The 114,893-nt window shown below is 35.0% G+C and overlaps 4 protein-coding genes and 1 long non-coding RNA gene across 6 annotated transcripts in view; 3 read left to right on the forward strand and 2 right to left on the reverse strand.

Moving 5' to 3' along the window:
• Nucleotides 1–13,434, forward strand: part of LOC130241862 (sodium channel subunit beta-4-like) — a 37,468-nt gene extending 24,034 nt beyond the window's left edge. The window contains exons 3-5 of the mRNA XM_056473827.1: nt 6,906–7,125; nt 7,216–7,345; nt 13,267–13,434. Coding sequence (XP_056329802.1) covers nt 6,906–7,125; nt 7,216–7,345; nt 13,267–13,360 — 444 coding nt within the window. The 3' untranslated portion in view covers nt 13,361–13,434. The remainder of the gene's footprint in view (nt 1–6,905; nt 7,126–7,215; nt 7,346–13,266) is intronic.
• A 9,162-nt stretch (nt 13,435–22,596) lies between these two features.
• Nucleotides 22,597–26,365, reverse strand: LOC130242460 (transmembrane protease serine 4-like). The gene is made up of 3 exons (XM_056474578.1): nt 26,234–26,365; nt 23,249–23,398; nt 22,597–22,881 (listed from the first exon to the last, which is right to left on the reverse strand). Exons 1-3 carry the CDS (start codon nt 26,360–26,362, stop codon nt 22,870–22,872), a joined length of 291 nt encoding a protein of 96 aa, XP_056330553.1. The 5' UTR covers nt 26,363–26,365; the 3' UTR covers nt 22,597–22,869.
• Nucleotides 26,366–32,864: 6,499 nt separating this feature from the next.
• LOC130241378 (sodium channel subunit beta-4-like) lies at nt 32,865–49,437 on the forward strand. Its single transcript, XM_056473102.1, is given in 7 exon segments — nt 32,865–32,868; nt 33,869–34,032; nt 41,566–41,578; nt 41,581–41,627; nt 41,629–41,785; nt 41,876–42,005; nt 47,916–49,437. Coding segments are annotated over 7 exon segments (609 nt in total). The 3' UTR covers nt 48,010–49,437.
• Nucleotides 49,438–56,440: 7,003 nt separating this feature from the next.
• On the reverse strand, nt 56,441–94,528 carry LOC130242243 (transmembrane protease serine 4-like). Of its 2 annotated transcripts, none has more exons than XM_056474288.1 (13): nt 94,450–94,528; nt 72,888–72,942; nt 71,390–71,524; nt 67,981–68,133; nt 67,153–67,282; nt 66,141–66,254; nt 65,950–65,993; nt 65,399–65,564; nt 63,755–63,924; nt 61,146–61,241; nt 60,907–61,052; nt 57,913–58,062; nt 56,441–57,546 (listed from the first exon to the last, which is right to left on the reverse strand). In XM_056474288.1, exons 3-13 carry the CDS (start codon nt 71,499–71,501, stop codon nt 57,535–57,537), a joined length of 1,293 nt encoding a protein of 430 aa, XP_056330263.1. In that variant the 5' UTR covers nt 71,502–71,524; nt 72,888–72,942; nt 94,450–94,528; the 3' UTR covers nt 56,441–57,534. The 2 variants fall into 2 exon arrangements, with proteins under 2 accessions (XP_056330263.1, XP_056330262.1); XM_056474287.1 differs by lacking the exon at nt 94,450–94,528 and adding an exon at nt 85,565–85,865.
• An 8,516-nt stretch (nt 94,529–103,044) lies between these two features.
• LOC130241916 (uncharacterized) lies at nt 103,045–108,911 on the forward strand. The gene is made up of 4 exons (XR_008838922.1): nt 103,045–103,218; nt 107,880–107,993; nt 108,108–108,135; nt 108,228–108,911. It is a non-coding gene; the product is annotated as an uncharacterized LOC130241916 (long non-coding RNA).
• Nucleotides 108,912–114,893: the final 5,982 nt, after the last annotated feature.

Consider the following 114,893-nt stretch of genomic DNA (forward strand, 5'->3'; position numbering starts at 1 on the left):
TTAGGCCGAGGCAATGCCATAATATTGCAGCCCAAACCATCACTGATCCACCCGTATGCTTCACTCTGGGCATGCAACAGTCTGGGTGGTATGCTTCTTTACACCTCCCTGATGTGAGAAAGACAGTGTAGTTGGACTTAGAGAATACTCTGTTATATGTTTCGCATTGCACTTGAAACTGCTGTTTCCATTAAATCTGAAGTTTACAGCTATTTTGAAATGCTTTAATATCAGTTTGAGATGCTTTGTTCGTGTATCGTTTTGTTTCAACATTGGTCTGACATCCGAATAAAAACAGGGCTGTTGCTAGATCAGATACAGTTGTGGACAGAAGTTAACAATAATTATTTATATTATTCATTAAATTTCCCATTTATTGTATTTTATTAATGTCTACCCAAACCCTAAACTCAACCATCACAGAACAGTAAAAATATAAATTTTTAATACAGTTTTTATTAATAGAATTTTTTACAGTTACAAAAATGATGCTAAATTGATGGCGTATCTGCAGCTGTATCCTATTTAGACTACACCATAAACAGTAACATGATAAAATACATAAAATCATGATTTTGGTATATTTGTACAAATCGGGATTCGAACCCAAACGTCATTTGAAGCCTGTAACAACATGCACACTCACGGTTCACTGGGCTATATGAGACAGAAACTTATATCTGACCCTGTCAGTCAAATGCAGATTCTCCAGGTCTAGAAATGCTTCTGAACTTATCAATGCCTTGAATCGCTTTAGTCACGTGACCAGGTGTTTCGAAACATTTTAGTCATGTGACCTGGATGTTTCGAAACACTTGCGATTCGGGATCTCGACACTGTGTCGAAACGTCAGTTTCACGTCAGCCATCCCTACGTATGACATATTTGAAAGGTGCAAGAAATCTGGAGGAATTTCAGTGCGTAAAGAACAAGGGCGCAAGCCTAAGCTGAACTACCGTGATCTCTGATTCCTCAGGCTGCACTGCATCAAGAATTGTCATTCATCTATAAGCAATATCACTACATTGGCTCAGGACAACTTTGGCAAATCTTTGTCAAGTACCACAGTATGTAGTTACATCCACAAATGGCAGTTAAAACTGTACAGTGCCAAAAGAAAGTCTTATGTTAACAGTGTCCAAAAGCGCTTTCGACTGAGCTTGGAGGCATCTTAAATAGATTATCGCTCAGTGGAAACATGTACTGTGGTTAGATGAATCAGTATTTCAGATATTTTAAAAATGGATGTGCTCTGGACCAAAGAAGAAAAAGATCATCCAGGCTGTTACCAGCAACAAGCCAGGGTCTGTCATGGAATGGCGTTCTGTCACTGCCCTTGGCAAAGGTAACTTGGCAAAGGTAATAGCACCATTAATGCTGAAAAGTAGACAGAGATTTTGAAGCACAATATGCTGCCTTCTTTTCCAATGACGCCCAAGGACATTTCAACAAGACAATGCAAAACCACATTCTGCACACATCACAAAGTCCTAGGTATGGAGGAAGAGGATACAGGTACTTGACGGGCCTGCCTGCAGTCCTGACCTGTCTCCAACAGAGAATGTGTGGCACATTTTAAAGTGCAAAATGCAACTACAAAGATCCTGTACTGTTGTCCACCTTGTTTGTTGAAAGAATGGGACAAAATTACATCTGAAACACTTCATCACATGTTGTTTTCAGTCCCTAAAGGTCATTTAAGTGTTGTAAAAAGGAATGGCAGTATTAAAAACGGTTAAATGCTTTACTGTTGTAAAGATCCAAAATTGCAAAACAAACAATAAAAATTACAAGGAAACTATTAAATAATATTTGTTGTATTGTCTGCAATAAAATACAAGCCAAAGTAAAATTAGAAATCACTGCTTTCTTTTTATTTGCATATTCTATACTGTCCCAACATTTCTGATTTAGGGTTGTATATTGAATCTGTGGAGGTCCCAAAGAAACAATTTTTGTGGAAACCAGAGACTTGAGTTGCACATCTAATTCTACAGTAAGTTGGGCAGTTTATATGCTTTTTGGATACAATGCTCATTAGCACCCGGAAATCCCTTTCTGACAGCTTATCTTGCATCTACAGTTACTCATGTTTGTCCTTGGTGGTATGCTGACATTACCCTGGATACTGATGTGCTACAGATGTGCTAGCGAGACGTGCAAGATTGGCCACCAGGGTGGTCAAATTTAGCCATGAAACCTACAATACTAAATTGGCCAGCATTTCAGTTTCATTGTCCAATGCCTTATTTAATGCTACTCTCTGCTGATTTGAAGTGCTTTGTTTTTATCCTCACTTGTAAGCGTGTCCACACCAGCAAATGTTACTATTCTGCTTATCTATATCTATATCTATATATATATATATATCTATATATATATATATATATATATATATATATATATATATATATATATATATATATATATATATATACACACACACACATATATATATACATATATATATATACACACATACACACAATAGTTTATATTTATGCCCTTGTAACCCGCAGATGTGCTAAGTATGAGGTTTATGGTGCTTCTGACCAGTGAATCCAGCTTGTGTAATCAAACCAAACGGGGAATTTAGCAATCACAGTCAATAAAGTGGAATAAAAACAACACAAATTATTTTCCCCAACATTTTCGAAATGGGTAACCCAGATAAAACTTACACTGGATATCTGAGGTTTTAGACCATTTGCTAGCCTGGCTTAGTAATTTGTCCTGTAATTTTTGTAATTTCACTCATGGTATAACCAGTTCCCTTCCGGGTTGGGAACATAATGTTGAAAACATTATGGGTTCTTGCCAGATCACCGATTTGCAAAAAAAAAAAAGGGCCAATGAATGCCTATGAATCGGCAGAAAAGCTCCTTTACAGGTGAAACCACTTATTATTAAACTGAGTATATAAGAACCATCTGAAGGAGCCTCTGTAAGACTTCACTTCAGAGACAACACATTGAACAGAGTGACACATGCTGCTACAGAGACCTTCTAGATCTCCAGTTTGCATCCAGTGTGTAGATGCATTCAGCAGCAGTCATGCTGGGCTTTCTCCCATCCCCTGGCATTTCACTGCATATAAAAAGCAATCTAAAAGAGGCAGTTTCCCTAAGAGAGCAACAGTCGGAGAATGCATCTTTTTCAAGATGTTGTACCAAGCACGTGTTTCTGGGTGTGATGGTTCCCTGGCACCAGATGTACGGGCTCCAGCATGTAGAGGCAGTTCTCACAGACAGCTCATGCCCTCAACACGAGTGCGTGGCTGTTGTGTAGATAAGATTGTAGATTGTTTTCAAAAGCACAAGCCACCATTGTTGCTTCCTGCAGCGCTAAGGGGGCTAATTCGTCGACCGATTGCGGTCCAGAGACCTCTCACTCCTCCCTAGCGCACTCTACTCAAGCTTCAGGTGTGACTGGTGAATTATCCTCCAGGCTAATCGCTCCCCTCACTTGATGACACCGCTGACCAGATGTCCATCGCAGCATCAAAGGGGGAGCTGTCATTATCAGTGGAAAGCCTGGATCCGCTCCCACCCTCCGATGTGCCTGTGGTCCAGGACATGGAGTCCAATATGATGGATGTGCTTTCCCGTGCTGCTTTAGCTGTTGGGCCGGAGGTGTCACTGCCTCCTAGTCAGCTACCAAACCAAGTAGAGGGGTGTTACATGGGGGCCAGAAAGAAGCATGGTAAACCCTCCAGGCCCCTCTTTACTTCTTCCCCGAAATCAATGAAGAACTCACACAGGTATGGAGAGCATCTTTCTCTGCCTGATCCTCGAGCCCAGGGGGTATGAGACTAACCCCAGTTATAGCACATCAATGCAGTCAATCTTTGTCAATCAAAGTCCTCCCCTTCGGGCTGTTTCGTTCTCCACTGGTTTTCACCAAACTTGCAGAGGGTGCTCTGGCACCTCTCCGGCTCTCATTTGCATTCTCAATTATCTTAATGACTGGCTTACTTTAGCTGAGTCTTGGGATCATTTGATTGTGCACAGGGACAAGGTGCTTTGGCACCTCAACCGGTTGGGGCTTTAGGTCAAACGAGAAAATAGCAAGCTCTCTCCTGTGCAGAGCATCTCTTATCTTGGCATGGAGCTGAACTCGATCTCCATGACAGCATGCTTCACAGAGGAACGGTGTTTATATATGGTGCTTACATGGTGTGCAGCTGACGCATACTCATTGCAGCTCATGCTCCCAGGAGAATTGAGAGTACACCCGGTTGTAGTCCAGCTGATTTGGGAGCACTATGGAGAAATCCAGGTCGACCTGTTTGCTTCTCCCAGACCTCTCATTGTCAATGAATTATTCCCTGATCGAGGTCCCCCTCAGCACCGATGCACTAGTTCACAGGTGGCCCTGGGGCCTGCGCAAATATGTGTTCCCAAATATGTGTTCCCCCAGTGAGCCTACATGTACAGACCCTGTGCAAGGTTAGGGAGGACGAGGAGCAGGTCTTGCTTGTTGCACCTCTGTAGCCCAATCAAATCTGGTTTTCAGAACTCCTTGCAACGGCGGGAAGGACCTGAGGAAGGACCTCCTTTCTCAGGAACAGAGCACCATCTGGCACGCATGTCCAGATCTCTGGAACCTCCATGTGTGGTCCATAGATGGAGCACAGAAGGTGACCTACTGCCTACGATGTTATCACGCAGTACATGGTGGCATGTTGGGAAGGCATAATAAGATCATCTAATTCCTCAGAGTTGTGAGGCGGCTAAATCCATTCCGTCCACTTCTCATGCCCTTTTGTGATCTCTCTGTAGTCCGCTGTGGATCTCAGGGAGATCCATTTGAACCAGACAATTCAGTATCAAGAGGGTCGGGAACCTAGAGGCATTTTTTTCAACGAATTGCGCCTAAAAATCGGGCCAGGTTACTCTCATATTATCCTGAGACACAGGCTCAGCTATGAACCAAAGATTCCTATCACTTCCTTTAAGTGTAGTGAGAGGTAGTGTAGACCAGGTAGTGAACCTGCAAACACTGCCTGCGAAATTGGCAGACCCAGCCGCTTCCTTGCTGTGTTTAGTACACGCTCTGCATCTTTATGTGGACCACACTCAGAGCATCAGATCCTCTGAGCAGCTCTTTGTCTGTTACGGTGGTTGGCAGAAAGGAAGTGCCATATCTAAACAGAGGTTGGCTCACTGGGTAGTGGATGCCATTGTCCTCGCATACTCATGCCATTTCCCCTGTGAGTGAGAGCACACTCAACTATGTGTGTTGCCTCCTCTTGGGCATTAGCATGCAGCGCCTCTCTATCAGACATCTGTAGAGCTGTGGGCTGGGCAACACCTAAAACCTCACAAGATTTTATAATCTGAGTGAATCGGTGAAGCCGATTTCTCCTGATTGCTGGGCAGTGCCAGTAGATCGGGAGAAGGCCAGGCTCAGTGTTGAAAATGCTTGCTGTGCTATTCCCTTAACCCGGAGATTTGTGCACGTATTCAACTTTGCTAGTAAGTTGCCCAAGTGCTGAAACCTAGCGAGTTCCTCCAAGGCCCCCAACATCCGACTCAGCAGGGGAGCTGGATACTTGGTCCATTCCATTGTCTGGTATGCACGCTTGATCAACCAGCATTTCGGAGATCGTTGCCTTCCCGCTCTGTGATGCCATACATTCAGTCAGCCAAGGTTAAGTCCCCCTTTTAGGCTGGACCCATGTCTTCCCTACCAGCTAACCATCTTGCTTTTATGTAGTGCTCCCCCTAGGTTAGAGCTAGCCCATATTGCTTTTTGTCACAGTGTCTCCACATTTGGGTATATAGTGGCCTCCGCACTACACTCCCACTTTGGGTCTGGACGCTTTCCCAACGTACTGTAGTTTACAAAAAAATCCTAGCATTCTACTAGGTTCTAAGCATTTACAACTCGCCTCGATAATTCTAGTCATCCCAGCTTCTAGTGAAGGGGGGGACGTTGGAAGGATGTGCCTTTGATGATATAGTGCGCTCACGATATTCACTTGGCAAGTTCCTCACCAAACGCACTACAGATTTGTGTCACTTTCTATGCATTAACCCATAATGTTTTCAACATAATGACGGAGTTCCCGACCTGAAAGGGAAAGCCTCAGTTACTGTCATAACCCTCTTTTCCTGAAGGAGTTTTATTGTTTATTATTTATTATGAAGAATACAATAAAAATATTCTGAAAGTGTATGCAATGATACAGTTTCTCTGCATCCATGTTGTTATAGCTGTCTGAACTCTATTGTTAGTTTACATTCAAGATGTTTTGAATTATGTGTTATATTTATAGGTATCGTCCTTGGTGTGAACAGGCCAGTTTATTTGTTTTATCAGTTTATTTGCTGTTTATCTAATCCATGTGTGCTCTACAGATGCTTTAAATTTTCTTTTCTTTGAGAAATGGGGAACAAACCCCATGTATTATTTTATTAACAGTCTTATGATCTAGAAAATTATAATCAAAATAACTGATAACCAAAAAATGGCAAATTTATACACACACGTAAAAAACCCCAGCCAAAAGGCAATTTCTGTACAAAGAAAAATTAGGTTATACTCTTGTCCATTGCAAAAGACACTGGAAGCCATAAAAGGACATTTTACCTTTTACTTAAAAGCCTTTTACCACTAAACAAAGAACAAAAACAAAGGTTATCTAAACTCTCTTTCTCCAAAACTCTGTAATGACACTGTCTATGGCAGGGGTTACCAATCTCGTTCCTGGAGGTCCGGTGCCCTGCAGGGTTTATCTCCAACTTGCCTCAACACACCTGCCTTGGTGTTTGAAGTATACATAGTAAGACCTTGATTAGCTTGTTCAGGTGTGTTTGATTAGGGTTGGAGCTAAAATCTGCACAACACTGGACCTCCAGGAACAAGTTTGGTGATCTCTGAACTATGGTCTTTCTCCTCAGCTGTGTGAAGCCGTCATCCCAGCAGAAGGAATAGAGCCTAATGTGAAAATCTACCATGAGCGGGTAGAGTTTGTGGGCACCAGCAAGAAAAGTAATATCTCCATCCTACTGCATAATGTCACATTCGAGGACCAGGGAGAATATATCTGCTTTGCCCGCAACCCCAAAGAGAAGGACCGCAACCATAGTGCAGTATTCACTCTTTATGTGGTAGACGAGTGTAAGTCTTCATTCTCCATTTTTCAGTGTTTTAAACAACAGTGTTTTGCTCTTGTTGTGTTTGGTGTTAAACCACTGTTTGTCTTTGCAGTGAGAGTGGTGGACAACACACTGACCCTCATAATTGTGTCTGTGCTCGGTGGGGTCATCGGTCTCATCATCCTCATCATGGTGGTGAAAGCTGTAGTTATTGCTGTTCTAAACAGGGTCCAGGAGAAGAAGTAAGTCAGGTTTATCAAAACGCTACAGTCTTTTATGGCTGTATTTATGACATTAATTAAGATAAAATTGCCAAAAATAACTTGCCCTTGGTTTCTATTTGATTGTCTGTTAGACACATGAAATACACTAACCAGCTACTTTATTAGGTACACCTGGTCCAACTGCTCGTTAACTCAAATTTCTAATCAGCCAATCACATGGCAACTCAATGCATTTAGACATGTACACATGGTCAGGACGATCTGCTGCAGTTCAAACCAAGCATCCTACTGGGGAAGAAAGGTGATTTAAGTGACTTGAACGTGGCATGGTTGTTGGTGCCTGGTGGTCTGAGTATTTCAGAAAATGCTGATTTAGTGGAATTTTCACGCACCAACCATCTCTAGGGTTTACAGAGAATGGTCCAAAAAAGAAAAATATCAAGTGAGCGGCAGTTCTGTGGGCTTAAAAGCCTTGTTGATGCCAGAGGTCAGAGGAGAATGGCCAGACAGGTTCCAGCTGATAGAAAGGCAACAGTAACTCAAATAACCACATCGTTACAACCGAGGTATGCAGAAGAGCATCTCTGCATGAACAACACCTCAAACCTTGAGGTGGATGGGCTACAGCAGCAGAAGACCACACCGGGTGCCACTCCTGTCAGCTAAGAACAGGAAACTGAGGCTAAAATTTGAAATTTTTCAGTACCTTGTTGAATCTATAGTATGCCACGAAGGATTAAGGCAAACAAAAAAAAGACAACAGATGAATGACAGACAGACAGACAGACGAAATACTGACAGATAACCAAATGACAGACAGACAACAAAGAAAGAGAACTGATAGACAACGGACATACAGACAAACAGACCAGTGGTAATACTTGCTGTGGTAGCTGGAATTAAAACACAACTTTTTACACATGGCACATAAACGATCTACATGTGACAAAAAAAGTGACGTTTAGCATTATTTTATTTGTTAAAATGTATTTTAAATTACACATACATAGAAAGTGTATATTCTACGAATGAGTATAATACACAGATCAAACACTACTTTCCACATGGGAGGAGTAAGACAAGGTAACTTTTTTTATCAAAGCTTTTAAAGAGCCACAAAGCCTCTGAATATGGCAGTGCCTATGGTGGTGAGAGGAAAATAAATTTAATGCATAAAGTTATCCAAGATATTTTTGTAAATTAGAAGTCCCAAACAAAGGACATATTCAGGTAAAAAAAAGAGATCACATTAAGTTAATGAACTGGGTTAGTCTCAATCAGTACAAGGCTGTCTTCTTCGTATGTCTTTGTGTTCTTCTCAAAGATACTACCAAATTCATAATAATAATAATAATATACTAAATATACTTTGTTGGCCGTTAATATATCTGCATGGCCCACCCAGTTAAAGTGTATGGGTGGGAAGCACTGCAGATGGACCATAGAAAGACAGGTGACTACAGACATTAGACAGACAAATGGATGAAAGACAGACAAACGACATACGGATAACAGGCTACAGACATTAGACAGACAGACGAATAACAGGCTGTAGACAACAGATATATGTCAGACAGATAGATGACAAAAACACAGACTGATAAATGACAGATGACAGGGAGACAGACATACGGATTACAGACAGACTACAAAAAGATAGATAGATAGATAGATAGATAGATAGATAGATAGATAGATAGATAGATAGATAGATAGATAGATAGATAGATAGATAGATAGATAGATAGATAGACAAACAAAACTGGAGAAATACATATAGACATGCATGCAGATAGATCAGAATCCAGAAATATGCAGAGTCATCTTCAGTTCTGGTCTCAGTAAAGAGTGGCATGTGTGCTGCACACTAACAGAAGCGACTCAGTAGGGTGCATGTCTGGTGACTTTGACATTGTTCCTGTTAAAACCCCATGTGAGACCAGAGCAAATGTCAATAAATATCATTGTCATTTTGAGTAAATGTCAATAACAGGGCTTTTTGGCTAACAGGTTCCTCCGAGCACAACAATTCCATAAACAGTATCCTTTGCCTTATTCATCAAATCTTAAGTTATCCGCTTGTTAGTTGTGACATATCGGTGACGTATGAATACTGTTTCTGGGTCCAAGCCGCTACTCATTTAAATTGATAAAATATTTGTTTATGACCACTTTTTAGTCAAATCACACATTAAAGTTAATTTTATATAAAACCATGGTGTATAGTACACAACAGTTTCTTGATCACAGACATCAATATTTTAAAATTTGTAAAATTAATTTTTTTCTGGTCATCGGATATTAGGGATGGACATTGCGATCATGATTTTCGATAGTATTACATTGCTTTGTAAATGTTTATTATTACCATTTGTTGAGTCTCCCCATACAGTTTGATAGAGTGCTTGGAGCTGGAAGCAGCTTCACGTGACGTCACACTTAACAAGTGAATTTAAACACTTGCAGATGGATCATTTTGGAAGTTTAGCTGTTAAGAATCTTTTTATTTATTTATATTTATATATATTTATATATATATATATATATATATATATATATATATATATATATTATATATATATATATATATATATATATATATATATAAATAATTAATATTATTATTTGTGGTGCATAAAGATAAAAATGGCACAATTTTTTTTGGTAACAGGTAAAAATGGTCAATTTTCCATTGAAGCACAGCTCACACATTCACTTTCAAACCAATCTGCATGATTTTGTAGGTTTCTATTGAAAATGACTGGATTTAAACTAGTTTTAGTTTTGTATCAGAGAAATTTACTCTTTTTTTATGTCAAGAGGCAATTCAAAATGTCACATGGGGCAACTCCAGGCAAAAAAAGTAGTAGGGCAACATTTATTGCAATATTATTTTTTTGCGATAAATGCAATTTCACCAGATGATTTAATTGCTTTTTGGGGGGGGCAAACAATTCATAATTTGAGGTTGATTAGGATTATCCTACATACTAATCAAAGGAAAAGCATGGATAAATACAAAATAACAAAGATGCAAATAAAATAAACCATGCTTTTCTGATTTTCTTAGAAGTTGTACAGTATTCAGACACAGAACTTGAATAATTAAATATGTGTAACCCTCTTCCTTGGTGTGCTCCCCAAAATGTTTCTGGGTTGTGCGCATGTATGATGGAATGAAATGTGAGGACACCAAGACCTAGGTTGAGCCAAACAGAGCAGCTTTGCTTTCAATGGACTTTCTCTCTTCAATTTGTCACTCTCATGGGAGAAATGGCACTGCAACAACTTTCCCCACAAGGAAACTCAACTGAGTACATCACAAAATAACTTCATAGATTACAATGTGTAACAAATTCTGATAAATAAATAATGTAAATGTGGCTGCAACTACAGTATATAACTGTTAAGCTAGCTGTTCACAAACTAACTTAAACACTGATTTATAGGCAATTCTAAATGTTGAATATATTCAGAATACAAAGAACCAACCAACAAACTGCACAATTAAACCTAAAACAACATCAAATATGTTCTGCCACATGGGAACATCCAAACTATCGAAAAAAAATAAGCCAATTTATCAAAAAAAACAAGCACATCTTTACATTAGTTAATGCCCTAACCATAACATATCTCTCAAAATAACATAGATAATAATATTATTAACAAAATTAAACAGATTCTGTGAAGAGCTGGATAAACTCTCCTTACCTTACCAACCATCCTTACCTTACCAAACAACAGCCCACATTCCAAACACAACACACAGCTCCCCCCAGGGGAAAGGAAGATATATAACATTTTCCCTACATATGGAATGTGTTACCTTTAATTAATTAAAGTATCATTGCAACATCTTCACTGTATATATAATAATTATATCTAAATTAAATCTAAATACTGTAACTTACATCTGCACACTGTAACATACATCACAAACTTCTTAAACAATTATTCGAAGTAATATTTCCTGCAACACTCTGCAGTCTTCATTAGCAAGCTAATTAAATAAACTCAAAGTAATCTCCCATGTTAATTTATTTTGAATAGTAATGCCGCAGTCACACTAGAGTTTGTGCTTTCAAATTCCAGCCTGATCTCACGAGAAAACGTAGTATTTTACGTTTTGTCAGTTTAGTGGCTAATTCACAAGAATTCAGTCGTACGAAATTGTATCATTTTAAAAAGCACCTAACCCCACCCTTAAACCCAACCATCATTGGGGGATGAGCAAATCGTACTAAATTGTACAAATTAGATCATACGAATTTATACAAATTAGCCACTAAATCAAAAAGTTAAGAATTGCAGTGAGATTGCGTTGGAAATACTGTTGTATGGTGCTGCGAAAAGGGGCAGAATTAAACAAGATGATTAGACTTTAAAAAAAGTGAGCGATTGGTCAATGTTTTAAATTTCTGTCCAGAGAGGTCATGTTTTGATTCTCGATTGGTCTAACGCAATCGTGATGCATTTTCGCCGGTCAGAGTTCACCAAGCTTTAACTGTCCAACGCAGCGAACTGCGAAACTTGCCGCATAACCTTGCGTTTCCGGTCTGATGCATTCGAGTGCGTATAAATCAGAGGTGTCCAAACTCGGTCCTGGAGGGCCGGTGTCCTGCAGATTTTAGCTCCAACTTGCCTCAACACACCTGCACGGATGTTTCTAGAAAGCCTAGTAAGTGCTTGATTAGCTAGCCCAGGTGTGTCTGATTGGGGTTGGAACTAAACTTTGCAGGACACCGGCCCTCCAGGACCGAGCTTGGACATGCCTGGTATAAATGGAAGTCTATAGGGAGAAAAGTGCAGTGTGACCACAGCATTACTTTGTATTGTATTAGAACACAGTTTTAACATTCAAGTACATCGAGGCAGTTTTTTGCACCTGTAAAGTTTAAAAGATACAGTTGAAGTAATTTTTTTTACCCGCCAGTCTTTTCAGTATTTCCTAAAAATCAAAAACAATTATTCTGAAGTCATAATGTCTTATTTCTTATAGTTTGTCTTGAATAAATTCAGGTTTTATTAAAAAAAAAAAACTATTTTAAGGTCAGTATTATTAGCCTACTTGAGAAATATTTACTGTATTTTTTTTTTGTTGTCTAGACAGCAAACCAGTTAATCAATAACTTGACTAATTATTTTAACTTTCCTAGTTATCCTAGTTAAGTCTTTAAATTACACTTTAATCTGAATACAACTATCTTGCAAAATAACTAGTAAATATTATGCACTGTCACCATGAGAAAGACAAAAAAGTAGTTATTAGAAATTAGTTAAACTATTATGTTTAAAAACATGTTGTAAAAAAATTATGTGTTTGAAGGCTCGTGCTTTATCACGACTGAAAACAAAAATGAATGAAGGCAAAACTAAACGAGTTGAATATAACTTTTCATGAGCGTGACAGAAAACTAAATTTGATCAATGTGTTATAGCTCTTCTCCGGTACTTGCTGACTGTTTGTAATTCAAACTGCATTTCCTAACATACACTCAAGGATGTATACTCAATTTCTGATTAATAATAGTCTATGCATGGCCGAGGACTTCCTATATTAAAAGTTTTTAAATCGCTATTTAAAACAGTGGACATTTTGATGAATGAACATGAATATGACTGAAGTAGAATTTTTTTCATTGCCTGTGTCAATTTGGGGCTTAACTTCTGATGGATGTAGAAAACTAATGCGTGCAGCACCTGTCAAGTGAAAGCAAGCTTGTTGACACGATGGCACTCCCCCTGACGTGTACATTCAAATATTCATGTCTAAAAACTTCAGGATCACACCACATTACATTTGCAGTCCATAAATTGAATGTTTTCTTGAAAATTTTACTTCTTACAAAACCAAGAACAACTTGGCACATGCTAGAATACTGTTCCTTGACTGTATACTGTTCTTTAATTGTACCGTTTCCCCATCTTTCCTATAGTAAAGAGTGCCTTGTGAGCTCTTCAGGGAACGACAATACAGAAAATGGCCTCCCAGGATCCAAAGCAGACAGCAAACCAACACCAAAGGCATGAGAGGAGCATGTGTGTGTACATATATGAGCATATGTATACATGCATTCACAATTATAACAAATTGAAGGAAAGTTGTAACAAGGACAGTTTTATTCTTTTTATCTCATAAGGAAAAAAATGCTACATATAAATATGTGAAAATATATATGAACTATATTTTAGATTGTGCTTGAAAAATACAACATGCTGCTGGCTGGATCACACACCCTTCACTAAACTGGAAGATTAGTATTTCTAAAATGGAAGAAAAAAAATTATTTTCATGGTTCGGTGTGCTTGCATTCTGCTCTCTCTTGCCTGTGAGACACAGCACACGCACACTGCCTTCTTCACAAACTGCCATATCCTTTTAATGCTCGACAGCACAAGACCCACAAACAAAAGGTTTGCGATAAACTTCCTCCAGTGGCAACTTTAACACATCTTCACACTGCATTCCAAATGACCCTTGGTGGAAGTCAGTAACAAAACAGACTTTACGAAAATAAAGAATTTACACATTAAACCATGGGTGCCTCTTAAAATTGGAATATGTTTACCACTGATTCAAGCAGCTAACTGAGTCTATTAACCAGTCCCACTAATTTACAAGTGATTTTAAGGTCATAAAGAGCAGGACTGTGAGCGCACACAAAGGCCAGAAACACACTCTACGTAACAGCACCCCCCTGTATACAGTAAATGCTGAGAATGCAACAAAAAATAGAGGTTGCGTAGAGTATTTTTCATGCCTAAGGGTATTTTGTAAAGGATCTGAAAGAACTTTTTTTTTCACAGAGACGCAGATAAAGGGTGTATTTCCAGGATCCAGCTGAGCACGGTTTATTATTTCATTTCATTTTTCCTGCTTTAGATAAAACACAGGTGCCTGTAAACGCTTCAAGCTCCACATGCTTCCCAGGAGCTTTCAAATGCTATATAAATTAATTAATGCTCACATTAAAAAAGGCAAAAAGACAAAAAAAAAAAATCCCTAGGAATAAACACCCTAAAATATAACGACAATCCCCAGAAACCAACTCCCTGTAGAAAAAGAATGTTTTTTTTTTTTCTGATGCTGCTTTCAACAAAAATAACCAATAACTTTCCTAATGCATGTGAACGATTTTATACAGCACATCTAGTGTATATGTATCCATTTCTCTGAATCGTGTTCTCCTGTCTTTCCTCATGTGATCTATACATGATTGCTCGTCGTATACAATGTCACCCATGCTAGTTCATGTACGCATTCCGAATATACCGGCATGATGAGCCATCATAGTTCAGCTTATGCTATTATAAACACTCCACATTGCCACCCATTACTGCTAACTGCTATTTGAAGGCCATTTGGCATCTGTACTAGCAAGCTAGCAACTTCTGTGTGCTAAATTACACCAGTCTTCACAGATGCTACGTTAAGACTATTGTTTTCATATCACAAGACTTTTGTCAAACGATATAATGTATTATAATACCTCACACGCCTCATAGGCTAATTACAGCTAACAAGTGAGTAGCATTAGCATTAACCTTTCATAAATTGGATTAGCTCAATGCTAGTTAAAAAAAAAACTAAAGATATTAGATGTTTGCAGACAAAGCAAATTCTGCTGATCCAAACTAGCCAACTTTTCAAATGTTCAATAGTTCTATAAAGGAGTAGTTCACCCAAAAATAAAAACTACCCCAGAATTTACTCACCCTCAAGCCATCCTATATGACTTTTTTCTGTAAGACAAACACAGAGTGGTTTTAAATGTTATCCTGGCTCTTCTGCTAGAAGTCAGTGATTGGAGTTTATAACATATATTTTAATAAATAATTTTGTTACAAACACATCAATCTGCTTCATAAAACACGTGTTAACTCCCAGGTGGCAAGTGGGTTTGTTTTTATGTGGGATTTATAACACTTCAAAATAAAGGCCACTATCCAATGCCATTATACCGCATGGGGAAGCCAGGATAAATATAAAACTACTCTGACTATTGTTCATATACACAGAGGATAGCTTGAGAGTGAGTAAATTATGGGGTAATTTTAATTTACCTAAATTTTTTAACTGTATCTTTAAGATTCAAGTGCCAAAACAGATCTGCTAGTGGAACGGGTGGATGATTTACCATTGCTTCCATCTTGTTTGTTTTGTCCTCCTCTTTCCTTTTCTATCCAATACCCCATAATGCACAGCACTTGTTCGTGTTCATTACTGATTTAATGTACTGACCAAATCATAACATGCGATGAATGTCACTTTGCGAATACGCTGCCAAAAATGCAATGAAACCCTCCACTTGTCTTCCGCCATAACCCAAAGATGAATGTACCAATGGTCTTGCAGTATGGCAGAGTTCAGAGGGGTTGTTTCTGGGCACTTTATTCATAAAGATGTACGTAACAGTGTTTTGAATGCTCAATGTATATGTAGAGAATGATGTAGAGTTTAATCAAGGGATATTTGAATATTTTGTTGAATAGCTGCAGTGCTGATATTAAGAACAGCAAATCTTTGATGGCTATATCTATAATATGTGCACATATTAGCGTCTTCCAAATCACTTGACTATCTTTTAGAAATCAGGGGCTTTGGCAATCTCAACAACTTGGGATGTCTTCGACAGGGGCGGTATGAAAATCCTAGCTGGTTTTCATTTAATTAATTTTTTATTATCCATAAATTTGCATCAAAATCTGCTGTGATTTGGAGATAGGGCTTGGTGCCGCTCTGTCTGTCAGATGCACTGTACAGTTTGTGGTTAACTTTGAGTCTCCTAAATGTCGCTTGAGTGTTCAAATGGCCTCGTGGATTCATGTATGGCAGGTTTTTTTTTAACATGTTATGCTTCTTATCTGCTTGTTGCCTTTTGTCATTTACAGATTTGACAAATTGAGGATCACATTAACAAGGAGATTATGTAGATCAGCATACTGTAAAAAAAAAGAAAGGAAAATTTAAAAATAATAAGGAGTGCCTAGGCTCTCAGAAATGGACTGTTGGTGCATGCAAATAGGCAACTTGAGCTTTTATTAGAGCTTATTTTTATTATTTAGCTATTATGATAATCTGCTTAATTTTTGCTACTTTGTATGTGGATTCAAATCAATTGCTTATTGACTTATACAGTGTGGTGGTTCTCAACTGGTTTTGCGCTACATTATGGCTTAAGCTTACAATACTACGGAATCCACAGAAGGAACTTCCATTGAATCAAAGTCTACAACAAAGACGAGATGAAATAGCATTTCCATGAACTGCAAATATTATTGTTTTCTTTTTATTCCCAACTTTGCATTATTACATTACTATGTAGAAAATATGCTGTATACATCCTTTTTTTGGCACCCAGATGAGAACCACACGCAGTGGCGCAGTAGGTAGTGCTGTCGCCTCACAGCAAGAAGGTTGCTGGTTCGAGCCTTGGCTGGGTCAGTTGGCGTTTCTGGTGTGGTTTGCATGTTCTCCCTGCGTTTGCGTGGGGTTTCCTCCGAGTGCTCCGGTTTCCCCCACAGTCCAAAGACTGCGGTAAGAGGTGAATAGGGAAGGCTAAATTGTCCGTAGTGTATGAGTGTAAGTGAGTGTGTATGGATGTTTCCCAGAGATGGGTTGTGCCTGGAAGGGCATCCGCTGCATAAAAACATGTGCTGGATAAGTTGGCGGTTCATTCCGCTGTGGCGAGCCTGGATTAATAAAGGGACTAAGCCAAAAAGAAAATGAATGAGAAACACTTGAACCACCTCTTAGGTCCTGTTTACACAGTATTAAGATGTGTAAATGGTGGTAAATGCTTGTCCAATTTCGATTACTTTCAATTACTAGACTCATTCAGTCAGACTGCTTTTGTGGTAAGGGTTTGTGTTATGGAAATATAAAAGTTCATTTACCAGTTCTTGCGGTAACTTGATAAAATCTCAGAATTTCATTTAAGTGATGTGGACATAAAAAACATAATTAATAAAAATAAATGTCTAAAATCCAAGTTCGTTTAGTCCAACAATGTCAGCTATATGTTAGCTATTCTTTCACAATATAATAAAATAGAAAAATAGCACATTTAACAGTCAGCATTATCTTAAATCCTTGAAAGTTTTTTATTAATTGTTTTTTTTTTAAACGTATGAACATATGCATTTAAGAATGTATATATCATCTCTTCGTCAAATTTAAAAAACAAATTACCACATATGCAAGGTGTTTTTAATGCAGTGCCTATGCGGCTGAGAGTAAATGTGATGTTATTCTCTCCTCTGGCTCCCGTTATCAGTCCTCACACCAGTTTTTTTTCCTTTTCTGAAAGTCTTGATAACACCAGGAGTGTTAAAAAAAATAAAATAAATTATAATTAATTAATTAATTGGTTGCGCTCTCCCATTCACTGCCCTAAGTTTTAACCAACTTATGATGTCTGTTCGCTAATGAGAAACCCAGAAATGTGTAAAGGGTCTATAAACATCCATTTTTTAAATACTTGGTATTGTTTCTGCCACTACATAAAGTTAATTGTAACATTTAATCTTACAATTCTTACTTTTTTTCTCGTAATCGTAGATAGTGTATCGCATTTGTTAATCATTAAGACAAAATTGAAAGACACAAGTAATTGTGAGGGGCAAAAATAGGATAAATTTTAAATTGGAAATAAGTTTTCTATTCAGATTTTTGATGAAATTGTGAGGTACAATATAAATCGCTCATTGTGAGGTACATATAATTCTGAGGTGGGAAAGTATTTGAAATGTTATTACAATTTCAAGCCTATAGTGTGACAATTCATCATTGCGAATATGTGACAAAGTCATAACTGAAATATACAAACTAAAAATCCTAACTTATTTCCTCTCAAAATCGTGTTTATATCAAGCAAGACTCAGAAAACAATAATAATCAGATTTTTTATTTTATTTATTTATTTATTCACTGGTGGAATAGTTTCATAGTAGATAGTAAAAGCCTATAGCTACAAACACCTGAACTTTGACCGTCCCTCATCTGAAAAATTGGACAAGAGACGTGGGAAAATTTAAACCATTTAAAAGTGTGAATGTTAAAGTTTTTTGGTCTATTTTATTTTTGGCATAGAATTATCGTCATACTATTTGTCATCAAATGCTCAAAACCCACCTCGATAACATCTTTTGTAAACAGAGCCCAAGATCTCTTGTTCCGGTTGCTTATGTCTACTGCAATATTTGTCTCAGCTCCGTCATATCTGGGCTCTGTTGGTAAAGTCTGGACAGAGCAGAGCCACTGCTGAAACCTGCCTGCATAACTGCAGAGTTACAGTGCAAACCGCAGTTAACCCTGGGCTGCCAACTCTCAAATGGCAGTAATCCCACCCCCCCTTTTCACTTATGATCGACAAACCACACAACCTCCCTCCCCCTGGTTTCACTTACTAGACTCTCTTGCATTTTCAAGCACGCTGCTTGATCTAGGTAGAAAGGTAAACTATAAGATTCTGGATATGAAACGTGCTTTAAATGCACACGGTTTTTTGCAGTGAGAATTTGTTGGATGTTCAAATCCACTTGCACTCTTTTCAAATTCTTGTACTTTTATTCGTTTAAGAGTTTGGCTCTGTCATTTTGTAAACGTAGACTTACAAAGTAATGGATTTATATATATTTAAAACAAGACGGATTTCACTGCCCGAGTGTTCACTCTCACTGCCAAGCCAAGAGAGTGTGCGGACTGATAAACCTATGAGCTCTAACACATTCCAGACGCTCTGTCTCCCTCTAGCGGATTTAAACACTTGCGACAGTTTTAAAGGAATTGAGTATTCCACGCACACTGGATGGGTTTGGAATGGCATATTAGTATACTGCTCTGGTTATTGAAACTTAGATAAAATCCAACATTAATATTTTTATTATTAATGTTACCGTTTTTTATTATTGTTTTAGTTATTATTATAAGTCAATCCCACTGGAAATAATTAATAAAAGTCATGTTGGGATGCATTGCATTGTGAATATCTGTGCAGTGTTTACACCTTGAGTAATAAAAAAAAATAATAATGTGTGTGTATATATATATATGCAATATCACACTCATAGCAGTGCGATATGGCTGTATATCGGCACTGGTCAGAGGCGTGCTTTGCCTTGACCCACCAGTGATGATATACAGCCGATATACTGCTACGAGTGTGATATTGCATTCATACAACAGTTCGAGGGCATAATTGTGTATATAACAAAGAAAATCAAACAGAGCCTAAATACAGAGTCTAAGCCGAAAAAAAAAATAATGAATGAATAAGGAACTACTTTCTTCTGCCATTGATTCACATTTGCAGCTGATGTCATAACAGCAGAAGCTGTTACTAACTCACCAGCGTCACTTTATAGCTAGAATTTTTAGTGATTCTCTAGCATATTAAAGTGATAACAAAACATGTGATTTTTCTCACATTTTAAGATTATAAGGCTGAATGGCATGAAATCACACTGAACTGAACTTAAACTCTAAACACTGGACTGACACTGTTTCAATTTACTATAATCTTCCATGTTAAGCCACTATAGAAATAAAGATGAATTGAACTGAATTGAATGAAATGCCATCAGTCTAGAGATTTCCCTGTTTTAATCGGGAAATGACAATAATTAACTCCGAAAAAAGCTAAAGCAGCGACCAGATTACTGTGTGTTTGCGATAAGGAAAAACGCCTAAACACATACAGGCATTTTTCTTTCTTTCTTTTTACTGAAATAGTCTGCAGTAACAAACACAGGAGATACATTAGAGACAAACAGATGGCCCGGGTTATACTCGAAGTTATACAAAGACTGGCCCCCCAAAAATACATACATTCTTAATACGTGAGTCCAATCTCACACCTAATACACTACAATTACTATGGTATATATACAGCACTACAGCATACAAAAGGAAGAGATTAACTTTGAATATCACTTACCAGTTTTAAAATGATGATCAACTGTAGTTTAAAATTGCGTCAAGTTTTTCTCCTCCAAGAGCTTATTAAGCGGTCTATGTCGCCATCTTGTGGATGACGATGTATCTCCGAAATTATAAATATGTAAAATAGGCACTATCCTTTTAAATAAACTGCATAGTTGCAATGTAAACAACTACATTGTTGCCTAAACCCCCCCCCCAAAAGGACATTATGTTGTCCAACAGCTGCAAATTTGTCAAACTGTAGTGAGTTTATTGTTCTGTCACTATGTGGGGGGAATACAACAAAAGGGTGAGGAGGCTCTGATATTGCAGAATATCGTACTGTCAGATTCAAGAACCAGACAGAACTGTTGTAAAATATATATATATATATATATATATAATATATATATATATATATATATATATATATATATATATATATATATATATATTGGTTTAAATGTAATAAATGTTTTAATATTTAATTGAAATATATTGAGATATTTTGCATTTGGTAAATGTTTTTGTGTGTGTGTGTTTATTATTTCCTATGTCTCTTTATTTGTAGGCCTAGGTATACTTTTAGATAATCATATAGTTTTCCTGTTTATAGATTGTGCAATTTTCATCATTCTTTGTGATCTAAATTCTTCTATCAGCTTTGTTTCTTATATTATTGTATCAAAAATGATCTTTTATTTTTATATTTAAATTTCAGTTTAACTTAATCAGGTTTTAGAATATCCCGTTATCTTATTTTTTCCTAAACATTAGATTTAATATTACTACTAATAAATAATAATATAACAATAACTATATATCAATTCATAGATCAAACAGTTTCCATTTTACTACTTGCAGTTCAACTTATTTTAGTAATTTGCCACTACTGAGGCATCTATGAGTTTTTCCATCATATAGTAGTTATAGTATGTTAGAATGCTAAACCAAACCCACCCAGTGTATATATATAAAAAAAGTTTTAAAGTTTATATTTCACGAAAGTGCACAAGCATTCTTTGTGCACTAAATAGACTAGACAAATTTAGGAGATTTATATTTACACCAAGACAACAGCCTAAAGGATACAACTTTTAAACACAAGCCTTGCTGTGCCACACCAGTGAACCCAGGAGAACGTTTTCATCTTTAACCCTTTCTCTACGTTTATAATAAAAGTATGGCTAAATAATAGGCAAAAAGATCCGAATGAATAGAAAGTTTGTGCTTATTGGCTCTGACTGAGCACTTTAAATGCTTTCAGAAACACTTCATGTATACTCAGAAAAAAAGACATTAAAACATGTATGTACAGTCTTTAAATTACCTTTGTATCAACATCTGTCATATTCCTGTATCATAACTATGCACCTCAGTAGATTTATCTGGATTGTAAAAAATAACTAATAAACTAATGAATAATCACTATGCGAAATAAAGATTTGCATATAAAAATGTTGACGTGATGGTGTATTTATTTATTTATTTTTTGCATGTGTTGTGGAGTCATTGACGAAACGGGTTTACAACATTTTACTTTATTAAAACGAAGATGGCATACACAAGTATGTACAGTATTTGCAAAGCAACATATTTAACAATGTGTCAATTCAGTTAAAACTGGTGATGTGACACTGAACGAATGTCAACAGAGCCCCATTCATATCCAAAATCCAAAACCAACAGCCATAAGTTAACAAGTTAAATTCCGCATTTGTGTAGCCTACAGTTTAAACATCAAAAGCCAAATGTCTTAACTCTGAATACCAACGTGGAAATGGAAAAACATGACATCCATGTCGCATTCATCATGTAATGCTGACCTGTGCACACAAGAGTTGGCTTCTGTAATAAAGTCCATAACTTGTCATTACCTTTATAATATTACACAATATGAGTAAATGAGCACAGGTTTTGATTCAAGATTTAGCAACATGGACCCGATATAAAAGTCGTTAGGACAGTAAAATTTCAAACAATATAAGAAAATAAACAACTAAAAAGCAAGTAACAGCACCCTCTTGTGGCTGTAGTCTTGACGTGCACAACACAACGCTATTTTTACCCTCCTGCTGAAAATACAGGAATGTCCAAGCTGCTCTTTGCTATACAATGAAAGAAAATTTAAATATACTACAAAAATAAAGCTTCTTTATTGTCTGTGGTTCCATGAAACGTCTTAAAACTTTCATGAATCCCTCCATTCAACAAAAGGCTCTTTTCGGTGAAAATAAATAAACTTCTTCATAAGAGAACTATTTAGTGGGTTAAGAGTGTGGTTTCCATCAGCTTTCATTGTATGCAGAAGAGCAGAGCAAACATTCTTCAAAACATCCCCTTTTAGTTTTACAGAAGACAAAAACTCGTTCAGAACAATGAGTGTGTTTAAAGTAAGACAAGACAGTGAGTACTGTTACTTTAAGATTGCATTGCTGTGTTCCCAAATAAAGTGGTAGTTCACATGTTTTTATTATGTACATATATGTGCAAAATCTTTCTCATGGCACCTTGAAGACCCTGAGCATGAGGACCAAAAACTCTTCCAGCGACTCCTCACCAAAATTCCTGAAGTACATCTTAAATAGTCTTTCTCTTTATTTTTTCCATCACAAACTCACTTGTATGTCTGAAACGACAAACAACCATAAATTTTATACCACAAATAAACTGGTGTAAAAAAATTATTTGGGTAAAATATGGACAAACTCAAACATTGGGTTAAAATTTATTAAATAAATGTAGCTGTTGGGTTTTTCCATATTATACCATACACCGAGTTCTGTAATTTTTACCAATACGACAAGATTAACAGTATTAAAACAATAATGTAGAAGATGACATTTAAATAGTATTTATTTTAATGATTTTTGTTTGCATGTATGCATGTATGTATGTATGTATAACATAATTTTATTTATAAACATGCAACTTAAAAAAAATACTACTTTACAGTGAGGTTATAACTGTGTTATGTTCTGTGCTGGTGCTCGTACCTGCATTACTGAATGGGCCCAGTCAAGCATCTGGTCCACATTAGTGTAAACACCGGGAAAACCTGGTCTGGCACAACCTACACCCCAGCTGACTACTCCCACTAGCACCCAGCGGTCAGCCAAGTACACCAGTGGACCACCGCTATCACCCTATCAGAGGTAACAAATAGACACGATTATTTCAATAACACCATCACACTATCTCTGAGAGTCCATATGGTGTTTTGTAAAGTTTTTATGTATCTGTGAGATTAATCTATACGATCTACACAATTTACAGCTGAATACAGCAAAAGACCCTTAATCAAATGGTCGACGAAATACAAATCATGTACTTGAGAAACATATTGACTCTAATAGATTAAGTATGGCTACTAGGTATCAATATTATTGGAGTCAATTTCAAAAGTACTGGATTCTGGAGATTCACTCTGATCGGATTATAAAACACTCTGAATCTTCTGTTAACAACTCAATGATTCAAGTCAAGTCAAAAGCTTTTACAATCATTCGCTATCGCTGTGGTCACTCTGTGTGGATTTTTTATATAAGTCAGTTGGTAACTGGGGATTTGCTCTGATCGGATCATTTGAAAAATAGTTTTTGGTGTGGGATCATAATCGGTGACGTAGCGCGAATCTGCTAGTGGAGTGATGACACGTTGGTTTATTATTATTATTCATAGCTGAGTTTTCTTATCCTAGGCAAAGACCCTGCTTCTTAAATATTCATGAGAGCATGTGCTTTCCGAAGGCAAGGCAGACCTGCCAAGCTGTGAGACCCAATGACTGGGTGAGACTGCGCCTGCACACGATAAGCAGTATTTAGCCGTTCATGAAGGGTCGTAAATGTGTTTCCATGATCTGCAGAGTTTGTTGCATACACAGCAAAATCCTCTGAGTAAAATGTTCTCAGTTCAGAGTGTATTTGGTCCCTCTCTAAATGAGTAAAAGTTACTCAGCAGCAGAGTTAATGTTAATGAGACAGTGAAAGGACCAATTAAGCAATGATTGAGCACTGATAATGAACACCTGCTGCTAATAAGCAGAAACAGAAGAGAAACACAAAACTACATCTACCTTCAGTCACAGCCATAAACTGAAAAAACACATTGAATCTCTCAAAATCTCAGCAGAGGATCATTAAGCAAGTCTACAAACAGCAGCTTTACTTGTTACCAACTTGTTTGGCCTTATTTCTGCCAGACAAAATTACATGTGGTGGTATTAATGAGAATCAACTGATGAAGTTATTTTTTACAACAACAATAAAAAAAAAAAACAACACCACTTTTTGTATTTTAAGATGTCACTATTGAGGAGAACAGTAGCTGCTTTGCTTTAACTCTTTGATTCAATTTATAATGTCTGTCTTTTTGCTTGCCAAGTAGTGTGTTATGGCAAGCACTGCATAAAGAGACCAAATATGACTAGGATAATTGATTCGGTCTTGAAACCAGTTAGATTGATTTTGATCTATTAAGTTTGAATGATGTTTTTCACGATAGTAACACTGTGTATGAAGAGAATTGAACTCAGCAATACTTTTATCGAGTTATAAAATGCACTAAACATCTGAAACACTCAAAACACATGGACATAATCAGAGTATGCTTCACAGATAGTGAGGTGTTTTATCTGCAGTGCATGCTGGGAACTATGGATGAATTTGTATGATTCTCCTAGCATGAACTGCAGCAAAAAACTCAAACTACTGTTGAGATGCATACACTGATTTATTAAGTCTGTGTCTCTAAATTGATTCAGATGCTCAATGCGTTTTAAAAAAATATAAAACCACAGTTGAGGTGCATTTTCTTGAAAAACACAGAATTTTGTCTCTTGAATGATAAACCATCAATTTTAACATGATTTGCAAAGCTAACATTAAGCAAAGTAAACTTTTAAACATTAAGAATCAATTCAGGATCATTTAATCTGATCATATTCACCCTCTTTATATTTGTCATAACAAGCAAAGAAACACAAATATCAGAAAGCAAGTCAAAGAGTAAATCAACTACTGCTTTCCACAATGGTGACATCAGACATCAGTTTTTGTAAAATGTAAATAACTTCTCAATAAATAATTCTCAATAAATGCATGGATTTTTGTGGACATCTGAGTCAAAGAGGTTAGTCAAACAGGTTAGTAATCTGCTACTGCTGTCAGTTGTAGTGTTGTGATTCTGTTTCTGCTTATTAGCAGCAGGTGTTCATTATCAGTGCTCAGTCAACACTTAATCCTTTCATTGTCTTATTAACTTTAACTCTGCTGCTGAGTAACTTTTACTCAATTTAGAGAGGGACCAAATACACTCTGAACTGACTAAATTTTACTGTGAGATTTTGCTGTGTAGCTTTCACTGTGATGCTGTCAGGGCCGATACAGCAAAGCTGTTTGTGTTTAGCAAGTATCTTTGTCAGTAGAGCTATACAAGAATTGGAGAATAGCGGACTTTGTCTTTTATCAGTTGGGTTTGTTACTATTCAGACACGTATATCCATGCTGCTGTGTTCACCTGTTTTTAAAATTCTACGGATTACCGGCAGGGCTAATGGTTGAATAGAGAGGGAAAGAGACCTGCTACACTGCTATCCACTGTGTCTGCATTCAGACCCGGGGATTCAGGAGGAGAGAAGTCCTCCTCGTTTATAGTGATTACATGATTATTTTATAATGATATAACAAATTGTGGATATGTGTATATGAAATTACGAATACCAAATGTAGCAGGGCATTAAATTACTGTTTATTTTTTTGCATTTTAACTTCGTAAACTATAAAATCATGCGTCTCCTCACAGTTTGTCTCTCATTTTGTGAACTGACAACAGTTCTCTTTTTTTCTCCTGCTCTTCATGTCCTCTCCTTCCACGCCCAATATGAACCTTTTTTTTTTTAATTCTGAGGTAGACTTGAACTGAAAGAGGGGGGATTCATTACCCTTAGCTAACAGAACTGAAATTCGGAAAACACACAGTACCTGGCAAGCATCCACTCCTCCAGCCATAACACCAGCACAGATCATCCTGGGAGTGATGGAAGAGCCGTACACTGCTGGACTGGAGCACTGAGCGCTGTCTATGACCTGGATCTGAGCCTTCTGCAGCATTGAAGACAACTACCTCCTGAAAAAAACACACAGATAATGCTTAGATGCAAAGAGACATTTGATGGGAAGTGAATATGAATCAACCCAGGAATGAAACTAACGAGTCACCTTTTTCTGCCATATGACCCCAGCCGGTCACAACTAAGCCGTCTCCTCCCTTTAGACCGAGGTTTTGAGGAGGTAAACACACTGGTCTACGAGATTCTAAAGGTGATGAAAATAATATTAGTGATATTAATAACATTTCCCATGTAAAAAGATAATCATTTATGTGATTAATAAAGATACATATTTAAACTTTGTAAAGCATTTAAATTCTTAAAAAGCCTCTACATTAAATTATTACATTTAAACAGCATTAAGAATTATAAAATATACACTACTGGTCAAAAGTTTGGGGTCAGTAGGTTTTGTAAATGTTTTAAAATAAGCTTATCCTGCTCACCAAAGCTGCATTTATTTCGTCAAACACAGTAAAAATTGTAAAATTGTGAAATGTTATTGCACTATAAAAAACTGTTCAATAGTAGTTTATAATTTAATTTAATCATTTATTCCAGTGATTTTAATGATACATTTTCAGCTTCTTACTCCAGTCTTTAGTCACATCCTTTAGCAATCATTCTAATTAACATATTGATGTTATTGTTATTAATATTATATATTATTAATGGTAATAGTAATAAAAGCAACCATGACTGGAGTAATATTTCAATTGAAATTACCTACAATAAGAAAGCAGTTATTTAAAATTTGAATAAATATAATTTTTTTTATTTACTTTTTTTTATATTTAATAAATGCTGCCTTGATGAACAGAAAATTTTCTTTAAAAAAAATAAATAAATAAAAAACTGACCCCAAACTTTTTACCGTTAGTGTAATTATACAATCAAATAATTAAACCAATTTATATCTAATAAATTAACACATTTTATATACTGTACACATGCAAAATGATTAGACTTCATGTTAATTATTTTTCAAAGTGATGTTTAATGTAGCAAGAACATTTTTTGCTGTTTTCCTGAAATGGATTTTTTTTTCTGGAGAATTCTGGAGAGTCTTATTTCTGGTTCGTTAAATGAACTCTGGTGAACTGCTCAGTTTTAAAATAGTTGTGATCAGCTGCTAAATTACATCTGCTTTCCCTGAATGGCTCATGCTGTAGACATGCACACCACTTGTAATAAACCACAATTACAGTGTTTGAAAACAAATAAGATTCATTTTAGTATTAGACATGTAAATACTAATAGTATTAATACTAAATACATTTAAAGTACAAGCAAAGCCTAAAATGTTTTGAAAAAGCTGATCTCTACTGAGATGACAAGAATATTTATTCTTAAACATAATCAGATGACATACATTATTCACATCAGATACACATTCAGGTTATTAGAGCATTTACTCTCTTATTTACAACCACTTACTTTTATGTATTCTAGGAGATGTTGATGAATAACATGTTGTAAATCCAGCAGCTCTAATCACTCAGATGAATAGTTCCTATAACCTGTCATAGATCATATAATATTATCAATTATTAGCATTTAAATGACAAAATACACATATTCGAAAATCTGAATATCTGATATTTCCAAGAATAATTAGGATGCATGTAAATATTTATAGAAAAGGGAAAAAGAAATAAAATAAAACAATATGCTCATCATTAATGATATACGGACAAGGTCTGATACTTGCAATCAATGTTCTTTTTATCTATCCCATTTAGGTTTTTCTTTATTCAGTACTTCAGACTATCCAGCATGTAACTCATTAAATTGGTTTATCTCTTTAACTTGCACTTTCTAACCAGTTTCTTTGGTAATATTGTGGTTCTGAAACCACATACATTTTTTATGATCCTATGGACAAAATGTCAACCTGGTAATTACGGGGATTAAAAAAAGAGATTATTTACTCCTGTCGGATACTGCAAAAATTACTAAAGAGGAACCTCGAAATCTACCTTGAATTCATATTCAGGTAATTCAGTAATTTAATCTACTGCATAAGTTAATGATCCTCCAAGATTGTTTTGTTTTATATAACAAATTAGCAAACTTTCTGAAACAATCAATTTCTCTAATTCTCTTGAGCTTGAAGGCGTAGAGCTTAGGGGAAGGGTTAGATAGCCCTTGAAACAGAGATTTTCTAGGACCACATATAAAACCAAGGGGTCAAAAATTTCACAGATTACACCAGCTACAACAGCAACATGGCTACATACACGAGTCAGGAGATGCACAAATTTAAGTATTTTTGCCATTTAAAAAAAAAAAAAAACAAGCATTTGTTTTAATACAATCATAACGGCATTCATGTTTTACAGTCATGCTTTAAAAAAACAAAACAAACAAATTAAAAAAAACAATAAACCCTGCTAAACTTCGCTATCTATAATCCATAAAAGTCTCACAACATACTTTCACATGTGACACTTGAATACCCTGTCAGAAAAGCCTAGTGGCTAAAGATTAATTTTTTACAGTGTCTGGTATAACCTTAATGTTTTTTCTTCTTGTTTTAAATAGATGAATATACAGTAGCCACAGTATAAATGAACAGTACAGTCATGAGTTGTCACATTATACCGTTATGATAACATGATATCATGCCTTCTGTGATCTCATGTAAGTTTGCGATGACATATGATGATGTGTGCGGGTTTTGTAGTGCTGTCCCATTTCTTAGGGGTAAATTTGAAGCCCTTCCCCTTAACAATGTTTCAAGGGCCAGGGGATGGGGTAGGGGTAAAAAAAATAGATTGGGATTGGACCCAATTGTCAGTAATGTGATTAACATGTACAATTCTAGAAGCATGCTAGCAAAATGCCAAAACAGCAGGTAACATAAACATATTATAAACATTTTATCAGCATGCTAAAACCTGCTAGCGGTGTTAAACTTTGCTACATACATTTAAGAAAACATGGCAAACATGTTAGGATCCTTTTAGTAGTACAAAAAAGACATGTTAAACATTAGAACATGCTAGCAATGTGCAAAATATATGTTATAATGATGCTAGCAACGTGCAAAATATATGTTATAATGATGCTAGCAACATGCTGACAAACATGCTGGAAACATTATCAATGTAAAACCTACTAAAACAAGTTAGCAAACATGCCAAAATGTAGACAACTATAAATATTGCAGCAATCTGTAAAGCCTGACAGAAGCATATGGTAGCAAAAATGCTAGAAATTCTGGTAATACAATAATAATGAACATTCTAAAATATTCCATCAACATAATGAATATGCTCGCAAACATGCTGAAAACATGAAACAGCTAGGAGAGTTTTTGTATAAAATGTTAGCACTGTGTAAAACATGTTAGATCTAATACAATGATGAAACATGCTGTCAAAATTATAAACATATCATTTAATCAATTAAGGTCTACGTTAATGTACTGCAGATCCTTCAAGATTTTTTTATAACTATTAACAGTGACCATGAACTCTCTAGTGTTGATAACACCATCATGGCAGACACAATGGCATGTCACCCATGTTAAAGGGGCCAAGTGAATATACAGGGTGCCTCGATCCACGCTATAAAAAAACAGAGTCCCAAGGACAGCTGTGGCCAACAGCAGACAAAGACAATAAATAACACAGGCCACCAAGAAGTTACTGGTCAACAAAACAGAGATGAGGTTTAGGTATTCCTAAATTGAAATTGGGATTTAATTAAATTCCACATCGACTGAATGAAAACATTGCTGGATTTCATAATTAGGTTGAGGAATTTATCCAAACACAAAGGCAGTGAGAATGATTAAATGGAACTGAGACCACAGGGATGAAGGTTAGAGTTTAATTAAAACAGCTTGTAGATGTATATAAGCCGTATGATGGACACACACAAGTAATCCGCAAATTTAGTCACCATTTCGTTTTTGAGGCATCTAATGCTAACATTATTAAATAAATTAAATATGCAAAGAACACTGTAATAATTTAGGCTGACTTTTAATAATTTTCCTTATTTTTTTTTTTAGCAATAATGACCATTATTGAGATTTGCTGAGGTGTACATGTGTGCAGTCACAGGCTAATCCACACTGCTGAAGGTGTGCATTGAGAGATCTTGTTCAGCACTTGTTTCCCGAATGCTGTGGTTACGTTAATTACCAAAACCACTGAGCTGTCAAATCATTAACTCTTTTTCTAACCGAGTGATGTAAGCAATAAAATGATTTGCTGGATTGCAGAGGAACAGACATGAATTATTTCTTTTTGTCCTTATGACTGAACGCTTGCAAAAACTTCTTGCCATGACTACTGCTTTGTAATAATCCCTAAAATGTATTTGATTTTACTGCATTCATGTTAGCTCAACAAAATGCCATGTTTCCACAGTTGTTTGAGCAATTTGGAAATTCTAGTGAGATATATTTGTGTGAGCTGTTTTAATACACGTTTACACCATTATTTTGCTTGATCAACATGCCAATAATGTGATAGACGTGTTCAATACCACATTAAACAAGAAACATCCAAAAAACATGTTTAAACATGCTAGCATGTGTAAAAAAACATCAACATGCTAGCAAGATGATAAAATATATGACACAATTTCCATATTAACATGACAGTTAACATGTTTTAATGATTATATATGTGCATTTGCTTGCTATTGGATTGACAAAACTCATCTTAATGTCATTAGTATTGTGGAAAACTTTAGAAGCATCCTTATACAGGCTAATAGACTTTCAATGTGTGAACATCTTAAAACCTGTTAATTATGTGTTGAAATATGCTATGAATGAAGTAAACTACATAAAAATGTGTTCAGCCTTTTAGCAAATATCAGCACTGTGAAAACATAATTAACAAACCAAACATGTTAGAAGCATGCTAGCAAATTGCTAAAACAAGCAGGAAACAAAATTAACATACTAGAAATGTTATCAACAAGTTAAAACCAGCTTACTGTGGTCAACATTAGCAAATTTGGTAAAACATGACAAACATGTTAGGATCATTTTAGTAACATGGTAAAACAATATAAAATATGCTGAAATATGCTGACAACGTGAGAATAGAAACAGTTGATCAATATCTTAAATGATGCTAACAATGCGTTAAACTGTCAAAAGCCTATTGGTAGAAGCAGCAATGTTAAATGATAGCAATGGTAGAATTGCTAAAGCATGGTAGCAACAAGATAATAAGCATGCTAAAAAATCCACCAATATGTTAAAACTTGCTATGAATATGTTAGCAAACATGCTAAAAGCCTTCTTGTGTAGTACCTATCAGCAATGTTCAAATATGTTTTACCCAAAGAGCTAACAACATGACTAAAAAAACACTAGCAACATAATAAACATGCTAAAAATAAACACAAAAGTATATGAAAATTGCTAGAACATGCTAGGAACGAGTTACCAGACGTGCCAAAATGTGGCAAACATCATCTTAGGAAACATGTTAGGAATGTTTAGGTTAATGCATTCATTTGCTCCATTTAGTCATTCATTCTGGGGTTCCTGTCTTCATCTTCAAAGCCTTCAATTTTCAATCAAGTAAGCTTCTAAAAAGAATTTATGTTTGAGGCCAAGCTTTGTCAGACATTTTAGTAGAACTTTGTATAAATCGGGGTACTCATTTATCATTCTTATGCAGCTTCATGACATTACAAACATACTGTAAGGGCCAATAGTACATTGACCTCAAAATACTAAAGGCTCCTACACACCGCTTTTCATTTGCATTTATCCTTAGCATTTTATGAGACGTTTTTCCGGATTCAAACCCAAGCGATTTTCACTGGCGTCAAGCAGAAGAGTATGCAAAATCACTCCTTGACGTTAGATGGCGCTACACAACTTTAAGCTTCTGACCCCACTTATAACACAAAGAAGAGGAAGAGAGAAAGTTGACATGCTTGTTGTTAAAGTTACTGGTGACTTGAACTTGCATGGATGGTTCAAGTAGCAGCTCCAGCGATAAAGAAATGATTATTGTTTACCAGAGCAATAAGCAGCTCCACGTTCATATCGCCTCTGGGCATCTTTTGGGTTTTGTGCTTGAGCACCTCCAAGTGCTGTTTACTGTAACTTCAGCAGCTCTGTGCACGTGACCAAAAGTGCCGATCTGATTGGTGGAGAAGGTTGTCACAGCGTGTCAAAAAAAAAAAAAAACCGAGCATGAGGCATTTTTTTAAAATTGAGGCTTTTGCGCCTGCCATTTTGCGTGTTGGTGTGCACGATCACATTGACGCCCTTTATTTAGTCATGAGGCGTTAAACGTTGACGGAAAACGTGAGCAAAAAATGTCTTGGTGTGCACGGGCCTTAATGCTTTAGTGTTTTCTGCACATAACAACAAACATTTGTTTAAACAAGTTCAAATATTTGTGTTGTAGTCCTATTAGAAGACATTAGGTGACCAAGAACAATAAAGCAAACCTTTTCAAATGCAGAACAAGTATCATGTCAGCTTTTTCTTTGCCAGCATCTTTTGTGCATCAGTTATGAGTACAGCATGGCTGTATGTCAATGTGATAGTGACAGGCTCAGAAATGAACTCTCTGAGTTTAAAGTAGCCTTATTGATGAATAAGTGCACTATAAGTGCTGCTCGTCCATCTATAATGGATCAATAGCCAGAAAGTGGCAGATGGAAGGCAGGATTATGACCTTGGTAAAGAGGCTGTTATCTTCCTTAACCCTGGATCTTAACCACCAGTGTCAGCTATACTGATATACAAGATTATTTTGTCTGAACTTGCTTCATCTGACTCTTTGACACTGACTTAAAACTTATGCATACGTATTATTCCTTTTTAGGGCATACATTTTCAGATGCAAAACTCATTCATGGCCTTCATTGTAAAAAAAATTAAATAATTAAATATAATATATATATATATATATATATATATATTATATATATATATATATATATATATATATTTTTTTTTTATTTTTTTTTTTTTATTTTTTTTTTTTTAAATATCCGTGGCGACCCTGGATTAATAAAGGGACTAAGCCAACAAGAATATATAATATATATATATATATAATATATATATATATATATAATATAAATATATATATATATTAATATAATATATAGTAAAGGCTTTTGTGTTCTGATAGCTTCATCCAAATATCAGATTCACTAGTGATGGTCCAGTCTTATAGAATTCACACAAAACATCATTCTCATGTTTCCAACAGACATGATCGGATGTACTGTGAAATGCAACACTTAGATGGAAGCTTTTATATACAGGCTTTGGCATAATGGCTTTCAGACACATGCTAGGGATACCAGAGCTGGGGTCAGAAAACAACTCTCTGTCAGACTCAGAACAAATGACTCAGATGTTAAACAAGAAACACAAAAATATCCAGAGACAAACTACATACATTCTGATGTACCTTCAGATCAATCACTGGTTGTTGTTGATCCTGTTATGAATAGTCTTTTCCAGCTTGATAACGGTTTCTCATCTGTCCTTTATTTCTCTCAGGAGTCTGGTACTCGCAGGCACTGGAGGTGAGCACGGGGAAGGTCCATTTCATAGAAGTGATGAATGGAAGTTCAGTGTTGTTACCTTGCACTTACGCCAGCTGCATCGGCATTAAAAACCTTTACTTCAGCTGGCAGTTCAAGGACAATGGGACACTAATTAAGGTGAGACATTCACACACATACACCTCATGCACAATATTTCATACAGCTCATGTAAACTAAAGATGTGGATAATAGGCCTTGATATACATCAGACGAAACTGAAAAACAAGTTGGTGTAAAAATTGAAAACAAAATCAGGCCATTATAAATTTGGAGTTTGTTTATAACTTGTATAACTTCTATAAAAAAAAATAGACTCATATTTAGTAACTTAGACTTATCTTGACATCCACAGGGGTTGGACAATGAAACTTATACGCCTGGTTTTACACCACAATATTTAATTTGTATAGTGTAGGGCCTCCTTTTGCTAATAATACAGTATCAATTTATCTTGGGAATGCCAGATACAAACCCTGCACAATGGCCAGAGGGATTTTTAGCTGGTGGAGGAAAATGTTTCCTGGCTTGCTGCTTCAAAACCTCTTAAAGTGGCTAAATAATATTTAGATCTGGTGATTGTGCAGGCCATGGGATATATTCAACTTCACTTTCATGTTCATCAAACCACTTTGTCACTAGTCTTGAAGTCTGTATTGGTGCATTATCATCCTGATACACGGCACCATCTTCAGGACACATTGTTTGAACATTAGATGCACATGATTCTTCAGAATGGTTTAGTAGTCTTTGGCAGTGACTCACCCATCCAACACAAGTATTAGGCCGAGGCAATGCCATAATATTGCAGCCCAAACCATCACTGATCCACCCGTATGCTTCACTCTGGGCATGCAACAGTCTGGGTGGTATGCTTCTTTACACCTCCCTGATGTGAGAAGACAGTGTAGTTGGACTTAGAGAATACTCTGTTATATGTTTCGCATTGCACTTGAAACTGCTGTTTCCATTAAATCTGAAGTTTACAGCTATTTTGAAATGCTTTAATATCAGTTTGAGATGCTTTGTTCGTGTATCGTTTTGTTTCAACATTGGTCTGACATCCGAATAAAAACAGGGCTGTTGCTAGATCAGATACAGTGTGGACAGAAGTTAACAATAATTATTTATATTATTCATTAAATTTCCCATTTATTGTATTTATTAATGTCTACCCAAACCCTAAACTCAACCATCACAGAACAGTAAAAATATAAATTTTTAATACAGTTTTTAATAGAATTTTTACAGTTACAAAAATGATGCTAAATTGATGGCGTATCTGCAGCTGTATCCTATTTAGACTACACCATAAACAGTAACATGATAAAATACATAAAATCATGATTTTGGTATATTTGTACAAATCGGGATTCGAACCCAAACGTCATTTGAAGCCTGTAACAACATGCACACTCACGGTTCACTGGGCTATATGAGACAGAAACTTATATCTGACCCTGTCAGTCAAATGCAGATTCTCCAGGTCTAGAAATGCTTCTGAACTTATCAATGCCTTGAATCGCTTTAGTCACGTGACCAGGTGTTTCGAAACATTTTAGTCATGTGACCTGGATGTTTCGAAACACTTGCGATTCGGGATCTCGACACTGTGTCGAAACGTCAGTTTCACGTCAGCCATCCCTACGTATGACATATTTGAAAGGTGCAAGAAATCTGGAGGAATTTCAGTGCGTAAAGAACAAGGGCGCAAGCCTAAGCTGAACTACCGTGATCTCTGATTCCTCAGGCTGCACTGCATCAAGAATTGTCATTCATCTATAAGCAATATCACTACATTGGCTCAGGACAACTTTGGCAAATCTTTGTCAAGTACCACAGTATGTAGTTACATCCACAAATGGCAGTTAAAACTGTACAGTGCCAAAAGAAAGTCTTATGTTAACAGTGTCCAAAAGCGCTTTCGACTGAGCTTGGAGGCATCTTAAATAGATTATCGCTCAGTGGAAACATGTACTGTGGTTAGATGAATCAGTATTTCAGATATTTTAAAAATGGATGTGCTCTGGACCAAAGAAGAAAAAGATCATCCAGGCTGTTACCAGCAACAAGCCAGGGTCTGTCATGGAATGGCGTTCTGTCACTGCCCTTGGCAAAGGTAACTTGGCAAAGGTAATAGCACCATTAATGCTGAAAAGTAGACAGAGATTTTGAAGCACAATATGCTGCCTTCTTTTCCAATGACGCCCAAGGACATTTCAACAAGACAATGCAAAACCACATTCTGCACACATCACAAAGTCCTAGGTATGGAGGAAGAGGATACAGGTACTTGACGGGCCTGCCTGCAGTCCTGACCTGTCTCCAACAGAGAATGTGTGGCACATTTTAAAGTGCAAAATGCAACTACAAAGATCCTGTACTGTTGTCCACCTTGTTTGTTGAAAGAATGGGACAAAATTACATCTGAAACACTTCATCACATGTTGTTTTCAGTCCCTAAAGGTCATTTAAGTGTTGTAAAAAGGAATGGCAGTATTAAAAACGGTTAAATGCTTTACTGTTGTAAAGATCCAAAATTGCAAAACAAACAATAAAAATTACAAGGAAACTATTAAATAATATTTGTTGTATTGTCTGCAATAAAATACAAGCCAAAGTAAAATTAGAAATCACTGCTTTCTTTTATTTGCATATTCTATACTGTCCCAACATTTCTGATTTAGGGTTGTATATTGAATCTGTGGGGTCCCAAAGAAACAATTTTTGTGGAAACCAGAGACTTGAGTTGCACATCTAATTCTACAGTAAGTTGGGCAGTTTATATGCTTTTTGGATACAATGCTCATTAGCACCCGGAAATCCCTTTCTGACAGCTTATCTTGCATCTACAGTTACTCATGTTTGTCCTTGGTGGTATGCTGACATTACCCTGGATACTGATGTGCTACAGATGTGCTAGCGAGACGTGCAAGATTGGCCACCAGGGTGGTCAAATTTAGCCATGAAACCTACAATACTAAATTGGCCAGCATTTCAGTTTCATTGTCCAATGCCTTATTTAATGCTACTCTCTGCTGATTTGAAGTGCTTTGTTTTTATCCTCACTTGTAAGCGTGTCCACACCAGCAAATGTTACTATTCTGCTTATCTATATCTATATCTATATATATATATATCTATATATATATATATATATATATATATATATAGATATATATATATTATATATATATATATATATATACACACACACACATATATATATACATATATATATATACACACATAACACAATAGTTTATATTTATGCCCTTGTAACCCGCAGATGTGCTAAGTATGAGGTTTATGGTGCTTCTGACCAGTGAATCCAGCTTGTGTAATCAAACCAAACGGGGAATTTAGCAATCACAGTCAATAAAGTGGAATAAAAAACAACACAAATTATTTTCCCCAACATTTTCGAAATGGGTAACCCAGATAAAACTTACACTGGATATCTGAGGTTTTAGACCATTTGCTAGCCTGGCTTAGTAATTTGTCCTGTAATTTTTGTAATTTCACTCATGGTATAACCAGTTCCCTTCCGGGTTGGGAACATAATGTTGAAAACATTATGGGTTCTTGCCAGATCACCGATTTGCAAAAAAAAAAAAGGGCCAATGAATGCCTATGAATCGCAGAAAAGCTCCTTACAGGTGAAACCACTTATTATTAAACTGAGTATATAAGAACCATCTGAAGGAGCCTCTGTAAGACTTCACTTCAGAGACAACACATTGAACAGAGTGACACATGCTGCTACAGAGACCTTCTAGATCTCCAGTTTGCATCCAGTGTGTAGATGCATTCAGCAGCAGTCATGCTGGGCTTTCTCCCATCCCCTGGCATTTCACTGCATATAAAAAGCAATCTAAAAGAGGCAGTTTCCCTAAGAGAGCAACAGTCGGAGAATGCATCTTTTTCAAGATGTTGTACCAAGCACGTTTCTGGGTGTGATGGTTCCCTGGCACCAGATGTACGGGCTCCAGCATGTAGAGGCAGTTCTCACAGACAGCTCATGCCCTCAACGAGTGCGTGGCTGTTGTGTAGATAAGATTGTAGATTGTTTTCAAAAGCACAAGCCACCATTGTTGCTTCCTGCAGCGCTAAGGGGGCTAATTCGTCGACCGATTGCGGTCCAGAGACCTCTCACTCCTCCCTAGCGCACTCTACTCAAGCTTCAGGTGTGACTGGTGAATTATCCTCCAGCTAATCGCTCCCCTCACTTGATGACACCGCTGACCAGATGTCCATCGCGCATCAAAGGGGGAGCTGTCATTATCAGTGGAAAGCCTGGATCCGCTCCCACCCTCCGATGTGCCTGTGGTCCAGGACATGGAGTCCAATATGATGGATGTGCTTTCCCGTGCTGCTTTAGCTGTTGGGCCGGAGGTGTCACTGCCTCCTAGTCAGCTACCAAACCAAGTAGAGGGGTGTTACATGGGGGCCAGAAAGAAGCATGGTAAACCCTCCAGGCCCCTCTTTACTTCTTCCCCGAAATCAATGAAGAACTCACACAGGTATGGAGAGCATCTTTCTCTGCCTGATCCTCGAGCCCAGGGGGTATGAGACTAACCCCAGTTATAGCACATCAATGCAGTCAATCTTTGTCAATCAAAGTCTCCCCTTCGGGCTGTTTCGTTCTCCACTGGTTTTCACCAAACTTGCAGAGGGTGCTCTGGCACCTCTCCGGCTCTCATTTGCATTCTCATTATCTTAATGACTGGCTTACTTTAGCTGAGTCTTGGGATCATTTGATTGTGCACAGGGACAAGGTGCTTGGCACCTCAACCGGTTGGGGCTTTAGGTCAAACGAGAGAAAATAGCAAGCTCTCTCCTGTGCAGAGCATCTCTTATCTTGGCATGGAGCTGAACTCGATCTCCATGACAGCATGCTTCACAGAGGAACGGTGTTTATATGGTGCTTACATGGTGTGCAGCTGACGCATACTCATTGCAGCTCATGCTCCCAGGAGAATGAGAGTACACCGGTTGTAGTCCAGCTGATTTGGGAGCACTATGGAGAATCCAGGTCGACCTGTTTGCTTCTCCCAGACCTCTCATTGTCAATGAATTATTCCCTGATCGAGGTCCCCCTCAGCACCGATGCACTAGTTCACAGGTGGCCCTGGGGCCTGCGCAAATATGTGTTCCCAAATATGTGTTCCCCCAGTGAGCCTACATGTACAGACCCTGTGCAAGGTTAGGGAGGACGAGGAGCAGGTCTTGCTTGTTGCACCTCTGTAGCCCAATCAAATCTGGTTTTCAGAACTCCTTGCAACGGCGGGAAGGACCTGAGGAAGGACCTCCTTTCTCAGGAACAGAGCACCATCTGGCACGCATGTCCAGATCTCTGGAACCTCCATGTGTGGTCCATAGATGGAGCACAGAAGGTGACCTACTGCCTACGATGTTATCACGCAGTACATGGTGGCATGTTGGGAAGGCATAATAAGATCATCTAATTCCTCAGAGTTGTGAGGCGGCTAAATCCATTCCGTCCACTTCTCATGCCCTTTTGTGATCTCTCTGTAGTCCGCTGTGGATCTCAGGGAGATCCATTTGAACCAGACAATTCAGTATCAAGAGGGTCGGGAACCTAGAGGCATTTTTTTCAACGAATTGCGCCTAAAAATCGGGCCAGGTTACTCTCATATTATCCTGAGACACAGGCTCAGCTATGAACCAAAGATTCCTATCACTTCCTTTAAGTGTAGTGAGAGGTAGTGTAGACCAGGTAGTGAACCTGCAAACACTGCCTGCGAAATTGGCAGACCCAGCCGCTTCCTTGCTGTGTTTAGTACACGCTCTGCATCTTTATGTGGACCACACTCAGAGCATCAGATCCTCTGAGCAGCTCTTTGTGTTACGGTGGTTGGCAGAAAGGAAGTGCCATATCTAAACAGAGGTGGCTCACTGGTAGTGGATGCCATTGTCCTCGCATACTCATGCCATTTCCCCTGTGAGTGAGAGCACACTCAACTATGTGTGTTGCCTCCTCTTGGGCATTAGCATGCAGCGCCTCTCTATCAGACATCTGTAGAGCTGTGGGCTGGGCAACACCTAAAACCTCACAAGATTTTATAATCTGAGTGAATCGGTGAAGCCGATTTCTCCTGATTGCTGGGCAGTGCCAGTAGATCGGGAGAAGGCCAGGCTCAGTGTTGAAAATGCTTGCTGTGCTATTCCCTTAACCCGGAGATTTGTGCACGTATTCAACTTTGCTAGTAAGTTGCCCAAGTGCTGAAACCTAGCGAGTTCCTCCAAGGCCCCCAACATCCGACTCAGCAGGGGAGCTGGATACTTGGTCCATTCCATTGTCTGGTATGCACGCTTGATCAACCAGCATTTCGGAGATCGTTGCCTTCCCGCTCTGTGATGCCATACATTCAGTCAGCCAAGGTTAAGTCCCCCTTTTAGGCTGGACCCATGTCTTCCCTACCAGCTAACCATCTTGCTTTTATGTAGTGCTCCCCCTAGGTTAGAGCTAGCCCATATTGCTTTTTGTCACAGTGTCTCCACATTTGGGTATATAGTGGCCTCCGCACTACACTCCCACTTTGGGTCTGGACGCTTTCCCAACGTACTGTAGTTTACAAAAAAATCCTAGCATTCTACTAGGTTCTAAGCATTTACAACTCGCCTCGATAATTCTAGTCATCCCAGCTTCTAGTGAAGGGGGGGACGTTGGAAGGATGTGCCTTTGATGATATAGTGCGCTCACGATATTCACTTGGCAAGTTCCTCACCAAACGCACTACAGATTTGTGTCACTTTCTATGCATTAACCCATAATGTTTTCAACATAATGACGGAGTTCCCGACCTGAAAGGGAAAGCCTCAGTTACTGTCATAACCCTCTTTTCCTGAAGGAGTTTTATTGTTTATTATTTATTATGAAGAATACAATAAAAATATTCTGAAAGTGTATGCAATGATACAGTTTCTCTGCATCCATGTTGTTATAGCTGTCTGAACTCTATTGTTAGTTTACATTCAAGATGTTTTGAATTATGTGTTATATTTATAGGTATCGTCCTTGGTGTGAACAGGCCAGTTATTTGTTTTATCAGTTTATTTGCTGTTTATCTAATCCATGTGTGCTCTACAGATGCTTTAAATTTCTTTTCTTTGAGAAATGGGGAACAAACCCCATGTATTATTTTATTAACAGTCTTATGATCTAGAAAATTATAATCAAAATAACTGATAACCAAAAAATGGCAAATTTATACACACACGTAAAAAACCCCAGCCAAAAGGCAATTTCTGTACAAAGAAAAATTAGGTTATACTCTTGTCCATTGCAAAAGACACTGGAAGCCATAAAAGGACATTTTACCTTTTACTTAAAAGCCTTTTACCACTAAACAAAGAACAAAACAAAGGTTATCTAAACTCTCTTTCTCCAAAACTCTGTAATGACACTGTCTATGGCAGGGGTTACCAATCTCGTTCCTGGAGGTCCGGTGCCCTGCAGGGTTTATCTCCAACTTGCCTCAAACACCTGCCTTGGTGTTTGAAGTATACATAGTAAGACCTTGATTAGCTTGTTCAGGTGTGTTTGATTAGGGTTGGAGCTAAAATCTGCACAACACTGGACCTCCAGGAACAAGTTTGGTGATCTTGAACTATGGTCTTTCTCCTCAGCTGTGTGAAGCCGTCATCCAGCAGAAGGAATAGAGCCTAATGTGAAAATCTACCATGAGCGGGGTAGAGTTTGTGGGCACCAGCAAGAAAAGTAATATCTCCATCCTACTGCATAATGTCACATTCGAGGACCAGGGAGAATATATCTGCTTTGCCCGCAACCCCAAAGAGAAGGACCGCAACCATAGTGCAGTATTCACTCTTTATGTGGTAGACGAGTGTAAGTCTTCATTCTCCATTTTTCAGTGTTTTAAACAACAGTGTTTTGCTCTTGTTGTGTTTGGTGTTAAACCACTGTTTGTCTTTGCAGTGAGAGTGGTGGACAACACACTGACCCTCATAATTGTGTCTGTGCTCGGTGGGGTCATCGGTCTCATCATCCTCATCATGGTGGTGAAAGCTGTAGTTATTGCTGTTCTAAACAGGGTCCAGGAGAAGAAGTAAGTCAGGTTTATCAAAAACGCTACAGTCTTTTATGGCTGTATTTATGACATTAATTAAGATAAAATTGCCAAAAATAACTTGCCCTTGGTTTCTATTTGATTGTCTGTTAGACACATGAAATACACTAACCAGCTACTTTATTAGGTACACCTGGTCCAACTGCTCGTTAACTCAAATTTCTAATCAGCCAATCACATGGCAACTCAATGCATTTAGACATGTACACATGGTCAGGACGATCTGCTGCAGTTCAAACCAAGCATCCTACTGGGGAAGAAAGGTGATTTAAGTGACTTTGAACGTGGCATGGTTGTTGGTGCCTGGTGGTCTGAGTATTTCAGAAAATGCTGATTTAGTGGAATTTTCACGCACAACCATCTCTAGGGTTTACAGAGAATGGTCCAAAAAAGAAAAAATATCAAGTGAGCGGCAGTTCTGTGGGCTTAAAAGCCTTGTTGATGCCAGAGGTCAGAGGAGAATGGCCAGACAGGTTCCAGCTGATAGAAAGGCAACAGTAACTCAAATAACCACTCGTTACAACCGAGGTATGCAGAAGAGCATCTCTGCATGAACAACACCTCAAACCTTGAGGTGGATGGGCTACAGCAGCAGAAGACCACACCGGGTGCCACTCCTGTCAGCTAAGAACAGGAAACTGAGGCTAAAATTTGAAATTTTTCAGTACCTTGTTGAATCTATAGTATGCCACGAAGGATTAAGGCAAACAAAAAAAAAGACAACAGATGAATGACAGACAGACAGACAGACGAAATACTGACAGATAACCAAATGACAGACAGACAACAAAGAAAGAGAACTGATAGACAACGGACATACAGACAAACAGACCAGTGGTAATACTTGCTGTGGTAGCTGGATTAAAACACAACTTTTTACCCATGGCACATAAACGATCTACATGTGACAAAAAAAGTGACGTTTAGCATTATTTTATTTGTTAAAATGTATTTTAAATTACACATACATAGAAAGTGTATATTCTACGAATGAGTATAATACACAGATCAAACACTACTTTCCACATGGGAGGAGTAAGACAAGGTAACTTTTTTTATCAAAGCTTTTTAAAGAGCCACAAAGCCTCTGAATATGGCAGTGCCTATGGTGGTGAGAGGAAAATAAATTTAATGCATAAAGTTATCCAAGATATTTTTGTAAATTTAGAAGTCCCAAACAAAGGACATATTCAGGTAAAAAAAAGAGATCACATTAAGTTAATGAACTGGGTTAGTCTCAATCAGTACAAGGCTGTCTTCTTCGTATGTCTTTGTGTTCTTCTCAAAGATACTACCAAATTCATAATAATAATAATAATATACTAAATATACTTTGTTGGCCGTTAATATATCTGCATGGCCCACCCAGTTAAAGTGTATGGGTGGGAAGCACTGCAGATGGACCATAGAAAGACAGGTGACTACAGACATTAGACAGACAAATGGATGAAAGACAGACAAACGACATACGGATAACAGGCTACAGACATTAGACAGACAGACGAATAACAGGCTGTAGACAACAGATATATGTCAGACAGATAGATGACAAAAACACAGACTGATAAATGACAGATGACAGGGAGACAGACATACGGATTACAGACAGACTACAAAAAGATAGATAGATAGATAGATAGATAGATAGATAGATAGATAGATAGATAGATAGATAGATAGATAGATAGATAGATAGATAGATAGATAGATAGATAGACAAACAAAACTGGAGAAATACATATAGACATGCATGCAGATAGATCAGAATCCAGAAATATGCAGAGTCATCTTCAGTTCTGGTCTCAGTAAAGAGTGGCATGTGTGCTGCACACTAACAGAAGCGACTCAGTAGGGTGCATGTCTGGTGACTTTGACATTGTTCCTGTTAAAACCCCATGTGAGACCAGAGCAAATGTCAATAAATATCATTGTCATTTTGAGTAGAATGTCCAATAACAGGGCTTTTTGGCTAACAGGTTCCTCCGAGCACAACAATTCCATAAACAGTATCCTTTGCCTTATTCATCAAATCTTAAGTTATCCGCTTGTTAGTTGTGGACATATCGGTGACGTATGAATACTGTTTCTGGGTCCAAGCCGCTACTCATTTAAATTGATAAAATATTTGTTTATGACCACTTTTTAGTCAAATCACACATTAAAGTTAATTTTATATAAAACCATGGTGTATAGTACACAACAGTTTCTTGATCACAGACATCAATATTTTAAAATTTGTAAAATTAATTTTTTTCTGGTCATCGGATATTAGGGATGGACATTGCGATCATGATTTCGATAGTATTACATTGCTTTGTAAATGTTTATTATTACCATTTGTTGAGTCTCCCCATACAGTTTGATAGAGTGCTTGGAGCTAGGAAGCAGCTTCACGTGACGTCACACTTAACAAGTGAATTTAAACACTTGCAGATGGATCATTTTGGAAGTTTAGCTGTTTAAGAATCTTTTTATTTATTTATATTTATATATATTTATATATATATATATATATATATATATATATATATATATATATATATTATATATATATATATATATATATATATATAAATAATTAATATTATTATTTGTGGTGCATAAAGATAAAAATGGCACAATTTTTTGGTAACAGGTAAAATGGTCAATTTTTCCATTGAAGCACAGCTCACACATTCACTTTCAAACCAATCTGCATGATTTTGTAGGTTTCTATTGAAAATGACTGGATTTAAACTAGTTTTAGTTTGTATCAGAGAAATTTACTCTTTTTTATGTCAAGAGGCAATTCAAAATGTCACATGGGCAACTCCAGGCAAAAAAAGTAGTAGGGCAACATTTATTGCAATATTATTTTTTGCGATAAATGCAATTTCACCAGATGATTAATTGCTTTTTGGGGGGGGCAAACAATTCATAATTTGAGGTTGATTAGGATTATCCTACATACTAATCAAAGGAAAAGCATGGATAAATACAAAATAACAAAGATGCAAATAAATAAACCATGCTTTTCTGATTTCTTAGAAGTTGTACAGTATTCAGACACAGAACTTGAATAATTAAATATGTGTAACCCTCTTCCTTGGTGTGCTCCCCAAAATGTTTTCTGGGTTGTGCGCATGTATGATGGAATGAAATGTGAGGACACCAAGACCCTAGGTTGAGCCAAACAGAGCAGCTTGCTTTCAATGGACTTTCTCTCTTCAATTTGTCACTCTCATGGGAGAATGGCACTGCAACAACTTTCCCCACAAGGAAACTCAACTGAGTACATCACAAATAACTTCATAGATTACAATGTGTAACAAATTCTGATAAATAAATAATGTAAATGTGGCTGCAACTACAGTATATAACTGTTAAGCTAGCTGTTCACAAACTAACTTAAACACTGATTTATAGGCAATTCTAAATGTTGAATATATTCAGAATACAAAGAACCAACCAACAAACTGCACAATTAAACCTAAAACAACATCAAATATGTTCTGCCACATGGGAACATCCAAACTATCGAAAAAAAAATAAGCCAATTTATCAAAAAAAACAAGCACATCTTTACATTAGTTAATGCCCCTAACCATAACATATCTCTCAAAATAACATAGATAATAATATTATTAACAAAATTAAACAGATTCTGTGAAGAGCTGGATAAACTCTCCTTACCTTACCAACCATCCTTACCTTACCAAACAACAGCCCACATTCCAACACAACACACAGCTCCCCCCAGGGGAAAGGAAGATATATAACATTTTCCCTACATATGGAATGTGTTACCTTAATTAATTAAAGTATCATTGCAACATCTTCACTGTATATATAATAATTATATCTAAATTAAATCTAAATACTGTAATTACATCTGCACACTGTAACATACATCACAAACTTCTTAAACAATTATTCGAAGTAATATTTCCTGCAACACTCTGCAGTCTTCATTAGCAGCTAATTAAATAAACTCAAAGTAATCTCCCATGTTATTTATTTTGAATAGTAATGCCGCAGTCACACTAGAGTTTGTGCTTTCAAATTCCAGCCTGATCTCACGAGAAAACGTAGTATTTTACGTTTTGTCAGTTTAGTGGCTAATTCACAAGAATTCAGTCGTACGAAATTGTATCATTTTAAAAAGCACCTAACCCCACCCTTAAACCCAACCATCATTGGGGGATGAGCAAATCGTACTAAATTGTACAAATTAGATCATACGAATTTATACAAATTAGCCACTAAATCAAAAAGTTAAGAATTGCAGTGAGATTGCGTTGGAAATACTGTTGTATGGTGCTGCGAAAAGGGGCAGAATTAAACAAGATGATTAGACTTTAAAAAAAGTGAGCGATTGGTCAATGTTTTAAATTTCTGTCCAGAGAGGTCATGTTTTGATTCTCGATTGGTCTAACGCAATCGTGATGCATTTTCGCCGGTCAGAGTTCACCAAGCTTAACTGTCCACGCAGCGAACTGCGAAACTTGCCGCATAACCTTGCGTTTCCGGTCTGATGCATTCGAGTGCGTATAAATCAGAGGTGTCCAAACTCGGTCCTGGAGGGCCGGTGTCCTGCAGATTTTAGCTCCAACTTGCCTCAACACACCTGCACGGATGTTTCTAGAAGCCTAGTAAGTGCTTGATTAGCTAGCCCAGGTGTGTCTGATTGGGGTTGGAACTAAACTTTGCAGGACACCGGCCCTCCAGGACCGAGCTTGGACATGCCTGGTATAAATGGAAGTCTATAGGGGAGAAAAAGTGCAGTGTGACCACAGCATTACTTTGTATTGTATTAGAACACAGTTTTAACATTCAAGTACATCGAGGCAGTTTTTGTGCACCTGTAAAGTTTAAAAGATACAGTTGAAGTAATTTTTTTACCCGCCAGTCTTTTCAGTATTTCCTAAAAATCAAAAACAATTATTCTGAAGTCATAATGTCTTATTTCTTATAGTTTGTCTTGATAAATTCAGGTTTTATTAAAAAAAAAAAACTATTTAGGTCAGTATTATTAGCCTACTTGAGAAATATTACTGTATTTTTTTTTTGTTGTCTAGACAGCAAACCAGTTAATCAATAACTTGACTAATTATTTTAACTTTCCTAGTTATCCTAGTTAAGTCTTTAAATTACACTTTAATCTGAATACAACTATCTTGCAAAATAACTAGTAAATATTATGCACTGTCACCATGAGAAAGACAAAAAAAGTAGTTATTAGAAATTAGTTAAACTATTATGTTTAAAAACATGTTGTAAAAAAATTATGTGTTTGAAGGCTCGTGCTTTATCACGACTGAAAACAAAAATGAATGAAGGCAAAACTAAACGAGTTGAATATAACTTTTCATGAGCGTGACAGAAAACTAAATTTGATCAATGTGTTATAGGCTCTTCTCCGGTACTTGCTGACTGTTTGTAAATTCAAAACTGCAATTTCCTAACATACACTCAAGGATGTATACTCAATTTCTGATTAATATAGTCTATGCATGGCCGAGGACTTCCTATATTAAAAGTTTTTAATCGCTATTTAAAACAGTGGACATTTTGATGAATGAACATGAATATGACTGAAGTAGAATTTTTTTCATTGCCTGTGTCAATTTGGGGCTTAAACTTCTGATGGATGTAGAAAACTAATGCGTGCAGCACCTGTCAAGTGAAAGCAGCTTGTTGACACGATGGCACTCCCCCTGACGTGTACATTCAATATTCATGTCTAAAAACTTCAGGATCACACCACATTACATTTGCAGTCCATAAATTGAATGTTTTCTTGAAAATTTTACTTCTTACAAAACCAAGAACAACTTGGCACATGCTAGAATACTGTTCCTTGACTGTATACTGTTCTTTAATTGTACCGTTTCCCCATCTTTCCTATAGTAAAGAGTGCCTTGTGAGCTCTTCAGGGAACGACAATACAGAAAATGGCCTCCCAGGATCCAAAGCAGACAGCAAACCAACACCAAAGGCATGAGAGGAGCATGTGTGTGTACATATATGAGCATATGTATACATGCATTCACAATTATAACAAATTGAAGGAAAGTTGTAACAATGGACAGTTTTATTCTTTTTATCTCATAAGGAAAAAAATGCTACATATAAATATGTGAAAATATATATGAACTATATTTTAGATTGTGCTTGAAAAATACAACATGCTGCTGGCTGGATCACACACCCTTCACTAAACTGGAAGATTAGTATTTCTAAAATGGAAGAAAAAAAAATTATTTTCATGGTTCGGTGTGCTTGCATTCTGCTCTCTCTTGCCTGTGAGACACAGCACACGCACACTGCCTTCTTCACAAACTGCCATATCCTTTTAATGCTCGACAGCACAAGACCCACAAAACAAAAGGTTTGCGATAAACTTCTCCAGTGCAACTTTAACACATCTTCACACTGCATTCCAAATGACCCTTGGTGGAAGTCAGTAACAAAACAGACTTTACGAAAATAAAGAATTTACACATTAAACCATGGGTGCCTCTTAAAATTGGAATATGTTTACCACTGATTCAAGCAGCTAACTGAGTCTATTAACCAGTCCCACTAATTTTACAAGTGATTTTAAGGTCATAAAGAGCAGGATGTGAGCGCACACAAAGGCCAGAAACACACTCTACGTAACAGCACCCCCCTGTATACAGTAAATGCTGAGAATGCAACAAAAAATAGAGGTTGCGTAGAGTATTTTTCATGCCTAAGGGTATTTTGTAAAGGATCTGAAAGAACTTTTTTTTTCACAGAGACGCAGATAAAGGGTGTATTTCCAGGATCCAGCTGAGCACGGTTTATTATTTCATTTTCATTTTCCTGCTTTAGATAAAACACAGGTGCCTGTAAACGCTTCAAGCTCCACATGCTTCCCAGGAGCTTTCAAATGCTATATAAATTAATTAATGCTCACATTAAAAAGGCAAAAAGACAAAAAAAAAAATCCCTAGGAAATAAACACCCTAAAATATAACGACAATCCCCAGAAACCAACTCCCTGTAGAAAAAGAATGTTTTTTTTTTTTTCTGATGCTGCTTTCAACAAAAATAACCAATAACTTTCCTAATGCATGTGAACGATTTTATACAGCACATCTAGTGTACTATGTATCCATTTCTCTGAATCGTGTTCTCCTGTCTTTCCTCATGTGATCTATACATGATTGCTCGTCGTATACAATGTCACCCATGCTAGTTCATGTACGCATCCGATATACCGGCATGATGAGCCATCATAGTTCAGCTTATGCTATTATAAACACTCCACATTGCCACCATTACTGCTAACTGCTATTTGAAGGCCATTTTGGCATCTGTACTAGCAAGCTAGCAACTTCTGTGTGCTAAATTACACCAGTCTTCACAGATGCTACGTTAAGACTATTGTTTTCATATCACAAGACTTTTGGTCAACGATATAATGTATATAATACCTCACACGCCTCATAGGCTAATTACAGCTAACAAGTGAGTAGCATTAGCATTAACCTTTCATAAATTGGATTAGCTCAATGCTAGTTAAAAAAAAAACTAAAGATATTAGATGTTTTGCAGACAAAGCAAATTCTGCTGATCAAAACTAGCCAACTTTTCAAATGTTCAATAGTTCTATAAAGGAGTAGTTCACCCAAAAATAAAAACTACCCCAGAATTTACTCACCCTCAAGCCATCCTATATGACTTTTTTCTGTAAGACAAACACAGAGTGGTTTTAAATGTTATCCTGGCTCTTCTGCTAGAAGTCAGTGATTGGAGTTTATAACATAATATTTTAATAAATAATTTTGTTACAAACACATCAATCTGCTTCATAAAACACGTGTTAACTCCCAGGTGGCAAGTGGGTTTGTTTTATGTGGGATTTATACACTTCAAAATAAAAGCCACTATCCAATGCCATTATACCGCATGGGGAAGCCAGGATAAAATATAAAACTACTCTGACTATGTTCATATACACAGAGGATAGCTTGAGAGTGAGTAAATTATGGGTAATTTTAATTACCTAAATTTTTTAACTGTATCTTTAAGATTCAAGTGCCAAAACAGATCTGCTAGTGGAACGGTGGATGATTTACCATTGCTTCCATCTTGTTTGTTTGTCCTCCTCTTTCCTTTTCTATCCAATACCCCATAAATGCACAGCACTTGTTCGTGTTCATTACTGATTTAATTGTACTGACAAAATCATAACATGCGATGAATGTCACTTTGCGAATACGCTGCAAAAATGCAATGAAACCCTCACTTGTCTTCCGCCATAACCCAAAGATGAATGTACCAATGGTTGCAGTTATGGCAGAGTTCAGAGGGGTTGTTTCTGGGCACTTTATTCATAAAAGATGTACGTAACAGTGTTTTGAATGCTCAATGTATATGTAGAGAATGATGTAGAGTTTAATCAAGGGATATTTGAATATTTTGTTGAATAGCTGCAGTGCTGATATTAAGAACAGCAGAATCTTTGAATGGCTATATCTATAATATGTGCACATATTAGCAGTCTTCCAAATCACTTGACTATCTTTTAGAAATCAGGGGCTTTGGCAATCTCAACAACTTGGGATGTCTTCGACAGGGCGGTATGAAATCCTAGCTGGTTTTCATTTAATTAATTTTTTATTATCCATAAATTTGCATCAAAATCTGCTGTGATTTGGAGATAGGGCTTGGTGCCGCTCTGTCTGTCAGATGCACTGTACAGTTTGTGGTTAACTTTGAGTCTCCTAAATGTCGTTGAGTGTTCAAATGGCCTCGTTGATTCATTTATGGCAGGTTTTTTTTTAACATGTTATGCTTCTTACTGCTTGTTGCCTTTTGTCATTTACAGATTGACAAATTGAGGATCACATTAACAAGGAGATTATGTAGATCAGCAATACTGTAAAAAAAAAGAAAGGAAAATTTAAAAAATAATAAGGAGTGCCTAGGCTCTCAGAAATGGACTGTTGTGCATGCAAATAGGCAACTTGAGCTTTTATTAGAGCTTATTTTTATTATTTAGCTATTATGATAATCTGCTTAATTTTTGCTACTTTGTATGTGTGATTCAAATCAATTGCTTATTGACTTATACAGTGTGGTGGTTCTCAACTGGTTTTGCGCTACATTATGGCTTAAAGCTTACAATACTACGGAATCCAACAGAAGGAACTTCCATTGAATCAAAGTCTACAACAAAGACGAGATGAAATAGCATTTCCATGAACTGCAAATATTATTGTTTTCTTTTTTATCCCACTTTGCATTATTACATTACTATGTAGAAAATATGCTGTATACATCCTTTTTTTTGGCACCCAGATGAGAAACACAACGCAGTGGCGCAGTAGGTAGTGCTGTCGCCTCACAGCAAGAAGGTTGCTGGTTCGAGCCTTGGCTGGGTCAGTTGGCGTTTCTGTGTGGTTTGCATGTTCTCCCTGCGTTTGCGTGGGTTTCCTCCGAGTGCTCCGGTTTCCCCCACAGTCCAAAGACATGCGGTAGAGGTGAATAGGGAAGGCTAAATTGTCCGTAGTGTATGAGTGTAAGTGAGTGTGTATGGATGTTTCCCAGAGATGGGTTGTGCCTGGAAGGGCATCCGCTGCATAAAACATGTGCTGGATAAGTTGGCGGTTCATTCCGCTGTGGCGAGCCTGGATTAATAAAGGGACTAAGCCAAAAAGAAAATGAATGAGAAACACTTGAACCACCTCTTAGGTCCTGTTTACACAGTATTAAGATGTGTAAATGGTGGTAAATGCTTGTCCAATTTCGATTACTTTCAATTACTAGACTCATTCAGTCAGACTGCTTTTGTGGTAAGGGTTTGTGTTATGGAAATATAAAAGTTCATTTACCAGTTCTTGCGGTAACTTGATAAAATCTCAGAATTTCATTTAAGTGATGTGGACATAAAAACATAATTAATAAAAATAAATGTCTAAAATCCAAGTTCGTTTAGTCCAACAATGTCAGCTATATGTTAGCTATTCTTTCACAATATAATAAAATAGAAAAAATAGCACATTTAACAGTCAGCATTATCTTAAATCCTTGAAAGTTTTTATTAATTGTTTTTTTTTTAAACGTATGAACATATGCATTTAAGAATGTATATATCATCTCTTCGTCAAATTAAAAAAACAAATTACCACATATGCAAGGTGTTTTTAATGCAGTGCCTATGCGGCTGAGAGTAAATGTGATGTTATTCTCTCCTCTGGCTCCCGTTATCAGTCTCACACCAGTTTTTTTTCCTTTTCTGAAAGTCTTGATAACACCAGGATTGTTAAAAAAAATAAAATAAATTATTAATTAATTAATTAATTGTTGCGCTCTCCCATTCACTGCCCTAAGTTTAACCAACTTATGATGTCTTTCGCTAATGAGAAACCCAGAAATGTGTAAAGGGTCTATAAACATCCATTTTTTAAATACTTGTATTGTTTCTGCCACTACATAAAGTTAATTGTAACATTTAATCTTACAATTCTTACTTTTTTCTCGTAATCGTAGATAGGGTATCGCATTTGTTAATCATTAAGACAAAATTGAAAGACACAAGTAATTGTGAGGGGCAAAAATAGGATAAATTTAAATTGGAAATAAGTTTTCTATTCAGATTTTTGATGAAATTGTGAGGTACAATATAAATCGCTCATTGTGAGGTACATATAATTCTGAGGTGGGAAAGTATTTGAAATGTTATTACAATTTCAAGCCTATAGTGTGACAATTCATCATTTGCGAATATGTGACAAAGTCAATAACTGAAATATACAAACTAAAAATCCTAACTTATTTCCTCTCAAAATCGGTTTTATATCAAGCAAGACTCAGAAAACAATAATAATCAGATTTTTTATTTTATTTATTTATTTTATTCACTGGTGGGAATAGTTTCATAGTAGATAGTAAAAGCCTATAGCTACAAACACCTGAACTTTGACCGTCCCTCATCTGAAAAATTGGACAAGAGACGTGGGAAAATTTAAACCATTTAAAAGTGTGAATGTTAAAGTTTTTTGGTCTATTTTATTTTTGGCATAGAATTATCGTCATACTATTTGTCATCAAATGCTCAAAACCCACCTCGATAACATCTTTTGTAAACAGAGCCCAAGATCTCTTGTTCCGGTTGCTTATGTCTACTGCAATATTTGTCTCAGCTCCGTCATATCTGGGCTCTGTTGGTAAAGTCTGGACAGAGCAGAGCCACTGCTGAAACCTGCCTGCATAACTGCAGAGTTACAGTGCAAACCGCAGTGAACCCTGGGCTGCCAACTCTCAAATGGCAGTAATCCCACCCCCCCTTTTCACTTATGATCGACAAACCACACAACCTCCCTCCCCTGGTTTTCACTTACTAGACTCTCTTGCATTTTCAAGCACGCTGCTTGATCTAGGTAGAAAGGTAAACTATAAGATTCTGGATATGAAACGTGCTTTAAATGCACACGGTTTTTGCAGTGAGAATTTGTTGGATGTTCAAATCCACTTGCACTCTTTTCAAATTCTTGTACTTTATTCGTTTAAGAGTTTGGCTCTGTCATTTTGTAAACGTAGACTTACAAAGTAATGGATTTATATATATTTAAAACAAAGACTGGATTTCACTGCCCGAGTGATTCACTCTCACTGCCAAGCCAAGAGAGTGTGCGGACTGATAAACCTATGAGCTCTAACACATTCCAGACGCTCTGTCTCCCTCTAGCGGATTTAAACACTTGCGACAGTTTTAAAGGAATTGAGTATTCCACGCACACTGGATGGGTTTGGAATGGCATATTAGTATACTGCTCTGGTTATTGAAACTTAGATAAAATCCAACATTAATATTTTTATTATTAATGTTACCGTTTTTTTATTATTGTTTTAGTTATTATTATAAGTCAATCCCACTGGAAATAATTAATAAAAGTCATGTTGGGATGCATTGCATTGTGAATATCTGTGCAGTGTTTACACCTTGAGTAATAAAAAAAAATAATAATGTGTGTGTATATATATATATATGCAATATCACACTCATAGCAGTGCGATATGGCTGTATATCGGCACTGGTCAGAGGCGTGCTTTGCCTTGACCCACCAGTGATGATATACAGCCGATATACTGCTACGAGTGTGATATTGCATTCATACAACAGTTCGAGGGCATAATTGTGTATATAACAAAGAAAATCAAACAGAGCCTAAATACAGAGTCTAAGCCGAAAAAAAAAAATAATGAATGAATAAGGAACTACTTTCTTCTGCCATTGATTCACATTTGCAGCTGATGTCATAACAGCAGAAGCTGTTACTAACTCACCAGCGTCACTTTATAGCTAGAATTTTTAGTGATTCTCTAGCATATTTAAAGTGATAACAAAACATGTGATTTTTCTCACATTTTAAGATTATAAGGCTGAATGGCATGAAATCACACTGAACTGAACTTAAACTCTAAACACTGGACTGACACTGTTTCAATTTACTATAATCTTCCATGTTAAGCCACTATAGAAATAAAGATGAATTGAACTGAATTGAATGAAATGCCATCAGTCTAGAGATTTCCCTGTTTTAATCGGGAAATGACAATAATTAACTCCGAAAAAAGCTAAAGCAGCGACCAGATTACTGTTGTGTTTGCGATAAGGAAAAACGCTAAACACATACAGGCATTTTTTCTTTCTTTCTTTTTACTGAAATAGTCTGCAGTAACAAACACAGGAGATACATTAGAGACAAACAGATGGCCCGGGTTATACTCGAAGTTATACAAAGACTGGCCCCCACAAAATACATACATTCTTAATACGTGAGTCCAATCTCACACCTAATACACTACAATTACTATGGTATATATACAGCACTACAGCATACAAAAGGAAGAGATTAACTTTGAATATCACTTACCAGTTTTAAAATGATGATCAACTGTAGTTTAAAATTGCGTCAAGTTTTTCTCCTCCAAGAGCTTATTAAGCGGTCTATGTCGCCATCTTGTGGATGACGATGTATCTCCGAAATTATAAATATGTAAAATAGGCACTATCCTTTTAAATAAACTGCATAGTTGCAATGTAAACAACTACATTGTTGCCTAAACCCCCCCCCAAAAGGACATTATGTTGTCCAACAGCTGCAATATTTGTCAAACTGTAGTGAGTTTATTGTTCTGTCACTATGTGGGGGGAATACAACAAAAGGGTGAGGAGGCTCTGATATTGCAGAATATCGTACTGTCAGATTCAAGAACCAGACAGAACTGTTGTAAAATATATATATATATATATATATATATATATATATATATATATATATATATATATATATATATATATATATATATATATATTGGTTTAAATGTAATAAATGTTTTAATATTTAATTGAAATATATTGAGATATTTTGCATTTGGTAAATGTTTTTTGTGTGTGTGTGTTTATTATTTCCTATGTCTCTTTATTTGTAGGCCTAGGTATACTTTTAGATAATCATATAGTTTTCCTGTTTATAGATTGTGCAATTTTCATCATTCTTTGTGATCTAAATTCTTCTATCAGCTTTTGTTTTCTTATATTATTGTATCAAAAATGATCTTTTATTTTTATATTTAAATTTCAGTTTAACTTAATCAGGTTTTAGAATATCCCGTTATCTTATTTTTTCCTAAACATTAGATTTAATATTACTACTAATAAATAATAATAATAACAATAACTATATATCAATTCATAGATCAAACAGTTTCCATTTTACTACTTGCAGTTCAACTTATTTTAGTAATTTGCCACTACTGAGGCATCTATGAGTTTTTCCATCATATAGTAGTTAATAGTATGTTAGAATGCTAAACCAAACCCACCCAGTGTATATATATAAAAAAAGTTTTAAAGTTTATATTTCACGAAAGTGCACAAGCATTCTTTGTGCACTAAATAGACTAGACAAATTTAGGAGATTTATATTTACACCAAGACAACAGCCTAAAGGATACAACTTTTAAACACAAGCCTTGCTGTGCCACACCAGTGAACCCAGGAGAACGTTTTCATCTTTAACCCCTTTTCTCTACGTTTATAATAAAAGTATGGCTAAATAATAGGCAAAAAGATCCGAATGAATAGAAAAGTTTTGTGCTTATTGGCTCTGACTGAGCACTTTAAATGCTTTCAGAAACACTTCATGTATACTCAGAAAAAAAGACATTAAAACATGTATGTACAGTCTTTAAATTACCTTTGTATCAACATCTGTCATATTCCTGTATCATAACTATGCACCTCAGTAGATTTATCTGGATTGTAAAAAATAAACTAATAAACTAATGAATATATCACTATGCGAAATAAAGATTTGCATATAAAAATGTTGACGTGATGGTGTATTTTATTTATTTATTTTTTGCATGTGTTGTGGAGTCATTGACGAAACGGGTTTACAACATTTTACTTTATTAAAACGAAGATGGCATACACAAGTATGTACAGTATTTGCAAAGCAACATATTTAACAATGTGTCAATTCAGTTAAAACTGGTGATGTGACACTGAACGAATGTCAACAGAGCCCCATTCATATCCAAAATCCAAAACCAACAGCCATAAGTTAACAAGTTAAATTCCGCATTTGTGTAGCCTACAGTTTAAACATCAAAAGCCAAATGTCTTAACTCTGAATACCAACGTGGAAATGGAAAAACATGACATCCATGTCGCATTCATCATGTAATGCTGACCTGTGCACACAAGAGTTGGCTTCTGTAATAAGTCCATAACTTGTCATTACCTTTATAATATTACACAATATGAGTAAATGAGCACAGGTTTTGATTCAAGATTTAGCAACATGGACCCGATATAAAAGTCGTTAGGACAGTAAAATTTCAAACAATATAAGAAAATAAACAACTAAAAAGCAAGTAACAGCACCCTCTTGTGGCTGTAGTCTTGACGTGCACAACACAACGCTATTTTTACCCTCCTGCTGAAAATACAGGAATGTCCAAGCTGCTCTTTGCTATACAATGAAAGAAAATTTAAATATAACTACAAAAATAAAGCTTCTTTATTGTCTGTGGTTCCATGAAACGTCTTAAAACTTTCATGTAATCCCTCCATTCAACAAAAGGCTCTTTTCGGTGAAAATAAATAAAGTTCTTCATAAGAGAACTATTTAGTGGGTTAAGAGTGTGGTTTCCATCAGCTTTCATTGTATGCAGAAGAGCAGAGCAAACATTCTTCAAAACATCCCCTTTTAGGTTTTACAGAAGACAAAAACTCGTTCAGAACAATGAGTGTGTTTAAAGTAAGACAAGACAGTGAGTACTGTTACTTTAAGATTGCATTGCTGTGTTCCCAAATAAAGTGGTAGTTCACATGTTTTTATTATGTACATATATGTGCAAAATCTTTCTCATGGCACCTTGAAGACCCTGAGCATGAGGACCAAAAACTCTTCCAGCGACTCCTCACCAAAATTCCTGAAGTACATCTTAAATAGTCTTTCTCTTTATTTTTTCCATCACAAACTCACTTGTATGTCTGAAACGACAAACAACCATAAATTTTTACCACAAATAAACTGGTGTAAAAAAATTATTTGGGTAAAATATGGACAAACTCAAACATTGGGTTAAAATTTATTAAATAAATGTAGCTGTTGGGTTTTTCCATATTATATCCATACACCGAGTTCTGTAATTTTTACCAATACGACAAGATTAACAAGTATTAAAACAATAATGTAGAAGATGACATTTAAATAGTATTTATTTTAATGATTTTTGTTTGCATGTATGCATGTATGTATGTATGTATAACATAATATTTATTTATAAACATGCAACTTAAAAAAAAATACTACTTTACAGTGAGGTTATAACTGTGTTATGTTCTGTGTGCTCGTACCTGCATTACTGAATGGGCCCAGTCAAGCATCTGGTCCACATTAGTGTAAACACCGGGAAAACCTGGTCTGGCACAACCTACACCCCAGCTGACTACTCCCACTAGCACCCAGCGGTCAGCCAAGTACACCAGTGGACCACCGCTATCACCCTATCAGAGGTAACAAATAGACACGATTATTTCAATAACACATCACACTATCTCTGAGAGTCCATATGGTGTTTTGTAAAGTTTTTATGTATCTGCTGAGATTAATCTATACGATCTACACAATTTACAGCTGAATACAGCAAAAGACCCTTAATCAAATGGTCGACGAAATACAAATCATGTACTTGAGAAACATATTGACTCTAATAGATTAAGTATGGCTACTAGGTATCAATATTATTGGAGTCAATTTCAAAAGTACTGGATTCTGGAGATTCACTCTGATCGGATTATAAAAACACTCTGAATCTTCTGTTAACAACTCAATGATTCAAGTCAAGTCAAAAGCTTTTACAATCATTCGCTATCGCTGTGGTCACTCTGTGTGGATTTTTTATATAAGTCAGTTGGTAACTGGGGATTTGCTCTGATCGGATCATTTGAAAAATAGTTTTTGGTGTGGGATCATAATCGGTGACGTAGCGTGAATCTGCTAGTGGAGTGATGACACGTTGGTTTATTATTATTATTCATAGCTGAGTTTTCTTATCCTAGGCAAAGACCCTGCTTCTTAAATATTCATGAGAGCATGTGCTTTCCGAAGGCAAGGCAGACCTGCCAAGCTGTGAGACCCAATGACTGGGTGAGACTGCGCCTGCACACGATAAGCAGTATTTAGCCGTTCATGAAGGGTCGTAAATGTGTTTCCATGATCTGCAGAGTTTGTTGCATACACAGCAAAATCCTCTGAGTAAAATGTTCTCAGTTCAGAGTGTATTTGGTCCCTCTCTAAATGAGTAAAAGTTACTCAGCAGCAGAGTTAATGTTAATGAGACAGTGAAAGGACCAATTAAGCAATGATTGAGCACTGATAATGAACACCTGCTGCTAATAAGCAGAAACAGAAGAGAAACACAAAACTACATCTACCTTCAGTCACAGCCATAAACTGAAAAAACACATTGAATCTCTCAAAATCTCAGCAGAGGATCATTAAGCAAGTCTACAAACAGCAGCTTTACTTGTTACCAACTTGTTTGGCCTTATTTCTGCCAGACAAAATTACATGTGGTGGTATTAATGAGAATCAACTGATGAAGTTATTTTTTACAACAACAATAAAAAAAAAAAACAACACCACTTTTTGTATTTTAAGATGTCACTATTGAGGAGAACAGTAGCTGCTTTGCTTTAACTCTTTGATTCAATTTATAATGTCTGTCTTTTTGCTTGCCAAGTAGTGTGTTATGGCAAGCACTGCATAAAGAGACCAAATATGACTAGGATAATTGATTCTGTCGTGAAACCAGTTAGATTGATTTTGATCTATTAAGTTTGAATGATGTTTTATCACGATAGTAACACTGTGTATGAAGAGAATTGAACTCAGCAATACTTTTATCGAGTTATAAAATGCACTAAACATCTGAAACACTCAAAACACATGGACATAATCAGAGTATGCTTCACAACGATAGTGAGGTGTTTTATCTGCAGTGCATGCTGGGAACTATGGATGAATTTTGTATGATTCTCCTAGCATGAACTGCAGCAAAAAACTCAAACTACTGTTGAGATGCATACACTGATTTATTAAGTCTGTGTCTCTAAATTGATTCAGATGCTCAATGCGTTTTAAAAAAATATATAAAACCACAGTTGAGGTGCATTTTCTTGAAAAACACAGAATTTTGTCTCTTGAATGATAAACCATCAATTTTAACATGATTTGCAAAGCTAACATTAAGCAAAGTAAACTTTTAAACATTAAGAATCAATTCAGGATCATTTAATCTGATCATATTCACCCTCTTATATTTGTCATAACAAGCAAAGAAACACAAATATCAGAAAGCAAGTCAAAGAGTAAATCAACTACTGCTTTCCACAATGGTGACATCAGACATCAGTTTTTGTAAAATGTAAATAACTTCTCAATAAATAATTCTCAATAAATTGCATGGATTTTTGTGGACATCTGAGTCAAAGAGGTTAGTCAAACAGGTTAGTAATCTGCTACTGCTGTCAGTTGTAGTGTTGTGATTCTGTTTCTGCTTATTAGCAGCAGGTGTTCATTATCAGTGCTCAGTCAACACTTAATCCTTTCATTGTCTTATTAACTTTAACTCTGCTGCTGAGTAACTTTTACTCAATTTAGAGAGGGACCAAATACACTCTGAACTGACTAAATTTTACTGTGTAGATTTTGCTGTGTAGCTTTCACTGTGATGCTGTCAGGGCCGATACAGCAAAGCTGTTTGTGTTTAGCAAGTATCTTTGTCAGTAGAGCTATACAAGAATTGGAGAATAGCGGACTTTGTCTTTTATCAGTTGGGTTTGTTACTATTCAGACACGTATATCCATGCTGCTGTGTTCACCTGTTTTTAAAATTCTACGGATTACCGGCAGGGCTAATGGTTGAAATAGAGAGGGAAAGAGACCTGCTACACTGCTATCCACTGTGTCTGCATTCAGACCCGGGGATTCAGGAGGAGAGAAGTCCTCCTCGTTTATAGTGATTACATGATTATTTTATAATGATATAACAAATTGTGGATATGTGTATATGAAATTACGAATACCAAATGTAGCAGGGCATTAAATTACTGTTTATTTTTTTGCATTTTAACTTCGTAAACTATAAAATCATGCGTCTCCTCACAGTTTGTCTCTCATTTTGTGAACTGACAACAGTTCTCTTTTTTTCTCCTGCTCTTCATGTCCTCTCCTTCCACGCCCAATATGAACCTTTTTTTTTTTAATTCTGAGGTAGACTTGAACTGAAAGAGGGGGGATTCATTACCCTTAGCTAACAGAACTGAAATTCGGAAAACACACAGTACCTGGCAAGCATCCACTCCTCCAGCCATAACACCAGCACAGATCATCCTGGGAGTGATGGAAGAGCCGTACACTGCTGGACTGGAGCACTGAGCGCTGTCTATGACCTGGATCTGAGCCTTCTGCAGCATTGAAGACAAACTACCTCCTGAAAAAAACACACAGATAATGCTTTAGATGCAAAGAGACATTTGATGGGAAGTGAATATGAATCAACCCAGGAATGAAACTAACGAGTCACCTTTTTCTGCCATATGACCCCAGCCGGTCACAACTAAGCCGTCTCCTCCCTTTAGACCGAGGTTTTGAGGAGGTAAACACACTGGTCTACGAGATTCTAAAGGTGATGAAAATAATATTAGTGATATTAATAACATTTCCCATGTAAAAAGATAATCATTTATGTGATTAATAAAGATACATATTTAAACTTTGTAAAGCATTTAAATTCTTAAAAAGCCTCTACATTAAATTATTACATTTAAACAGCATTAAGAATTATAAATATATACACTACTGGTCAAAAGTTTGGGGTCAGTAGGTTTTGTAAATGTTTTAAAATAAGCTTATCCTGCTCACCAAAGCTGCATTTATTTCGTCAAACACAGTAAAAATTGTAAAATTGTGAAATGTTATTGCACTATAAAACAACTGTTCAATAGTAGTTTATAATTTAATTTAATCATTTATTCCAGTGATTTTAATGATACATTTTCAGCTTCCTTACTCCAGTCTTTAGTCACATGATCCTTTAGCAATCATTCTAATATTAAACATTATTGATGTTATTGTTATTAATATTATTATATTATTAATGGTAATAGTAATAAAAGCAACCATGACTGGAGTAATATTTCAATTGAAATTACCTACAATAAGAAAGCAGTTATTTAAAATTTGAATAAATATAATTTTTTTTATTTACTTTTTTTTATATTTAATAAATGCTGCCTTGATGAACAGAATAATTTTCTTTAAAAAAATAAAATAAATAAAAAACTGACCCCAAACTTTTTACCGTTAGTGTAATTATACAATCAAATAATTAAACCAATTTATATCTAATAAATTAACACATTTTATATACTGTACACATGCAAAATGATTAGACTTCATGTTAATTATTTTTCAAAGTGATGTTTAATGTAGCAAGAACATTTTTTGCTGTGTTTCCTGAAATGGATTTTTTTTCTGGAGAATTCTGGAGAGTCTTATTTCATTTACTTTAGCAGGAATAAAACCTTTTTTTATTAAAAGTTTTTAAAACGATTTAAAGTGCAGTAGGTGACTGTCTTCAGAAACATTTTTTGTTGTGCTGGTTGAAAGTCTCTTCACATTCCAATAGTAATGATTAAAGTAAATGATCTAAATGTTTTTATATGTATTTTTATATTTTGGGTAAGGGATAAGACTTAAAAATGTTCATCCACCTAAATATTGTGGGGCCGAAAATTCCTCCTTTTGCGATAAGTAGCCCAAACTGTCAGTCAACAAATGTACGTTTGTACAACAGGGCACCTTTGTTCACGCAGATCCGCCGATGGGACCCTGAAATAGCATGCAAGTATGGCTTAGTAATAAGCGTAATTCCTGCACCCCACCGGCCAAGCACAAAGCATACAGCAGTTGCTTTAGTACAAAGTGCATGAGAGAGTGTAACCAGTGATCCTGTATATATAATAGTAGATATAATAGTTTTTCATTCAGAATTGTATATAGTAAAGCACTATAAAGTTTTCTAACTGGAATGATTTCCTGGGTCTCTGTCATCGTAAATGTGCGCATTTGTGATTTCAGGAGGTGTGGATTTGGACGGTAGGGGAGGAATTGTATTTGAAAGATATTATGCTAACTGGTTAGCATTAAGGCAGATCACCTACTGCCCCTTTAAGTTCAATATTATTAGCCCCCTTAAGAAATACAATTAGTTATCAAAACGGTTCAATTTAATAAAAAGAAAACAAAACACTCCCTCCTTTAAACAGCACTTAGGAAATATTCAAACAATTCACAGAATGGGGCTAATAATTTTGTCTCCAACTATGTATAATTGTACACTGCAAGCCTAAAATAAAATAAAAAACACTTATAAACAGAATTAAAAAAATATTGCTATATATTGCTATATTGTTTCCTGCAATTAAAAGGTACCAGGAATTGCTTTAAAATATGCATTTTTATTCTATGTTTGACGTAATCTCAAGCAAAACACGAAGAGAGGGTGGGACATTGAGTAGCTCCTGCCCTTTTTAAAAAAACAGTCAATAGCGCTTTGTTTTATCCCAGCTCCGCTAGTGAGAGCTCAAGTGCATTAAATGTAGAGCAAATGAGAGAAGCATCTTGAAAGGGGTGTTGCATGTCAGATACTAGAGAGCATTTGATTGTTTATAATGTGATGAGAAACTGTAATGTGAGGTGACGTAAATAAAACCGTTGGTTCTTTTGGGTGGAAGTGACAAACTACAAGCTTTACATGTTTATATCAGTTTTAGATCTACTAAATGCAAATGTTGTCACTGTTTTGGAGCACACTAGCTTATAGATATCCTAAAAACAAATAATAATGATACTAACATCTAAAAAACTTTATTTTAATTTCGTGGGACCTTTAATGTTACTATTTCTACAGACAATAATAATACTAATAATAATAATTTGCTGTACATGTGTTCAGCATTCTCAAAAATACCCCAGAACATTAGACCAACAGATTTTTTTGTAGTACAGGACACATGAACTGACAGGCTCAAAGGAATGACTTTATGTGGTCAGTTTTTCATTGTAACCCAATCTCCAATTCAAAAGAAAGAAGCTAAAAAGGGCGTTTGCATGGTTGTGTGTGTGTTGTACCTGACACAGTGATGGGAGACTGGAGTTTGATCATTGTAATGTCAAAGTCACTTTCTGTTGGGTTGTAATTGCTGTTGACGATGATTTCTTTCACATACGAAGATGGAGAAGAACTCAGATACGTGATTCCTGAGACGACACTCCAGCGGCTCAGAGCCTTTCTGCCATCCCTGAACAAAACACAACAATGTGACATTCTCAATGCACTGCCCTTTTCAGACCACACCCTGGATTAGTTCTATTTACAAAGCATCATTAGGTAAACCTTAAACAATTCACAATCGTGCTTTTTATTTGTTTGCATGTTGAATGACTTGCAGTACAGTTTGCAAATCAGGTGAACTTGTTGTGGCTGTAGATGACTTTCTAAGTATTTATGAACCACTTTTGAAAGTAAATGATAAAAACATGCTTGTCTTCATGACTCACTTTTTAAAAATTTGTAAATAATTAAAAAAATACTGCGTTCCACACAATTCCTTTATGTTGTCTAAACACAAATTAAGTTGAGTAAATACTCAAGAATTGGGTTGATTCAGCTCATTTTAAATACGAAAAACATTTGAGTGTATACAATAATTATTATTTTTAATTCTTTATAATATTTTGAATACTTTTTGTAAATTCTTAACAGATTTTTTTGTTTGTAGGCTGCACATCACTGCTTGTGAACACAATATTCACATCATTCATGTCAATGAATTAGTACTTGAACCAACTACTACTGCAAAAAAAAAAAAAAAAAAAAAAAAACATAACCAGCACTTTTGCCTTTAAAAACATATTTATACATGACTGAACACACAATGTAGTTTTGGTGTCATAACTGTGTATTTAGGTTGATTCTGCAATATTAACATATTTAGAATTTGTCGATTAATACAGTTATCATTTTAGGTACTTTTGGATTACTTTTAGATTACTTTGCATTTAAAAGTAATCCAAAAGTTATTCAGATTAATTTACTTAAAGTAATCGAAATCTAATCTACAATTTCTAACCCCAATATTTGAAAATATGACATTGCAAACTGCATAAATGCCAATTTTTGAATTTTCTGATTGAACAATATTTGTGCTAAAGGTAAGACTGATTGAAATAATGACAGTAAACAAATCACATGCAGAAACGTTTGTGTTTTGTATCTCCTAAGAATGTAAAATAAAGCGGAATAATGTAATTATTTAACAGGTGCGAATCATGACCATCTGAATGATATTATTTACAAGATTAATGCACCAAAATAAAATAAAAAGGCTAGTGCGCAGTGCATACTTCATTAGTAAACAAATCACGCACTTAGATATAAGCACTTTGCTACATCAAAATAAGACTTAATAATGGTATAAAAACATGATCTGTGGACATAAACCTCCATAGGCCTGTTGTGCAAAACGAGTTGAACAAACTCTGGGTTCTGGTTAAGACCAGGTTAAGTTGTTTCAAAACACTTAATATAAACATTCTCTGTAAACTCTGGGTCAGTTCGATTCATTTTTCACCAAAAAGTCTGAAATTTTGCCATCTATAGAGGTTGAGAGTGCAAACTAAGACATGCGGGTGTGTAATTAACAACATAATTTTAATTTTTGGGTGTACTAATCCTTAAATACTAAAGGCCCTTTAAATGTTTGGACCACTCACCCATTGAAGCAGTGGGCTGCAGTGACAACCCAGTTTGGAGTCACCAGTGATCCTCCGCATGTGTGCTGGCCACTATACTGCAAGCTGACCTGCCAGGGCCAGTTCGCAATGTCAGCATCCTTTCCGCCTACAATCCGGTCCTGGTTTCTGGACAAACCACAGTCTGCTGCAAAATAAGGCACACAATAATATTAGTAATTCAACACACAAATTGAACAAACCAAACAGACACATATTAAATCACAACTCACTGGACATTTCACTTTTAAACTGTGAAATGTGCTACTTTTTTGTAAAACATTTTTTAAAAATTCTACTGTAGGTTTAAACACACACATACATGGTGATATTTTACACAAAAACACATGATCAGTTCAGACAAACAGCCGCTTCTCCACATTTAAAACATGTTTTGGCCTGTGTAACTGCACAGTCCAGATGATTAACTGTCAGTGAACACACCTTTGAGTTAGATTTAGCTTTGTTCTTGGTTAACATTATAAGTTTGTTTGGTTATTAACTAATGTCTTGGATTAGTATGTCATAGTTACCGGAGCATGATAATGTGATGACAGTTCCCGTACTGCATACCTTACTGAAAAAAGAAAAAAAAAGAGACAAAAGAAAATATGACAGGATGTTTAGAATCAAAATGAATAATGACCACATCTTTCAGTATAGGTGAGAGTACATTTTATTATTGAATCAAATGTTGCTTTTTATTTCATATGTATTTACTGACCGATCTGATGCAGTGGATTGGAAAGTCTGTGGTTTGGTTGTGCCCACCATGCAGAAAGACATCTTCAGATCAGACGGCAGAGGACCCACTGGGATGCTGCTGAAAACCGGAGAACTGGAAACAAAAAACACATGCTTAAAAACAGGCTGAAATAATGAGCTGAAGTCTTGCATTTATTTAACACTGAAATTAACAGATGTCATTAATTCAAAGAAAGGCTGATGCTGTTATGATAGTCAAGCTAAAACCATAAACAGTTTTTGTAACCAAAACACACACAAATAAATAAATAAATTTAACGTTATTTCAGAGAGTTGCCAAAATGTAGTTCTCCAAAAGAATAAAAAATAAATAAATAAAAATAATATATATATATATATATATATATATATATATATATATATATATATATATATATATATATATATATATATATCATAAAATGTATAATGATGATAATAATGAGAAAAAAATAATAAGAAACAATTATAAAAGTGAACACTGTATATTACATTCTATTAATAATAATAATAATAATAATAATAATTAACAAATAAATGTGAATATGTATTATATTATATTATATTATATTATATTATATTATATTATATTATATTATATTATATTATATTATATTATATGAAATATAACCAAGTAAACAGTCAGTTTACTTTTAGTCATTCTCGCTGGATTTATGATTATCGTTATGTGTTCGAGTAAAATGTATTATTAAAGTATAAAATATTAAAATTAAATTTAAGAGTATTAAATTATTATTTGTCATTTTGACTAATTGTAACTGTCTGGAATTTTAAAAAATGCCGGAAATAACAATAATTTTATTTAAAATTTGAAAGAAATGTTATCTGACTTTTATAGGATCAATCACAGTGATCTAAGGTGTATTTAAAAACTTTCAGTAAGGATGAATTTTCAGCTAAAACACTGAATGCGTTTGTGGTACTGTATGTCATAAAGCACAGTGTTTCTACTGTTGATCTGTAATACTCACACTGAATATCCCAGCAGCTGACAGGCAGTCTCAGCATGTTGCTGCGTGAAACTCTCTGAACACACACTTTTCCATGTGTTATCACTAGGACTCAATACCTGAAGCACATTACTGGCAGAGTACAGTCGTACTGTAGAGAGAGAAAAAAACAAAACAGGTTTCAATTTCCAATATCACCCTTTCAAACTGTTTACATATTAAAAATTCATTACAAAAAACATTCACTTCAATAACACAATATTTAGTGTTAAAAAAGTGCAATTTTCATTATTTTATTTATCATATTTTTATTATATTATTTTTTATTTGGCACAAGTTTAATTTATTTACATGGACAGGGTGGAGTTTATAAACTGCTTTTTAATAAACACGTTATTTTATGGTAAAGTTATGGTAACAGTTATTTTTACATGTTCTTTTATGGTTGTTTGGGAATAATTAAACAAACAAACAACAACATTATTTACAGTAAAATGCTGTAAACAATGCCTTTGTTACATGTGCATGGCTAAAATGCTAGTTTCACATTACTTTGGTAATTTAGCATAAAAGAATTCAGCAAAAAAGTTAATACTCTTTAAATAATTTTTATTTATTATTTATAATATTTTTAAAAAAAAAATTATTAATAATATTTTATGTAATATGGATTTTATTTTTTTAACATGCATTTGAAAAAAAATCTTCACATTTAGTAGAAAAGAGGGTGAGGCTGATGCATTCATCTCGTTTATCCTTAAACCGGACACACAGGTTATGTCTTTGAGAGGGTATGTGGGCATGTGTGTGTCTGCGTGCATGTCTGTCTGTCTGTGTGTTTGTGCTTACAAGGAAAGGTGGTGTTGGGTTTAAACATGGTGACGCAGGCAGACTCATCTTCGGCTTCACTGCAGTCCTTTTTCCCATCGCACATCTTCTCCAGCGGGATGAACTTCCATGATTTTGTGCAGAAGAAATACTTGCTGTCGATCAACTGCTTGACTGCAAATGACAACAGAAATGATGTTAAATTATTCAGTTATTGCATTTCTTGTGTCAAAGTTCAAAAGAGTGACTAAATAATAATAATAATAATAATAAAAATAATAATAATAAATTACATTTTTCAGATTAAATTTAATAAAGTTTTACAATGTATTGAATACAGTTTAACATACATGTCACAAACTTACATACTTTATATGATGCATTTATTACAGCTTTCTTGTTTTCAATGTTCCAAGGTTAAAGGTGCATGTCAAATTGCATACTTGGACACTATTCTATGGCATTTTGTTGTATTAATACTAGAAGTGCATTTGCACTGAAATATACAGTAAGTGCACTTTAAATATCCAAATAATGCACTTGTTTAACTATATAAATAAATAAATAAATAAATAAATAAATAAATAAATAAATAAATAAGTGTGGAATGTTAAACACTTCTTGCACACAACGCTCACGTTTTTTCTCACATAGACTTATTGGCGTGATTTTGCATTCACAATGGCATGAACGTTATAGGGGGTGGTCAAATTTATTTATTTATAATTTAAATTTATAATTATTACTGTTAATATTCAAGATCTTTTTTACAGATCTTTACATTTTTGATTTACAGATCAGAGCAAACTATTTCTCACTATTTAGAAGACCGACCCCCCATATTTGCTATTTTAACATCCTTCAGGGGGGGAGGGGGGATAATGCATTAATTTGGTGGATCAATTCTTCCCAAACCACTCTGTAACTGGCACCCTAGTTATAATCATACATGATAATCATCTCGGTGTGCACGAGTCTTAAATTTACACAATTTATATGATGCAGTCATTACCATTTTCTTGTTTAATAATAAACACCGGGATGTTTATCGTGTGCGGTTATTGTCAGCATCTGAGATGTTTTTCCCAATTCATGTCACGTTTCACACTAACTTTAGCAGCTCGACATATGTGAATAATTGTGTCAATCTCATTGGTCGGAAAGTTTTAACATGCGTCAGAACAAACCAAATTAGCCAGAGGCTTTTTTAAATCATGCTTTTATGTCTGGGATTTTGCCTGATTTAGTCACACAGTTATAGTCCCAGTGTGCACGAGACTTATTATAGTATAAAGAAATATTACATTTTATATGATGAATTCTTTAATTGCAGTTGTGTTCAATGAACTACTTGACTAGATCAAAATGAAATAAAACAGCACTTGTAATTATAACAAACAGCAATGATATTTAATTATTCAGTTTGAGTCACAAAGGTCAAAGGAGTGCCTGAATAACTGTCGTTGAGGAAAATAATTTGACTTGTGAATTTGTGACTCATTGTTTGTGTAAAAAAATGAATGCGTGAAAGGTTAAGCTGGAAACAACATATCAGTTTCTCTCGTCTCGATAAAAAACAAATATCACATTTGGTTGTTTGTGGTATTTCAGTTAAACAGGTTTCTGTTTGCATTTTACATGTTACAAATGTATACAATCATGTGTTTCTTATTTAAGTTCACATACGCACTGTAAATCTAACTTCATGCATGTAACCAGTGTAATATTTATGCACGTGTAATAACTGAATAATAACTGAACTTCACTTTCATTTCCATTTTTTATACTTAAAGGTTTCAAAATAATACATCTTATATAAATAAATACATAAATAAATACATATACACACACACACACACACATATATACATATATATATATATATATATATATATATATATATATACACATATATATATATATATATATATATATATATATATATATATATATATATATATATATATATATATATATATATATATATATATATATATATATATATATATATACACACACATACATACATACATACATACATACATATACACATATACATATACATATATATACACACACACACACAGTTGAGGTCAGAAATATTACCCCCCTGTTTATTTTTCCCCAATGTCTGTTTAACAGAGAGAAGATTTTTTTCAACATTTCTAAAAATAATATTTTTAATAACTTATTTCTAATAACTTTATTTTAATTTATTTTATCTTTGCCATGATGACAGTAAATAATATTTTATTAGATATTTTTTAAGACACTTCTATACAGCTTAAAGTGACATTTAAAGGCTTAACTAGGTTAATTAGGTTAACTGGGCAGGTTAGGGTAATTAGGCAAGTTATTGTATAATGATGGTTTGTTCTGTAGACTATTGAAAAAAAAATAAATAGCTAAGGGGCTAATAATATTGACCATAAAATGTTTTTTTTTTATTTAAAAACTAATTTTATTGTAGATGAAATAAAATAAAACAAATAAGACTTTCTCCAGAAGAAAAAATATTATCAGACATACTGTGAAAATTGACTCACTCTGAACAGATCATTTGAATCAGTGAATCTTTTACTGGAGTCTCACTCTGAAAAGGTAATTTGAATCAGTGAATTGTTTACTGGTTTCTCACATATTTATTTTCCTCCTAATATTAACAACGCCGTGCTTGATCCACACGATTGGTTCGGACTCGGACAAGCTCCTCCGTCCGGGTGATGTCACGTAATTTGAAAAAAAACACGAGAAATTGATGTGACCCTCTCTACATGTAGCAAAACCATAGAGTGTAACAGATGGCAAAATGTAAGACTGAATCTGACTGAACTCATATGAGTTCGTACGAATTAGACACTAAACTGACAAAACGTAAAATAGTTATGTGTCCTTGTGAGATCAGGCCGGACATTCCAAGGCATGTTATTCACAGATAACCACCGCTAAAACTAATAACACGGGCATATATAGATACTAATAATTATCTTAATGCTTAATTGTCATGCTATTGTTTCCATCTGTTTGGCGCCATCTTGTGACTGAATAAATAAGTAGGTTAGTGTGGGATGCATTCAGTCAAATTTTCTTTCCACAAGCTTTACATTTAATGAAAGAGCTAGTAAAATTATGGCTCAGATCAATCATTTGTGTCTAATTGTTTAGTTTGGTGGCAAATAGCCATGCAATAAGCATTATAATGTACATTAATATGTTTTTTTTCCACAGAAAATAGCACTGATAGGCTGATAAGGTTGATGAAACTGCCTAGAGTATACTGTATACTTAAAATCCAATAACTCAAAATTTGACTTTAACACACATTTTTTAAAAGTTCAAACAGAATTGTGAAGCATGACAATTATCTTTCTATATGTACAGTAAATCACAATAATAGAATGTGAAATGAAACAGATGATCTGTAACTCACTGAGGAAAGCAGCCACACCCAAAATTGCCAGAACGACCACCACCATCAGGACTGTAATGATGATCTTCTTCTTGTTTGGCCCTTTCGGCTTCTGAGTCTTTGGGGCAGTCATGAGTTTTGTGCGTTTTGCAGGCTCTAAAAATTGACATGAAATAAATGCCACGTGCTCTCTTTTTTTCCTTGTACAACAAGGACTTGAATCATAATTATTAGAATCAAGTAGTGTTGTCAAAAATATTGATTTTCCAACCCAGGCTCATTGGAGATATGTGCCCAGGGCTACATTTTTGTTATGTGCGCTTGCGGTTTTTGTTTTCACAAATCTACTAGAGGATATGTTCACACCTGGCCAATCCTGGAGCACCTTGACCTTCTTTGCTTTCAGGAACTTTGATGTGGAGGCTGAAGTATGAGAAGGAGCGCTATCCTGCTGAAGAATTTGCCCTCTCCTGTGGTTTGCAATGTAATGGGCAGCACAAATAGTCTATGCAGATTTCTTGCTCGCTTTACAATGCAAATCCATCTAGATCCACTTATTTGGTAAACAATGCAAGTCTCTCATATAATATAAATCTACTAAGACAGAGAATATTACTTTTCAAACTGTATTGTAAATAAATCGAATGAACACTTTCTTATTAGTCATTATTATTACTGAATTTAATTTAAAAACTGAATAAATATAAATTTACACACATTTACACAAGTAAATAAATAGACTCAACGATGGGCTAAAAATCTGTGGATTTCTGCGTGTGCAGATTCCATCTGGGCCTATGTATACCCAATGAGCCTGTGTTGGAAATTTCAATATGTATCAATACTGAAATATCTGAAACGATATGATATCAATTTCGAAACTATACAATATAGAGGCTCTTAAGCTCAGCACGTAAATGAATTGAATAGGCTAAATATACCTCAAATAATGTCAAAGTATACATATTTAAAAGACAGACGAAATGTCTTAAAGTGACAGAAGCCATTATCATTAATCAGTAAAAAACAAAAAAACTGAAAAAAAAACGTAAGTTACTGTAAGATCTACCTGATGATTTTTCAAAGCCCTGATTTCATATGTATGCATGTTGTTCTTATTTGTGTTACTGAATGTTCTTATTTATTTATGAATGATTCAATAAAATAAAAATTGTATATATGGTAATTTAGGCTAATAGTTTGTTCTCAATACTGAAATTAGAATGTAAAAATTCTTAAATAGTAAATATATTTAACTTATTAGAATTTTACAAGGCATAATTTAGTACAATCAATCTATCTATTTATCCATCAATCACTAGTAATAATCCTTAACACTGAGCCATGCTTTACAAATGAAGATGCATTAATAACATTATGTGAATTAACTCTGCAAGGTGTGGTATTCAAATGGTGTAAAGAACAGGTGCTTCTTAAGGTGACATATGGAGGTTAGAAATTCCAGTATTGTGACAACACTACAATGGAGGTTATATCCATAAATCAGGTGATACTGTACCTGGCTTTGGTGGGTTTAAGGGTGTCGTGTTTTCCTCAGGAACCTGAGTTTTAGTCTGAGAATGACAATGAGAAAAAAAAAAGATGTATGATTTTTCACACACTGAAGCTTTATTACTCAGTCTTCTCTATTTTGAATCCAAACAAATAAAAGAAGAGGTACAACTGAGGCAAAGGAACAAAACTAGCTAAATGGGCACATTAAACTGTTAGAAAATTAACTAATAAAAAAAAAAAAGAAAAGAAAGATGTGAAAAATGGGGTTAACGTTTAACAAACAAGTAATTAAATTATGTTTTATAATATTATTAATAGTAATGATAATAACAACAACAATCATAATCATCATCAAGTAAATCAATTAATGAATGAATTAAGTAATAGGTGAAAAAAAGAAAAATAATGCATAAACTAGACATACAGACAGATGGTATTTTTATGGAACATATACTTATATTATTAACATTATTGTATTAAATATTTATATAAATGTTGCCTTAATTTTGGTTAGTATTATTTTCACTTTCATTTTTAATTTTACATCTGCTGATCAAGGATTATCATTTCAAATCACTGATATAGAAAAGTATTTTAGTCCTAGACAGCGTTATCCTAATGATAGAAACCAGTGCGCTAATGACAGAGGGGGAATATTTCTCCTGTGCGTGTATGCAAATCTTATTTTGACTGCAAATATTATTTATGCAAACCTTTTTTTTTTTTATTCAGACTCCTGACATCACAAATGCAGGTCAAGATCTAAACAAAATACACCCACTGAACCGCAATATGCATTTTAAGAGGATTTTTGCCTGATGTAAAATAAATTAATTAAATAAAATACCCAAATATACAATTGAAGTCAGAATTATTAGCGCCCCTGTTTATTTTTTCCCCCAATTTTTGATTAATAGAGAGAAGATTTTTCTAACACATTTCTAAACATAATAGTTTTAATAACTATCTCTAATAACTTATTTATTTTATCTTTGCAATGATGACAGTAAATAATATTTGACTAGATATTTTTCAAGACACTTCTATACAGCTTAAAGTGACAATTAAAGGCTTAACTAGGTTTATTAGGTTAACTAAGCAGGTTAGGGTAATTAGGTAAGTTATTGTATAACAATGGTTTGTTTTGTAGACTATTAAAAAAATTGCTAATTGAAAAGGGGCTAATAATTTTGATCTTAAAATGGGTTTTAAAAAAATTTAAACTGCTTTTACTCTAGCTGAAATAAAACAGATAAGATTTTCTCCAGAAGAAAAAATAGTATCATACATGCTGTGAAAATGTCCTTGCTCTGTTAAACATCATTTGGGAAATATAAAAAAAAGAAAGAAAAATAAAAAAATAAATAAAACGAAAGGGGGATAATAATTCTGACTTCAACTGTATGTACCTGAATATCAATGTAATCTAATGAGTTCACTGAACAAATCACTGTAAAACACACTAATATAACATCTGTCTCTTAAAGAAACTACAAGATTTGTCAGTTGTGAAGAATGTGAAATGAAACTGAACACCGTCACTGTTTTGACTAGTTTGCCATACACCTAAAATAGTATCAGGGTGATTCCGTCATTCAAAACAACACCGATCACACCGTTCCCAAACATATCCAGCCTCAACAAGAACACTCCAACTTTCTCTCATCTCCAAATCAACATTTCATTAATCATATTTATATGTAAAAAAAAAAATAAATAAAAGTAACATACAATGGCATGATTCATTATCAACTAAACATTCATCTTTCCATGCTGACCAAGTAAAGCATGCGCTGTACTGTGCGTTTATTCTCATTTTCAGTTGACTAAATTCTTGAGCAACAGTAGTCAAACAACAAATGAGTCAGTGTTTCTTTTTCCATCAAAAGTACAAACTTTCACAATTCTAATTTCAAGAGCAGAACAAACTGAGAATACTCATTTGTGATGTGCTATACTTCACAGTATATAGGGGGCTATGATGTTTAACATGGAAAAAAATAAATAAAATAAAAAAATCGAATTCTGGTGATAAAATAAATTAACAAATTAATAATGAGACAGAACTTGGCAAGTTAAAAATGTAAAAGCTGTGCACCTGATGAAAGTGTGATTTGAAATAGTGATTTAAACCATGAAAAGACAATAAAGTCTGCACATTGTAGTGTATGTATTGTTTTGGTTACTATATTCATTTTCGGTGGTGGACAGTAACTAAGTATTTTTACTTCACTACTGTACTTATGTACATATTTTAACAGGGTATATGCAGGACTCAAAGATAATTTCAATACCTTTTTAAGACTTTTTAAAGATCTCAGAATATTTTAAGACCTCATCGCTACTTCAAGTTCTAATCAGTATCAAACCTTTAACTTTATAAACAGTTGTAGTTAAATAAATCAATGGTGCACAACCATGCAACAGCTCGGAAGTAACACTAAATTATGCGGTTGTGTTCAGGCTTCAGACACTGTTTAAACTAGTCTTTCTTCAACCTGGAGTACGCAAACTTACATTTTGCCATCTGTTACACTCTATGGTTTTGCTACATGTAGAGAGGGTCACATCAATTTCTCGTGTTTTTTTCAAATTACGTGACATCACCTGGACGGAGGAGCTTGTCCGAGTCCGAACCAATCGTGTGGATCAAGCACGGCGTTGTTAATATTAGGAGGAAAATAAATATGTGAGAAACCAGTAAACAATTCACTGATTCAAATTACCTTTTCAGAGTGAGACTCCAGTAAAAGATTCACTGATTCAAATGATCTGTTCAGAGTGAGACTCCAGCAGAGGTTTCACTCATTCAAACAATCTGTTCAAACCCAGCAGGCAAACAATGTCGATAGACGTTAATAGGTTAGATTTAGATGGTGACATCAGGGGCCTGTTTCAGTAAGGAGGTTCAACCAACTCGGAGTTTAAACTTCAACTCTGAGTTAGGGCTGTGCAATTAATCGAAAATCCGATTTCGATTTTGGCTTCTAACCATTATGAAAAATCATTAATCGAGATAAATGATTATTGCATCACATACCGCCCCCTTTCCAGTTATACACATTTGCTGCTCTGCAAAGCTCAGTTCCACGTGAAAATGACTAAAAGCATGTGCTGTAATGTAACGTTTACAGCATGGGATGATTTTTTTTTATACCTTTTATTAAATTCCTATTTATACATTTTTGCACTGGGTGGCGGTTTTGGTGTACTGCTCCTTTAAGGCTTGTCCTCCCCGCCCACCGTTTCTACGTGCCTTTCTGCGTGCCTTAATCTCCTCCCTCGGCTGCGTCAGACAACAGACAGACTTAAAGGAAGCAGATCCCACGTAGCGTTTGTGAGAAATACTACAGTAAGAACTTTACCAATTAGTATTTGTTGTGCAGTTGCATCGATGAGTCACACAAAGTTCACGCGCGCGCGCGCACATCGCAGCAGACACACACGCACGCACGCACGCACGCACACACGCACACACGCAGCACCCGTTTAGCTTTGCACTCTTTTTGCACACATATGTGACAGGATACAGGTTAATATCCACTGCTGTATAAATATCTGTTATGTTAATGAACAAAATAAACCTGATTAAATGTCCACAAACCGGGATTGAATCGTTTTCCTTTATAATTGTTATGACACGCGGCTGTGCTGATGAAGTAAAGCTAAGCTAAATCGCTGTAATTTATTACACACATGCACTGTTTTAAAACATGTGAAACTTACGTTTGATCACATTTGATGATGATAGATGATCCTAGCAAACTGAACAAGACTTTTATTCCCGGTTGCTTTGCGCACGTCTGGTCTTGTTGTTATGATTATACACGTGACTACCGGGACAGGTTAATACGCAGCTGTCAATCAATTCGCTGGGTGGGGGGACTTCACTCCTACGTAAAGTCGCGGTTGATCTAAAAACCGCTCCAATTGGTCCACCGTTTTTATGTTGCTAAATTGAAAAAAAAAGGACTGGGTGTGTTTATTTCACCCCAATATAATGGTCTATACACCATACATGCACATATGTCTGTCCAAACAGCTTGAAAAGTAGATTTTTCCCCATAGGTGCCCTTTAAATCAAACAACAAAAGGAGAAAAATCCCTTACTGCTCTTGACTGAAGGACTTTTGTAGCTGAAGTTTTTTTTTCTTACAGTGAAGATGCTTAAAGCACAGTTTGTTTCGTATTTTTATTCCATTATATTTATTTCCCTTTCCTTATTCACAGGGAGGAAAATAACTGTGCATATATACAGTTAAAGGTAGAATTCTTAGCCCATTATTAGCGATAATATTCCCAATTTCTGTTTAATGGAACGATTTAGTTTCAACCCATTTTTTAAACATGACAGATTTAATAACTCATTTCTTAATTATGATAAATAGGCAAGTCATTGTATAACAGTAGTTTCTTCTGCAGACAATAAAAATATATATATTGATTAAGGGGGCTAATAATATTGACCTTAAAATAGGTTTCAAAATATTAAAAACTGCTATTCTAGCCGAAATGAAACAAATAAGGCTATCTCCAGAAGAAAAAATATTATAGGAAATACTTTGAAAATTCCTTCTGTAAAACATAATTTGGGGGAAAAAAATTCACAGGACGGCATATAATTGACCTGATAATAATGACTCATCTGATAATCGTTTTGAATAATCGTGATTACAATTATGACCAAAATAATCGTGATTATGATTTTTCCCATAATCGAGCAGCCCTACTCTGAGTTTTTGATCTCTCGGTAAGTCAAGAGTTTCCGGTTTCAGAATAGCTGATCTGAGTTAGGTCAATCAACTTTGAGTAGACCAACTCCGAGTTAAGCGCACACACCGTGACTATAAAAAAGCTTTATAAATGGAGAGCAGATATTACGAGTCACCAACATCACTGCATCAGTGAAAAAGAGACAGTTAGCGTGGGAAATCATAGCTGCTCAAGTTAATGTGCAAGTTTACATTTAAAGTATTTAAATATTTAAGTATAATAAAAAAGCAATGTAATGTGTGACATTTATTAACTTTTCACTTGAAAAAGTTTTTCAACTTTTCAACTTTTTGGAATTGGCAGTAATTTTGAAGTTATTTCAGATGTAATTGCATTAAATTACATAAAAATGGGCTACTGCATAGTTTCTACAACAAATTTGACAAAACAAGAATGCATATAACTTTAATGTTCAGTGGAAATGGGTTTAAGGCTTTAAGGTTCCCACTTTTACACATGTTGATCAGTTTAAGATAGAATTTCTAAAAGTGAGTTTTTAATTAGATTTAAAAGTGCACTTGTGTGTCTACCTTTATTATTGATCAAGTGGTCGAGGTTGATATGACATTTAGAATGCAAGCAGAACTTAAAAAATTGTTCACTAGTAATTCATTCATTCATTAAAAAAGGACAAGCCATTCTCGTACGTGACTTTGTTCTTTATGTGACTGAAATGTAGGCAATAGATATGTTTCAATCCAAAAATGCAAATTAACTTTGTGCGTTTGTAGCGATGAGACGTGGAGAACAGATGCTCTTGACATGCTTCAGATGCTCTGGACGTAATTAATAATATAATAACATTAATTCTAAAATGGTTAAGGCGATTTAGAATGACCAAATCAACATTTCAGATCTTTTACAATGTGCTCAGCCTGCTGGTTTGTCCATTCACACACATTTTCATCATCACATGATCTCTTATAACAAACCTTTTTTTATACACATACGGGAATTTGTTCGGTAAAAGTGTTTCCATCGTAGTTTATGTGCATCTTTTCTTATTGAATAAAAAGCTTATCCTACTCCGTTATGGGCATTTGTGGTATATGCCTATTTTCAAAAGTTATGTGCATCTTGGCGTTTCCATCTACCGATTTTTTATGTGCATAACCAAAATGCGCATAAAAATAGCTGGGTGGAAATGTAAGGCGAGAAATACAGCATTGTCTTTAAAAAAGGGGAGGGGACCAACAGAAACTCAGAGTTTAGAGAATAAAACCTGCTCCTGACCAGGTTAGGTTCACCGAGTAAGTTACTACATTCTAGTTAGTAAGTTACCACGTTCTGACTCTGAGTAAAAGCTACCTCTCTTTCAGAAACGGCTTAAAAAGGCTTAACTTACCCTGGTGACAAACCTGCCATTTTGAAACGGAAAACCCAGAGTTTCTCTCTTTTCAGGGTTAACATACTCTGAATTTTCACTTAACCTCCTTCCTGAAACGGGGCCCAGGTAGCCAAAATTCAATGTCTAGCCAGCATCTAAGGACAACTTTATTTTGCTGTTCAAAAATGACAATGATATTTGGTTGATTTTAGGTTGTGTTGGAAAGTAACCAGAATCCAATGTCAAGCCAACATCTTGCCAATGTCAAATACTGACATTTATACAGTTGAAGTCAGAATTATTAGCCCCCATCTGTATTTTTTAAAAAAAATAATTCAATTAACCAAGAAGCATTTCCCAAGGGTAAGGGAAACAACTTCAGAGTACATTTACACAATACTGCTTTTAACAAAAGGAAACCTTTTTGCCCATCCATTTAGGGCAATAACACAATAACAGCACTGTTATTGTCTCTGTGTAAACCACAGAAAAGCAGATCTTGATCATAGATGTGAAACTTTCAAGAACTTTGGGATGCAAAACTTTCTAAATTCAAAGGAAAACAATTTCTGTTCTAGTATGTCAATGGCATGTAAAAATACCCTTCATTTAAACCGAAAACAAGATTATTTTACTTCACTGGAAAGATGAGTATCAATATGAAAAAAATTTAAATTTTTGCACGCAATTTGGAAATAAGTTTGGCAGCAACCCAGTGATTCAAACTCCAACACCTTTCAGTACTCACTAATTAATCCCTAAACGATGTCATTAGGTGTTAAACTGTTTAGCCACAGGTCATTTAATGCAACTAACTATCATGACATACCAAGATCAAGAATGTTGTGTGACAAGTTGTGAAATTGTTTGTGAATTTGTATGAGGTACTTTTTTGTTGTTGTTGATGCATTTGTACATTTGACTGGCATAATGAACATTGCACTGACACAAAACAACTGAATTTTGGGGTGTGTTGTACATTTAATTCATAAACCACAATGGGAAAACACACCTTAAGCATATATTTGCCTTTTTAAATCAAAAGAAATCTTTTCCAACAAAGAAATTTTAAACAATATTCTCAGGACACTCATTTGATTCATAACAAACACCTTTAAACTGCAATTTAATAATAGAGAAAAACATGAAACATGGAAAAACTATATGGGAACACATATTTAATAGTAAATATGTTTTTAACTCGTTAATTTTAGCTATGGCATATAGGATTAAGGGGTGTATTATATGGTCATGCAGAATAAGACATTTATGAGTGCTTCACAAAAAGCAAATAAGCAACTAGTTAAAAGAAAGTATTGGTGACCACATATTTTCTATAAGAAGACCAAAATTTGGCCACATCTCATCTATCTAATGTTGTGAAAACATCTTATAAAGCATGTATTCATATAGATAAAAAACATATGACTATTGTTTTTGCAGTAACAATACAGGAATAATATGATATAAAAGATTAATAATAACTGGACTGAATCTACTTAAACTAACGTTAATCATGTTAAAAGGTAATAAAGACTGTTTAGGGACATTTATAATGCCAATCATTAAGTATATTGCACTGCATTACACATTTTAGTCTTAAAGAAGGCTTTGAACCTATAGTTATGGGCAATTAAAATAATTTTACTAAGAAACATTATTAGAAATTATTGATATCCACATGCACTTTAGTCTGTATAGCCAGTTTTACTGATATATAGATCTCTATATAAAAATAATAATAATAATAATAATAATAATAATAATAATAGTAATAATAATAAGGTATTGAAATAATTAAACAAACAAACAAACAAACAAATAAATAAATAAATAAATAAATAAATAAATAAATAAATAAATAAATAATGTAAATAATTATTTGTTTGTTTTGATATTGTCTCTGAGCTTGTCGGGTTGACTCAAAGGTTAGTAAAAAACAATCCGCTCAAAAATAGAAAATTAAAAATCCCCCAATGACAGTTTGGTTGGTAATAGAGAGTCAGAGGCAGGATTTAGTTGCAAGAAGTTTTTTTTAAATAAAAGGAAAAACATAAACCATGTTAAACAACACCACATTAGACATACAAGAACCAACCCTGTGTCAAACCACAGACATAAATACTAAAAGACAAAAATTATAACATAATCAAGACAAAGGTAAACCCAATTATTAGTGATTAACTAATTCTTCCTCATAATTATAACATTAATCAGATATTTAAACATACTAAATTAGTAACAAATACAAACTAGAAATGGGAACAAAGGAAAAAAGGTAATTCAAGCAAGTACAAAGCGACAAAAAACAAACCTGACACCAATAGATATTAAAAAATATTAAAAGCGCATTAACATTTAATAAATTCAACAGTGTCTCAATATAATAGTATTCTGTAACACTTGTCAGGGAAATAAAAAATAAACAATTACCCTAATCATCATAATCACAACACAACTATATGAATCATCATCCAATAGTGCAACATTATGTAGTTCCTGTTGTTGCTAAATAAATAAATAAATAAATGAAAATAAATAAAATAATGAAAGTAAATAAATCAATAAAATAAACAAAAAAATGTATGAAAACAAATAAATAACTAATGCAAATAAATAAGTAAATAATGAAAATAAATAAATAATGAAAATACATAAGTAAATAAACATTTTAATTTTAATATATGAATAATGGAAACAATGGATATAAATAATGAAAAAAAAATGAAAATAAATAAATAAATAATGAAAATAAATCAATAATGAAAATAAATCAAAAAAATAAAAAAATTAAAATAAATAATGAAAATAAATAATGAAAATAAATAAATAAATAATAAAAATAAATTAATAATAGAAATAAATAATGAATGTAAATAAATGAAAATAAAATAATGAAAATAAATAAAATAAAATAATGAAAAAATAAATAATAAAATAAATGAAAATAAATAAATAAATAAATACATAATGAAAAGAAATAAATAATGGAAATAATGGATAATAGAAATAAATAATGCATATAAAAATGAAAATAAAATAATGAAAATAAATAAATAAATAAATAAATAAATAAATAAATAATGAAAAAAAATAATGAAAATAAATAAATAAATAAATAATGAAAATAAATAAATAATTGAATTAAATAATGGATATAAATAAAAAAATAATGAAAAGAAATAAATAATGAAAATAACTACATTAAAATAATGAAAAGAAACGAATAATGGAAATAAATTTATATATATAAAAGTGAGGATTGTATGAAGAACTTCAAAAGCTTACTAACAATGTCAACTATAAAAACGAAAAAATGTGAAGGATAGTTTGAACATTCAACTCATCCAGTATACCAAATAAATACATAAATATACATCCAGTAATCAAAAAAAAAGAGAAAAAAACTCAAGACCGTACCTTACAAGCCCAAATTGGAAGATATTTCTCAGGTGAGAAGCATCAAAGCAGACTCATGCTAAACCAGATTAGTTACACATGCCAATCTGCTGCCAAGCTTTGCAGACTGCTGTTAGTAATATATCAGATTTAGCAGCTGAACCTGAGGTTAAATGCACCTTAATTCCCAGGAACTAGATGTATTCAAATGACTGAAATGCAAAAGAGGATTTTTGACCCACTATGGATGTATCGTGTGTACAGTAGTCAAAATATACCATGAACAAAGCAAAATATATACAATATATATATTACAATATATTGCCAAATGAAGTTTAACAGAGCAAGGGAATTTTCACAGTATATCTGATCATTTTTTTTATCTGGAGAAAGTCTTATTTGTTTTATTTCGACTAAAACAAAAGCAGTTTTGATTTTTTTTAAAAACATTTTAAGGTCAAAATTATTAGCCCCTACAGAACAAACCATCACTATACAATAGCTTGCCTAATTACCCTATCCTGCCTAGTTAACCTAGTTAAGCCTTTAATTGTCACTTTAAGCTGTATAGAAGTGTCTTGAAAAATATCTAGTCAAATATTATGTACTGTCATCATGGCAAAGATAAAAAAAAAATCAGTTATTAGAAATTAGCTATTAAAACTGTTATGTTTAGTGTTGAAAAAAAAGCTCTCCGAAATTGGGGGATAAAATAAACAGGGGGGCTAATAATTCAGGGGTGCTAATAATTCTGATTTCAACTGTGTGTGTGTGTGTGTGTGTGTGTGTGTGTGTGTGTGTGTGCGTGCGTGTGTGTGTGTGTGTATATATTTATAAAAAAACCCAAAGGATATAGATCGGGACATTGTAATATCTATCCATCCATCTACCTATGCAAATGCTATAGTCCACCACACTCACTCACAAAAACAACTCATTACTCATTACTGTTTTCCTGCACCACAGATTCGGTTTCTCAAATTCTGATTTGCTACATTTAAAGATGTATCATTTTCTTAAAAGTTACTTTGGCATCAAGTTAATTAAATTTTTTAATCAATGAGTGAGCAATATTTTATCTTTCCTATAAGAGCTGCATAAACAAGACTGTTAAGTTTTTGTTAATGTATTTGTTTTTTTATGTGAGAAAGTAATACTAGTTTTATTCTTAATCAGCTCTGTGTTTTTCAGTGAATCAGTGAGTAACTTATTTAATGACTTATGATTAAATAATGACATTCCAGAATTATTCAACTGCTTTTGAGTTCATTTTTAAAGGTCTTCATAAATGTAATTCCTCAATGAATCTTCATTCTTCATTGTTAAACAAATCTAATGAATGTATAATTATGACTGTCACTTGCTGCCACCTATTTAGCTAACACTGTTAACATGCTGAAACAACAACAACAGAATAGCATGCACTAATTTATAATATTCAAACTACAGGCAAAAAGAACCTGGATGAACTAGACTACTACTACCAATAAGATTAAGTAGTCTGCATACAATAGACATTTTCCTATCACAAGTGGCCATACAATATAATTTGTGAATCTCTTTTAACAGTCACTGTAATTGCTAATTAAAAAGAAGTGCCCATTCAGAGAGTATTTGATTTCAGACATAGAAAACACAAACAGACACAGTGATGCAAACTGTACAAAAAAAAATAAATAATAATAATAATAAAAAACGGTTGTTGGGCTTTTATCTCCGTACATTTATAAAACCGTATTTTAAAAAAACAAAAAATAAATAAATAAACAAATAAATACATACATGGACAGTGTCTGTGACATTACCCAGTTATTGAAGGTAATTTCTGAACCCAAAGTAGGCCGATCTGGCCTTCGACCTCTTGACACTGCATACATTTTAGGATACTGCTTTCATACATTAGCCACATTAGGAGTAGGGCTGAACAATATATCATGTCAGGATTGATATTGCAATGTGTGAGTCCACAATAATCACATCGCAGGGATCTGCAATGTAGTCTGGATTATAGTTGACCAGACAGTTTACAACATTTGTGGAGTCATTTCCTATTTTAACCTTCGAGTGAAAGTTTATTATTTGCATGTGTTTTGAAGAATTAAATTAAAATGATACAGTGCTCTTATTATTATTATTATTATTATTATTATTATATAGTGATTTAATTTCTGCTTTTGAATATTGTTTGACTGCCCAGAAAATCCTAAATCTTTGTTTATTTGCATATTTTGTCTGTTGTATTTAACAATGCTTGTCATTTTAACATGGTATTTTACACTCCCCTACAGAATCCTTCCAGTCTTTACAAGTTAAGTCATCTGCTGAAATTGCATTTATATCACACTATATAATCGCAGTGAATGAAGTGTTTTTCCAACATCGTGCATCCCTAATTAAGAGTAAAGCAAGCAATTACGTTCACATACCAACAACAGTCTGTGTTAGGGGGTATATAAAATTCAGGCAAAACATATTTGACTGTTTCAGACTGAAAAATAAATTGAAGCCCAAAATAGATGGTCAAACCAAACACCATCAAACCAAACACCATTCCAGATTTATTTGATTACTGTAAGATACCAAGCCAAAAAAATAAAATTGACTACATAAAACAATGCAAAACAAAGCACTAAGCACTAACATGGCAGAGATGCCAAGTTCAGAGGCTGGACATTAAGGCGACCAGCACCTGTCAATCAAGTGGCCACGCCATTGATTATGCAGAATACAACTTAAACGGATGAAAAATTAAACAATTCAGGCCCCTCTCAGTTATTAAGAAGAGGAAAAGTTAGCTACTTTTCCACCATGCTGTAAACATCTGCAGCAAATTGGGCATTTTAACATGAAGAGACCATGGGATTGGCATAGAGTCAGCCTCTAGCGGCCAGCAGAGGCATTGCAGGTGTAGTCTCTTCCCTATTCAATAACATTAAGAGCGAGACTGGGTGCCGCCTGCTTTCCACAAATCAGTGGCATCCAAAAGCTATCTTAAAAGTCGTTTTCTTTCCAATGTTGATGATGGAGTATAATAAAAATAACATAAAAAAGACAATGTCTATTTTAATCAATGCAATTAATGTTAAGCCTCTGGTGAGGCAGCCTATAATAGCCCATTAAGTTATCAAGTAAACTTTGAAACGTTCCTCTACGAGTACAGAAAACTAGTTTGTTTCACTCACCCTCATGGTTTTGTCCGTGCTATTAATGTCTTCTTGCAATCTGCTGGCCGTAGAGACCAAAGCAGTCTGACCAGTGAAAGACCCAGATGTGACTTCTAAACAAGCAAAAAGACACTGCACCCCTCCCTTTCTAAAGTGCACTATACTTCCTTTCTCTTATTTCTGTAACTTCTTTCTAGTCTTATATTTCACTCAACAATCAATGCTACCCGATATCCCCTAATGCAGTTTAACACTCGCTGCCTTTCTCACAGGCTTCTGCAAATTTGTTTAGAGTTTCCCTGCCCCCGACCAAAACCCTCACCTATGTAATTGTACACCTCCGCCCATCTCACCTAGATAGGTTGCTCCTCCTCGTTGCATTCACTTCCTCGTTGGGACGAGGCCAAAACTTGTGTGCAGTTGAGAAGAATTAGAGGATAATCTGACTTCTGGGAAAGCGTGCACTCCTTTCAAAGCCGTTTTTGATTAGGAAATGGTTCTCAATTTCCTGTGTCGTTTTATATACAGGTTTTGGTGGCGATGACTGTTAGTTTATCATTCATAAGTGTAGTGTGTTAAGCCTTTTAACGAGGACAGCTCATAGAACAAGCTAAATGTGGAATTTACCGTTTCATGTTGCTGTATCAGTTTGCACGTGAGAATACGTAATCGGTTTCCGATACTGTGACCTCTTTCTCGTTTAAAAATACGTTTTAAATATTTTGTCAGAAACTAATAAGTTTACTTTCTGACTAGTCATTTGGATAATCTAGTGGCTGTTTTGTGTAAAATTGTACAAGCTCTTTCCAGTGCTTTGGTTATTTATCTTTAAAGTCTGACAATTTGCACCATACACTTAATAGTCCATTTTAATTGGAAGCACATCAACATCCTGAAATAAAAGTCTCAGCAACTTCCAGTTTATATGAACTTTATATATATATATATATATATATATATATATATATATATATATATATATATATATATATATATATATAATTATTATTATTATTATTATTATATATATATTTTTTTCTATTTGCACTTTAATAATCTACATTTCATTTTAATAATCTTGTAAGTACAATTCACTACTTCTAGTTACTTGACACTGCCCTGGAAGATGATGAGAATAATAATCAGGGGTGCCGCTGGCCAGTACGGGCCCTATGAAAACATTTCATGGGTGAACGAAAGTGCGGAGTGGAGGTGGGTGTTGCGGGTAAGAGTAAAGAGGCCCTAATAGTATCTCTGGGTGCCACAAAACTGCGTGGGCCCGTAGAATCATTCTAACTCGATAATAATAATAATAATGTGTAAAAGAAAGAATTGCCTGTAAAACCACATCCACATAAACTGACCCAATTTGATTTGCTTCAGTTATATTTGATGTAATGAACTTGTTTAGGTGACTAAAACCATTTTTACATTCAGTTTCACTCAATTCATGTGAATTTCAGAGTAGTTTACCAGGAAAAAAAAAAAACCAAAACAATGTTGATTTTGAAAGTAAATTTACAATAAATCCACTTTGATTAAATTAGATTCACTCCATATTTTCACATTCAATTTCACTCATTTAAATTTGTTCCTGAAAATAATAATTTTGATCGTGAAGCCATATTCACAATTGATTCAGTTTAATTTGCCTTATATGATTTACTCCATTCTACTAGTAAAATTACATTTATGACTAAAACAATTTTCACATTTAATTTCACTAATTTCAATTTAATTCTGTTTAGACCAGGTCACTTCAATTTGAAGTGAAAACAAATATAAACATCACTATCAACACTCAAAAATGACTTTTGTTGCTTATTCAAACTACTTATTTAAAATGAGGTGAAACAACACAATTCTTTAGTTTTGGGGGGAGAACTTAATTGTTTTATGTTCAATTCAGTTAAATTTGTACAAAAATGTAATGTTAATTGATTTGTGTTGGGACAACATGAAGGAATTGTGTGGAAACTAGCATTTTTTATAGTAAATGTCTTTGAATGTAAAACTGTAATCACAATGAATTTACTTCAGCTTGCTTCAGTTACATTTACACTTCAATTACATTTACTTTACATCAGAAACCATTTCAGTTTGGTTCACTTCACTTCTGAAGTGAATAAAATATGCTACCCATAAGAGTACAGTAAGTTTATGTTTGTGAAATCATATTCACATTCGACTATACTCAATTTAGTTCGGTTAATTTATTATGATTCACTTCATTCTCCGTAACACTCCATTTATCACTGTTGACAACTGATAGACAATGCTTGTCTTGGACTGGTTCAAGCTGCCCAAACTAGTACTTGGAATCATATACCACAACAATTCTGAGTAGTAAGACTATCCAAAGGGTTACATTTACATTCACATTTTACTTCTTAATACCACAGAATCCACGCATCACATCATGAAACTTGTATAGAAACCCATCTCACTTAAGCTCAGTAGTCAAATAAGTAAACTTTGCTACAGTTCAAAGATAAACGATCAATAAAACAATTATGTAACCAAATCAACAATCACTTGACCCGGTTTATCGCTTTTTGTTTCTATATTTAGAGCGAGAATGGACTCCAAACACTTGAATGGTAGTTCAGGTTTTCCTGTGACAGATCCGAGTGGGAAACTGATCGTGTTTCTATTGAGGGTCAGGCGAAAGTGACCTCTCCATTCTGAATATGACAATACGATACTAGTGCATCTCAGTCTTGCTTTAGTAAGCTGTGTGTAATGAATTCCAGTGACAAGGCTTTTGTTTAACACATGCAGCACTGAGTCTCTGTATCGCCGTTTAACTCGCTCGACCTGTTATTGACACTGTCATCATTACAAAGCAAGTCACTCTGCTGCTGCCGCTGTGATGTAGAGATACTGAAGCGCCACGTGATTCAGTGACTCACTTTGTTTTTGTATTTCAAACTGCTTTAAATCTGAGCAGGAATGCAGTAAACAAAGCAAATGAGAAGACAAATAAGAATGTTGCTTAGTTGCTTGGATACAAAATGTGACCCTGGACCACAAAAGTCATAAGCAGGGCCAGACAGAATCTGCAGACCTTTATTTGCTATTAAAAATAAAAAATAAAATAAAAAATTTGCAGATTTATGTGAAATGGTTTTGAGCACCGTAAAAATGCTCGATTCCACACAATTCCTTCATGTTGTCCCAACACAAATCAATTGTTAACTTGATTGTTTTGGTTTTTTTTTACAAATTTAAGTGGACTAAACTTTTGTTCAGTTGTGTGATTTAGAGTGTAAGCTGAAAACTTAAAAAAATTAAGTAACTTATTTACAGATTTACAATATTTAAAGATTTAATTAGATTTATAATCAAAATTCCTTTAAGGGAAGATAGAAAATATTACTTGACAATAAGCTATCTAAACATTAGCATATCATTCAATAATAATGCTGATATTAATATGAAAACTACATAAATGTATATTTTCACAAATTCAAAATAAATTGAATGACAAGCTCAAAAAGATTCCACATGGGCCTACTATTTTTTAGTAGTGTCTTTTTTAACTGAGAGTTATACATTTCCTGACTACAAAGATTACCTTTTCAATGATGTATTGTCTGTTAGGAATGGACAATATATATTGACCTTAATCAGCCATTTGAATCTTTTTGGCTCGAGACTTTCGCTCTCATTCACTTCCATTCATTTTTAGACATTAAAAAACAGCTCATTCATTTATTGTATTGGTATATTTAGCTAAAAAACGTATTTTGCTACTCTGGTCTGCATCACAAGCTCCATCTTTTAAAATGTGGATATCACAGATTGCTACATGGCTACCATTAGAAAAACTTACCTATGACAAACAAAAAATCTGATAGATTTTGGTCAATTTGGTCTCCCCTTTGGGAGTACATAAAAGAGCTCTCTTAAATTAATACAACATCCTTGACATTCATTTACACTTTTTGTTATAACCTACACTTAAAGACTACTCTAAGATGATGTAATTGTACTTTTAATTATTCTTCCCCTATTTATTTATTTATTTATTTTACATTAATTTCTCTGTTACTTTCACTCTCAAGACTGTACATTCTCTTTTATATGTTAAAACATTTTGATGTTAATGTTTTGTGAATATGGGCATACAATAAAAAAAAAAAAAACAGCTCATTCTGCGGCATGATGTTGCAAACTTATGTTTTCTTATTATATTATTGTATTTTGTCTGTATAGTCATGAACACACTTGTTTGTAGAGGAAGTAGTTTGACCATTTTCAGCCGGTTATTATTCCTACCCTGTAAAACCCGATAAGTTAAGCTAACTCAAACTGTTTAAGGAAACCAATTGTGGCAAATTGTGTCACATACACATATCATTTGTGTTGATATCATCAAACCTTTAGAGTATTAGTAACTTAAACAGTTTAAGTGCAGATATAAAATCACTATTAGTTTAATTAACTTAAAGTCCAAAGTATATACATACTCAAATGGTATGGTATATCTTCTGGTATTAGAGTTAACACAAAAAAATAATTAATTAAATTTATTAATTAATTCACAACTCATTTGATTAGAGTTCTGCCTAATATAATCAATTTATGAGTTACCAAAACAGTTTTATTGAGTCAAAGTAACTTTTTAAACATTATAAGTTAAAATAACTTATCTCATTTAGTGATTTTCACTGTTAGGTTTTGCAGTGTAGTCATTTCTCCTAGGCAACAGAATCGGAGTTTCTAAAACAATCAGAAAAAACAAGCGCTCTTCCGCAATGTAGAATACGGTCAATACTGCTCATTAAAAAAAGGAAACATTTAGAGTTACATTGTGTTGTTTAAGTGTTTTTTTTTTATTCTAATTATTTTTAAGTGTGTTTTTTTTTTACCTTTATTAGGATATAACAGTGGAGACTACAGACACTTTATTAAAGAAATCAACAAAGGACTTTGAGCCAGGAATCAAACTTGGGTCACCGTGAGCGCCTCAGTGTTATATTTCAGCACACTTACTGTAACCACTGGGATTTTAGCACTGACGAATGAAAAATAGTGTTTGAGTGTTCAAAAAAAAAAAAAAAATGCTCAGAAAATGGCCATAAAGTGTAAGACTAATGTGTCTAGTGTAAATAGCACTTATTGCACTGTTAAAAATCCAGCTTACAAATTGGTAACTCAGTTTAAAATTGTAAGTTAGGTGGACATATTTTTGAGCTCAGAGTTGAATTTACTCATAAAAACGATTTAACTGCTTTTTTGGAACTGTTTGTTTAATGAAAGTAAAAAAAAATCAGTTGAGGAGACTTTGAATTTTGATTACTTCATTTGAGCAGGTACCACTGTAAAATATGAAAATCTGAGTTAACTTAACATTTTTAAGCAATTTGTAGTTTATTAAGCTTCAGTGGATGAAGTTGTGCCAAATTATTCCATAAATTATACTTGACTTAAAACAGCCTTTTCAGTCTACTTAAAAAATAATAATTTGGCACATCTTCAACCACTGAAGCTTAATAAACTCAAAATTTCTTTGCAGCCAGTTGCTTAGAAGTTTTAAGTTAACTCAACGTTATATTTTTAACAGTGTGAAAATGGGTCACAAATGATAATGCATATGGGAATGTTGTATTTGTAAAAAGTCAAACTATATATACAGTTGAAGTCAGTCAATTATTCGCCCCCTGAATTATTAGCCTCCCTTTTTATTTAATTTTTTCCTCAATTTCTGTTTAACGGAAAAAAGATTTTTTCAACACATTTCTAAACATAATAGTTTTAATAACTCATTTCTAATAACTGATTTATTTTATCTTTGCCATGAAGACAGTACATAATATTTGTCTAGATATTTTAAGACACTTCTATACAGCTTAAAGTGACATTTAAAGGCTTAACTAGGTTAATCAGGGTAACTAGGCAGGTTAGGGTAATTAGGCAAGTTATTGTATAACGATGGTTTGTTCTGTAGACTATTGAAAAAAATATAACTTAAAGAGGCTAATAATTTTGACCTTAAAATAGTAAAAAATAAATAATAAAAACAACTTTCATTCTAGCCAAAATAAAACAAATAAGAGTTTTTCCAGAAGAAAAAATATTATCAGACATACTGTGAAAATGTACTTGCTCTGATAAACATTGTTTGGTAAATATTTAAAAAAGAAAAACAAATTCCAAGGGGGGCTTTTAATTCTGACTTCAATGGTGTATATATATTATCAAATTATATTTTATGCCAACGACCATGTGGATATTAAGCAAGATCATGCTGCATGAATACATGCAGTAAATTTTCTTCAAAAACAAATTTTTTCATTAGCAATATTCATTTCTTAGAACTTCATTTGAACAAATACAAAGATTATTTTCTCAATTGTTTGATTTTTTTAAACCATCAGATTGCAGATCTTTAAATAGTTGTAACTTGGCCAAATATTGTTCTATACTAACAAACTGTACATCAACAGAAAGTTTATTCATTCGACTTTTAGAAGACATGCTTCCAAAATTGTACTTTCCTGACTGGTTTTGTGGTCCAGCATCACATAATAAATCATTGCTTCTTGCATCCTGATATCTGATATTCATGTATACACCGATTGTGTAACATTACGAGAAGAGTGCATAATACTGATGGGAAAGGAAGTAAATATGTGTATTGATGTCTTACAATTAAATAGGTTATGAATCAGTACTTATTTTTAAGGAAGTCCAGAAAGGTTTGAAATAGTTTATTACTTTAAAAAATACTGGAGCCTATACATTTAAAATGAGTTTGGAAAAGGGTTTTTTCAATTTTGCAGGATTTAAAGTGATAATTCACCCAAAAATTTACATTTCCTCATCGTTTACTCACACTTAAGTGGTTCTAAATGTTTATGTTTTTTTTATGAATGTTGGAAAAAAGCATCCATAGTAGGAACAACAAATACTATTGAAGTCACTGGCATTCATTTAGCATTCTTCAGTACTTATTTGTGTTCGACAGAAGAAAAAAAAACAATCTTGCAGCAAGTGAAATAAGAGTAAATGATAGCAGAATTTTTTTTTTTTTTTTTTTTTGAATAAACTACTTAATGTATTCCTTGAGGTTTATTTATGTAATAGGTCTCAAACTTAATTCCTGGAGGGCCGCAGCTCTGCACAGTTTTGCTCCAACCCTAGCACAACTGATCCAACTAATCAAGGTGTTCGAGATGACTAGACGCTATTAAGCAGGTGTGAGTTGGAGGTGGTTGGAGCTAAACTATGCAGAGCTGCGGCCCTCCAGGAATTGAGTTTGAGACCATTGATTTATGTTATTAATTACGTTGATGTTACATGACACTAATATCTGGTAAAAAAAAAAAAAGATGTTATGTGTTAATTGACTGATTTCCACTATATATAACTGTTCATTGAAGTCTTGCTCTGGTGGTAATATACTGTATGTGCATTTGTTGTGATACCACATGTATCAAATCGAACCATTTTTGCAGCTTAATTAAATAAACGCTTTCTGTTTCAAATAAGGGTTCGTTTTAAACACAAATGTTTTTTGAACATTCAGATACATATTCTTTTTGAATAAAGATAACGATAAAAAAAAATACATTTATTGATGTATGAATTAATTAATAATTAAGTATATAACTATATACAGTACGATATTGAGTGCTTTTCCCAGTACTGGGTTGCAGCTGGAAGGACACAATTTGGCAGTTCATTCCACTGTGGTGGCCCTTGATGAATAAAGGGACTAAGCCGAAGGAAAATGAATGAGAGGAAATGTATATTGAGTGCTACTAAATGTGACCCTGGATGCTGAGTTCCACACTATTGATTTGTTTTGGAAGGAACAAGAAGAAATGAAGTTAACTTATTAGTTTTTACAAATTTAGGTGGATTGAACATAAAATAAGCTCTCTGTTGACAGAATTTGGCAGAGATGCAACGATTTGAAGGTAAAAAAAATCTGAATACAAATTGGCTGTGAAGTTGACCAAGTTAAGTCCTAAGCAATGCACATTACTAAGCACAAATGTTGATTTTACATATTTACATTAGGTAATTTACAATATATCTTCATAGAACATGATTTTGGCATAAAAGAACAGCAATTTTTACCCCTACAATGTATGTTTTGGCTATTGCATGCAATGTTAGAAATTCAACAGAAACAAATTATTTTTAGAGTAATTTGTTTAGACTTATTTAGAAACTAGTTTTACAACACAAAATTAGGTCTTTGTTGAACAATAAGAGCTGCAGTTGGTAGACAGCTAGATTTATAGTAATTAGTCATATAAATGTTAAAGAATTCAAATATGCTCCTGTCTCCTTACGGACTGTCAATGCTCATCTCATTATAAAATTATAATATGCTCAGTAGCAATGCCACCTCTGATGAAAAACACAGTTATACATTTCAGTGTGGTCATGTCATTGGCCCATGAACATTTTCTGCTTGTTATCAAACTACTTCATGAAGAGGCAATTCAATCATAACTAAATGTTAAAACAACTATCATAACATTATTTGTCAATATGTGGCTCTTTTTGGATTATCAGAAGCTATAGAAATTAAAAATGTAAAACAAATAATATGTTGGGACCATAGTTTTTGTTTATATCTCTCAAAATGGTCTATTAAGCCTAGTCTACCATCGAATCAAAATATTAAACCAACAGATTCAATGCATGCGTCCTGTTCCATTAAGGGCATGTTAAACAGAATATTCTACACTCATCCTGCCTGAGGCAAATACACACTCTTAACGCAGTCTGAGTAGCATACCTTAATTAGCTTCAATTACTATAATCATAGAACAATAAAAGCCCAGTTTCCTTAAATATCTTACTAATGTATCAGATGCTGCTTTCAGAAATGTTTACCATTTACAATCTAACATAAATGAGAGGGAAAAATATAAATATACCTTACTGTTGTAAAGTCCTGATTCCAATAGGATCTGATGTGGATGAAGACTGACAGAATGTGTTGAATGGATGTGTTGAACTAGTTTAACAGCAAACATATATTCTAGGATCAAAGGTCTTTATCTGACCCTCCCTTTCTTTTTCATTTCCCAGTATTCCAGCTTCTTTGTTGATATATCCTCGTGTTATGCAATGTATGTGTGGAACAGGATACAGGGAAGTTGATTTAAAAAAAAAAAGTGTTTTGTTGTATTATCTCATCTGACAAATTAGAGCGTTTACACTATATCCTGATATGTGATATGCAGGAAAATGCGGTCAGTTTACTTATTACTAGAAATGTTATTATTTTTGATTTAGAAAAGTGAAGTGATATGGGGCATTATTGGTGAAAAGATCAATTTAAAGGTCAAAGAAAAATATGATGTGAAAATGTATTTCCTACTTAGTTGTCAAATGCAACTATATATATATATATATATATATATATATATATATATATATATATATATATATATATGTATATATACACAAACACATACACACTCACACTCACCTGCCACTTTATTAGGTACACCTTACTAGTACTGGGTTGGACCCTCTTTTGCTTTGAAAACTTAATCCTTCATGGCATAGATTCAGCAAGGTACTGGAAATATTTGGAAATAGAAATGTTGCTGCAGAATTGTCGGCTGCACATCCATGATGTGAATCTCCCCTTCCACCACATCCCAAAGGTGCTCTATTGAATTGAGACCTGGTGACTGTGGAGGCCATTTGAGTACAGTGAACTCATTGTCATGTTCAAGAATCCAGTCTGAGATGATTCACGCTTTATGACATGGTGCGTTATCTTCCTGGATGTAGCCATAAGAAGATGGGTACATTGTGGTCATAAAGAAATGGACATGGTCAGCAACATTACCCAGGTAGACTGTAGCATTGATACAATGCTTAATTGGTACCAACGAGCCCAAAGTGTGCCTAGAAATATCCCCCACACCATTACACCATCACCAGCCTGGACCGTTGACACACGGCAGGATGGATCAATGCTTTCATGCTGTTGATGTCAAATTCTTAGCCTACCATCTGAATGTTGCAGCAGAAATCAAGAGTCACCAGACCAGGCAACATTTTTCAAATGTTCTATTGTCCAAATTTGGTGAGCCTATGCGAATTGTAGCCTCAGTTTCCTGTTCTTAGCTGACCTGGTGTGGTTTTCTGATGCTGTAGCCCATCCGCCTCAAGGTTCAACGTGTTGTGCATTCAGAAATGTTTTTCTGCATACCTCAGTTATAATGAGTGGTTATTTGAGTTACTGTTGCCTTTCTATCAGCTCGAACCAGTCGGACCGTCCTCCTCTGACCTCTGGCATTAACAAGGAATTTGCACCCACAGAACTGCCGCTCGCTGGATATTTTCTCTTTTTTGGACCATTCTCTGTAAACCTTAGAGATGGTTGTGCATGAAAAACCCAGTAGGTCAGCAGTTTCTGAAATACTCAGACAAGCTCGTCTGGCACCAACAACCATGCCATGTTCAAAGTTACTTAAATCAGCTTTCTTCTCCATTCTGATGTTCGGTTTAAGCTGCAGCAGGTCATCTTGACCATGTCTACATGCCTAAATGCATTGAGTTGTGGGTACAAAAAGTGTTCAGACCCCCTTAAAATTTTCTGTGTTATTGCAGCCATTTGCTAATATCATTTAAGTACATTTTTCTCTCATTAATGCACACACAGTCCCCCATTTTGACAGCAAAACACAGAATTGTTGACATTTTTGCAGATTTATTACAAGAGAACTGAAATATCACATGGTCACTAAGTATTCAGACCCTTTGCTGTGACACTCATATATTTAACTCAGGTGCTGTCCATTTCTTCTGATCATCCTTGAGATTGTTCTACACCATGGATGGGTGGTTTTTGGGCGTGGACGAAGGTGAAAAGCAGGAGGGGGTGGGGTTGCATATCAGAGCAAATGAGAATCATGAGGTCAAAGGAACTTGAATAACTGCAAGGCACAGATCTGTCCACGGTTACAAAAAATTGCTGCACTTAAGGTTCCTGAAAGCACTGTGGCCTCCATAATCCTTAAATGGAAGAGGTTTGGGATGACCAGAACCCATTTTAGAGCTTGCCGTCCGGCCAAACTGGGCTATCGGGGAGGAGCCTTGGTAAGAGAGGTAAGGAACAACCTAAAGATCACTGTGGCTGAGCTCCAGAGATGCAGTCAGGAAATGGAAGAAAGTCAACCACCGCTGCAGCCCTCCACCAGTCAGGGTTTTATGGCAGAGTGGCACGACACATGAAAGCCTGTATAGAGTTTGCTAAAAATAAAAACACCTGAAGGACTCCAAGATGGTGACAAATAAGATTTTCTGGCCTGATGAGAGCAGGGTAGAACTTTTTGGCCTTATTCTATGTGTGGAGAAAACCAGGCACTGCTCATCACCTGTCAATACAGTCCCAAAATTGAAGCATGGTGGTGGCAGCGTCATCCTATGGCAGTGTTTTTCAGCTGCAGGGACAGGATGACTGGTTGCAATTAAGGGAGTGATGAATGCGGCCAGAGATACAGGGATCTCCTTGGCAAAAACCTTCTACAAAGTGTTCAGGACCTCAGAGTGGGCTGAAGGTTTACCTTCCACAAGACAATGACCCTAACAACATATAGCTAAAATAAAGAAGACCTAAAAATGGCTGTCCACCAACATTTACCGTTCAACCTGATAGAACTGGAGTCTGCAAGAAGGAATGGCAGAGGATCCCCAAATCTAAGTTGTTGATCCCCAAATATAACTTGTTGCATCTTTCCCCTAAGGACTCATGACTGTATAAGATCAAAAGGGTGCTTCTACTAATACTGAGCAGAGAGTCTGAATACTTGGCACAATGTGATATTTCAGTTTTTTTTATATAAATCTGCATAAATGTCAACAATTCTGTGTTTTCCTGTCAATATGGGGTGATGTCTGTGTACACTGAGGGGAAAAAATTACTCCTTAAAATTATTTTAGCAAATGGCTACAATATAACAAACAGTGACAAATTTAAAGCAGTCTGAATACTTTCTGTACACAATGTGTATTCATAGACACATCTAAGTGTTGCAATGAACGTTTTTATCTAATAGGTTAAAAAGCAATTTCATACTTTAATTATCTTCTATGTTAGAGAAAATTAATAAAATAGCTTTTATTATGTTATATTATATTACACTCAAAAAATATTTTTGCTGCTTATATAAACTACTTATTTAAAATGTGCTGAATCAACACAATTCTTGAGATTTTTGGGGAAAACCTAATTGTTTAATGTTCACTCCACTTAAATTTAAATTAACTTAATCGATTTGCATTGAGACATAAATGACAGTGTTAATAATAATATATTTTTCATTCATTCATTAATTCCTGAATTTTCCTTCAGCTTAGTCCCTTATTTATTAGGGGTCACCACAGTGCACACACGCACACACGCTACGGCCAATTTAGTTTACCCAATTTATTTATAGCTTGTGTCTTTGGACTTTGGGGGAAACCGGAGCACCTGGAGGAACCCATGCGAACACAGAAATGCCTACAGGCCCAGCCTGGACTCGAACCAGTGACCTTCTTGCTGCCTAACATTATATCATTCATTCATTTTCTTTTCGGCTTAGTCCCTTTATTAATCTGGGATTGCCACAGTGGAATGAACCGCCAACTTATCCAGCATATGTTTTAAGCAGTGGATACCCTTCCAGCTGCAACCCATCTCTGGGAAACACCCTAACACACTCATTCACACACATAAACTATGGACAATTTAGCCTATCCAATTCGCCTGTACTACATGTCTTTGGACTGTGGGGAAAACCAGAGCACCCGGAGGAAACCCACACGGACGCGGGGAGAACATGGAAACTCCACACAGAAACACCAACTGACCTAGCCGAGGCTCGAACCAGCAACCTTCTTGCTGTGAGGCGAACGTGCTACCCACTGCATCACAGAGCAGCCTATTATATTATATTATATTATATTATATTATATTATATTATATTATATTATATTATATTATATTTCATGCAAGTTTGTCTCACATGTCGAATGTTCCAGGGTCTCTTTATTATCATAGACTTATTTTACATAAATTCAATACAGATTTAATTAATAAATAGTTCATTAATATAAAATGAATAATTTAAGTAAGCGTTTAATGGGAAAGATAATCTTTTTTAAATCTTTGCCTATTGAAATCTTCCAACTAGTGAACACACACCAGAATAAACTTTTGGCACATATAAATAAATGATGAATAAATGATTATGGCTCATATGATGATTTAAATTGATTCAATTAAGTCAATATTTAAGTAAAATATATGTTTTAATTATATTATATTATATTATATTATATTATATTATATTATATTATATTATATTATATTATATTATATTATATTATATTATCCCACAACAGTTTGCTTGATGATTTAAATACTAATTTATTTCAAACAGTTTATAAAGCAACATGTTGAAATGTATACGCCTTTCACAAGCCATGGTTTCAAAAGCCTTCGTTTAGGCTTGTGTGTACTTTGATATTGCAAGTTGACGAGTGGCATGTGACAGGTTGTGGTATTTGACTGGATCTCACTGTACAGAACATTCTGAGAATCAGTAGACGCTGCCTTCATCTGCCTTCCTGCTCTTTTTCACAGCCCTTTAGGTGTTTGTGTGCAGAGCAGACACTCTGTTTTTGTGAAAGTTTGGGTGCAAAAGGGAAAAACCCCTCATGGGAACATAGTTTTAAGCTTAAACCAAAAACTAGCTCTCACCTCAGATCACATTTGACCTACTGACAAGTAAAAACACTTACAAATCACATGCTTAAGCACATGGAGAAAGCACACATATTTTTACAGGTCCCTCAAGGTATCTACTGTGTGTACAGATAATAAATGTGTGGTTCAGACATTTTTACTTGAGGGTAAAAAGAATGAAAGTGGTTTTGAATTTTAATGACATGTTAAAGTGTCTGCTTATGCAACAGCTATAAAAATAATAATAATAATAGCGCAGTGGGTAGCACGTTCGCCTCACAGCAAGAAGATTGCTGATTCGAGCCTCGGCTGGGTCAGTTGGTGTTTCTGTGTGGAGTTTGCATGTTCTCCCTGTGTTCGTATGGGTTCCGGTTTCCCTCACAAGTCCAAAGACATATGGTATAGGTGAATTTGGTAGGCTAAATTGGCCGTAGAGTATGTGTGTGAATGAGTGTGTATACAGTAGGTGTTTCCCAGTGATGGGTTGCGGCTGGAAGGGCATCCACTGCGTAAAATGTGTGCTGGATAAGTTGGTGGTTCATTTCGCTGTAGCGACCCCTGAATAATAAAGAAACTAAGCTGTAAAGAAAATGAATGAATTAATTATTGTGTTTTTGAACCATACTAGTTAAGCACTTTAATTAATCTGATAATTTATAGATTTGCTGAGGTAATACAACAACTACAGTAATATAAACAAAATTACACAATACTCTACTAAGTTTACTACAAAGTTTACTGTAAAAACTAAACCATACTACAGTGTTTATTACAGTTTATCTATGGTTAATACTACAGTATGTTTTAGTATTAATTAACAGAGTTGTAAATACTACAATACAGTAGGGGAGAATGGGGTATTGTGAGACATCGGGTAATGTGACACACCCCTGTATCTTGGCAACGGATTTTATATACTACTCTATAACAATTTTGTTTTCAAGCCTTCCATTTCCCCTCGACCATGAAGGACAGGAATTTATAATGCTGTGGATAGCATGTTTTCTTCATAAAAATATATTTTTTTGCATGTAATTTTTCTTGCTGTTAACTTAACTGTTGTGCCAATGAAATTTGTTTTAAGTACTGTAGAAAAACTTATATCATACATATTGAAGAACTATCAGCATATAAAACCATGTGATGATGCTAGCTGAAGATTAGCCAGAATTGCTAAGAATTTTTTTTTTCTAAAACGTGGCAGTGAGATAAAGAGAGACAAATGCTCTGGGGTAAAGTGAGAGATAAGGCAAAGTTAAATTTAGTCTACCAGACAGCAGGACTTGTGAATGAGGCCTTCATGTCAGCAGTGACACCACGCAACATCACTTCTGGATTTAGGTCCACTGGAATTTTTTTTATATAACTGAGAAATTTTCCTTGCTGAAGCATTTGCACTATTCATGGTGTCAGACTGGCCCAATCCTGAGCTCCAGCCTGCCACGACAGAAGATTTAGATGGTTCTCCCCCTGCAGATGTTCCACCTGCAGATAATTCACTCACTGATGCTGATCTATTCACTGTGCATGGTCTACATAGATGTGCCATATGTTTCCAGCTAACCTGGATATGTGTCTACTCATGAAATGCTAACACTTCTCAAATATCCCCCCAGAACACAATCCAAATGAAAGTGTGTGAAGACGGCCATCCTAACTCATACTCCTGAGAAGCAGACAATTGAAAAAGCTTATAAAGAAAGACAAAAAAGGGGGGAAGGCAAAATAATAGCAAATAAAAGGAAAAATCGAAAAAGAAAGTAACCAAAAGGAAATCATAGTTAGCAGCTCTGAGAAAAGTGATGTCCCCGAGTGAGTATATATATATATATATATATATATATATATATATATATATATATATATACATACACATGTTACATATATGTTCTCCCCGTGTTGGTGTGGGTTTCCTCCAGGTGCTCCAGTTTCCCCCACAGTCCAAAGACATACGGTATAGATGAATTAAGTAAGCTAAAATCTCAGTAGTGTGTAAAACATATGCTGGATAAGTTCATCTCGCTGTGGCGACCCCTGATTAATAAAGGGAGTAAACCGAATGAATATAAAGTTTATTTACAGAATTTGCTAGTGCCCCAAATTGTCAAAAGTTTTGTTTTTAGTTTTAGTATCTCGCATAGTTATTTTTTAATATTATATTTATATTTTATGACCCTAACGTAACACAGAGCAATACAAAAAGCAACAACTATAAAGACAAAAAAGAAAAGGCAAAAAAAAGTCAAAAGAAAAAAGATTTTAAAACCATTGTTACATCAGTTCCTCCAGTTTTATAGATATATTAACAATGTTACACATTTATTTCTATGTGTCTCACATAGTTTGCGTCAACTTCTTACTTTCCCTATAGTCTATTAGCATGTTTCCTCTATCTATATTCCAACTTCTTCTTTGTTACTACATAATCCTTTTTTTTTTTTTGGGCAAATATCAGAAGGGACATTACCGTACACTCAATTCAAGGAATTTTATGTATCAAGTAAGTATTTTCAAGAGAAACCTAAAGCCTAAATATAGTAAAAAAACAAACAAAAAAAACAATTTCCCCACAGGAAAACACACACACACACACGCACGCACGCACGCACGCACGCACGCACACACACACACACACACACACACACACACACACACACACGCACACACACACACACACACACACATTCAATCTCAAGAGATAATTACTACTATTACTATAGTATTTAGTAAAAAAATTGTAAAAAAAATAGTAAAAAAAAACAGTTTCCCCACAGGAAAACACACACACACACACACACACACACACACACACACACACACGCACACACGCACACACACACACACACACACACACATTCAATCTCAAGAGATAATTACTATTATTACTATAGTATTTATATAAACTACTGTAAGTATTTTTCCCGTGTGAGTTAGGGTACATGGACAACACAATGAGTAGCACAAAGAAGAAGCAAGAAGGTCGCTGGTTCAAGCCAGTTGGCATTTCTGTGTGGAGTTAGCATGTTCTCCCCATGTTCGCGTGGGTTACCTCAGGGTCCAAAGACATGCGCTATAGGTGAATTCAATAAACTAAATTGGCCGTAGTGTATGTGTGTGAATGAGTGTGTATGGATGTTTCCTAGGGTTTCCCAGTACATCCGCTCTGTAAAACATGTGCTGGATAAGTTGGCGGTTCATTCTACTGCAGCGACCCCTGATGAATAAAGAGACTAAGCCAAAGGAAATCGAATGGGTTGGGGGATTTCACCTTCATCTCATACAAGCCCCTGTTAAATTACTGGCTATTTTATTGCATTCTGAGGGAAAATTGTAGCCTACTGAACTTCATCTACTCAACAGCAGAGGGCAGTTCGCACCACATGCATATTTCCACAAACCGCTCTAACGTCACAGTGTGCACTTGTAATGTGTGAGACAGCACTGAACACTCATTCCATCTGATTCATAACAAGACATGTGACCTTAAGTTAGGCGACAAATGTAGGAGTATGTAAAAAGATGAGGCGAAGGCATTCTGTTACACACTTCACATTTACAAGAACAGAAAGTTTATTTCAGCTGAGAACAGTCTCCAGATGAAAAAGGAAACATCTCACAAAACACAGACTGCTAAAAATGTGCCATCAGTGCTAAAAACAACAGGTACAGCCAATAAGACAAGTAAACAATAAAAATACGCATATGTAGTCAGGTGAAAGTGAAGCACCTTTGTAAAAGGAAAGGCCAGGTGGTGTCAAAAAAGGAGAATGAAGACAGACCAGTTTTTTAAATATGTAGCTTTTCATAGTCTACAAATGTACTCCAGGCAAGTTAGCGACATAAAAAGTTAGCACTGTTTCAGAAAAAAACTTCTCTGAGAGAAGTAGAAGTATCATCTGGATCTAAGTTTACAAACTCTTCTGAACACATCATACGAAAGGAAAAGGCATCATGGGTAAGGAACTGAGTTTGGCACAGTGTGGCTATTGATGTTCTCAAAACATACTTAGAAGCATTTGATTGGCTTAAAGCACTTCAAAGAGCTGTTAGTTATTGCAAATGTCTTTTGAAGTTGGTGATGAAAAATAGCTGCTGAATGACTGGATTTAAATGTATTTAAACTGTTAACAATTTATGTCTGTGTCGGTGACGTGTCAGTGCATATTTTGCGTTGAACACTGCAACATGTTATGCTAAGCTAATATGGTTGCAGTTAGCATTCAGGACTAGCATAACTTTTGATTAATAATGTGTTCTAGTAAGTAGATATGTTTGTGTCTTTCAAAATCACAGAATTATTGCACTTAACTGTTAAAAAAAACTATTAAAAAGCCACCGAAGTGGAAGCTGGCAGTAACAAATAGAAATATTTGAACATACTGTAGCCCTAAAACTTCTTGGTAACACATTTAAACCCCATGTTAAACAGTGTAATTTTAAATTATTAAAAATTACAATACAGAGAATTAAGGGATTATGTTTTTTGAAGTAAACATCCTCAAAAGGTCTTCAAATAAATCCATTTTGGTAATGTCAACAAAACAAAGACATTTAAAAAATGAAACTTTGGTCTAACATTTAAACGGAATGCATGAAAGTTGGCAGACCTGTCTAAACTACTAAACCAATCTAGAAATGCTGGGTTATTTCAACCCAATGCTACATGTAATATGGACTAAACTAACTGCTGGGTTATGTTTTTTTAATAAAATTAATAGGACCAAATTTAGCCCAATGCTTGGGTTAGACCATATTTTACCCAACTTGGGTTTAAATAACCCAGCATTTCTTAGAGTGAAGGATGTTAATTTGCATAAATAATAGACTCAAAATAATGATGAAAAGGCTCACAAAGGTCACAAGAGAGTTTCTTTTTAATACATAAATACACTTACCACTGCATCTGAACACATTTTTAATGTTGCCATTTATGCACTTTAAGCTAAAAGATGACTATACATGTCCATGTTCTTTTCCTTCTCTGATCGTGCAAACAGAACAGCACATGTTCAGTTTTGCCCTTAAAAAACTTTAATAAATAAATAAATCTATCAAATATAACTGGCGATAAAAACAACATTAAATCAAGCATGTGTTATGGTGCTAAAATAAATTTACATTATTTTACTTTGACAAGGAATGAGTGCAAATTTCTGGAAAGGGGGAGGCATGGGACACAGTAACCATTTTATCTCGATTGTTGTTTTTCATAATCATTGTGGTGGCCAAAATCGAAACAAATTTTTTATTAATTGCACATCCATGGTTACTATTATGGTGGACCAGTAGCGAACTTGACTTCAAGTAACTGACACTTTTCTTTGAAATGTAGCTGCTTATGTCCATGTCTCACCTGAGTCTTGCACAGTAAGCCTGACAGGAAAATTTCGACAGAGCATTATTTTATTTTGGAAGCGATTAAATTATTGGTGGGGACATTTTAATAATCTGTGTATATTGGTGGGGACCAATGTTCCCTCTAATTTTTCATGTATCTGGGCATACACACAAGCTCCCTGAGCAAACTGAGGACTACTGTGAGCAACATCAGATATGCACGCTTTATTTTTAAATAAGTAATTAGGTCCACTTAAAAAAAAAGAGACAAAAGTCTGAAAAATGGGATGTGTAGATGTTATACAGTATTTGAGAGTCCTGCTTTGGCCTGGCTGAGGGTCCTGTTCTGGAAGATATGAGACATATACACCTTTCAGACATAACATTTTGCTCACATTAAAACATTCACATTTTGCACAATGATTTGTGCTGTAGCTTGTGATACAGTGCAAATTCCTGTAACACTTTGTCTGTAAAATATCTAATTACACAGTTTTTCTTGGCATTTCTACTACCCATAAATGACCTAATAGTAACAACATTTAATGATTAATATCCATAAAGACAAAATCTTAATAACCGTCACTAGAATATGCACAAATCTGACTTAAATTTGACCTTATTTTTCACGTCTGTCCTTCTCACTTCTCCAATGGTTGTACACTTTGTCCAGGTTGATGGCTTCGTCTGCTTCTTGCTTTGATTTTATGCGCATCAGCTGGTCCAAATGTGTCACTTCAAGACGATTTCAAGACGATCTCATTGATTGAGTTCACAAATTCAATGGCATAGTTTTTGCTTCGCCAGCTTTCTGGTATACTCACATACTTTGCCATGTGATCGTGGATTTGTTGAACTGACAGCATTGATGCATTCATTTTGATGGCAAGTAAAATATTGTCAATGAGAACTTTAACTTGTTCAGGGTCCGATTTTGTTTTGTGTGACAGCTCGTTCCTTTTCTCTCGGTCTTTTGCGCTCTCCCGCAATAATGTACTAATCCCCTGTCCCATCTTGAGTCTTCGTACAGTTTCGACAGCTTTTAAATGACTTTTATACTGAACGTGACGCTTGAGATAGTCCAGCTTCCATTCAATCCACATTTTTCCCTTTGAAAACTCACTTGCTATTTTGGCATCGCTGCATGTTTTGCAGAGTAGACCTTTCTCACTTGAAAAAGAAAAAATCTCACCCAATTTCACCGCTTTTTCTTCAATTTGCACATACTCCGACAACCATTCCATCTTATAAGAACTGCATTTCTTTTTTACTGTGACTTGGTGAGTGGATGTGTCGCTGCCTGTTCGTTTCGCCATGATGCGGGGTTTGTATTAGCATCTATTAACCTGCTAGCTAACCTGCACGGCGCATATAGGCGGGGCCCAGACGCAAGCACCGTCAATGCCATGATTGGCTTTGTACCGTAAGCGAACTGTATCGTAACATTGGCTAGACACCTGTCACTCACTGAGTGAGAAACAAAAAAAAAAAACAATATTATTGGGCGAATTAATTAGATTAGATTAAGTCTAATATTAGATATTAATTAATACGTTATGTTGATGTTGTTTATGCGCTGGATAGATTTTCTTGTGCGCTGAGAATTTGCGGGCAGTGCGCGATTGCGCACGCGCGCAGCTTAGAGGGAACATTGGTGGGGACACGTCCCCTCCGTCCATACTAATTCTTCACCCTTGAGTCAGTATTCAGACAAGAGCGCCCTCTTGCATGGTGTTACTAGTGATGGGAGAAATTAAGCATTTCAAAAACAATTGAACCAATGGGGTACATGCACACAGACTTTTAATTTCAGTCAGCCAGCCTCAGGGCTTCTGGTGAATTGTCATCCCAGAAATCATGTGATCTGATTTCTTTAAAAAACAGTGATCTTCACTGCCTGATTGATATACATGATATATAGTGGGTATCAGACCAAACAAGAAGCACTGCATTAAAATATATTTTCCCCCAGTATTTTTAATGAAATTTCTGTGCTAGACTGTGGCTAATGACAGCGCATGTGTTTAAAAGGTCTTTCACCTCTTTTTACACTTTAACAACCAAATGTATGCTATATGGATGCTTCTATTTAACTGATTATATTTAAATTACATTACATCATCAGTGCTGTAAATGCACACATCAAGCTTTTACCAGAACTTCATCATTGGCTGAAAAACACTTGCTGTGCATATCCCATTGCTTTGCAAATTAAAAATTAAAAAAAAAAAAAACATGCTGGGGCACCTGTTGATGAAAACTTTGTTAATGCAACATAACTCAGGCTCAATTTCGATTAAAATTTACTTTTTTCGATCATATTTCAAACTTTGAAAGTATTACCTATAAATTCTCTTAGTTTATCATCCAACTATCATTAAATATTATTATTATAAATACTGTATTATATTTTCTCTTGTTATAGCATTGTAGTTATGACTTGTTTGTAGTGTGCTTAACATTTGGGCTAGTTGTAGATCACTAATTGTGCCTGAGAGACAGCACAACATTTTAATGATATTTTGGCATGTGGAATGAACTAAACAAAATGACTTTAAAAAAAAAAAGATTTGTTCATCTAGCTAAACGATACTCAAATCACTGAACTTCCCATCACTAGTCAACATGCCGCAATTAGAACACATGCAAATAGTAACAACACCAGCAAATAAAAAATGTAAAAAAAAAAGAAGTATTACAAATCCTCACTATGCAGAAATAGAAAGCATGCTGCAAATCCTCATTTCACAAACACGAAGTGGGGTCTTCCCATGCAGGACAAATATGGGGCTAGTCGGGACTTCCTGGGGGCTAGGTAAAGGCTGCCCACGAAGGGCCAACACTGATGGTATTACTGCATGCAGTTTAATTTGATGGTGCTTTGCATTTATGTACTATAATTATGGGTAACACGTTACTTAAAGGGGATGTTATAAGACTGTCATTAAACCTTTATAATCACAATTATAATGCCTCAGGACAATCATGATAATGATATATTTATGAGATAAAGATTTGGGATGTATTTGTTTGTCAAGTTTATCTTTGCATTTAAAAAGACATAACTGAGCAAATGACACTTAATAACAGTTGTCATAAGTATGCATAAAATCTCATTCACATTCATGACGTCATGTCATAATTATAAAGGTTCCATGACAAACTTCTGAACACCCCTTTAAATCAAGTGTTTTTAAGCACTGTTTATGTTTTTTTTCTTTTTTACTATAAATGTAATTGTGTAATTTAAAGTGGTGTTTGTGTAATGCCTTCTTCCAGATAGCTCCACAACAAAATCCATTGGGATAGCTGTTGCATTTGGGATCTTAGGATTGTTCGTGCTAATCTGTGTGGTGCAAATCTGCTGCAAGAAAAAGTGCTGCAAGCGTAAAAGTAAGCAAACATGAATCGATGCTAGTTGATGCCAGCAGTAGATGCTGATTTGAGCTAGTAGACATGTTGGCAAACATTAAGAAAATAATTGTGCTTCCATCTTTTCCTTGACAGAGCCTTCAGTGAAAGATAAAATTTTACAGTAAGTGTTGTGTGGTATTTGGTTTAGCAGAATAAGATTGGCATCTTTTTATATGTGGTTCATTTTGACTTGATTTGTGTGTATCTCTGCAGAAAAGTTGGGATAAAGAAATCCACGCCTCCATTTTCAGTCAGCAGGATCGTCGACAAGAAATAACTGTCATCACCGCACATATTATTCTCTCGATGCCTGTAAATAGTGTATATACAGCCTAGATTCACAACACTTATTTACATATTATGATGTGAAAGTATGTGTCGGTGTATTTATTTTCTTCATTTCTTTGAAAAGTCTGAATCACGTTTCTGAGGTGACTGTTATTAGCGCTGGGGATGTTGATGATTCATCGCTGGTTAAGATAACGGTCCCACAGATACGGAAAAGCACAGCACACTTTCATTGCTATCGAGATCGTTTATCTTGTCTTTTATTCTCAACGCCTGACTCAGATTCTGTCTTGTTTTTCAATCTCACCACTAAAAACACAGGACAGCTTTTCCTCTCAAGCTGAATCGTTTCCACATAAATGTGAGTTCAAAGGCCACCCCTTAGACTGATGAAAAAACTGTTGCTTCAGTTCCAGTACATGGATCATGTACGTGTATTTCTTAATCGTGGAGGAAATGATGTCGGATGATTTAATTCCTGTTAAGTAATATTATGTGTGCAATGTAATGTTGATAAGGACTCATATATACCAAGTATGTGGTTTATAAAAAGGTGTGCTGTAATATTGAAAAATGACTCTGTGATGAGAAAAAATAAATAAAATGTTTCTGAGATTTAAAAAAAAAATGAATATCATACTTTTTTAAAGACTATATTTGTCATTTATACTTATATTTAACATCATGAAAAAAATAACATTGGACATTTAAATTCATTCAAGACATTTTTTTATTTGTAGAGGTTTGAATAAGTGTGCTGTTTCATTATAAACATCTGTTACACTGAATGTTTTCAGTGTATGTTACACTGAATGTTTTACTAAATATCAATACGGCAAAAGTATTGGTCTTCCTAGGCTCATTCTGAAAATGTACCGCTATATATTTTTCCTTGGAGCTATGTTTTTTCAGTTTTTATTTTCATGAATCCACAAGAGGCCACTGTGTATGCTTTTTCAGATTTCAAATTTCTCTTGCGAGTGCCATTTTTGCCTGCTGTTCTTGCGTAAATGCACCAGAGGCCACTGTTGACTGACTGACTAACCCTCCTCCTTCCTTAAACCCAACCAATAGTGTTTTCAAAAGCACCAATTGACCTGGCCGCCCACTTCCCTAAACCCAATCAACAGTTAAAAAGCAATCCAGAAAAAGAAAAGCCCTCGCCTGATTTTTACCACGATTTCAGATTTTACCTCATTCTCACTCTCTTATTTACTCATCTCAAGTCCGTTGACCTACATGGCGAGCTACTGAACAAACTGGTTAGAGTGGAAAAGCCGTCTATATGGAACTAAGCGGTAAGCTGGTCAGCGTGAAAAGGAACATCATCATACTGCCCCATAGCGTTCGTTTTAATGACGAAATGCAGTCTTACGTACTTCTGGCTTCATAATTCGCGATCTAAAGAAATGTATATAGGGCTACCGTTTTCAGAATGAGCTTATGTTGATATTGGTATATAAGTCTGTGTCATCATTAAATGTTTACTTAATAGCCGTAAATAAATGACAATTATGTTCTGATGCTTAGCTTGTTACTTTGATGCTAACATACTTGGGTCCAAAATCCATTGCTTTAGCTGTATTTTTCATACTTTTTCTTTAAAAATCCCAATGACATTATTAAGATTGCCTTTTTTTGTAGAGAATTCCTTCTTTTAAACTGGAGACATGCAGAGTGGAAGGACTGATTATCCAGAAACATAGTCCTCAATACCTTTCTTGTACATCTCCTAAAGGTGCTACTTGGTCTTTTCTTTTTTAAATAAAAAAATGTATTTATCATATATACAGTGATCCGTTGCTATAACACAGTTCACCTTTCGAGGCCTCGCAGTTTAGCAGATTTTTTTACAATTTGACATGCTTATTTTTTATTTTACAGGGCATTGTGTTCTGCATCCTGATTGGCTGTAGAACATTGTCAATCAATCTCCTCCATATCTCCTGTACAGTACAGAATGTACTCAGCTTGCCAAATTAACATAAATCGTCAATCGCTAGCAGTGTGAGTTCCAAAAAAGATACAAAAACAGACCCGTAGCCAGCCTGGTGAAAAGGGTGGTTCTTTTTTCTCAAAAAAGTTGACCTTTATGCAGTTATACGCCTCTGTTTCTATTTAACTATGAGATTTAAATACTGCATTTTAGTGACATTTTGTAGCCAAACTGTAGCCTACTGTCATTTATTAGACAAGAAACAAACTGGCCAGCACATTCAACTGTCCTCAGTCAAAATGTGGCCATTTCAATAAAAAAAATGATAATTAAAACATAATAATAATAATAATAATGAATTCTTCATAATTTTTCTAGCCTCTTTGGTAAAAAAAAAGTACATTTGATTTCAATTCCTGGATATCAACAATAGCCAAAAAATATTCTAAATGATTTAATATGGTCCGCTTCTGGTGCTTCACACCTTTTTATTGCCTTTTTATATTAGGAATAAGGTCCAAGATTTAGAATAAAAGTTAGATGTAAAATGTTTTCTCTGTTTAAAAACAACATAGTAGTGAAAGAAGACCTCTTACATCAGATTATAGTCCCACTGAAGCAACAGCCGACAGAGGATTCTGTTTGGTCTTTAAGCCTTTTTCGATTAATTATTTTCATTATTTATGATGGCATTAAAAATAGGACAAATGAGCTCACGTATGGGACAAAATCTGGACCTTTGTCAGTGAGGGGTGGGTCTTCCAAACTCACCCTGGCTACAGGTCTGAAAAGTTAGAACACATGTTTATGCTTATTGTAATATGTTTTAATAGAATTTTGGCTGTAAAAGTGCACCTAGAGGTGTTTCAGGCGCAGGTCAGATTTTCTCCAGGTCATAATTTATTTTAATTACATAAATTTTGTCTAAAAAATTATTAGACCTGTCCTGTTTCATCTGGATTGCATCCCAGATCACCTTCTGAAGTGGTTTGAGTGATCAGATTTATATCCGATCAGAATAAAACAAATGAAGAGACCAAACAGCCTCAAAAACACAGACGTGACAGGATTAGCACCTTTTGGTGTGAAGTGACATCTGACGGCTGAGGACGTCGGGCAGTTATTTAAAAAAAAATAATGGCAAAAATAGGGAAAGGGAGGTCATGTACTGGACAAGTCAATAATTATACAGGGCGTCCTGGCTAATGTGACCAGTTAGCCTAGAACCTCATGGATAGGGACAGATTTTCAGTAAGTAACTTTAGCCTTACGCTGTTTGGCAGTCTTTTTGAACATATGTTTGATATTTTGAGATAATGATGCCGCTGCTTGCCTTTTCTGCCTCTCTTGCTCTTTTCGACCCATAGCGTTACTCAGTATGGATGTTGCATCAAAGATTCAAATGTTACCACTCAGTAAGTTATGTCACATATGTCTCGCGTCACATTATTGTGGCTTTAAGGCTCAATGGGATTTGAATTACTGGCCATTGTTATTTAAAATTACACTTTATTACAATATATACTAAATATAAATATATTATATTAATTATATAATAAATATATTATAGAATATTAAATTACATAAAATAATTAAAAGGACAAATTCTGGACCTTTTGGCTGTGGGGGTGGTTCATTTGAACCACCCTAATCCCCCCCCGGCTACGGGCATGAAAAAAGGTTGTAACTGTCCACAACAAGACCAACATAAAGGGGGTCCCAAACTGAATGCACCACACAGCACCATGCATTTTAAAATTATAAACATAGGTTTATATCAGGTTACGACTTAGGACACTGTTCGTATTTCTGCCGTGCCATCTGAATAATTTCATTTTAAATAACAAGCGAATATGCGCCACCAGAGAGAATTACTTTCAACTGTCATGTGTGAGACGCATCATGTGTGCGACCCCCTTAAAGCTGAAGTGTGCTTTAGTTTTGTGGATCAGTGACTGCAGGAAAAAGAAAATCACGCTGGATGCCAGCATTATCCGCACAAATGCAAAAAGCTTTATGAACCATTTGCTGACAGCAATGAATATTTGCTCCTGACAACAGGTTTTGATCTTTGGTTTCATTCTATAATACTGGACTTATGTTCTACCGAAGATTGAACTTTGAGAGTTTTCAACAAGTGAAAAGTGTGACAATGTTAATGCCTGTCTGAGAAAAGTGTGTAAAGTGTGCAGTAAGGAGCCTTAACACATCTTTATTAATTGTAAAAAAATAAAGCTGAGATTTTGCAGATTTCACCTATAAACGAGTGACCACGGTATACTGTATATATATATATATATATATATATATATATATATATATATATATATATATATATATATATTTACTTCAATTTACTTTACTTCATCTTTATTATTAGGGGCCAAGCATTAATACAGGCACCTATTGCCACCATTGTTTGCAATTGAGTCTAGGGAAGCTCATAGAAGTACATATGGGGAAGTTATGGAATTTGATACAGATTTTTGACAGCATGAACAATATTCCTACAAAATCTAGAGGCTCTAACTCAATCCCTCTAGTGCCACCATCTGTCCAAATGTCCATGAGCACTAAAAAACTCTCAAACTATGTGCAAACAAATGTGAAAAAACAACCAACAAAAGTGAAATTTAGTTAATTTTATATAAATTGACTTTAAACCAACATTTACACGTCTTATTTTTATAAAGATAGTAGTGCTTGTTATAAATTATGTATTTGTGTGTTTCATTATATATTGCCCTCATAATCTTTAATTAAATCCGAAAACCTTACTTCCCCCTCCCCCATTTCTGGTCACACAACATGCCTTCAGGATTGGGTTAAATGTGTGATTCATTTCTGCCCTGCTGTTGCAGGAAGTAGTGGTTCGAACAAATATGATACATTATTATTTAGTTCCTTGTTCTCATCATCATCAAGCATCTGAAGACATTCAGATCATTTGAACATAAGATGGATCTCTTTATATTTAGGAGCAGCATTCTGAGATCAACAATATTTATCTGTTCCCATTTGCTAATTACAAATTCTTTGAAACATAATTACCAAACTCAATATATGTTTTTGACATCAAGCTCTAAAGGTACTTAAAATGTTTTGTGGACACCTTGTAGTATGTGCAGTATATATGCATGTAAAGAAAAAAAATGTATACTAATTTTGTCTGTTGTCATGAGACACCAATACATAAAACACCAAACCAGAAAAAGTTGGGACAGTATGGAAACACAAATAAAAAAAGTAGTGATTTTAAAATTTTCTTTGACTTGTATTTCATTACAGATAATACAACAAATATTATTTAATGTGTTCCTCACGATTTTTATTATTACTATTATTATTTAAATAAACAAACATGTAATCCAATTTTGATTCTTGCAACACATTTAAAAAAAAGTTCGGACAGAAGCAGTTTAGGGCTAGTAATCAGGTAAATTTGTTAAATAATGAAGTGATTTGAAAAAGGTGATTGTAATTAAGATTTGGTACAAAAGCAGCATCCAAGAAAGGTCTAGTCCTTTAGGAGCAAAGATGGATTGCCAATTTACCAACAAATACATCAGAAAATTATTGAAATGTTTAAAGAAAATGTTCATCAAAGAAAGATAGTAAGACATTTGGATATTTCACCTTTAACAGTGCATAACATCATTAAAAGATTAAAGGAATGTGGAGGAATTTCAACAATGTCCGATACCTAAGGCAGTGCTGCATATAGAATCATCATTCATTTATAAGCGATATTACCACATGGGCTCAGGACTATGGAAAACTTTAGTAAAAACAAAAAGCCAGTTAAAACTGTACTATGTCAAAAGGAGGCCCTATGTTAACAGTGTCTGGAAGTTATTCCATGTCGACTATTTCATAAATTGTCTAAAAAATCCTTGACTGTTAGTCTACTTTTTACCAATATCAAATACTCATTCAGACCAAAAATTAAATAAAATTAATAAATAAAAATAGTGCAGATAGATAAACAATTTTCCTTTAATGCATTAATGAATTTGGTAAAATTCATCCCCCTCCAACCAAAAATTTTTAAAGTGTATAATTTTAACCACGGAACACCTACATCAGATTGGCACCATTTGACTTAAAACATAAAAAAATTGACTACATTTTTTTTTTGTTGCTGCAGTTGGCCTGGTCCTCTCTGCTATCTTAGCTTCTCATTGTGTCTCTATTATTATGCTTGGTCCCTTACCTACCCTTTAATACTGTTGTTAATTCTAAATTAAACTCTTTTGCTTTGTTCTGTTCAATTCAAATCATCCTATCTAGTGTGGTTGTCTGTTTCCTCTTTGGTCTTTGGTGAATGTCACTATGTTTTTCATTCAGTTGACAGCAGTATATGATAGCAGCAAACTAAACCGCAAACCAGACTGAGTTTTATTAGCTGTTAAACTGCTGCAGCTCTGGGGACGTTGTTTCCTGAGCTGGCAGGCAGCTAGTGAAGGTCGTTGCGGGGGTCTGTAAGAAGTGAGAAACAGCAGTTAACATCTGAGGTTCAGAGTACTTCTGTGAGACTTCAGTTTCACCTCAAAGATTATCAAAACTCTTTGTAAAGGAATTACACAGACACCGGCTTGGTTTCATTATATGTAGGACTGGTACACAACAAAATTATAAATCTGATTATCTACTCA

Source organism: Danio aesculapii, chromosome 15 (genome assembly GCF_903798145.1).
Source record: "Danio aesculapii chromosome 15, fDanAes4.1, whole genome shotgun sequence".
Taxonomy (NCBI): Eukaryota; Metazoa; Chordata; class Actinopteri; order Cypriniformes; family Danionidae; genus Danio; species Danio aesculapii.

Excerpts from the sequence above, each read along its gene's own strand:
- LOC130242460 (XM_056474578.1), bottom strand. The coding sequence starts at position 26,362 with ATGCTGCAGAAGGCTCAGATCCAGGTCATAGACAGCGCTCAGTGCTCC. Across the intron at positions 23,399-26,233 it reads GAGGAGTGGATGCTTGCCAG|GGTGATAGCGGTGGTCCACT; the intron begins GTACTGTGTGTT and ends TACCTCTGATAG.
- LOC130242243 (XM_056474287.1), bottom strand. Across the intron at positions 65,994-66,140 it reads CAATCCACTGCATCAGATCG|TAAGGTATGCAGTACGGGAA; the intron begins GTCAGTAAATAC and ends TTCTTTTTTCAG. Across the intron at positions 58,063-60,906 it reads GAGGAGTGGATGCTTGCCAG|GGTGATAGCGGTGGTCCACT; the intron begins GTACTGTGTGTT and ends TACCTCTGATAG.